General features: G+C 43.0%; 3 protein-coding genes across 3 annotated transcripts; 1 reads left to right on the forward strand and 2 right to left on the reverse strand.

Moving 5' to 3' along the window:
- Positions 1 to 755: 755 nt before the first annotated feature.
- On the reverse strand, positions 756 to 19,471 carry NRIP2 (nuclear receptor interacting protein 2). The gene is made up of 7 exons (XM_009490339.2): positions 19,046 to 19,471; positions 13,515 to 13,691; positions 8,218 to 8,300; positions 7,629 to 7,756; positions 4,709 to 4,761; positions 3,798 to 3,882; positions 756 to 2,996 (listed from the first exon to the last, which is right to left on the reverse strand). Exons 1-7 carry the CDS (start codon positions 19,274 to 19,276, stop codon positions 2,968 to 2,970), a joined length of 786 nt encoding a protein of 261 aa, XP_009488614.2. The 5' UTR covers positions 19,277 to 19,471; the 3' UTR covers positions 756 to 2,967.
- A 15,338-nt stretch (positions 19,472 to 34,809) lies between these two features.
- Positions 34,810 to 42,067, reverse strand: FOXM1 (forkhead box M1). Its single transcript, XM_009490337.2, has 8 exons — positions 41,518 to 42,067; positions 40,241 to 40,389; positions 39,800 to 40,021; positions 39,252 to 39,380; positions 38,613 to 38,657; positions 37,640 to 37,709; positions 37,007 to 37,188; positions 34,810 to 35,862 (listed from the first exon to the last, which is right to left on the reverse strand). Exons 1-8 carry the CDS (start codon positions 42,065 to 42,067, stop codon positions 34,810 to 34,812), a joined length of 2,400 nt encoding a protein of 799 aa, XP_009488612.2.
- A 1,755-nt stretch (positions 42,068 to 43,822) lies between these two features.
- On the forward strand, positions 43,823 to 80,448 carry TULP3 (TUB like protein 3). Its single transcript, XM_075709404.1, has 12 exons — positions 43,823 to 44,085; positions 47,534 to 47,647; positions 62,532 to 62,583; positions 67,879 to 68,041; positions 69,995 to 70,171; positions 72,035 to 72,165; positions 73,951 to 74,148; positions 74,666 to 74,778; positions 75,174 to 75,288; positions 77,169 to 77,267; positions 79,460 to 79,631; positions 80,137 to 80,448. Exons 1-12 carry the CDS (start codon positions 43,823 to 43,825, stop codon positions 80,268 to 80,270), a joined length of 1,731 nt encoding a protein of 576 aa, XP_075565519.1. The 3' UTR covers positions 80,271 to 80,448.
- Positions 80,449 to 119,683: the final 39,235 nt, after the last annotated feature.

The raw sequence follows: 119,683 nt of genomic DNA on the forward strand, positions 1-119,683 counted from the left end.
TCATTATGCAGAGAAGAGAGGGACAGATTGGGCTGGTGATTTTCACCTACTGTAGCACATTAATTCGCAGAGGAACCTGAACTGTTGGTGATTTGAGAAATGAGGCATGTGAATCATAGAAAGGCTTCAGAAGGACTGGAGGATGTTCTGAAGGTGAACAAAAGCAGAGTTATCCCAAGACTGACGTGTAAGAACAGCACCTGGTGAATTCCAACAGCAGCTAGTGTGCAAGTATTTGCAGGGCTGTAAGTGACGGGCACTAGTCAAAATAGACTTGTCAACTCAAAGTCATGCCAATTTTCTGTAGAATCCCATCCAGCACCCTTTAAATCATTGGAAGGATTCCTGTTGGCTTCAGTCTGAGTTTGGGAAGGCTCCTACTCACCTACACTCTCACCCTAGCCAGAGTCCAGCTCCAAAATAGATGCCTGCCAGGCATGGTGCTCACACAGAAGTGGCCAGGACTGAAAGCTGTTGGCAGCAAACCCTGGCAAAAGCCCTGGGGCCCTCTGGAAGGCAGCAGGGCCCCTTGCAGGCTTCTGCAAATCCTGGCTAAAGCTTTGTGGCACTCTGGAGAGAAGCAGGGACCCTTGTGGGCACTGGCAAAAGCCATCAAATACTCTGGAATGTTAAGGATAGGGGTATGGGATAGGGTAAGGTTTAGGGTTAGGGGTTAGGGTTAGGGCCATTAAGGTTAGGGTAAGGAGTTAGAGATAGGGTTTAGTGTTAGAGGTTAGGGTTAAGATTAGGGGGTTAGGGATTAGAGTTAGCATTAGTTTTAGGATTAGGGCTAGGTTTTGGGGTTAGGGTTAGGTCATTAGAGTTAGGGGCTCAGATTTATCAGTTTAGGGCTAGGGGTTAGGATTAGGGGGTTGGGTTAGAGTTAAGGGTTATGGCTCAGGGTTATGAGTTAGGGATAGGGTTAATGTTAGGGTTTGGTTTAGGGGTTAGGGTTGGGGATATGGTTAGGGTTAGTGTTTAGTATTGGGAGTTAGAGGTAACAGGTTTAGGATTAGGGTTAGGTTTTGGAATTAGGTTTAGGGGGTTAGAATAAGTAGGTTAGAGTTAGGTGATTAGATTTAGAGAGTTTGGGTTAGGGGTTTGGTGTTAGGGGATTAGGTTTAGGGTTAGGGGATTAGCATTAGGCTTAAGGGTTATCGTTAGGGGTTAGAGTTAGGGTCAGGGTTAGGGTTTAGGGCTAGGCCTTAGGGTTAAGGTTTATGGGTTAGGCTTAGGGGTAGAGTTAGATGTTTATTTTAGGTTTGGGGTTAGAGTTAGGGGTAGGTTTAGGGTTACATGTTACAGTTACCAGGTTTAGGATTTGGGATTAGGGTTATGGTTATGAGATTAGAGTTTGGGGGTTAGAGGTTCAGATTTAGGTGGTTAGGTTTATGGTTAACTTTCAGATTTAGGGGCTAGCGGTTAGGACTAGGGGTTAGGGTCAGGGTTAGGGGCTAGGTTTTGTATTAAGGTTTAGTGTTAGGGCCATGTTTAGTGATTACGGTTAGGTTTAGGGATAGAGTTAGGGTTTGCATTAGGGGTTAGAGGTTAGGGTTGGGGATTAGGGTTAGTTTTTGGGGTTAGGGTTTATATTTAGTGTTATGTTTAGGATTAGGTTTACAATTTGGGGTTAGGATTAGGTGATGAGGGTTGGATTAGATTTCAGGGGTTATGTTTCAGTTTAGGGTTCAGGTTTTTTTTAAATAGATCATAAAAGTTAGTGAATAATAGGAGATGTAATGGACATGGTATCTCTCAGCTTTAGCAGATTATATGCTGTTCCACATGCCATTTTTAGAGGGCAATGACGGTTGGAAGCTAGGTGAGTTGCTGCACATAGGAACAGGTGTTTATCTGTTGCAAACAGTATTTTTTCAGCAGAGCTTACCCAGGTATCATGTAGATTCCAGCTGACACATAAGATTGTTTAGTACAAGTCTGAACTGTCATTAAAGACCCTTAGGTTTGAGAACCCAGTCAGACATGCAAGTGGTACAAATCCAGGAGGAATTACTGGTACTTGGGAAGACAGGCTCATCAAGTGGACATGGGTCCTGACATAAATGAGAGAACTGTTGGTGGCATTCAGGAGATTCATTGAAAGCAGTTCATGCAGCCAAAAATAATCAGATGCACGAGTAGAAGAATGGCAAAGAAGCCAAGGAACAGATCAGCTGCAACATACGATGACTGACAATAAAAGTCACTAGCCTGATGTGGCTTGTAGGAGGAGCAGATGCCAGTCACACCAACAGTGGTAAGTGCATCACAAATCGTATCAGCCAGGCTGTAACTCTGCTGTCCTTAGCATGTGTTAAACTACAGAATATAGCATCTGATTTAGGAAAGAACTAACAGAAAAAAGCAAAAATGCATACACAAGTTCTTTGAGAAGCACAACAGAAACAATGAGCAGTTTGATAAAAAAGGAAGAGAGCCAGCAGTGTTTAGTTCAGGAAGATAGGCAAAATGGGGATGTCATGACATTCTAAGGGTGGACAAAGGGACATTTTGCAGTTTGGATGGTGAATCAATAGTCATGAAGCATGGAACAAGCCCTGATCTGGTGCATCTTTCCTACAGCTAGTAAAGAATAGACTATGTATTTATCATACAGCTATGCTCTGTTAAAAAATTTTAAAAAATTAAAAAAAATAAAATTAAAAAACCCCAACAATTAAGTGACTTAATAATCACCCTGGTCATCCCAGATGAGTTCACAGTTCTCTGACCTGAGCTGATACTGCAAGGAAATCTAGTTCTTGTTTCATGCAGGAGTAGCAAAGTTCATGAGCTGTGAGATGGCGGGATTTGAGGCTGATGATGTGTCTGTGTCCAATCACTAGATTTTAAGTTGAAAGAAAGGAGCTGACAGAGCAGAAGACTCTGGGTGCTGTTATTCATCGCAGCATTTAAACTGGGTGGCAGGATCTCTGATGATGCAGCAGAGGTGATAGGAATGTAGCTCTAGCAGCTGGAGTGCAGAGAGGAGAGGCCTGGTCAGAAGAACAGGGTGTGCGAGTCTGGTTACTATGTATAACACCAAGAGATTGTAAGCACTGGCATTCATATAATATACCTTAGTGGCCAAGGATGCCTTTGCAAAGTCCAAGCCCCTATGAGTGTCCACTGTACTCTAGGCATCTACACTCAGCATTTCTGCAAATGTTTCTTAGAATTAAGAACTCTCAAAGTGTTCTTGCTGCAAGGTTTTTACAAGAGAATACTTCTGTTCTGCTCTGAGCCAGCAAAAAGTAACAAAATCCAGCTTCCCATAGTACAGGTGAGGGGACTGGCCACAGAGCCCTTCCCACAAAGAAAGGGGAGTGGAGTCTGCTTACACTGAGGCAAAGAGAAGGGAAACATTCATGGCAATCTTTGGAAGCTTTTGGAGAAAGCACTGTCCTCCTGTCCACCGAACAACTGGAGATTGTTCACAGAGACTCTTGTCTCATGAACGGAGGGTATTGTAAAAATAAGTCATTAAAAAGATAGAGTGAATTTAGTACAGAAGCAGAAATTGGAGTCACTAGGGACAGATAGACAAACAAGAACAAAATGCCCACTAGGCACATGGGGACAAGCAAGAGGGTCCACTGAAAGGAGGGATAGCTCTCAAGATGAGGCACTCCCAGCAACAACAGCTTCCAGCACTGATTGCCTTTTTCTCACTCCCCAGTGAATGCCTCAGCCTAGAACTCAGCAAAGTTAGGGGCATGTGAGCCTCACCCTCATTTCTCTCTCATGGCAGCAAGTCTCCTCAGCCCCGGACATGGGGAATGCAGCCAGTCACTGACCAGGCTCTTCAGAGGCATGTAGAAAAGGCAGCTCTTGACTCAGTGCTTTAAGTCTCAGGACTCCTTCCTCCAAGTCGATGCAACACTAAAGAAGGGGAGAGCCAGTTACTTGCTGGACATTTCAGATAGCAAATCTCATGATGTCTATGACGGGAAAACCTGTATAACCATCAAACAGCCCCACTTTATGTTTGTAGACCTTACAGTTCCCCTCCCTGTCCCCCATGCTGCCTGCTTGCTCCTATTCCCTTCAATGGATTTCTCTCCAAACCCTTCACACGGCCATTCATCTCTGAGGTGATGTCCTCACATCACTCAGCCATTCAGCCCAATGCTTCTCCTGCTTTATGAGTCTGACATGGCTACAAACATTTGACAGGTGGGAGCAAGCTTGCTGCAGCCATATTCTGAGCCACCCAGGAGCCAGGCTCAGCAGAGCACTAACCCCGTGCTGAGCTGACTAAAGGAGAGGACTGTTTCCACCCGTGTCCAGCTAGTATTGGACACTGAATGTGATCATATGGCTTCATTTGACTTAAAGCAAGGGCAGAGCTTGTTAACATCTGCCTTCAGAAGGCAACACAGATATAACTCATAACACAGTGTGCCTTGCCTTTTCTAGTCTCCTCTTCAGTTTCCTCTTCCTGTTTTGCAACTTGTATGGTCAGGAATACAAAGAATGGGAGATGTGATAGTATCCTATTGGGTGATTCCTTTCTTAAAACCTTTAAGAAGGACTGGAAAGCAATCAGTGACTCAGAGCATACTGCAGCCAGCCAGGCAGCTGTGCAACAAGCACTGCAAGTGGCACCCTGGAAGACTGGCCTTAAGTATTTCTGACGCTTCCAGCAACCAAATCTTGGAGAACTTGTTGAGAGGAGCCCTGCAATAAGTAAGAAGCTGTTCCTTACCTTGAGAGACAACAGAGTCTGGAGACCAATGCAAAACTCCAGCATTTCATCATCTGAGAAGAGAGAAGAGACTGATCAGGCTCAAGACTATATATACTGCCCCTCTAAAGAAAGTGTGTCTCTCCTGTAAGAGGATGTGCAATATGAGAGTATCTGGTTCATAAAGTTATATGGTCTAGTCAGTATAAAGTAAATAACAAATAACAGGAAAGTGATGAATTAAACACATGAACATTAACAAGCAGGTGGTAACAGTGACAGTAACAAAGACCAGCATTCTTCTGCCACTGATGGTTGAGCCATTAACGGAACTACTTAGGCACAGCCCTGAAGAGGGTCAAAATGAACTTTATAACTGATAAGAGGAGGGAACCATGATTATCATGAGTATTATGTGATATTTGAGGGTGTCTGTGGGATTGTTTGAAACTTACTATGAGATATCAGAAGGGGCTTGTGGGATCATGTAAAACTTAGTATGGGCTGTGGAGGGGAAGGGCCAAAGGCAGGAGAAGGCAAGCAGCAGGGTGGATCAGGGAAGAACAAGCATGGAAAAATGGAGAGGAGGGGGGATAAGGGAGCCAGTCACATGCAAGCAGTCTGTTGGTCAGTTCGCTTGTCTGACCGAACCCTGCGCCTGATGGCCGCAATCTAGCCAATTTTCTTATTAAATAATTTTATTAAGTAATTTTTTTCTGTGTAACCTGTCTATCCTACATGTGACTGCTGCAAGTCTAAAGTGTCAGCAGTGTAGAAGATGCCACAGGTTAAAGGGCAAATAGCTCGAGATGTCAGAAACTGGAGGGACTGGCATGCAAGAGAGGTGCCAATAACTGAAGGGACCACAGGCCATAGGGCTCATAGGTCTGTGTCAGCAACTGGAAAAGGGGACGTAGCTCACAGGCACCAGCAACTGGAAAGACCAGTGTGCAAGAGAAGTCTGGGTACCCGTAACTGGGGAAGGGAGCACAGGCCATAGGGCTCATACACCTGGTGCCAGCAACCGGAGGGACAGCAATGTATGCTGCAAGGTCTAAGTTCCAGTAACTGGAAAAGGACTATGGGTCACAGAGCTTGTAGGTCTAGGTGCCAGCAACTGGAGAGATCAGCATGCAAGAGAGCTCTGGGTATCAGCTCTGATGAGGGTCACAGGGGCCTTAGGTTTATAAGCCAGCAATTGAAGAGGACAGGGCATATGTGTGAGATGTCTAAATGCCACTAACTAGAAAGACTTGGGTGTGTTTATATTTCCCCAGTGAATTTAATCCTATAGGCTTGTGGTTTTGTATACATAATTAGCTAGCAAACTTCAGTCTGGTCTAGCCAGTGAGTAGGAGGAAACCTGCATCTGGAAAGACTGTGTCAGTGGCTAGGTAAGGGGCCGAGGGTCCAGACATGGATATAAGACAGACCTAGAAGCTGTGTTGTTATTTGAAGACTCTGTGAATATGAGTGTGCTTGTGAATCTAGAGACTGAGGATGTATGAGCTTCTGCTAGTGAACTACTGGTCAGCCAGAGAGGAGGACCAGGACTGGGCTATCTGTGCTGGTGTTTATGTGAGTGCTAGTAAATGCACTGCTCTATGTGTGGTTATCTGTGTGGCTGGCCTTGTCTGTGTCCTCTCTGTATGTGCTTCTCTGGAATATACATTCAGCCTCACTACTGTCCAAACCTGCCACTAAGAACATGCATTGGACTGGGCGAGAGCGACCTCCTGGGTCTTATAGAGTCATCCATCTGGACTTCAGTGGCAGGGAAGGAGGAATCCCCAGGTCCTGGGGTCTGCAGGATTCAGCAGCCACCACATCATTAACACTTCCCATGTCTCCTGGATGCTTGCTTGCCCTGCAACCAGTGGCTGTTATTTTATAATTTATTTATTACCACATAAGCAAGAGCACTGTGTGCACAGGGAGATGCAAGGCACAAATATAGCAATTCTGCTCCTTCCAGGCATCCATTTCTACATCCCAGCAAAATGTATAGGTGCTACTGGGCTAAATTTACCTGTGCTGGTGCTAATACAGTCTCTCCATGCAGGGCAAGAACAAGTAGAGGGGAAACCAGGGAAGAAGAATGAGCTGGAGTGTGGAAGAGGAGGAAACTCTTTCTAGATGGCTAGGAAAGTGGGAAAAATGAACATGAGAAGAGGGAGCAAGGGAGGCCTTGGAAGATGAACAGTAATCATCAAAGATGAGGAGACAGATAAAGGCAAGAGGGTACAGCTGGAAGACTAATAGGGAGAAAGAACAGGGGAAAAAAAAGACAACTAAGTTGTTTTCAGCATATGCACAGCTTGATGTAAATGCAGAACATGCAGCCTTTCTGCTGTTTTCTGGGTGTGCTCCAGTGCCTGCTGACTTGACCTTGTCTCCTATGGCTCCTTCCTTCAAAGGGTCCTGCCTCAGGACACTGAGGGAGACTCAGCACTCTGGGACTACCAGGTTCTTCCAGGGTGCTCCCTGCAGCAGAGGCAGATGAGTACAGAGAAACACTTTGGGGAATAAGCTGTACCCTGTGTCAGTTTCTCTGATGACTTCCATCCAGCCAAAGACACAAGTGCCCATTCAATAGGAGAACAGAGGGCACCAGAGGACTAATCAAGCAGTCTGAATAATTTTAAGGTAGGTCCATTTTAGAAGGAAATGCGAATTTTTCACATCCTGTGTTAAGACCAAAAAGCACCTCATTTCTCCCCATTTTCAACATCTTCTGTCTTCTCTGTGCTCTTCCTATGCCCTTTGCCTTTGGTTATATTGAGGGTATTCACAGCGCATAATGATCTTGGCCAGCAGTGGAGGTGACCACATCACCAACCTCCTACTGCATTACGCTTTTCCCAGAGATCCTTTTAAATGCTCTTGGCAGGGCAAGAGGAACACAGGAAAACTGGGGGAGAGAAGGGGCTGGCACTCTCACCTACAACCAGTGCTGAACACAGCACTGTCTCCTGGCCAAATTGCAACTCCATATGTTCTACTCGACCAACAACGCTGGGGATGGGAAGAGAGAGGTCTCCACAGTCCATGGCAGACACTTCTTCCAGCCTGTGGGACACAAGAGGTGTTATTACCTCAAGTGGAGGAAGAGGAGGAAAAACAGGACTTCTCACTGATGGCAGTACTTCTTGGTCTCATTGGGAACAGGCCCACAAGAGGAGGAATCTCTTTCATACAGCATGTCTGGAGGCAAATTCCACAAGCAAAATCATAAGGCGCTGTCCATTTGGGTTCCTCACCGCTGAGGCTAACCAAAGCTGAGGCTTTTCCCTGCAGTACACACAGACAGAATGACACAGCTCTGCCGACTAGTCTGGGGTCTGCACACAACTTTGCCAGTGCTCCTGATGCCTTGCCCTGTAGCCCACCCTCTGCATCTTCTCCTAAACAACCATGTGCACATGCAAAGCTGCTAGTAATTATTACTGGGGCTGGGAATCAAGAGTGCCTACATTCTTGTCATAGTCTTCTTTTAGCCACCCCTCCTTTTCTACTGTGCAGAGACTTACCCCAGCTGGTTTAAACAGCTCTTGGAGATGAGATTTGGTAGACACCCAGTGTTAACAGTCGCTTTCAATACCTGACCTTGGCACTAGAAAAAACAATAACAGATAATTACTGTGGGCTCAAAATTGGCATACCCACTCCTCCAACAGTGTGACAATCCCTTAGACATTCCTTAGCAACACAGCTAAAGTGTGGTGTTTCAGGCAGTAGTCAGAAGGCAGGAGACTCATCGAAGACAATGGTGGTCTCCCCAGTGCTCTGCAAACCTCTGCCAAAGGCTTCTTTTTGAATTTGTCTTCTTTAATTTGTATTTGATTGCCCAGACACTTATCTGTTATTAGTGACTTTAACTGAGCAGTATTCCAGTCAAAAGATGCATAACTAGTGAATTTGTTCAGAAAAGCCACATGGACTTTATTAGCAGAGCAATAATTGATGAGACAAGAGCTTCTAAAGGAATATAAGCATGTGCTACAGCCTTTGTAGGTTTCCTCTCTCCATTTCTTCCGGCGTCACAGGGAACAATGTTCCAGGGCTAGACATCTGTTCTCAGTTGAACAGCTTCCAGAGGGAGAAGTCTGTGGGAGAAGCAGGAGCACCCAGGACAAGCACCCCTGAGAAGAGCTTGAATTTAACGCATTTCCCAAGATAAATGACATATTCAAGTGACTCTTGAATCCAAGAAACAACCTAATCAAGGGGTGTCTATTTTGTGTGGGGCTTACATTATGTTCCTAGACAGCTCTTTAAGGAAATATGACATGAACAATACTCATTCAAGACTACAATACTCACAGCTGGTGTCATCTAGCAAAGGAAGAGACTGGATGCCCTGCACCCAAGTCATGTCTGCATGATCTTACTGAAAAATCCCCAGTGCCTTGCCCACTTCATTTCTTCACCTCATATATGTACACATGATATATATTTAAATAACATCAGTGGTTTTAGAAGGATGAGCATTCACCATGTGTGGACTCATCCAGGAACAAGGAGAACAGTGCTCAAGCAGCACCTACACAGAAAATATGTACAGATGCATATTTTCAACAGCTCCTGATTTGGTTATTATACTTTTTTCTTCTTTAATGTAAAAAAGCATGGCTTACTCATAAAGAATTATGTCCAGTTAATTAACAGTCCCGTGTGACTGCAGACACTTGTGACTTCTTACAACACTGAAGTGAGGCATATAATGCTAAATACTTCAGGAAAGCCAAAGCCAAGACAGGTCTCACAAAATTCTGGCTGCCAGCACTGTGCCTTCCCCATTATATCATGTGCTTCTCACAGTGTCAGCCACACTGGCATCTGCATTCAATCCAAGGATGCTCTTTGGCACATGGTATGGAAATTGCCACAGAACTACAAAGTCACAGGTTGGGAGAACACAAAACTTAACCAACCTGATCCCAGCTGGAAGGTTCATGAAACAGAGTCAGAGAACACAGAAACAAGCCCTCAGAAGCTCTCTCTGCAGTTCTTTGCACATTCATACAGGAATATTCCCCCAGCTCCTTCATAAATGAGCAGTCCTGTTTCACTGCAGAGCAGCTTGAACTGCCATCCCATTGTAATACAGATCACATATGACAGAGCTGGTAGGAGATCCACCTGAGCTGTTGCCTGTTCCCAGAATGCACATTCATTCTCTTGCCCTTCGTTCATGCATGCCTCCTGCTTCTTGGCACAAATCTGCTTTAAGCAAGTGGGGGAGCATGCTGGAGCCTCACAGAAGGGGAAGAGGTGCAAAGCACTCTATTTACAAGCTTTTGACTTTGGCAATATTTCTGCTTGTCTTGAACATTGCCACCATGTCGCCAGGTTGCCTGGCATGTCAAGGTTAAACATCTGGGACAAGGAGTAGTGCCTGCCCATAGAGGTCTCCAAGGCCAACTGGAGAGATGCTGCCTTACCTCATGACAACAGCTGTTTGTGGCAAAAGCTGGTATTACAAAGTCCAGGTTTCTAGAGAGAAAACAGCCTGGAAATTGACTGGAGCCAGAGGACAGTCCCTTATCCCTGCCTATGGCAGGGGGGGTTGGAACTAGATGATCTTTAAGATCTATTCCAACCCAAACCATTCTATGATTCTATGACAAAATGCCTCCCCTTCAGCTTTTAGAGCTCTGTAATGTCTATGCTGTCTGGTCCTCACTGACACATCAGCCCTCCCTGGAAGGACTGTGGCCAGTCTAAGCAAGACCATGAGGCAAGACAAAGCACAAAGTGCAGATACATGCTAAGCATCTCCCTCCTCATCCTCTGTACTGTGCTTCATAGAAGAGGCTTCCCTGTGCCTCCTCACTACCTAAGTGGGTATCTTAGCCATGAGTGTCAGGTCAGGTGTGCTACCACATCTGCCCAGACTGCAAACTGCCAACTGTCCAGCTGAGTCAGCTCTTCCTCATTAACAGACGTGGATTCTACTTGGAAAGAGTGAACCATCCCTGTGGCTCACAGAGGCCAACTGTTCATTGCCCAGCAACAGAAAAGGCGTTGTATCAGCTCTTCAGAAACAGACCTAGAGTATGAATAGCAATTGCTAAGGAACCACTTTGGGAGCAGGCAGACCTGACATGCGTGAGCTGTTAGCATTGTTGTGATAATAAACCTAAACAGTATCACTAGACAGATTCTTGAGTTTTGTTTCAGAGCAGGCTGGGAAAGTTGCAAGTTAGAAACTTGCAAGGATGTAACAGGACAGTGATTATTCTGTAGAAAACAACATTTGATCTCATCCAGTGGTAAACAGCCCTGCACAGTTATCAGCTCCAGCAGCCTCACAACAGCTATCCACCTTACAATTATACTACTAACTCCTTGCCCAGAGAATTCACCAGGAGCCTGAAGACAGTCTTTGGTCCAGCATACCACAAATACAATGCAGATTAAGTAAGGAGTACACAGGCAGCTGATGAGCACTGCAAGTCTTGGACTAATAGGACTTTTCATCACATCACCCACTCTCATCTCTGCCTCAGACTTTTCAGTCTGTTACTACCAGTCACCATTAGTCTTTATCTAAAGGTCAGTTATGGGGATTTCGAAGAAAGAGAAAGAGGGGAGTGGAATCAGCAAGGATCACCATTTATAAAGAGCTTTGTTTTCTGAAATAATGTCAGTTCCAAAGTCAAGAAGCTGCTTTAACCAACCAAGACTGATTAATCCCAGGTTGCTTTGGCACAGAGGAAAAGCAGCCTTGGACAGTAGTGGAATCTTTCAGCATCTATTTCCAAGTCAAAAAGAGACAAGCCCCACCACAAAAAATAACAACTTGATTTTAAAATGCAGGTGCCACCCATGGCGAGCTTTCCAAAGTGCTTTGCAAAAACTGCCACAAAAAGGGGCAATTCTGCTGAAGTATCATGTGAGCAACCCACCTAAGTAAACAGGAGGGTGAGTGACTCTGCAGTACAACTATTATAGACTGGGTCTGTCTGTGATCTCTGAAACCTAAAAAGGCCTTAGGCACAGGGCAACTATAACCTGTTAGAGTAAAAACACTTATTGCCTGAATTTCCCTGTGTCACTTAAGTCTACATATATTCAGCTTTATTTCCTAGTCAAGTTCAGTTATTAGTCAGGTGATGCATGTGTTACCACTTTGAAATTTTCAGCATACTTATCTGAGTGTAAATGGAAGCTTTCTGCTGGTAGATGATCTTTTCTCGGGCACAGCTGTCAGAGAGAAGAGACTTCACTGGGGTCGTGTTCCATTTCTAGTAAAAACTACACCATAGTCAAGAAGTTCTCCAAAAGTTCCCAGCTCACCTCTCCAGTTAAAATGAACTGGCAGCCCAAGTGCTATTTCCTGCCATAGATCTGTCACTTAGAGGTGAGGCTTTTTGAAGTTCACAAATGTGAACATGAAAAGCAGAAAGACTAAAAAGAGGGGGAGGAGAGCTTCCCTTCTTCAATGTAAGAAGATTAAGTGTGACAAACAGTGACTGGCTCTTAAGAAGGGCAGAAAAATGGAGAAATGCCTGTTGCAGAAGGTACTGTGTTCAGGGAGAGTTAAGTGCAGCATCAGACCTATTTCCTTGACAGTCATGTTCATTAGTCTTCCTCCATGAAGGAAAATGTAATGTGTGTGATAGCTGAGGTACAGTCCATTAGAAACATAAAAGGGGAACAAATAATGGACTCTCACGCTGAGTTAGCTACTGCCCCTGGGATACGATACCTATGCATGCCTGTCCTTGTTCGATGTACATGCCTGGCAAAAAAAACACCCTTTACCATTGAGTTTCTTCTTACAGAGCAATACAGAGTGGTGATTAAAGAAAAAGAAACACCTTAATTTGCTCAGAAAAAGACTCCAGCTGTTTGGAGAAATTACACTGAGAGCCATTCATCCTACTAGTCTGTTTTCCCAAGTATGGTTATGTTAACCTAGCTGCATCAGAGTCCAGGGTAAGCAATGCTGAACTGCAACAGTAATGGCTGCAAAACAAACCAGACAGTGGCTTTGTGTGGTCCTGAGACACCTGATCTGAACATTTCAGAAACTTGCTACTAGGCTGTGTTTGTATGACAATTAATTGTGCCAACTGCATTTTCAAAGGTGTATGTGTTTTTCCTGGAAGTATAGACTTTACACTCTAACATGTGAGACATTCTTTAGGACAAGTAACTGAAATAAACACAGCTTTAAAATGGATTTTGTATATCAGGTCTGTATCTTGGAGATGTCTCATATCTGCATAATAACTGAACAGCTCTAACCATGCAGCCCTCTTTCATGGGGTACAGCTTTTGGATATGCTTTCTTACCTACAGGGGCCAGGGAGAAGTGTGTTCTGCTGAATAGGAAGATATAAGAAGAAAAGGGAGCTAAAAATACTGCTTCCATTGAAAAATGCAACAGCACTAATTCAGAGCACAGTTAGCCACTTTCTTAGGAGGTCCTTTGACACCTGAGAGAATCAGACCAGACTGGATCCAGTAAGTGTAAATCAACTAGGGGAACCTGTCTTGAAGTGATAAGGACCCGTTCCTTGCTTATGTATGCAGTTATGAAATACCTCATATCATGGGAAAGCTGGCCTCCAAAGGAAGGAGATGTGATTAAGGTAATTTATCTTCAAATATGGACAACTAGAATGCACGTGGCAGAAAGGCTTTCCTCTGTCTGTTGGAAGAACTGAATCCAAATTCTAGGAGAGGCCATGCAGAAAATCCGCTCTCTATGGCTTTGCAATTAATAACTTAGCATGGCTCTTGGGAGTGGGGCAGCTGGCACTCATTTGGTGTTTGCCATCACTGTGAAATCAGCAGCACTGTGGTGTTGCCTTACCTGGCACTGTATTAGCAGGGGTGAAGTCTCTCTTCTCCTGTCCTCTCCCTTTTCCATCTTTTCATCCTGGGCTTTTGCCAGCGGAGATTGAACCCATGCAGACTGAACCCTGGTCTCGCCCCGCAGCTTGTTCAGATTGCCTTCCAAGAGACGCCGCTGGACCACGCTATGTGGCTGCTGTCTCCATCACAAAGAAAGAGAAATCCCAGCTAAGCATGGAGCTAAGGACAAGGACATTTGTTAGCCCAGGGAAGCAGATTGCAAATGCTTGACCCAACTGATCATCCTGATGAAAGACAGTTTTATCCCACAACTTTCTTTAAATCCCCAGATTTTTTCTGTAGCTACTGAGGTGATGTTAAATTTCGGGCTGTCTGTGAAAGGCAGCTCTCTGGGGTGCAATTGTTGGAGAAGAACATGCCTGATGCATGCTCTCCCCACACATACCTGTTCCTTCAGCTAAACAGGCACTCAGCTGTTCAGGTACTGCAGTGGTGGGTGTGTACTGACATCCAACCAGGCACACTCACACCTTCTAATGTGGGAGGGGACAGGGGTTGCAGCATGTGTGTGATGTACACATGGGTAAGAAGGCAGGACTCCAGATATTTTAGGAGTACAAGCAATTATTTGTAGTGAAGCAGGAAGCTTCCCCTGCATAGGAAACTAGAACTAGCTTCTAATGTTTTTTGGAGTCTGTCTCTGCTCCCCTCCATCAGAAGTGATACTATTTTGACTCCCTTCCTAGCTGGGGGAGCATCTATGAAGCCCTATGTTGTTCACAGCTAGAAGGGAGTGCCATCAGACAGATCAATGGCTGAAGGAACTTTATTCCTATCTCATGTATCTCGTTCATATCTCATGTATTTTGTATTCATATCTCATTGCTATCTCCTTTCTTCTGGGTGGAAGAAGGGGAGGTGCACCAAAAGGGAAGAAGACTTGGGAAAACCTTCTTGTCCCAACATTGCATACACACAGAGGAAAGTGTTGCTTTGGAAAGAAAGCTCCCTTTGTCATCAGCTTGATGCTCTAGTTTTTGCCCAGTCTTGTTGCAGTGCCTCCAGTCCCTGCACAGCTGCTGAGTCAACAATGGGCTGCATCAATGAAGTAGGCCTGTTGGAGGTAGATTTGTCCTTTCTCCACATACTCGGCCCCATGGCCCTTCTCCAGGACAGCAGCTGCTCAGAGCTGACAATAACATTCTCAGTAACAACTGCATATGTGAAGAAAGGCAATGAATCTAAAGGAGCTAATGTGCTACGGCATAAGCCATTGCTTTTATCTTTCTAAAAAAAATTTTTTTAAATCAACTTTCAGATGGTGCAGCAGTTTGATGTAGGATCTTACCAATGTGCAGGCCAAACATCTGAATTAGTCCAGACCTGCCAATGAGTTGGGCTGTATTAACCCGACAGGGTGTGTGTGCTTCAGACTAGCTTTATGCTTGGTCAGAAGGCTGAGGCCAGGGAAGCGTGTAAATTGCAACTCGAAGCACACTGACTTGTCAGTTTTGCCCAATGGTTGGAGTGGGAGAGCTGTTACTGGCTCTTTGGTTGCACTCAGCATTGCTCTTTGCAAGGTGCTGAGTCCCTCATGCCTCTGATTCCCCATCACTCAAGGGGCGAGAGTCAGATCATTCACATGCTGCATGAGAGACACTGCAGTAGTTGAAAAAGTGAGGTAAAAATATCCCTCTGTTCCTGGTCTTTTCCCAGCCTCCTGTGCAGGCCCACAGCACAGCTGGCCGTTGTACTTCACTCCCTAAATACTCCTAGCACAGTGCCAGTTTGGCTGCCAGCTAACATCTGGGTCATGGGAAAAGGGCAGGGAACTAACAGCAGGTCTCCAAATTCCCATCCTCCCTCCTATCTCCTCTCACAATCTGTCATGCAAAGGACCTTTCCATCTCCCCGCAACCTTTCCCACAGAAAGAGTAGGCCCTTTGCAGCTGCCACCTCTGTCTCCTTCTTGTCACTCAGGCTGGGAAGAGGCCAAGCACCGATGGGGAGTAGCTGAGCTTTGAGACTGTGGAGGCATCTGATTCAAGAGCAGACTCCTGGGGCCCTCCCTGTCTTGTCTCACCAGTGAGATGGAGAAGTGGAGAGCTTGGGCTCTCTTGGGCTGGTAAATTGACTCTTTTGGGCTGGTAAGAAACAATGAGATGAAGGGGATGGTGAGGGAGGACCTGAAGGGAGTTGTGGCCAGCAGCTGGAAGGAAGGCCCTCTCAGGACTCTTAGAAGGGTCAGAGCAGGTTCCCAGTGCAACTCATCAGGTTCAGGCTCTCCAGTATGAAACCTCAAGGCCTTGCTATGGAGGTGTTAAAAAAATGGGTAGATGTGGCACTTTGGGACATGGATTAGTAGGCATGGTGTTGGGCTGATGGTTGGACTGATGATCTTAGAGATCCTTTCCAACCTTAATGATTCCTAGTTTTTACTTTCATTAAAAAAATAATCCAGCCACCAAGCCAGGAAACATGAAATTATTATTCTACCCTTAACTGGTTTAGTGGTGGACTTGGTAGTGTTAGGTTAATGGTTGGACAGGATGAACTTAAAGGTCTTTTCCGACCTAAACCATTCTATGATGCTATGATTCTATGATTAGTGAAATGGTATGAGCTGGGGATCTTGATTTTTGGGATGGGAGAAGCCAGATCTTCAGACCTTCTTGGTACTTTCAGAATATTTTAGCTCATGCAGCTACTTTTTTTTTTTTTTCCCCATTTGAAAAAACAAAAAGTGTCATGCTTGTAGTTGTTATAAAGCTGGAAATGTGAGGTCTCCACTGAAATGTATAATTAGTCATTGTTGGAGATGTGATGGGCACATCAAGTCCCAGATGCTGCTGGATACATTGCATAAGCCAAATGCATACCCAGAATACACAGAACAGAGTGGCAAAAAATAACAGCCTGACTTTGACTGTATAAGAAAACATGTAGTTTTTTTTAAATTACAAAGGGCCTTGCTCTAATTTTAGGATGTGGGGCTGCCACAGCTGGAGTCTCTGGCACTGTCAGTGGAGACATGTTTTGGGGAATTAATTAAACTCTCCTCCCAGGGTAAGTGCTGTAGGACTCTGGGGTGTTTTGCACTTTCTCCAAGATCAACCTCTCCAGCACTTCCTGCTGCTGTTTTGTTTTCAGTCCTGCATTCCTGTCCTCCAGGAGGGAGACAGGTCAATTTAGGAAACATAGATGGAGTTTTGCATAGGGCTGGAGGAGTGCCTGAAAGCATATTTTGGACTCTAATTTGCAGCCCCCAAAACTTCACAGTGATATCACAGTGGCCTATCAAGTTGCAGGGACTGCTGAACTGCTCTTGGAAATCTAAGGCCTGGTTCTTCTCTTGCTCCGAGGTAAACCAGAAACTGAGGTACTGCAGCTACCGTATTGACCCCAGGTATGACACCGTGTGTGCGAACTTTGCACAGGTGCCGCACTTCATTTTGTGCCTTCTAACACTAGTGCAAAATTTCCACGGCAGAAAAGATGTTATGCTTTATTCACTGCTCCCTAGCTCCATGGTAAAAATGTTTCAGCCATTCTGTTATGGACCAAACATGAACTATGCCATGGTTTTGAGTGACCAAACGCCACATGCATGTGAGGAAGTCTCCTGCCTAGAATGGTTAATTTGATCAGGAGAGCTGCTCGTGGCATGTGATTCAGACAAGGCCTGTCTTGCTAGAGCAAGCATTTGGGGCTTCAGAGTGCCAGCCTTTGGAGGCCAAGACTGCCACCCGTACTGTGCAGGACTCTCACAGAGGCCTCCGGCTGGCACCGCAGTTGTCATTTTGGGGGCATGGTGTGACAGCAGTCAATTCCAAAGCAAAGCAGGTAGACATGCTTCTCTTTGCCTTTGTGGCTGGGCTCAGCAAACACACACTAAAAGACTCAAAAGTGGCTCCTTCCTGTTCCCGGCCAAAAGCTGCACAAGGCAGAGCCTAGGGGTATGTCTGGCTGTCCCCTCCTGAGGAGATGTTTCAGCTGCAAGGCAGGGCATGAAAGGCCAGTGCTAGCCTGCCCATGCTGCCAGCTGGAATGGGGCCCTCTGGGCTCTGGTGTGGCCAGACCTCCTTCCCCACGGGGAGGACAGGCCCTGTTCCTCGCTAACACAACACTTATGTGACTCCCCTCTTGTGCTTCAGACAGCAACTGCGTTCAGGGCCAGAGGGATGCTCAAGACTAGTCCCTGCTGAAAGTGCTGTGTGCGGCTGCGAGGGGCTGGCAGAGCATGAGGCGACAGCTCAGGGCGGCTCTGAGGAGCCACCCTTGACCCTGCCAAGCCAGGGACTCTCAGCAGCAGCCGAGGTGGCTATGGGGAGGGTGGCAGGAGCAGGAGGGTGTGCCGGCATGGGAACGTGGCAGTGACCCCTCATCTGCCTGCGACAGAGCCACTGCACCCAAAGGTTTCAGCAAGGGGGATAGCTTCCATTCAGGCCCAGTGCCTGTGACCCTGCCTGTCCCGCACACCTGTGCCCCTGTGCGCAGCAGCGCCTGGCTGCCGGCAGCCGTGGGGCCTGCCACGGGAGCCGGGAAACGACCAGAGGAGATATACACGCACGAGCATCCGTGCTGTGGCTGCAGTGGCCTGAGGATACAGAGGGAAGCATGGGCTGCAGGGAGGGGCAAGATCTTTTATGACATCCACGGGCACAGCTGTAATGAGTGGTTGTGTCCACATCACTGGCCAGACCCAGGCCCTCTTTTGGGAAAATGGTTTAGACCTCTGCATCCTTGAGCAGTTAAACTCCACAGTGGAGAGAAGTTAGACAGCAAAACTGCCAGAGCAAGGGGGAGACGTGTGCAGTTAAGCCAGCAAGAGATCCCATGGGAGACTGCTCCCTGCCTTGGGGAATTCCCTCCAGACCACAAACTGCCCAGGCTCCTGGAACAGACCCCTTCCCTGATGCCTCCTGCTCCAGAGATGCCCACAGTCCTTGCTCCCATGCCTCCTCCCCAGAAGTGTTATCCACGGGTGCTTGCCACTGCAGCTGCCTGCATGCCTGGCTCGCGGTCCTGCCCTGTGCTTGCCCCTCCAGAAATCCAAAGAGTTGGGGGAAAGAGAATAACACAAAAAGGGAACAAGGTCATACATAAGCCTCTTGGAGTTTCATGAACTGTGCTTCCCTCCCTGCTGAGTCCAGAAAGGAGTCTGCTTTGGAGCTGGATCATGCAGGGATACATGGGGCATTTTAGCGATGTCCTACATGGAAACATACATGTCAGATGAACATATTTATGTACCAGGTGAGTGGAAAGTTGGATCCTGGGGAGTCCTTCTAGTCCATGTCTGCCTGCTTCTGCGAGGAGTTTGGTCCCTAAGGGAATGTATGGGAAGATGGATGCAAAAAATGGGCAATTCATTCTTTCCCCTCACCCTGACCTGCTCATACATGATGCTGAAGGGAAGTTTCATCTTTGCTGCACCCATGACCCTTTCACAAAGCCTGGCAGCAGTTCCCAACTGGGATGAAGGCTATTAGGAGGACCCCCTCCCAAATGGGGTCCCACTGGACTCACCAGATCCTTGGAGGTGCCAAGCCTTGTCAAGCCATCCAGGGGCAGCAGGTCAGCGGAGTCCTTGTGCACAAACTGGGTGGCCTGTTTAAGGCGCCTGTTCTGTTGCAGAATAGCTTTGTTCCTCAGCTCCACCTCACACTCCTGTCGCTCCAGGTCAGGAGTACCCTCACTCCGCTTTTCCTCCTGGTCTCCTTGCCCTAGTGGCAGAGGGCAGCTCTTCCTTGTGCTCATGGTGAAGATTCAGACAGAACAGGTCCTTCTTGGTATGCTGGGGTGTTCCCTGCACTCGTCTCCCGGTGTTTGCCCTCTTGAGGCTGACTCAGTCTCTGAGCTCCTTTCCCTTCCCCTTCCCCACAGCTCTCCTTCTCTCCCTGTCTCTGCCTTTCTTCCTGCTCTCTTAGTTATAACTCACCCATCTCTGAAGTGTCTTGGTACCTTTTTCTCCCTCTGTCCTCTCCACTCCCCTGGTGTCCCTCTGCTCCCCACCTCTTCCTCTCCCCCTCTTCTCCAGCCCTGACTGCAGCTCTGCCTTCTCCAGTCGGTGGGTCCCTGTCGTAACAGAAAAAGACCCACGTCAGAAACAAATTTCCATAAATTACAGCAGAGCCAGCAAGATGCTCTGGCTGGAAAAATCCAGCAGCAGAAGGATGGCCCCGCTGTTGGGGGCTGGACTTACCTCCCTCGGGCTGTGTGCGCACGCGCACGCGTGTGTGTGAGTGTGTGTGTACGCTGCCTGTTCCCCCTGATATGCTGAAGAGACAGTAAATCTCTTGGTGGCAGGCTGTGCAGTTCAGTGTCTCTGCTGGGGGGGGGGGGCTTTGACGCATCTCAGTGAATCTGTAAATACTGGCAACGACATGATTCAGTCTAGGACATGATGCAGTGCCTTGGTAAATGGGAGAGAGCATCTGCCTCAAGGCTCCTGGCAGGCATGCCCAGTCTCATTTCTGCAGAGTGTCACGCATTTGGAATAGGCTGAACTGAAGGATTTTACTGTGTAGCTTGAATGAAATGCTGAAGGCCTGGTGTCTGCTTCTGGCCAGGGCAAATGTGTTGGGCCTGAGTCTGCCCTCCTTTTCACCTCTCTCCATCTAGAGCTGAAGTTGCAGAAGCCTAAAATCACTGGCTTGTCAATACCAGTGCACTTGACTCTCTGTTTACACTAAGAGTATGCTGACATTGCTGCAGTGTGGGATGTCTGGATGAGGGCAGACATCCCTCCTCTCAGGGAAGAGAGGACATGGCAGGGCTCACTTTTTCAACTTTCTGCCTCCACATTGTCCTGCTTGAAACTATAAGTTTCAACTTGAACTGAAGCTGCTTTATTTTGATCTCTTTTCACTGGTGAATGCACTGCCCCAGTAAGCACCAGTTCTGAAGTCATGTGCAGAGGAGGAAATTGAGTTTTACTCAGCTATGAAGCTGAGGACAGCATTACCTTTCCATGAATGTCAGCTGGGGGTGAAACAGCTTTCATGTACAACATAGAAGGAATAGCTGCTACAGACTATGAAAGTTACAGCAAAAGGAGGCTTTCTGTTGCTCCCTTTCTTTTTTCCCAGCTTAATAGAATGTAACATTCCAACAGTACTGATACCAATTATTTCTATGTTCTAGACTTTATGTAAAAATATAACTCTGAGTTTGCAATGTTAAGAAGTAAATGCAATGGTCCATGTACCAAGATGAGTCCAGTCAGCCACTGTGAGACCTCAGTGTGGTCGCAGAAACTACAAAAAAGTTGGCCCCAGTGCAAAGCAAACCATGTTGCTTACCTTTTACTCCCTGTTAATCATCACAGTGTTAGCATTTCTCTTGGGATCTTTGGTCCTCAAATGTTAGAAGGGAGGCTGGTTATTTTTAGAGTCATTCTAAAATTTGAAGAGGTTAACCTTTTTGTTCCCAGTATGCTAAGTGCTTTGCACAAGGTATCATGGTTCCCATAGCTCCAACTTGCAGAACTACATTTGGCAGGAATAGGAGTAGAAATATATTCTAACTGCTTTACACGACAAGGCCAAACTCCAATATCACAATGCAGGCAGAGTCCCATCAAGAGCTCAGCAGAGCTGTTTTCAATTGTCCTTGTCTCTCTGCAAGCCAAATTAAGAAAGGAGTTTAAATAATGGATATTCCCAGGGACCGTGTTCCCACAGTTTTGTTTTCTTGCCTCTAGGTTGTCATGATTCCTGATTTACACATACTTTTGACCTCTTGTGGCCTCACTGAGCATCCTCTGAGACTTGTTATCAAGTCCTTTAACCATCCCCATAAACCAGTACTGAATCATGCACCTCTACTCTCACACAGGGCCCTGTTCCCCCTCCTGCAGGCTGTGAATATGTCAGCAGGCCAGCCTTGACAAGGCAGCTCTGCTTCTGCTGGCAGCAATGGCAGTGCCAATTTTCTTAAAGCCTCAGAAAAGACCTTAAAACTATAAAGTAGAACAGAACATCTTGGGACATGATCCCCTGCAGTCCCTGCCTTGATACCTATGGGCAGAGGTACACAATTTCTGATGACATTGTCTCTCACTTTGGATGTGTGTGTGGGCATGAAAAGGAGAGAGCACTCATAGTTCCCAGTCCCAGTTCCTCCTTGCAGCTAGCCACCCTTTATTATTTCTTCTTGCCCCACACTTTAGCAAGGCCAAATCAAAATCAGTTTGCCTTGCAGCTGTGCTGGAGCCATTGCTTGAGTAGTCCTGCTTTAGGGTCTGACCAGCTAATCCTGGCCCCTAAGTCACAAAATATTTTTCTCCTAGTGCCTCAAAGGAGAGAATTCTTCAAATCTTATTTAAAGCTTTCTCCCCTTCTTCATCCCTTCTGCTCCAAAGAGCAGGTCACTTAACTCTTTATACCCTGTGATGTTCCCAGATCTAGCAAAAAAACCTAGTGTTTTGATGGAGGTGGAGTCAGCTGAGATGTTATCTTCTCCCTTCAGAGGCATGCTCGGTTCTAGGTCACTGTTTTTTTCTATTCAGCTATTACTTTTTCCATCCTGTTCTTCTTAAACAGAGCCCATTTACTAAGTAGGTTAGGTGCTTTCAGATTTTTGCAGAATGGACACTCTTAAAGGTTTTCTAATGGAGAGACAGACCACAGTGCAGTGAATTTATGTTTATTCCCAGTAGCTATGCCTTTCCCAGTCATCTTTTGTAGGCCCTGGAAAATAGTGTATGACTCACCAACAGCCTGTGTTAGAAAAATAAAACTGGTTTAGACAAAAACATTCATACACAACCCCATACACACTAAGAAATTATTTTTCTTCTTTGATCCAGTCAGATACAATAATCATAACCCATTATACCTCACTAGTCCCCACCCTTCATACAGAAATTCTTACAGGATGTGTAACAGTGCTATTCAGACAATGGAAGAACCACTCCAACTCCACAGAAGATAAAAGCCCTTCTCCCTGCTCCTGCTAGCAGCTTGGCCTTCTAGCTCAAGCAGTTACAGGTCAGTGAGAGCTCTGGGGCAAAAGATTCCAGCTTCTAACCACAAAGCCACGGCACTGTATCTGTGTTCATGGCTGTTGGTCTGTGGTGTTGACCCCCTCCATGTCTGAGAAACGCTGAAGAATTCAAAACTAGTGCCCATATTTCTGATGAAAGGCACTGAAAAGCAGCATTTCCCAGTAGCCAGTTTGCCCAGCCAAGAAACAGAAGAGGGTCAATATTCCAGCCAGCTATTCCTTTGTTGAAGAAATTCATGAACAGTATCTGAAGTAGTGAAGGGGAGGGATGGACTCCTTTGCTGAAAGAAGTAACTCCCAGATTAAAGAACATGAGACAAAGTAAAAATTTTACCTCCCTCTGCCAGGAGCATTAGGGAGTATCCCAGCTGTTTGAGGAGCTGCTCTGGTGAAGGCTTGCACAGGTTTGACTTTAAATTCAGAAGCTGAGTTTTTTTCACCACAGATTTTCCTTGTATCTCACTTCTGGGAAGCTTTACCTAACCTAATCATTCCTCTTTAAAATATTCTCCTACTACTTTTGCAACTTCTAATACTTGTTCCCTTCTCAGAGAATTCTCTTCAGCTTTGAATTTTTCTCTTTCAACAATTCGAAAACTATTATTTTGTCCTCTTGTAGAGCCAACACAGTGCAGGTGGGAGAGTGGATTGTAGAAAAAGAGCTTTACATTTCTTTTGTGTCAAGCTAAGCTGTTACAGAGCTCAACAATACCCCCCACACAATGTAACCAGCCCAGAGGTTGTTTCTACATTACACCAGTTTCCAAGGCACTGTCTCAGTTTGGTAGAGCAAGCTTCAAGTGCGTGTAAAAGTGCCCCTCAGTCCATCAACTGCATCAAGGCCAGGAGATTTCTTGTGGTGGCCCAGTGCAGGATCACTGTAAGTCAACTTTCTGCTCATCATGAGAATGCAAGAGCATTCTCACAGCCTGTGCACAGTCTGTGGATGAACAGATGGTGCAGAGGAGGGATGAGAGGACAAACCTTACTTGTAATGCATGTTATGCATGCTTCTGTCTCCCCTTCCAAAAAAATTCTTCGGAAAAAAAGCTTCCTCTGCTTTGAATTCCCTCCCATTTGTCTATTTGGATAATAAAATATATTCCTGTTCTTCAAATAATAAGTAACAGGTTACAGTAGTTATATCTGTGAATAGGTCTGGCAAGTTTCCTTGAGGTAAATGTCATCTCAGATGTACATAATGTTTTAGCTCAGCTGCTGGACACTAAAGTGTGTCCTGCTAGTAAGGTCAGTCAGAAAGTAGAATAGTTTGCTTAATTAGGTAATTTAGGGTCAAGTGTCTGCAGTCATCTGCCATAGGGGCTAGATTTATGAAAACACTGTGGCAAACTTGGAACAAAGTTGTCCAATATGAATTCCCCCTGCTGTATAAATATTGCTTGTAATGATTTGTGTCTTGTCTGTATTGATTTCACTGCATGAGCTAAGTTGCGTACAAAGGGGCATCTTCTGTTTGGTTAGAATAGTTAGCATTGCCACAGAAAAGTTCCTGATCATGCAGCAGGCAACACAAAATTCCCCCTTCCATTACATGGCTGCATTAATTACACTAGATGACTTTGGCTTTGTTTTCACAAGAGGAAAGAATATCCACTTTTATTACAGGGTGCTAATGCACATAGCAATGGCAACTATCTTACTCATGCTTCTCTATGCTCATGAAGATGTTTAAAGTGGAGAATAATTTCTGGTAGGAATATGCTTACCAATAAAAGTATGCAAGAGTCTGAGATGAAGGATAGATATGTATTTAAGGCCAGTGGCACAGTACTTGGAAATGCGCAGTCTTAAAGATGTCTCCTGTGTGTGTCTGTGGGTAGTTGCTTTCATTTCACTGTCCCTCCATTTCCTATCTGTAGGGAGAACAGTATTTCCATTATCCACTTAGCTTGAGGCTGAGTGCACTTGTCCCTAACACAGACAATTTTTTTTAAGTCTCTATATCCTGCCATAATAATAACGAAAATTTTACACCATTAAGACTCCTTTCAGAGGATGTCCTCAAAGCTGAATACCCAAACAGTAAAGCCCAGTGCTGCTGGAGTTGCCTTGAAAAGCTTAATTTGGTATGCATATGCGTGGGCTTATTACTAAAAGCACTTACAGAGTCTTGGGAAGGTGCTTTGAGTGGCTGTCTACGGGCTTCTGTCAAAACTTTTATTTTTTCATATAAACCAACAAAAGAAACAGAGAAATAAGACAACCACCTATGCACTTTTTGCCTGTGCCTAGCTAGCTGTAGAATCAGAGCAGATCTCATCTTGCTCAGAAGAAAGCCCAGATGTAGTCCTCAGAAGGTAAAGAATCTCCCCATTGGCCGTCCTTGCCTCCAATCTCCTTTCCTTTGGGGACAGGTTTTGCTTTTAGAGTCCTCTGACAGACTCTGCGGAAAACTTTTCTATCAGCACTTGCTAGGTGTACTGCGATGTTTCCTGTCATGTTTGTTTGTAAACAGCTTTATCTTACAGCAACTGAGATCAGTCAAATTCTTCATCAATCAGCGGCATAACTTGCTGAAATTAACTATAATCACTTTAACCAGGTATATTTGTCAGTGTATACAGTCTAAGGCATGTATATTTGTGCCTGTAGAATGTTTCTGGCAACATGATGCTCTGTGAGCACCTTGACTGGAGCAGTTCTACTGTAGCAGGGCTACTCAGATGCTCACACTCAGTTCTGGGGGAGTCAGACACTCTAAAGGGTGTTGTAGCCCACCTATGCTCTCTTGTTCAGGCAGACTTTTACTTAGAAATACAGCAATTCAAGCTTCAGCGCTCACTGGCTAAATCTTTAAAGACATGCTCCTGTTGTGGATGGTTCTTCAGGAACACCTCAGTCCTCCTTCGTGAATCAGCACCTTTTCCACATTGTGTTTTCTCCTTGTTGGTAGGTGCAAGTCACTGGTCTCATCCCTTGTAAAACAGTCAGACCCAAGCCCTGAAAACAGTGTTTCACATCTGTCATGCTTTTCTGCGCTACCTGATCATTTTGCCCCATCCTTAAACCTGAGGACCACTGAATCTGTGGCTATGATGGTCCTTATTCAACCTTCTCCTGTTCTTTATTCTCTCAAATGGCCTCAAGTTGTGCCAGGGAAGGTTTAAATTGGATATTAGGAAAAATTTCTTCACTGAAAGGGTTATCAAGCATTGGAACAGGCTGCCCAGGGAAGTGGTTGAGTCACCATCCCTGGAGGTATTTAAAAGATGTGTAGATGTGTGGCATGTAGGGACATGCTTTAGTGGACTTGGCAGTGTTAGGTTAATGGTTGGACTCGATGATCTTAAAGGTCTTTTCCAACCTAAATGATTCTATGATTCTATATCTTCTGAACCCTGTGACCATTTGGCTCTTTGAGTCACCTTCTCCTCATCAAGGTCTTCCTTCCTATCATCCATTCCCTGAAGCTCAGTAGAAGTCCCTAGGACACAAGAGAGCTCATGTTCCCATGCTCAGCTGCTGGCAGTAATGAAGAGCAAGTTCAGAAAGAAATCTCCATGCACGCCAGCAAGTCTGTGCTGGACCACACTCTGTACTGAACAAATCTTTTCTCAGGTTTTAATTGCTAACTTTGTCTCTGCTAAGGATGTGAAGTAAATTTTTTAAAGAATGTTTATAACAGCCAAAAATTGGAAAATTTTCATTCAGCTCATAAAAAGGGATACATCAAAGCCAAAAAAGACACCCTGACAAACTCCCTCCACACAGGGCTTTTCAACAAAGGGTTTGCTATAAAATGTTGTTTGGTTTTTTTTTTAACCTGAGCAAAACATTCTTGTGCTGTCATTTATAGAAGCAATTGGGCTGTTTGAACTGAATTCCCTGTGTTCCCTGACCCTTCACTCCCCAGTAGAACAAGAATAACTCTACCTGAGACTGTTACGCAGTATGGATGTTTTCTGCTCAAACAATTCAGGATTTTATGATGGAATCACCAGCACAGTAGTACTACTAGTACAGAAGCAGCTTTGTCTACACAATGCATATACAGTGACAGGAAGACAGAGGGATGTGTTATGACCCCAAGGATTTGATGGATAACAGTGACGGTTTAACAATGTAATTTTATTTTAAATTATAAATACTGTGTTCCTTTGGTTTCTTAGCCTTTAGGCTACATTTGTACATCCTATCACCCAGCTGTTCTTTGCATTCTTGATGGCTAGGCTTTAGCATGATTTGAATGACAACTGAGATTATCTCATGATCTCCTGACTCCAGCAATCAAGAGTTTAATAAAAACAGCAAACAAATCACAACTGAGATTCAGCTATGGGAAATGGCAAAACAGCTCTTATCATTACAGTATGCCAATCCCAGGGGTATGCACAGCAGAGTGCAGACTGTCAAGCACTAATTAGCTACAGGGTAGAACTTCTGATCTCAGACCATTCTGTGGCATTGATATCATTATTTGCAAATATTTGGAAAAGCATATTGATGCTGAAAGCATCTTCAGTGATCCCACAAGTTGCAAGCGATGCACTTCATGGTGTCAGTGCTGCTGCATTCCTGACTTTTCTCCCCCTCCTATCATTGGATGCTAAATACATCAAACACTGCTAATTGTCCAAAATTTTAAGGCTACATTGTGATTTGAATTCATAAAAGAATGACAAGGGTTCCAAGTGGCCTTTCAAGCAGAAGAAGAGAGTGATTAAGACGTGTAGAAAATGAGAGGAGGGGCTGAGAGGGAGTGGGTGAAGGTCTACAAAGAGCAAGTTCATGTGCACTAAAATCATCTAGCGGGCAGGGTAGGGATTTGGAGGCTGGGGATCATCCTGGTCTGCATGTAAAGACTTGAGGTTGTGAAGCAAAATGTAGAGACACCTGCTCTCCTGGGAGACTATTTCCGACAGAAACTCTGCAAACATGAAAGCCCTATTCAGAGGCCTGGCAGGACTACTGATGGCCTGAAACATGGAGCATCATGGTTTTTCCCAGCATCTGAGTCCTAACTTGTAACATGCCCCCTGTCAAGAGAGGGAGAAGTAAAGGAGAAGACAAAGACTGCATATGGAGCAAAGATGAAATAGGGTGTGGTCATGGGGAACCTGAGAAAGAGAGAGAACTGAGAGTGTCTAAATGGAGAGACAGAAGTAGCACAGATTATGTATGGGCACTTCCAGCCTACAAGAAATAGCCCTAAGAGGATGACGGAGCTCTTGACAACAATTATTCTTATTCAAGTTTCATGTATGTGACTTGGCAATGCCTGAAGCAATTCCTCCTCTAGTTACCTCTCTGTGTGTAACAACAGCTAAGCAGGGAAAACTTCAACTGCCCCAAGCAAGAGCTTTTCTAAAGTGAAGCTTAACGTGGAAAATGCATGTTGATAATTCAGGACAGATTATACCACAAGAGTCATATAACTACCCCTAAGTCGAGTATTTCAGGGCTTAACAATATACATGCATTATCCAGAATAGAAATTGCAGTTGGAATTCCATACCATTCCACAATCCAAAATAACTTTGTGCATAGACAAACATGTAATCTCAGAATTCAGAAAAAAATATAAGTAATCTAAACATGTTACTCCATGAGAAAAACATAGAGTTGAGATGGGGTGTTCTGGCCTGTGGTGTAATGATACTATCCAAAACTTTGCCCTTATTAAAATTTACACAAAAATACATAAAATGTGAAAGAATACAGTACACCAAGAAAAGATACCATATGGGTAGTGAAAAAAAAGTATTCTATAGAAAATGTTAGCAATATGAAGAGATTCCTCTGGTGTCCAGTGAAGATGAGGGTTTTTTGGTCTTGTTGGAAAATGGGTCTATGCGTATTCCAAACAGTCCTGGTTCTAATAAGCCAGTGTCTTGTTTGTAACCACAGATGAATAGAACAAAACTTAACCTTCTACAAGTTACATTACTAAATAAACAAAGGCTCTATTGGCAGCAACCTCCTATCTGTCCATGAGAAGGTAACAGAGACCAACAGCAGGGAACATAAGCCATCCATGTCTGACTGTAGTTTAATAATAATTTGTGCCAATTGTTTTGCTTGACTTTCTTAAATAATGTCATTAAATGTTTCTGGTTTTAAATAGGGTACATAAAAAAAGGGACGCAAACATGGAGGATAAATCCGATTATATACCTTCTATGCAAACAGTTTACTAGTGTGCTCTATGTAATGACTTCCCACAGATTTTGAGGTGTGGAATAGGTTCTGCTTTGCATAATCTTTTGCCTGTATTGGTAAACTGTGTATCAGGGTATTTATCATCTTTATTTTTCCAAGAAAAGTTGTAACTGAAACTCAAGGACAAATGTGTCCTTTGAACTGCATCAGCAATTCAGATTCATGGCCTTTACTTTCTAAAACTCTGCTTGTATCAAAGCAAGAAACCAGTCTGAGATGACTAGTGAAGCAGGACACTTTCTTCTTAATCTCAGGCAGCTAATACTTTGTTATACCCTGAATATCTTTTTATCCAGTTGTATCTCACCTCTCCTGGAAAAAGGGGAGGGTGGATGGAGGCTATTTCTGTTCAGGAACAAGCTCACATTTCTCAAGCCTGTCATTTTGCTCTCTGAATCCATAATGCATTTTAAAGAATAAGTCAGGTATTTTACTAAAAAGGAAATTTCCATCTTTGTTTAGAACTAGACTGCCCTCTGGTAGAAATGGAGGCCTGACACCCTCACAAAAAGATTGCTGGGTTGTAAAACAGGGTCTCTTTCTTCCATATGAGGAAGGGCTCGAGTTCTTCCTCCAGCAGCCAAGTTGCAAAAGCAAAAAGGTGGCAATCATCTTTACTCACCTCGTGTCAGGGGGCATCCAGTCCTTTTCAGCTGACAAAATGGAGTAGGAGGAACACCATTCAACTGGTGAAGAGGAATTACCTTCCCCTTTGCATCTGTCGCACTTCTTGCCAGGCATAGAGCAGAATTTTCAGAAGAGCAGAGCATCCACAGCATTTGCTGGCTCCCTGTAGATTTGTGTGTCCCAGATCCTTTGAAAATTGTATCTTAAATTAATGTTTTCATTCACTGGCTGGAAGGTGTTAAACAGCCTGCTCTGTTATCAGAACTCAAGGACATTCTTGGGCTGCTCCTGCATGTTCCTCAGAGAAGACCTGGGGAGTGCTACAAAAAGGGTGTGAAGAACTGTGCCTACCTGCTCTTGAGCTACAACAGATTCATGAGAAGACAAGAAGTATTGCTCTGCTCTTGCTGAAGGAGGATGGACAGAGGCATCCACCATCTTACAAGATCACACCTCTACACTATAGTCCAAATACTGAGCTTGCAGAGGGACAGGTGATACCTGCCTTCTGGCCTCTTTTCTCCTCTGTATACATCTCCTCTGTTCTGAGCCTACTTCATTGGTCTGCTCTCGAACATACAACTCTTCAATTCTTTGCCTGCTTACAACTCCCGACACAGACCTCCTGTTCCCTGTGAACTGCCAACTTGACACTGCCCTGACACACCTATCCCAAATGCCTGAAGTAAGATCTTTATTCACAAAGCCTTAATCATGTTCCCCATTCTTCCTTACAAAATGCTTCTTTTTCCCCTCCTATTACTGTCATGTGGCAGCCAAGCCTTTTACCTGGTTACAACCATAGATCTCTTTTGAGAGACACTCTTTTTGACAACACTGTCAAACTGCTTCATTGCTGTCACTTGCTGAGCAAGTGTGACTTGATATGTCCCATCTTATTCCCAAGCCAGACTAAAGCTTCAAGTGAGCACCCCAGATCAGAAGTAAAGATGAAGGTATGTGGTGGAGCTATTGCAGGGAGGACATTGGTATTCTTTTGGTTGGGGTTAGTTGTAAACCCTGCACCTCCGCCTGCTCACAAGCAGGAAAAGGGTAGATAGATAGTCCTGTACAATTTCCAGAGGACCTCTGATTTCAAAATGTACAGTTACTCACTGAAAAGGGTTGCAGATGGAGACACTGGCAAAAAGCATGGCCTTTTCCTATGGAAATGCTGCTGCTGTTGTAGTGTTGCCCAAGAGCTGTGCTGTTTCAAAGCAGAGGCATAACAGGAGCATCTTTCCTGGGGGAGGTTATCAATAATCTTTATTCTTGGACGATGCTGCTGTGCAACCTGTTCTGTCTGTGCCAAAAGCTGGGGGGGGGGGGGGGGGGGGGGGGCAGGGAACCACACTTTCTATCCCATGATGCAATTACCTATATGCTTCTACCCGTCTGAGTCACCTGTATACAGTGCCCCAAACTGCATAAACTTCAGTGTATGCTCTACTCCTACACAGGATGCTGTTGCTGTGCCTTAATGCAGTGCCCTGTTGCCTTCTGGTCTGTGTCTGGTATGGTCTTCTAGTATTTTTTCACCAGCTCCTGACAGAAGGCAACTGTTCTTCCTCAAAGTCTCAGTGCTGTCTCCTGATAATGGGGTTGAGGACTGGGGCAAGACCAGGCCCAGCAGTCCTTCAGTGCAGGTTCAACTGGTCTGAGCTGAACACAGGGTGATTGCAGACTGGTTCTTGCTGTTTGGAGGCTGTATCTGTCCAAAGGGAAAGGCAGTTCAGAGTGTTCTATTCTTGGACAGGTGTACTTCTGTGTCTTTCTTCGACTCAGCTAATTCCTGCAGAACAGAGGCTGACAGCGATATCAGTGCTCAGCTCTGAGCACTGAACATATGCTTTTGCATAATGGAGAGGAAAATGGGCTTGTGCTCAAGGTCTCTACTACACATCCAACCTGATTGCAGAAGAATTTCTGTCCTGCTCAATCAACTCCCTGCTCTGCCCATGTAACTCAAGTTCAATAATTGGCTCCCCATGGTCCAAAATAATGCCTTTGGTTTTGTTTCTCACACAGTGTTTTACTCCTGTCTGGCAGCTCCCTCATCTTGTTGTTCTAGCCTTTGGTTCATGAAAACATTTTCAAAACACAACACTCCTACTCTGCAGCCCTGCTTCCACCGTTCCCACCATGACCTCGCTGCATATGCCTCTAGCACTTGCCTGAAAATACAAAGTGCTTGAGTTCCAGGTGTCTTACTTGTCTGTCACTTCACTCCTGAGCAATGGCACCCTTGAACAGCCCAGCTGTTCAAATATAGGACACCTAAGCAATGACCTCCAGCAACAAACTGCCAATTTAATCTGACATCCTCCAAACAGCTGCTTTTCTGAGTGACAAGAAGTGCAGCTCAACCCTTCTCTGCCTCATGCCATGCTTATCTGCCTTCCAACACCTGATCACATTTAATCTTGCAGAACTTCTGCAGGCTAGGCCTGGGATATTAAGAGCAAGTGTCCTTTGTGACAAGAGATGTGAAAGTTCTTATTGCCAAAGATGCAAATATCCATGACTTCCACACTTGAAACACTTCTTTTCATAGTAGTTTACATGCTGCAACAACTCATTCCCATAAATAGTGGCATGTAAATACCAGCAGGGAAAGAACAGAAGGAGAAGCCAAGACTTACAATTTTCAACAAGCTGGCTGCAGTCACTCAGACGCTGGTGTGGTAGCTTTATAGCTTTTTGTACAACTTTAGAGTGATGAATGTAACAGGATGAAATTAAGGAAAGGATCCAGGCAGCATATCAGGAAAACATTTGCAGATGGAGAGAAATAATGTAGTCTTCCTGAGGGTTTTGATGAAATCTTCACCAAGTGAGGCTTTGAATTAAGTTGGGCAAAACACTGGGAAATCTGCTGTGGGAGTAGTAGGTAGGACTGCTTAATGGGATTTTTTTCTGTTGTTCCCCCCACCTTTTTTGATATAACTGACCTCTAGCAGGAATTCCACTGGAATACTTAGCAGGAGGGGAAACTAGCCTTTTGGCACTACTATGTTAAAAATGTAATGTGAGGTGGCCATCAAAGCACCTCAGCTGACAGGGACAGCAAGGGATCACCCACCTGGAACTGACACCATCCCATCATCCCAAGGACAAGAGCATTTAATAATTTGCTGGAGACATGATCCTTAGCTAGCTGGCTCTTGGATGTCAGTTGTGTGTACACCTCTCAGGAGCAAGAAGTGAGGTGAAGGGGAGACAGGATGTCTTGAGATACCCAAGTAGAGTGCTGACAGCTGTGTAACATATTAGCAGAATGCGTGCCACAAACCACAAAGTGGGCCTCTTCTGCAGCCTCATGACCACAATCTTGCCTTCTGTCTGCAGCTCTTCTTCCCGCTGGGCTAGACCTAGGTTTATGGATTTTTCCCTCAGCTCTCCTCCCTGAAGACAGCGTGCTTTCGTCAGTTTGATGATTCCTGATGATGATTTCAATCCAGGCTGGAGGACATGAACTCCTTGCTAGAGGACATTTGCAGAGAAGGAATCAAGACCTCCTGCCCTCGCACACAGTATTAGCAAATCAATCCTAAACAAAATAACACTTAAGAGACTACTAGCACCCAACAGTTCTTAGTCCTAAAGCTTTCTGAAGTTCTTTCTTATTTCCTGTTCAGAGGCAAGGAAACCCTGAGACTCAGTCAGAAGTGATTGAACTTGAACTTCTAATCACTAACAGAAGTCTTCTGGTCTGAAATTCACATGGCAGCCCAGTAAAACATTTTTCATTGTTGGCCTCAAGCCAAGCAGTCATTTGTGCTATGCAGACAGAAATGCAGATCAGGGAGTCCAATATTCCTCCCCAAAAAAACTGAAATAATAATCAACACAAAGTGCTTGAAACATCTTCTGAGGGCAAATAACCTCTAACAAGCACGTGAGCTAACTGCAGTTCTGAAAACCACAAACATCTAAATCTCATTTTGTGTTCATAAGGGAAGGCAGAAATACAGATTTTTGAGTGAGGCTGGTTTTGCATTTACAAAATACAGAAACTAGTCTGCTGGTGGTGTTCCGATGTTTTAGGCTAAGTCAGTATGTTTCTGACTTGTAAAGTCAGGATTTACCCATGAACAGCAGGAAAAAGTGTATTATATGAAGCAAGGGGTTGAGCAACCAAATCTAATGTGGTGTGGCCAACACAGCCTGAGGACTACTGAAAATGTCCTGATGATCGCTTACTCAGTGATCACAGAAGACACACACATTAGACAAGCAAAAAGCAGTTGTTCATGCTATGGCTCAGCCTGAGCATGCTGCTAAGAGTGAAGGCAGTAAAGACAATACTCAGCTGTGTTCCCACAGAAGCTTTATTGAGTATGTAGATACATGAGCCATCATTTGTCTGTAGGCAGAAGGATCCGGTCTCTTCCATGGCAATTTCTTCTTTTGACATGAGTTCTAGAGAATTGGGATGAGTTGTCCTATTGCACCAAGAGAAAACATACCTTGTGTTTCCAGAAGTCACTTTTCAGTGGAAGTATCAGCGTTTGGTTTATAGGTTCTTTTTTACATTTTCAACTGATGATTGTAATGAGGGCAGCTTAACCATTCAATGGAAGTCCATCTTACTGCAACAGTGACTCTACCTAGTTCTCTAGATGCATAATAATAGGACTCTGGAACCAGAAGAGCTTATACAGCTTGATCCAAGCTCTTCACCATTCCAGCCTGGGAAAAGAAAGCCAAACCAAGATTTTATGCTGCAATCCAGATAACAACCTGTTTTCAGTTTGACTTGAGTCACATATGGGTGATTTTTCAGATCTTTGCCACAGCAACCTTCAAAACAGCCTAGACCAATGTGTTTCTGAAGTCAAAGAAAAAAAAAAAAAAAGTATTTTTGGCACTCATCTAGGGTAGAAGAATACAGGAGATGTGGAACATATGGACAACACTCTAAGTCAAACCCTTTACCAGCCCAAATATTCCCATAACCCTACAAGAATAAAATTATTATTATTATAATTAAGAGCTAATTTAAGGAATGTACAGTATTTACAGCCACTAAAACTACACAGAATATACTTAGCAATAAGAGAACAAAGTAAAGGGAAGTAAGGACAGAGCTAGGAGGAAGTTCCCAGGCTCTCTCCTATTGTACATAACCGAGGAGTGCATCTATTTCCTCTGATACCTTGAGTAGCAAATGCCATTCAGGCCCTACCTAGATGTTCTCTTGATAACCTCTCTGCAGGGACTCTCATCTCTAGCACAAGGTTAGAGAGGTTCTATCTTGTTCCACATAAATAGTCTATTGTAGCTTATAAAGGGAACTCATAGCAGCCAATGGGCCTGTCTCCCAGCTTAGCAGGAGTCAATAATGCCCTCTGTTCCCATGAATGTGGGAATTAAGTCAAAAGCAGACAGTCGTCTTAAACTATGTGAACAGATCTCAGAAGAGTAGAGTGCTTTCTGTAATATCAGAACAAGCCAAATTCAGCCCTCAGGCCAGTTTACTTCAGTTCAGGTATGAGCTGAGACCAACTAATGTCCGTTCCTAAGTTTTCATCCTCAAGACCAGGAAAGCTGATATCTAGAAGGATTTTGCTCAGGCTGTCATTCATGGTGTCCAGGATCAGGCCCTCCATGAGTGACCGGTTTTCAGTAAAGCCAGAGGCTGGCAGTTCAATAGATGATTGCTTAGTAGACTCATGAATAAAAGCTGGAGAGCTTGTGAGGGGAGCATGCACCATGTCACTGGATTCTGTATTGAGCAGTTCCCGAGGGGACTCAAAGAGGGGATTTTTAAGGGGCGTGCTGTTAAAACCCAGCAAGTCCTGGTTCTCCTGGAGGGGTGTGAATGGCAGCTGAAGGGTTCTCACTGGACTGAAGTCCAGCTCATGACTTCCCTTGGCTAAGGATGCAGACTTCCAGGGGTCAAGGCCCCCTAGTGGGGGAGTAGTAGTTGCTGAGACTTTGCTGGGGGTGGAAGAAACCGGTAATTTGCTGAACATCTCCTTGACTGGTGTTTTAAAGGGCCCCTCTTCCGCCTGCGAGCAGCTGAGCTGTGATACATTCTCAAGAGGCTGGCTTTCCTGCAGGAAAGGAGGGTCTGCCCCTAACCGGAAAGGGTCAAAGCTATTGCTTTCTGGCAAAACAAGGACAGGCTCTTCTGAGCAAGGCAGTGCTAGGCGTTGTTTCCTTCTGGATCTGCCCATTTCCCGCCTTTCCCGCCTCTTTATAACTAATGTGTCAGAAACACCCTTAGATGGTGACTTCAGTATGGTGAATTGTTTCTTCTCCTTTGTGGATGAGACTTGGAGGAACAAGCCTGGCTCTTCTTTTACCGTTAGGGTTGAGGCAAAGGGGGACAGCCAGTCATCCAGTTGAGAGCCTTCTTCCTCCTTTATACAGATGCTCTCAGGGAAAGAAGCCGATTCCTCACCAGGCTGAGAGCTGCTCTCCTTTAGGGAATGGGTTGGGGAAAATAAACCTTCATCACATTGACTCTCCTCCTTGACAGCAGCCATGGGTAAAGAGGATGACTCTTCTGTAGACAGCGACATCTACGAAGAAACACAAGTGATATGCAGTCAGTAAGCAAGGATCTAACCCACCCAAAATCCAAATGATAGTGGAAGAAAAGAAAGACTGGCACTTATAGACAGCAGAACAGGTTAAGAGGAGGATATTCAGAAAGCAGTAACTATAACAACAGATAGACACTGATCTCTGTGTGAGGTTGATACACAGAAGCCTACAGATCATATGGGAAGGATTTTACCTCAGTGACTGGAAGTCATGCCCTTCAGAGCACTTCTGCTATGAGGAACTTCTAGGAGTACAGGCAGAAAGAGAGCTGACTATTTCTGGAAAAGTGTAACCCCTTTGATTTCTCCTTACACTATCTACATGTGAAATAACAAAATGAATGAGAACAGCTTTCCCAGAAACTAAGGGAAAGGAAAAGAAAAAAAAATGAGGTTATCAAAAGAAAAAGAACACAGGGGAAAGATAAATCATAGCAGGAGAGAACATAAAGCAGCAGGCACACAAAGGAAAATAGGATTATGGTTAGACAGGATGGAAGAAGTTAAAGCTTTATAATGTCTAAGCATCAGTGAGTGAGCCGTCAGTGAGATGCCAAGAGAAAGACCTGTTTGACAGCTGTTTTTCTTGAGCCCAGAATAACTGGGAACTCCACAGAATTAGCAAACAGCAGGTACTGAAAACATCTGGGAAGAGACTACATGCAAATAAATGCTCTTTCAGAAGAAGTTCCCTATGTTACGTGTGTCTTCAGAGCTATCAAAAATCTGAATGTTTGAGGGCAGAACTAAGCCATTTCTCACATTTCTTCACACATTCAAGCAGTAGAGAAAAATTGCCTTGATCAATCCATAGGGCCCCCTCCTCTAGTGAATTACAGTAACATCCTTACAGCAAGTCAACTAGCAGGTAACAGTCACTGTAGAAACAGACAAGAACAGCAAGGATTGTCACTGGCTAGTTCATTAATATGAGCTTAGAATTTCAGAGCACCTAGTAAAGATGCACAAAGGAACCATATGAAGAACAGGGTCCACAGAAGGCAAGAACTATAAGAAAGAAAAAAGAAAACAAACAAACAAAAACCCCACTACACACAAACCACGCCTCCTCCTCCCAAAGGGCCAAACCAGAAAACCCTCAGAAAAACAAGAAGCCAACCTTTGGAGCAATGCGCACACGCTTATTGCTCCGGAAAGCCTCTGAGCCGTTGAGTGTTGCTCCCTGTGCCATGGATAGAGGAACCTTCATAGAAGGCTGCAAGACAAGAGGCTGACTCAAAGGAAACTGGATTGGAACCAGGTAGGAGTTGATGCGAGGGAGCAAAGGCTTCATCTTTCGTCCTGGAAGGCAAAAGAATGGACTCACTAACCTCTTGCCCTTCCTCTACTACATCCTGAAACCCAGACATCTAACAGGAAGTCCTTCTAAATACGCCAAAATAAACATCCGACCAGACATAGGCTCACCTGCCTTCTCTGCTAATTTTGAGGATACAAATCCCAAGCCAGAAGGCCTGATGAACAAGAAAATAGTCCTTCATACAGATCTTAGCCCTCAAGTGGGGGCAAGCTCTGCTCTCACTCCATTTGAGTACCCAATCCCCTCCATCTCCCCATCACATCCTCTCTCAGACACAGCAATACTGCCTTCAGCTCCAAACCTGACAATAGGAAGCCTAAAAGCTGGCAAACCTGGATAACAATTTCCACTTTTATTCCTAAGGGAATGTGGGAGAGTGCCCCAGATTTATGGGGCTGATTCTCTTTGGCCTAGGCTGATGTAGACACTCACGTGCATTCTGGGGTTCAGTTTTGCTGCTTCCCATGTTCTTCTGGGGATCAGGAAGATGTCGCTTTTGCTGCTGCAGTCATTATGAAATAAGAAAGAGAAAAGGTTTAAAGAGAAGAATACATCTTTATTTCTGCTGCCTCATTCAGAACTGCGAATCCAGAAGCCTGTGCTGCACTAATACAGACAGAGCGGCTGTTAGCATCCAACACTCATGCCGGCTCTATCTCTGTGCCACTTGCTGGTTTGCAGCCATGCCATCTCAAAGCTGGCTGCCAACCAAAAGCTGTGTAGAAAAAAAAAAGAGGTGGCATGACAGAGCTGCTCCGGCTGCGGACTCTACTGCAGAAGTGACCTGGTTTCGGTGTCCTCAGTGCCTGACGAAAGGTGAATAGGATAGCTTTATTGTATATTGGATCTCTATACAAACCATAGACCAGATAAATGTTCAAGTGGAATACCAGAGGCAACAGAGGAATTGGAAGTCTAAGCAGACGGAAAGAAGGCCAGGGCTGTAGCCATGGCAAAAAAGCATTTGATTGGCTGCTTGCAAATCTGTCATTGTTAAAACTGCTGAATGCAAGAGAGATGGCAAACAAGTTCATCCTTCTGAGAAGCACAATGCAGCTGAGCCCCAGAACAGATTGGGACTGCTGCCATGGAGAAAATGGGATTATACCAGAGATCCCTGAATGGGCTTGTTGTCTGAAGCCTGTTGGCGCCCACTGCAGCCTACTTCAGCAGTAGACTTCTAGTTGCTCAAAGCTGTACAGCCCTACCAGCTGTAGAGAGAGCATATCATCTGAAGGCAATTAACCTTTGGCTCGACTCCTTTTCCCAAAAAGGGTGTGCATGGAGCTGTGTGACTAGGTGCAGCAGTGACCCAGTCCCCCTCCCCGAGCCTCTTGTCCTTTCCTTCAGTGACTGGCAAGAGGAGAATGGAAGCCCAAGCCCCGAGCCAGAGGGTAAGTCTTACTGATTCAGAGTGCTCAGGCGATGTTGGTGACCCCAAGTCCAGCGGCTGGTGGCAGCAAGGCATTGAGAGGGAGAAAAATAAGATGAAGTTACCAACCAAAGGGGGAACAAATGGGACATTTTAACCTTGTATAATCTGAGCAAAGAAGAGTCAATCTGCCCACCCACTGCAGAAAACACAGAAGAGCCTAAACACGCCTATACCAGACTCAAAAGTTCTGTTTCTCCCATAGAATGGTACTTCTGTTGGTACTAAAATATCTAGCTGGGGTAGGGCAATTCCATCCTATGACTGTCTAATCAAACAGCATAGGAACTCCTGGTTGACTTCAGTGGAAAGCTTCTCACTAGGAATTTGACTCAGGCCCATGGGAAGAGATTGAACAAGCTCACTATTACATTTGGCACACCGTCTGAAGAATAAACACATCCCCACAGAAGCTCTAGTTTGTATGTGCAGCCACAGCACCTTTTCTTTCAAATACAGAGCTTGTCTATTTGTCAAGTGACTGAATCAAGCTTCTACAAAAAGGCTGATGTCAAAGCAGCTTAACTTCCCTGTTAAAATAAGGTGCATCTGGCTAGTATGGCATTTAGGAACTGGATAGGCTATCCCATTTTCTTTGCATGATGCACTCACCTTAAATACCTGGTCCAATGTTAGGCAACGGTTTGCATCAGGGTGAATAGTCCAGAACGAGATTTTACCATTAGCAGATGTCTCACGGACAAACATATCATGAAGGGACAGGTTGTGCCGGATGGAGTTCTGGAGAGAAAGGAGTGACGTGGAGGTTGAAAAACAGTAGTTTTGTTATCAGTACAGCAGGGCCTACCCAAGACATGACTGCCCTGGCAGAGGGATTACATTCCAAAGTCTAGACAACATAGACCTTCATATTCATTGCATACCCAGCCCACCCTGTCATCAGTCTCTTACTGTATTTACTGTTGAGATCCCTATTCTTACTCCAGTGATCAAACATCCCATCATCTTGCCTAAGTGGAATGAGAAAAGGGATACAAGAAGTGAAACAGGGAATATCTGGAATGAGAGAGTATTTGGGGTGGAGTGTTTAAATTAATTTCCATCTTACTCTGCAGGCTTGGGAACAACTTTTCATTTTCATCCAGAAAGCTTATAATACCACCCTGTGGCCCGCAGCAACTTGAGGGCCTGCTTGTTACCTTCCAACCTGGCTTAGCCACGTGTTTAAAATACGGAAAATGATCCTCAATCCAGGTATAGATGTCCTTCAGAGTCATACGCTTCTTCTCAGTGCTGTTGATGGCAAACTGGATCATGGCCATGTAGGAGTAAGGAGGTCGTTCTGATACTGAATCCTGCCATGAGGAGGAGGTGGCGGCAGCAGCAGTAGGAATAGCAGCAGCAGCAGAATCCTCTTCAGTCTGAGAGACAGAAGGAATGATACATGAGTGCTCACAAAGTTGACAAAAAGGGCCATGGGACATCCCTGGATCCTCCAGGTTCTGCTGTTCAAATCAGTAAAGGCCAAACTCAGGTTACTTAAAGATGGTGATGCCGAGTTCTTGCAAGTCTTCTTATCCATGTGGCTTACTTCCCTATCAAAAGCATTAGTGCACACTCTGTTGTCTTCCCCTGCTTACCTTGATTCTTTCCCGCAGAGGCATCTGGTTCTCTTTCTCCGTGTCTTGCTTCACAGAACAGGGACTTAGCCCATCAGATCTCATCTTCCCCAGCCACTGGATGTTAGTGAGACTATTGTCCAACACAGAGCTCATTGTCTCGCCACTGCCTGTTGGGATAACAAGCCCATAGCTCTGCTTACTCACAAGTAACCCTCTTCCCCCTCTCAAGTGCCAAAAGGAAGCCAGTAGTCACACTTCTAAAAGAGGTACCCCTGTCTCAAGATAGGGACAAGATGGTATTGCAATGCTAACATTTCTTGTGGAAGGAATTCAACCTTAAATTCCTGATTTCGTATGAATCTGCCCAATTTCTGAAAAAAGCTGCAGCCTTAAAAACAAACATTCAAACCATACTATTGCTCTCAACAATGTCATACATTGTCTCAACAGGACAATGTTGATCCAGTACTTCAAGAATTCAAGTATTTTTAGCTAAAGGATGAATCTAATAAGCAGAGGCCAAGGAAGGTGGTGACAAACTCCAACTGAAAGACCTAGCACAAGACCCAAGTCAGAAGCTCAGACGTCTCCAGATTTTTGAACTGCAGCAATGAAAACTAACATAGTTTTGTTATTTCTGGTGAAGCTGGTTGTAGCATGCAGCTATTGCAGCAGTCTATGGGTTCCTGTCAGACAGCACTATATGTGGGATAAGATTTACTACAGCCCAAAAACTACATAGCTACTTGAAGTTGCAAATACAAATTTTATCTGAGCTGTGTTTCAAAGTAATATCCATCCCACTTCTAACATTTATTCAGCAGCTTCATGAGATGGACAAGGAGGAAACAGACTTGCCACTTGGTTATTAAAGGATGGGAATCATCTCTTTTTCAAAGCTGTAGGCCTGTATGTTTTGTCACTGACTAGGGTACTCTATGTTAGTCTTGAATTCATAACCCTTTTGCTAAGTGAAACTTAGTCTTCTGTTCTTCTACACTTGATTTATCCTCAAGCCAGCCCTTCCTTTTTCCCCAGCACTAAAATTTTGCTTTGCTATACACCTTTATATGTCACCTCTTCCACCAAAAATATATCTACTAAGATCCTTCAGATTTCACTACATATGCATAGCTATGTAGGTTATTAGAATCAAATCTGTAGCTATTTTGTTAATTACAAAATAGCTGTTTTCATTACTGCATACTGAGGATCCAAGAGCTGCACTCACTGGCCCACTTCACATCTCTTTGTCTGTCTGTCAGGACAAAAAAAAAAGGGTAAAGATTACATACTGTTGCTCTGCTGTTCCTGTCCAACCACAGAATCAATTCCTGAATGCCAGAGCATTGTCCCTCCTGCAAGACCAGGTGTCTGTGTAACATTCTTGTTTCTTTCTTGACCATCTGCAGCCTTGGTTGCTGCACTAGGTTTCTTCTCTGATGGGAGATGCTGCAATTGTGTTGGACCTGCTGAACGGGACGTGCCCCCACTGCTAATGAGAATGAACTTGTTGGGCCCATTGTTGCCACATTCTTTTCCTTTTGCTGTCAGCGCCTCTATAATGCTCTGGATATCAGCATTTGTAGGGATGGCCACCACTTGTGTGTTGGGCATAGTAGGATGGTCAATTATCTTTATTCCTGCTGGGAATTTCTGCAGGCCACAGTCCATTTTGTCTCTGGGTTGGCTGTTGTGTTGTTCCTCCTGGCTGTGCTCCTGCTTAGGAGTCTTTTCATCCTGACCACTGTTCTCATCTCTTGCTGAAGTACTGGATGCATCTTTCTGTGGGAGGGTCAGTTTCCGTCTTTTGAGAATTAAGGGCCTGCGAGGGCTGGTCCTCATTATTGATCTATACAGTCACTCTCCATTGAAAGGGACAAGAACAAATCCTGCAAAACAAAAGATACAACATCAGAGTGCAGAGGGCAGGAAGAGCTAGGAAAAGCAGAGCAAATCACCACAGGCCTCCCACAGAGCACACATTCTCAGCAATTGCTACAAAGCTAGAAACAAGGAAGGAAAATAAAAAATGAAAACATTTAATAAGGTTGACAACGCTATTGGAAAATAGTACTGTACCTCCTTTATCCACAACTTGCGTTAAGCAAGACAGGAGAGATATTTGCAGCGTAGACAATTTGCATCACATGTTGGGAGCCACAGAGTATACAATAATGAGGAAAGTATGTACACGTGCTTTATAGAAAGGGAGACTAAGACTTAGCTGTAAAGTGACTTGACCAGCGTCAGCCAGCAAGCTGGAGGGGAGAGAAGTTAGAACATAGAAATAGCAGTCCTGATTCTCATATCTCATTGCTGTAATCAGCAGATCATGCAACCTGAGAGAAAGGGGAATTTAATAGATGTTTTAAGATCTGGGAAGCAGAGATTGTCCTGAACACGACAAAGGCACACAATAAATGCAGCAGAAGTTAGGTGCTTTAAAATAAATGTAAAGTAAATGCTTTAGTCAGTCCTTCTGTAGATTTGTTAAGAACCAGATAAACTCATCATTGGGCAGCACACAATTCAAACGTCAAACTCCTGGACAACGGACAATTTAGGTTATAAAGCAGAAAGCAGAGGAGATAAAATTCAGAGATACTGCTTTCAGGGTAAGATGCACTGTGTCCCTTCTGCGAACACCACTTATAAATATAATGCTATTTAAGAATTAAGTGGCGACTGTCTCTTGCAGCAAACTACACCAGAACAAGAATACACAAATTGTATGTATCATTTATCATTAGGGATGGCAGGCAGAATAGAAACAAATAACAAAAAAAAAAGGCCTTTTGCATTGGTAGATTTGACTGAGTCAGCTAGTAAACAAGAAAATTCTCAGTAGAAATCGCCTGCATAGATACAAACCGGAAAGAGTCTGGCAAATAAAAAATTGAGCTGATGCCCTACATGCAGGGAGCAGACAGCGCTGAGATCAGGTGCTGCCCAGCAGCTGGATGCCGCCAATAGCATTACACACGGGTTGTAGCACCCAGGCACACACAAGGCCCTTTGCGATCTGCTCCACTCCCTTAAAGAGAGATCCCCATAAGACAACGGCCAAAGAGTAACCTTTAGCCGGCCTCCAAAAGGCTGCATTCTCTACAGGAGCGAGCCACTTCCTAAGAAGGCCTCGGGCTGCTACCACCAGTATAGGCCCAGGAGCAACCCCGTGCACGCACGGCCCCGGGGGTGGTAAGGGGCGGGGGGGAGCACTAAAGGGCTCCTAGCTCCTTCTTCACCCACTCCAACCCCAGCCCTGCCGCGCTGGCCGGTAAGCCCCTCTGCTCCCCCAGGGCCCCTCCGCCCCAGCCCGGGCCTAGACATTTCCCTCTCGCAGCCACCCTGCGCTCTTAGAGCGGCTCTCGCGGGGCTGCCAGCTTCTATAGGGAGACACGGGGGAGCGGGAGGCTGCGGCGGGGGCGGGTGCCGGGCGCAGGTCGCGACTCACCACCTCCCCGGCCAGGCAGCAGGTACAGAGGGAGGCGGCAACTCCGCCGCTTCCGGCCTCCGCCGCCGCTCGCGGCAGAGATCGTTTCCCGGTTTGAATTTGGCGCCCGGCGGCTCGTTGGCGTCACGTGCCGGCCTGGACCAATGAGCTGTAGGCAGGGGGCGGGGCGGATCGGGCCAATCGGCTGCGGCGGCGGGGGATACGGGTGTGCTGGGAGCCTGCGGAGGGCTGGCCGCTTGGCTGTAGGCCGCTCCCGGTCCCGGTCCCGGTCCCGGTCCCGGTCCCGGTGGCAGGGACCGCCGCGCCCGCTCAGGGCGCTTGCTCAGCTGGCCCTTGAGGCGCGGGCCCTGTGTGCTCGGGCACCGGCCGCTGGGCAGGCAGCCGTGGCGTTGGTCGCCGGCCTCGGGTGACCCCTTCGTGCAGAGCCGCGGAGCTTCACGGTTTAACGGGTGTTACGGCTGTATCTGGCTAGGGGGGCTCGCAGGACTCCCTGCGGAGGCTGCGCGTTTGGTAAGCAGTCAGACTTTTGCGGTCTTATGCCTTTGGTGAAGAGAATGCGTTTCTCAGAAAATGCTCTCTTTAAAATTCCTCATCTGTACTAATCTGTTTCTGAATGGAAAATTAAATTCAATGTCATTTCAATTAAAACTTATTCACTAGGTAAAAAAAAAAAACATGCAAGGTATCTACAGGAGGGAAGCATCAAGTATGTTCTGCATTTAAAAACTTAAAAATTCCTAAAATTAAAAAGTACAGGTAGTTAGCAACTAGAAATGGAAGGACTCCTGGTTGTCTCAGCCCTACAATATATCTTGGCATTACAAACCAGTTTTATGGATTAAATTGAAAAAAGAAAACAAGTTTTTCTGACTTTAAATTCCTAAGCCATTCTTTGTTTGTGACTAAACTAGATATTGAGCTAATGTGATGAAATTATTTCTTTAAATTATTTTGATAGCTGACTTGACCTAACTGGTTCAGTAGGTCAACCACTCCCATTCAATTTTCTTTTTTCCTTCTCTCCCAGCAGTTTGAATTTCCTTAAAATTTCTCAGTGACCAAGCCTATTCTAAATACAGTTGGTTCTATATTTCAGTATTTTAGTCAGGCCTTATCATAGATAGATGTCGTTCAAATTACTTCTAAGATGTTTTTATGAAGAAAAATGCTTATGTGAGCTTGCCAGTCTTGTGTATTTAAAACACATATTTTCATAAGAAACTAGCTTTTCCAGTAATGTTGAGTCTTGGCCAAAGGCCAGTTCAGAACTCCTTTTGCAGCTGGGACACTTGTTTTGTTTGTGTCTCTGTCTTCCCCAATGTATTTGGCTATCAGCTTTCATGAAGCTTTAGAGCATTTGTCTATTCTGCTGTGCATTTCTGAATCGACCTGAAATTCAACAGAAGGTTCAGAAACTACTGCTAGGAAAAAGTCTGCATAGAGATGTGTACACTGTGCTGTTGCATAAATGTTTTACTTTTGTTAAAAACTAGAGCTGAGGTTTCCAAACAAGTTTGTCTTCAAGTCCATTTATTTGCCTTCTACAGATTTGAGAGCACTTCAGCACCTCCTTGGGGTGCTTTCGTCTTTCTCCAGTTGGCTCCAGCAAGCATCATGAGGTTTCTAAGTCATTTTACCATATCTTTTGATGCCTCCGAAGAAGAAATGTACCCACAAGGCCAGGAAAGCAGAGCTGGTATTCCTTGAGAAGCCGCGAGAGGGACCCGTCCATTGCTATGAAACTCCGCTGCCTTTGGCCGAGAATCCAAGACGTGTTCCTGCAAAACCTGTAGATCAGAACACGTCTGCTGCCTGGGTTGGTATAAATTATCCTTCCCTCTGCATCCCACAGCAACAGTTTTCAAGTTTCTTCCGTATGTCTCAACAGAAAGCTATCTGTTGTGGATACTGAAAATTAGTAGCACAGACCTGAATGTGTTGTAGCTGCCTAAAGCATAAATAAATGCTTTTGAGTTGCTTCACACTCTAACTACAACCACTAATGTCTTGGTTATTTGAAGGCATAAAACTGTGTGCAGTGTATACTGATTGTCTTCTGAAAAACTAATTCTCATCAGGAAAATGCTGTTTTCTTTGGCAACAGAAAACCCTGCACATAATAAACATTAGGAGGATTTTTTTTATTGGCTTGTTGCTTGAAATAACTGCTGAACTCTAAATGTTACATGTTAAAGTACTAGGTGTTTTTTTTAAATCTGACATTGCTGAATTTAGAGAACATAGGCCTTCCCTTCAGGATTATTTGTTTTAACTTGCCCTCTCCTCTGTTCTGTGTGTTTTGAATAGTTTCTCTCCATATCATGCTTCTGATGGGCTCCTTTTCTGGTCTGAAAAATATTCCAGGGACTGTTTGCAGTGTCCTAAGATACTCCTTATATCATATAATGTAAAGATTCTTTTTAAGCAAACAGGTGCTGCAAAGACAGACTGTTCCTATACAACACTCGTCATTACCTAGGGGAGCTCTGTTTAAGCATTATTGCTGCTTGACTCCCTGCTTTTCACAAAGTAGGCTCAGGAAGCGTGGTTTCAAACCTGCATGAAACATTCCTTTGTTCTTGGTGACCTGGAGTTATTTTTGTGATGCCTTAACCTTGAAGTAGAACATGTTTGATTTCCCCCCCCCCTTTAATTTTTTTTATATGCTTGAGGCAGTTAGCTCTATGGCTTCTGAAACGCTAAGTAAAATAACTGTTGTGAATAAGCATTCTTGTTGTTTGGAAGAGGTGGAAATATCCATGCTGGTACTTAGCTCTTTGATTCCAAAGATACAATGACTCTAAAATTTGTTTGAAGCTATCAGTATTGAAACTGTTAGATATTTTTCCATTAGAAAATCCTGGCAGGTTTGTAACTTCTTGAAGCATCCCCTGCAGAGTTTGTCAGCTGGTTCAGCGCCAAATGATTTTCTGCTCCTCTCTTCTTGATGTTATCTAAGTTTTTCATATCCTCTTGACTGCTAGGCTCCTGCACTCGTAAAGCCTACCCTATGTGTTCTCTGAAGCTAGGAAGTCATATCCTTAAAGTCAGTGGTTCAAGTATTTGCCAGGATACAATTATCAGGGAATCATTTCTTTCTTTTCCTGCACAAAGGCTTTGCATTCAAACAGTTCAGTTGTACAGCAGATAATCATTATCCTTAATTAAACTGCACTTAGTTTTTTGAGGGACTATGTAGTAACTTAGGAATGCTGAAAGGGATCTGTAGGTATTGTAGCTAGAACCCACTTTGGTGTGCTCTAAGGAAAATCAAATTGCAAGAAACGGAACCTGACTCTTGTTGATACCCAGGAAGATAAAGAATACTGTAATAGAAGGATTTCAAAGTTTTGAGTAAGAGTCCAGAATCTTTCAGAGTAATACAGATTGCTGAGCTTTGACCATCTTCTACAGAAAGCTGATTTTAGAAGTGGCTTTTGGGTGGTCTGTTACTCCAGAAAGGCAGAACACGATGTTGAAGTTCAGAAGTATCTCCTGCTTAGCAGCCTGGTTAGTGACTGATTTGCTTTGCTGTGGACCAGATTACCTGCTTAATAAACACACTGGAAAAAGATGGGATAGGTGGAGGAGTAGAGGAGTAGAATGAGGTTGGCATTCCTTTGTCTGGAGAAAATTGTTGGGGTTTTTTTTTTTTTTTTTTCTTCTTACTATGTCTTTCCCTTCAGGTGTGCCCACAATTTGAAACAACTAAGACAGTGGCGTTGAAAGCATGCCAGAAGAAGGATCATGCTTCTCGCAAACCCCAGAATCAGGATGCCAACCACAGTTGGCTTCCTGAAGGAGGAGCTTGTCGAAGAGCTATAGCCTGCAGATTTCCCCCTTTAACTTTTGAGAATCCAGAAGGATATCCAGTCCACCCCTCAGATCGTCCCAATTGCTCAAGGAAGAACCCACAGCACTCTCACAGCCAGCCCAAGACAGGGACAGCAGCAAAAGCCACCATCCAGGTGAACAGTCCGGAGAACTGTAGAGAAATACTTTTGTTACCTGCTCCCCAGCCTGTGGAGCCAGAAGTCTATAGTCCACAAGGTACAGAGACTCCACAGGTTCCTCCCCTAAGGAACTGGACATGCAGCAGCACTTTGCCACAAACAAGTAGCCATGCCTGGCATCCAGAAAAAGAGCTGGTATTCGGTATTGATCCCTGTGGGAGAGAGGAGTCAGCAGCAGTACTGGTTACGGACACTCCTGAGCATGAGTATGGAGTAAAGGTTACGTGGAGGCAGCGGCCTCATCTGATGAAATACCTGCAGGAGAGAGGGAAGCTGAGTGCTGCTGACATACTGGTGAAGGCGAACACCGAGCTCTCGCGGAGACAGACCAACGTCTAACTGGGTGGGAGCAGTAATTTGGCGAGGTGTGAAGACACGTCCAAATAGACAATGTTACTTTCAAGGAACAGGCTGCTAGGGCTGGCTGATCCTCCTGAGGACCGCTGCCGAGGCGTGGGGGGCGTTTTCTTGGGGATGGGGGTATGTCGGGCCGGGGTGGCTGAAAAGAGCTCTCTAAGCTACGTGGCTTCTTGCAGGTGCTGTTACTCCAACCCCGGAGGAGGCGGAGGGTCGGGAACAGCAGCGCCGGCCCCGGCCGCCCCCGGGGAGCCCGGCGGCGCGCGCGGGAAGGGGGCGGGGCTGGGCTCCGGGGCGGGGCAGGCGGCCCCCGTCCTGCGCATGTGCGAGGCTCGTCCCTCCCCGCGGAGGGGCGCCGTGGCCAATGGGCGGGCCCCCTGCCGCGCCTTCGGGCCAATGGCGCCGCGCTTCGGCACCGAGTTCCGTTGCCAAGGGTAGCGGCGAGGCCGGGGCTGGGCGCGGCGGCCGGGGCCCCTTAGCAACGGTGGGGCTGGGGATGGAGAGCGCGAGCGGCCGAGGCGGCCCCGCCGGCGGCAGGTGAGAGCGGGGCGGTGGGGGGGCGGCCGGACCGCGCCAGTGCTCGGCCCGGCCTCCGCGGTGCTGTCTGCGGCCCGGCCCCACACCTCACTTCGGTGAGGCGGGGTCCGCTGCCGCGTTTCCCGGTCCGGTTCCACCTTCCGGCGGGCGGTGCACGGTTTCGGGGAGGTGGCGTCTCCGGGAGCAAAACGAACTGGGTCGGGGCTGCCCGACGCTGCGCGCAGCAATGCCCCGCATCGCATCGGAAGCGGCGCCCCCGGGCTGGGGAGCGCCCGGTGCCGGGTTGAGCGGCCGCAGTGGGGCCTGGGCGGGCAGACCCGGGCGCCTCTGTGTGCCGCCACCGCAGCTGCCAGGCGGCCGCGCTGCACAGCCCGGCTGTGTTTCATGGTTTAACTCTTCAACGTCATAGATTATGCATCATCTAAATACTCGTAGATTAAACTGGTTGTGGGGGCTCTTGGTCCGCTCTGCTTGTCTCTAGGTGGTGCTGTGAAAGGTTTTTGCAGTGTTAGTCTGCTCTTCTGTTGCCAGTGAAGCTCGTGGGATATGTGGTAACATACTCCGTATGCCGTTGCGAGGGAAAGGGAGGAATAACTGAATGGAACTTAACTGATGTAATAGGAAAAACAACTGTCGACTTCGGAGAAGAGATTTTGGAAAGAGATTGTGCCTGTGGCACTTGAATAGCTCAAAACTAAAACTAGTTGAAATGAAATGTGAGGGTACGGCAGGCAGTACCCAAAATGGGTTTTTGACAGAATTAGTGTGATTGTAAAAACACAGGAAAAAATATCATTCACACCTCTGATGTTTGGATGGGGAAAGGAAAAGCAATTAAAGAGAGAAGGCTAAACTTCTAGCAGTTCAATTATAGTGAACGCAGTGTAGAAGAGAAACAGTATGTATTTATGACATACACTTGGTAATTTTAATTGAGGGTGAAAAGAGGCAATAGAGTTGGAAGGGATCCTGTAATTGCTTGAGTCTACCAAATAAGCTGTGAAACATTAGAATATGACTTCTTTATGCAGACCTTAAAGGCTGAGGTTTATAGACCAGTTCTGGAAACAGTTTTTGAAAAACTGATGACCAGATGCACATAAATTTCCTTGCATAGATATTAGACGTTTAAGTTTGAGAGAGTTGAAGCTACAGGAAATGATGCTGCTTTTCTGATAACGATTGTACTAGTATAATTTCTTTCTGCTAAGAAACTTGTTTTCCATACTTTTATAGGTGCCTCACAGAAAGAGCCTAACCATAATGGTTAGGCCATGTGATAGCTGCTTCCCTCCCACCCCGAGTTTATTAAACAAACAATCAATTTCCTTAACTTTCTTAGTCTCCATGGTTAATGTAACAAAACTAGAATACATGAACCTGAATAGAAGTACATAGTTTTTAAATAGATCCTTAAGGCCTATTATTTTTAGGGGTCTGGCTCTGAACCTATAATGTTCAGCAACACTATAATAAATTGCAGGAAGACAGAAGACTGTATTCTTAAGAAGGATCTTCTTTTCCTGAGAAGAGACTAGTAAAATTATCCATAAATCACTAATTTAGTCATTAGAATTCTTGTTTGGTAAAACAGTTGTCAGTTGTCCAGTGGTTTATATAGAAAAAGTAAACGTGATACATAAAAACTGGCAGTTCATAGCAATGAAGATACTACCTACCATCTTACAGAAGAAAGGCTCTGTAAAGTTAAAAAAAAGCTGTACCTGAGAACCAGTTGGCAGCTTTTTTCTTCTTTTTTTCTCTTTTTTTTGCCCTCTCTTTTTTCCTTTTTTTCACCCTCTTTTTTTTCCCCTGAGGTGGAATACCTTTACTATTGAGCAATATGTAAAATACACATTAAGATACAAAAAGTATTTTATTTTTGGTGGCCAGAAAAAGGCCAGAAGGAAACAAATGAAAAATAAATGTATATAGTTTTGTAAATGTGCTGTGAGATACTTGATGATGGATAGACAGCTGAGATCTTGGCTTTAGGCCATCTCTGAAACGGGCTGTCCCTTGAAACTGTGGCGTTGTGCTGACCTAGCACTTGTCCACCAACACTATCTTCCATTTGAGGTGACTGCAACTGAAATTGCTCAAGTTCATTTTAAAGTTTGATTGATTTTCAGGTAGACATGTCACAACTGTCTTAATGCTTTAGAAAATAAGGTTGATAGTGCTATTTCATGGGTTTAATAAGTGCTATACGTTCTCTCTTAATTTGGGAGAGTCCATTTTGAGACTTAACATGAAATTCATAGAATCATAGAATGCTTTGGGTTGGAAGGGACCTTTAGAGATCATCTAGCCCAACCCCCCTCCAGTGAGCAGGGACAGCTTTAACTACATCAGGTTGCTCAGAGCCCCACCCAACCTGACCTTGAATGTTTCCAGGGATGGGGCCTCCACTACCTCCCTGGGCAACCTGTTCCAGTGCTTCACCACCCTCATTGTAAAAAATTTCTTCCTTATATCCAGCCTAAATCTATTCTTCTTTAGGTTAAATCCATTATTCCTTGTCCTGTCACAACAGGCCTTGCTAAAAAGATTGCCCCCATCCTTCCTATGGGCCCCCTTTAAGTACTGAAAGGCCACAATAAGGTCTCCCTGCAGCCTTCTCTTCTGCAGGCTGAACAACCCCAACTCTCTCAGCCTGTCCTCGCAGGAGAGGTGCTCCAGCCCTCGGATCATTTTTGTGGCCCTCCTCTGGACCTGCTCCAACAGTTCCATGTCCTTCTTGTGCTGAGAGCCCCAGAGCTGGATGCAGTACTCCAGGTGAGGTCTCACCAGAGCAGAGCAGAGGGGCAGAATCACCTCCCTCAACCTGCTGGCCACGCTTCTTTTGATGCAGCCCAGGATTTGGTTGGCTTTGTGGGCTGCAAGCTCACATTGTTGGCTCATGTCCAATTTTTCATCTACCAGTTCCCCCAAGTCCTTCTCTGCAGGGCTGCTTTCAATCCCTTCATCCCCCGGCCTGTATTGATATTGGGGGTTGCCCTGTCCCAGGCGCAGGACCTTGCACTTGGCCTTGTTGAACCTCATGAGGTTCACACAGGCCCATCTCTCCAGCTTGTCCAAGTCCCCCATCCCCAGGATGACATCTCATCCTTCTGGTGTGTCAACTGCACCACTCAGCTTGGTGTCATCTGCAAACTTGATGAGGGTACACTCAGTCCCACTGTCTGTGCCATTGGTGAAGATGTTAGACAGCACTGGTCCCAGTACGGACCCCTGAGAGACTCCGCTTGTCACCGGTCTCCATTTGGACATCGAGCCATTGATCATGACCCTCTGGATGTGACCATCCAGCCAATTTCTTATCCACCGAACAGTCCACCCATCAAACGCGTATCTCCCCAATTTAGAGAGAAGGATGTTGTGGGGGACTGTGTCAAAGGCTTTACAGAAGTCCAGATAGATGACATCTGTTGCTTTTCCCTTGTCCACTGATGCAGTCACTCCTTCATAGAAAGCCACTAGGTTGGTCAGGCAGGACTTGCCCTTGGTGAATCTGTGCTGGCTGTCTCAAATGACCTCCCTGTCTTCCATGTGCTTGAGCATATCTTCTAGGAGGATCTGTTCCATGATCTTCCCATGCACAGAGGTGAGGCTGACAGGTCACTAGTTCCCAAGGTCCTCCTTTCTTCCTTTTTTAAAAATGGGCACAACGTTCCCCTTCTTCCAATCAGCAGGGACTTCACCTGACTGCCATGACTTTTCAAATGTCATGGAGAGTGGTTTGGCAACTACATCAGCCAATTCCCTCAGGACTCTGGGATGCATCTTATCAGGTCCCACAGACTTGTGTACATTGAGGTTCCTCAGGTGGTCTCAAACCTGATCTTCTGTGAAAGCATTCCTTCTAGCTGGCTAGGGATTTGGTGTGAATATCTTCTGTTTAATGCAGCGTCCCACGTTTTTCATTTGGGGATTTGGTGTGAATATCTTCTGTTTAATGCAGCGTCCCACGTTTTTCATTTGGGGCTTACATATAAAAAGTATTGAGTGCTGCGCTTGTTGGGCAAGTCTGGAGACTTCTGGAATGTTACAGATCTCTCTCCTGATAGCGTTGCAGAAATGTAAGCCAGTCTGCTTATGGAGAGCTGCCAGACCTCAGGGGACAGTTTCTTGTAGCACAACGTAGCTTTATTCCTGATGCTACAACCTGGAGCTGTTTGGCTGGATCTTGCTCTAGTGCTGGGTCCGTCCCTAACAGTCTGTACAGGAATAAGGAATGTTCTGTGCCAATCACACCATATTATTCAAATCTTGATTAAAAACGACTGAATGTTAACATGTAAAAAATTTGGGAAATGGTTTAGTCTAGTGTACCCTTAATTGGTTTAGTGTGGACTTGGTGCTCAATAAGCTCAATTTTCAAAAGATTATGAGCCCATGGACTGAAAAAGGTTCATGTATTGTTGTCCAACCAGAAGGTCCTTCTATATTTGAAAAACCTTAGTGTAGTTGAGGTTGTCAGGAATCTTGGTGGCTGCTGGGCATGACTGTTTTGTATGGAGGCACCTTAATTATAATTTTGGGGAAAAAAGACAAAATACTTTGCTGATGATTTTAGCTATACTTGTAATCCAGAGAAGACAGAGAAGTTTAAATTTCCTTTTAAAAGCCTGTCAGCATCTCTGTTAGTCCTTGGGTATTTTTTTTTGGCCACAGGTGACCTTGAAATTAACAAGCACTGTTTTGTAAATTCCAGGATTTATAATTCTGCAAATCTTATCCTTAGATAAAAGAGAATTGGCTTAATATCTTGTTTGCTTCATCCTTTTTAAGTCTGAATATTATAACCAAGAAATGTGTCCAAAATTAGATAATCTGTAAATATTTTATACATGTGGTTGAAATGTACTCCTAGGAGTACAGTTTCGAAAGAAAAGAATACCTTTTGCGACTGCGATTTGGTGCTGCTGCTGTCAGTGCGAGTGAAGAAGGAATCACCTCACTTCCTATGATGTAGACAGCAGTGGCAAGAAAGAAAAAGTAGGAACACTGTTAACACCTGTCATTCAAATTTCCAAACACAACTTGAAATGTACTTGGTAACTGCAATTGTTGGAATAATGAAAGGGTTTTCTTAAGGTTGAATCTTGTTTGAATTGTCTCTTCAGTTTCTAATAAGTTCTTCCATCTCTCATGATTTAGAATTTAGGTTACTGATGACCCATCTTTATAGAGACAACCATTATTTTTCTCTTCTCCTGCTTTTTTTCTTTTTCTTTTTTAACCACTGTTGGTATGGCATCTGTAGGAGGGACAGGTGCCCTGATTTCAACATAATTATGACTTTGTATGTGCGAAAACTTTCTGCAAACAGACTGGCACTTGGATAGCTCCAGACTCTTGTTTTGTCACTGAGGCACAGTTGAGTGATCTCCAAAATCAAACTGTTGATTGTGTTGTAATTGGGTCATGGGATGAATTCTCTTCTAAGTGGATTTTCTGATATACCTAGAGTTGTTACATTAGATTACTGCAAGAACATTTACCCTTACTCTTAGTGTTGTTTGAAACATACATTCTATGGGGTATTAGAACTCTAACTGCCTGTGTTAGTGTTGTAGAAGTCTGTGGACACTTCTGCACTCCTTCCGATTTAGCATTCTTACGTGAAATCTGAGGCAAAAAAAGAACAAGAATCTAAATCTGGCAGTGGTATCTCGCTGAGTCTCTTAGTTTGAGATGGAAATTATTTTTTTCTGTTTCAATCTCTTTAATGGCTTCCCCTTTCAATCTTTTAAAAATAAAAAAAACTGGACTGGGACTAAAAGTCCACAGTCAGTTCTAGAGTGTCAGTTCAGAAAATTTCATTTATGTTCCTTCCCCCATTTTTAGTTTGAAAGACTGTAAAACAAATGCAATTTGTGGCATGAAGTGTGATATGCTTATTTTCAGGGAACTTTGAGTTTTGTTATCTAGTCTAGGTTAAGCATACTGTGTGCTATTTAACTGCTGACTTTGTCACTAAGAGAGAATAGCAACTGCTTTGCATTTCACTGTTTTTATGTTGTAATGGGGTACGACATCAACAAAAGTGACAGGCAAGGTTTAATAATTCACAAACAGAAGATCATAGGAGTCAGCAGCTGTGCACTCTCGAAGGCATGTGCCTGGCAGGAGATTCCATGTCTCCCTTCTCTTACAAATATTGTGATAAAACCCCAGTTTAAAACCCCCTGTTTGGCTACACATTTAGAGATAAGTTTATGTGCATATTCTTATTCTCATGGTTGTCTTCCTCTGTGCCACCCTCCCAGCATCCGTGATGGCGTTAATGGTCTGTGTGGATTTCTGGCTTTTCTTGGTCTTCTTCCAGGAAAAGAATACTGCTTTCAGTTTAGGTATCCTGTAACGATTTACTTGAGACTTTTCTGGCTAAGGAAAACAAGAATCTACTTTCTGTTCTCCCAGTATAGTATAGTAGAAAATGACACAGGCTGTTGTTTGCACTCTTCTTGGTAGTCCAGATAGAAGATCTACTAGCTTATGTCCAGAGAGTGCTGCTTTATTTTCGTTGCTCTGTTCCCTTGTTCCAAGTAGGAGGAGCTCATCTTTGGTACTTGGTGAGTCAGTTTTTGAATGGTGTATGAAACACTAAGCAGTACAGTAGTCAAAATAGTTCTGAGCTCAGAATTTAACCTATTCATGTCCCTTGTGTTCCTGTTGCATTTTCTTGTAACGGCTTTATTGTCATCTAGTTTCTTCTCTCAGACTTGGGCTCTAAACTGTCTCCATTTATCTTGTGATGTCCAGAACCCAAACAGACAGAATCACAGAATCATGGAGGTTGGAAGGGGGCTTCTTGAGATCATCTGGTCCAACCCCACTGCTCAAGCAGGGTCAGCTGGAGCAGGTTGCACAGGACAGTGTCCAGTCAAGTTTTGAATATCTCCAAAACTGGAGACTCCACAGCCTCCCTGGGCAACCTGTTACAGTGTTTGACTGCTCTCTCAGTAGAAGTTTTTTCTCTCTAAAAGTTTCCAAACGCAGGATAGAACTTTATGTGTTCTGGTCTGTGCCCATTGCCTCTTGCCCTATCAGTAGGCACTACTAGCTTCATCTCCTTTACACCCTCCCATCAGATATTGATACACATGGGTAAGATCCCCCCTGAGCCTCCTCTTCTCCAGGCTGAACCGTCCCAGTTCTCTCAGCCTCACCTCATGTGAAAGATACTCCAGTCCCTTAAGCATCTTTGTGGCCCTTTGATGGACTTGCTTCAGTATGTCCATATCTTTCGTATGCTGAGGAGCCCAGAACTTCATGTGTAGCTTCACCAGTGCTAAGCAGGGAGGTAGGGTCACCTCCCTCGGCCAAAAGGGTTGGTTTGGGTGGTTTTGGCACGCTTCTAGTCTGTGTGACTTTAAAGTACCTGATAATTCCGCAGTGAAGATCCATTTTTAAAGTCAGAGGTAGGTAGAAGCAGATATAAAGGACTAACTTGCCTTTGTGTTTCTTTAGGATCTTCTTTGGTAAGTTGTAAATTGGTCAGATAGAACGTGCAATGCGTAGAGGTTTCAAGTGGATTAGGACAAGCGGATCTAGATGCTTGTCTTTCTGCTCCCCCACCCCACCCTGGTCTGGCAGTTGACTTTATTGTTCTTATTAGTTCATTTTATACTTCTTTTCAAATATTCTGACATGTCTTATTCAATCTATATTATGTGGGACATAATTTGTGTATTAAAGCTTATCCAAGACAGTCTTTATTCACAATAATATATCCACTCATTCAGAATTGCTTCCAAAATTAAATGTTCCCTGCTGCCAGGACATTGTTCCCATAATATGTTCAGTAGGTGAAAAACTTGCCAAACAAATTTTGTGAAACCTTTCTCAAAACAGTATGCTATTGGCATTAGAAATCTGTGCATGTTTCTTTGGGGGAGGGGGACAGGGAATCAAAGGTAAAACTGATTTCACTGGAGAAAGGATTATTTTTGTAAAAAAGCAGGACAGAGGCTAACACTTGCCCTTGTTGAAATATCAGCTGCTTGAAAATAACTTATAACTGAACTGTTGATGCAACCTGAGCTGTGTCACTTAGAAATGGGTGTGGCATTTTATGGCTGTTTTGCAGCAGATCCAGTTTACCTTGGAAGACTTACTGGTAGTTAATTTAATTATGAAGGAAAGAATATCATGTGTTTACCGAGAAAACCTCACTCTTCTGCCTTGGGGAAGGCAGAAAAATTTGATAATCCTCAATATTATGGATACTATGTTACACATTTTCCCAGAAATTAACAATTATGATTATGTCAGTTGCAAGGAAGGCAGATGGCACTCCTCCCTTTTGTGGATTGGAAGGTGCATTACAGATAAATTTTGTTCCTCAACCAGTTTCCAGAGGCAGTATTGCAATCTTTGTTTGGAATATATCTTTTAAAAGGTAAGAATCCTTCTTCAAATTATCTTTTCTACAGCTTCTGTTTTTCTTCATAGCTGTAGTTCAGATGAGGAGAACAATTCCCAGGAAGGTTCTTTGGAGAGTTAATAGTGAAAACCCTTTCATACCAGCTGAGTCCGCATTTCTTACTGAAGATGCTTTTACATGTGCTTCTACAGTTAAAAATAAAATCTAGTGGACAAAGATATGTGCCACAAGCCACATTCTTCTCATTCCCTGATTCTTAAGTTCTGGGAGTATTGCTCAGAGACATAACCACTGTTACCACATTAATAAGCTGTCCTGCAAAGGCAATAGGAGTTACATGAGCTTTGTTAGACTCCTGATGGAAGCAGCCCCCAGAATGAGAAGTGGAACATAAGATATTGGGAAGTTTGGGACATTTGTGGAGGAAAATGGTGTTAGTTTACTGTGCCTTGGAGTTCCTTTAAAGGAAATAGAGCAATGGAAACAACTAAAAGTTTAAGGATCTGGATAGTTAATGTATAGGTTCATATTCTCATCAATATTGAAAGATTGTGTTTGTTAAAAGAAGGATTTATGTGTCAGACTGGTATAAAATATCAAGCTTGTTTGTAACAAGTCACAGTAAACTCAAGATCTAGTCCACTTTAAAATGAGCTAAAAGTTTCTGCTGGACACTTTCCCTGAATCTCTCTGCCAAACTATGGAGCATCCGAATTTTTAGGATCTTCCTGAGAGCTGTGCACAAGCAGGTGAGATACTTCCTGAATTTCTTTCACCAGGAATTCAGTGCGTATACAGTGCTAATATATGCTCTAAAGAAGCTTAGAACAGTTAAAAAGCAAACCAAGCTATCTTTGCTTCTCTTGGGTCAGATTTTCTTTTAAAGTTGGGATGGGGTCTGTTCCCATCAGCTAGTCTGATCTTCTGCTCAGAAGAGGCCAGAGAACCTTACTCATTATTTATCAAACCTATAACCACTCGAATTGCAGAATAGCTTTAGCTATCTGGGAAACTTTTAAATCTGCTAAGGCCTTGCTACACTGCTTTGTTTAGGAAGAAAAACTGAGTATTTCTTTAGTGGACACATGAGGAATGTACCCATTTTGTTGAACGCAGGAAAAACTATCATGAGGTTTTTTTCCTTTGTTTACTACATTTCAGATCTGTCTTTCCAGTGAATTCTGCATCATGTAGAACTTTTTCTCCCTACAGGCTGCTCTCCCTGTGACTCCATGACTTATCCCAATGGTTAATTAGTCACAGTGTTAAACAAAAATTTTATTGCAGTCTGAATTTGTTTAGCTTCAGTTATGTATGACTAGATTTTATTGTCTTCTCCTGTCTGATCAGTAGTCATTTGTGGCCTCAAATGCATGGAATACAGTGGAGCGTACTGATTAATTTTCTCTTGGGTGGACTGTAGGATACATTCAAATCTTGCTAAGAGGTACCTTTTCCAGTCCTTGGTCAATTTGTTCAGCTTTCTCCTGAATCCTCTTCAGCTCTGCAGAATCCTTTCTGTTGTGTGGACCTCAGACAGAATGGGAAGACAATTTTCACACTGATGGATTGCTTTCTTGCCTTATTTTCTATGTTCTCTTGCTTTAATATCAGGGCATTTCATTATTCTCAGAGTTGCATTATACTGTGAGTTTGTATTTGGCTGATTCAGTGGTAATTATCGCCGAGTGCTTAGAACATAACTATTTTAGTTTTTTAAAGTATAATATATTCAGGAACACAGAAGTTGCAATGACAACGAGAGTGTTAACTCTGTCTAGCCATATGTAGGCTTTACAACATAGTTTGTAATTCCAAAATTGCAACGTTATTTAAAATAATATGTCCATTCTGAAAGAACTGTCAATAGATGTAGTGTGCCTTTTTTACAGAAATGAAAATAAACTGCATAAAAATGAAGGCTTAATTGCATATATGAACATCTGTTAAATAACCTGTGAGTTATCTCTTCATTGTGGTTAGTTTGATATTCTGAAAATGGTTAGAAAAGACCAAATAAACACATCTATAATAGATTTGCCATTCATATTCCTACTGCAACACTTTAATTCCTGCTTATGATATGAAAACAAAACTAATTCTGATTTCAGCAGGAATTTGAGGTGGTATCAGTTAAAAATAAAACATTTTGCTTCATGTTGGACTATGTTGAATCTGGAAATGGACCTGTGAGGAGGAATGGATCTGTGAACCCCTTTATTGTCTTGCTGTCTTCTCCTACATTCAGAGATTCTGTTGTATCTTCACAATTGAGTGTTTTTGTTAAATAGTTACTCTCCCACTCTCATTTTATTCTGTATCCTGGATAATCATTAGTCTTCACTTCTACATTACATCATTTTTCCTTTCTCTGTGGCATGTGTCCACAACGCATCATGCAGCTTTAGTAGGAGAGCTAGTGGATTCTAGTAAATGTAGCGGAGGAGTTGGTGGGCAGGGTCTCGTGTAATCTGCTCTTCTGCAGCAGTTGGGAAGAAGAAGATTGTGACAGGCTACTTGAGTATTTTCAGTTCCTATTTATCGAAGGTAAATGGGTGACTGGTTTGGTGCTTAGGGTTTTTCTTTTTTTTTTTTCCCTGTTTTGAACTGTGGTGGTGTAGCTATGGAAATGCTGCTTATTTTTCCTGTTCCTACTGGATATTTAATTCCTCTTATTGTAAACCCTTCAAGTAGAAGAGCATAGTGGTTTTGCGTGGGCATGTCCAAAGAGCACTTAGATGTACTGGTCTGCGTAGTCAGTCCATCTGAAGGAGGATTCATGTTTGAAGCCTGCAGCTGTATTAGCACACTACTTGCATTCCTTAGTGGTGAGCTGTGGGAGTGATTCTGGCACAGCCTTTTCCTGTACAGTCTGTGGTGGGTAGAGAAAAGTTTGAAGTGTGTGTATGTGTGGGAAGCTCTTTTCTGTCTGGTTATTATGTTACACTTTCATGATGACCAAGTGCTGGAAGTAAGGTTGCAGGAGGAGTAGATAAAAATAGTGTAACTTTTTTTTTTTTTGAAGCTACTATTTACAGTGCCATGGTGCTCTTGGCTTTAATTGTTTCTTTTTATTTTGCTCCTTGTATGAATCCTTGCATTTTACAAAGGGAAGGATTGATGGCTGCTTTCATTTTGTGGCCTGCTATGAGGTGATTTTGGTCTGTGTTTAACAGTCAATTGTAAAAGAGAACAAACACTCTTGTTATCTTTTGCTTTATCAAGCTCTGTGACCTGTTAGAATCTTTATGCGTTTCAGCTGTGTTTCAGTCTCAGTTAAGCAGTTGGAGGTGAGGCATCGTGTAGTCTGCGTTATAGTCCTGTTCCAACAGTCTTCAGACCTGTCTTTGATGTTATGTAACTTTGTTCCAGTGTGGGGTAGAAAATAATTTAAAAATACAAAGTAAATTTTCATTGAGAATTTCCACAAGGCACGTATGCGAATCCTACTATTTCAGCATTTTGCCATCTTCCAGGTAAAAAGAAAAACCTAGAAACATTTCCAAAAGTGGTAGTTTTTAAATTTCTTTTTATTTTCTGAAGAAGAGACTCAAATTGTTGGGGATGCATTTTCTATTAGGAAAAGCAACAAAACCACAGATAGTAGCTTGTGTCTCCACAGGACACCTTTGTAGTTCTTTTTAATTATATAAGAATGTGTCCATAAATCTAATATTGACCAGAGCTACATAGATTGCTTTATAACAAACTCTTGACTGCAGTTAACAAATGTCATCCATTTCTTACGTCAGTAGGCGTATGAAAAGAAACATTCTCCTCTCCCCACCTTTTTTGGGCGTCATGGATCTTTCAAGCATTTTTCAGACTTTGCCAAAGACAGCCTTTTCTATCACCTATGCTTTAAATAGAAAAACATGTCACATTTTAACTTTATGTTGAAGTTTCGTGTGGCAACTAATGTATATCTTGCTGCACTCAGTAGATATGTCTGTGTATGTTTCTTAAATTGTGGATGTTTTCAGGTGGAGATGAGTGTATTACTGTAACTGTTGCTGTGGGGAGATGCAATAGCTCTCCATCCCTCTTCAAGAAAAACATTAATTTTTCCAGACCTTCCATTCCCTTTTGAATCCAAGGTGCTACATATTATTGGTCCATGTGAGGAGTAATGTCAGTTTTTAGAAGCAAGGTGTTTTCAAGGTCCTAGACCTGTTAAGTGATGACACTTGAAATACATTAGAAAAAATATAGAAATAAGGAAAACTACAAAGTAAAAAACAATGGCAGTGGTAACTTGCTTTAAAATACCATTAGTTGGGCAGTAAATATCAATTTTGGAGTATATAAACTGTTACATATGATGTGCATTTACAAAACTTTTTTCTCCACGTTTCAGCCTTCTGGAACAGAGCCTGTGTTGGCTAGGGTAGTCTGTCTGTAACAACCTCTGATCTGTTGTCTGCTTGCCTGGAAGTTGAGTCAAATGTGGATTTACTAGGGGTTAAGGGGACTGTGAGCCCTTTCTCCTCTTGTTAGCTCTATGTGCTGTGATCCAATTTCCATGGTATGTGTTTTGTAGAAACCCCACCCCACCTCTCTCCCTGTCTCTCTTCATCTCTCCAGTTTTCCTTGTTAGGCTATCTTCAGCACTATCTGCCAGCTTGTGACTTCACATCATTGGACATTTCTGCATACCTAGACCAGACAGAGAATTTCCTGCTTAAATTGAAATTTTGGCTAGCCCTGCTTTTCTGTGTGCATCAATAAAATAGATAATGTTTGTCTGTTTCCCATATTAAGTATCATCTTCCCGATGCTTTCTCACTTCCAGAGAGGTCTTTGTCAAAGCTGTGTAGGAGGAAAGTACACAACTGTGGTAGGCAGAATGTGTGCTTACTTGTCAATTAACCTTTCCCCTTTGTAGGGTTAACTGCTCTAAATTGCACTTTATGTAATAATTCATTATTGTACAGAAGGAAATGGGAAGTCTATATGGAACACAGCTTAGAATGAAAAACTAGAGTTCTGGTGAAAGTTATCTATAACACACTTAAATAGTGAAATAGTTATTTTTTCATCTCTAGGAATTAATATCAGGTGTTGCAAATACAGATTCTCTGAGGTATTAACAGTAGTTCTGGGAAGTCTGGCAGGAGGAGAAAATGGTGTAGGTTTGATGCTAAGACAAAACCTGAAATCCTGAGTTAATTTGGAATTGGGTATTTTATGAAGGAGCGGGGACTTTACTGGTTTGAACTGTGTTAAGGCTTCAGAGGTAAATTGTCTCATAGCTCACCTCAATAGTGGTTCATAATCTGTCCATCAGTAATGAAGCCTTTTTTGCTTACAAAACGTTCTCAGAACAGTTTATTAAGGTGATTAAACTACAGTTTGGTCCTATTTATGACAGAATATGAAGTATGTTTTATTTTTTAATGCCTTGTAACTTGGTCTTCTTGTGGGGTAGAAGTTATGTCTTACAGTTGTTTTAAAGTCTTGACAGTGAAGTTGTAGTCTGTGAAAATCCTGTGCTCTTATAATGAAAACTATTTACTAGCAATAATTAATTTGTTTCTTTCCCTTTCCCAGCATCTTTGAGGATGAAAGCATGAAACTACGACAGCTGAAACTAGACAATCAGGTAAAATATAGTGCTGAAGCTGGTAAAAATAAGTACAGGAAAACAAATATTAGCCATCTAGAAACTTGAGGAATGGGGGTGAAGTGCTAAAAATGCTCGGTCTAAAGAATAGAAACAAGAACTCATTGCTAACATTTTTCTTTAAAGATTTTCATGGCTTTTGTCAGTTTAAGTCAACCTTGCTATGGCTTGTAGGCTTGATGTCTTTGGTACATTTATTTTTCATACATCCGCTCATTTCATTGGGATTGAGTCACCACAATGCAGGAATGAATCAAAAGAGAGGAAGCCTGCAGGGAATTATCCATTTTAAACATCAAAGGAAAAGTTTCCCTGAGCTATAGAAAGATCTCCATAACACTGCTGTTGAGAAAGTTTTCCAGCACCTTTTGACTTTTTTTGTTCCCTACAAAGAAAACATTTACAGCCAAGCATTTGTCAAATATTAGGTTACAGATCTCACTTTTTAAAGCACTGTTAGCTGGATGCTTACATCACCATATTCTTCAAAGCAATAAAGTGTCCATCCTTAATATTCTTCCTCTGTGAAATTTTAAATGCTTATAAATAGTATTAGAAGATGTGAGATTATTATCATTCTCTAGCTGGCCATTCACATGGACCACAAATCACTGTCTTGCAGTAAATTAATCTGTGTTCAAATTAAAGCATGTTTTTTAGAAAAGCTCGCTCTCTCAGCTGAGGATCTTTAAATACAGACATGACAGTCTTCAGGGAACTGTTGCAGTGGTTAATAACCCTCTTTACCAGAACTTGATCATTATTTCTAGTCTGAGTATGCTTAGCTTTGACTTCAGACAGTGGATTTATTACCAACTTTATCTGTGTGTATATAGGCACTTATCTAGAACACTTCAGAGTCAAGGAGTAAAGTTTATCTTTGGTCGTATTTGTGGAAGCTAGGACAATCCTTTTTACCTGTAGGCTATCCAGTAACACGTGTTGAAACAAAAAAACAAACAACAAAACAAACAAAAAAACCCAAAAGCATTAGTTCAAGTAATCAGTAAAAGAGCATTTAGTGCCAAATACCACTCAGTAAGAAGTTCCAAAACTAAGGATGGTCTGACTGCTTGGTGATGAGCCTCAGTGTCTGGTTTAGGACTGTTGTCTTGGGTCATAAGCTGGTAGTAATCACTGGCTCCTAGTGCTAGGCACTGTGGTCAATGTATGCCTAGTTTCAGACCTTGCCATGGGGATGCATTGCTGTTCCACCAAAACAAAGCTGCTGGGCTGCGTGGAATTCCCTCAGAGTAGCTGTCAGTTGAATCATGAAAAGGTGAGTTTAAAGAATTCATACCCTTTTGCAATTTTGTTTCAGGCTTTCTTGGATTTGGTTGAGATTGCAATCATCTGCACAATCAACAGCTAGAAAATTTTACTAAAATATATTTTGACACCATCCCCCCCTCCTTGCAAATGAGATTTATTGAGAAATGCTAACAGTCTCTAATTTAGTGTTGTATATTTAGGTTTGAATATTAACTTTTAAAGTCTACTTTTAACTTTTTCATGAATAGTACCATGCCTTCTGAAGAAATAGAGGTCAATAGGAGATCACTATCAGACAGGATGGACCCATTGCTGGTTGTAGCTGATGCCCTGTTTGATTAATTTGTCCTAAACATTTATAGGAATTGGGATAAAAAAATGCAAAATGCTTTAATCCAGCAGGGTCATGTTTAGAACATTTGGCCATACAGAGAATGTGGAATATAAACATTTGCCACAGGAAAGACATATGCCTGTCATCCATCTTTGTAATGGGTTTGGAAACCCTGTAATTGCAGTAAAATATTGTCTATAATAATGCATGACATCAAGTTCCATCTGTGGGCCAGCTCTGCGTGCTAGGATGCTTTTATGTAGACTACTGCCTTTTCCTTGAGGAGAGAGTGTGTGGCTGCTGAGGCAGTGCTTACTTCCCCAGCAGAAGGTGTTTCCGTGTCTTTCGAGGCACCTGCAGCTCAAAGTGCAATGCTGCCATCTCCCTGTGGGTGGAGAACGTGAAGCTGAAGGCATATTTCTGAATGCACCTGGTATGGTACTTGCTCCTGACACGAAGTTTCATTAATGGCATCATTGCTAGCATTGTCACTGCTGCCTCAGCATGGACTAAGGAGGAGCTGGAGGAGTGGAGAGGACGTTTCAGAGCTAGGATCCATCCTGCATGGCCTACTAACCATGCCAAATAATAATTAGTATGGTATTGCATCTTCAAGGCTGGAGTGGTTGGAACCTTCCTGTATACAATCTTCCTGTTCATCACAGCTGTAGCAAGAATAGTACACTAGTTCTTTTATTAGTCTGCTATGATATATTCATCTGACACATCTGACTTCTTAGCTTGTTGGAAACTCATTAGAACCAGAGCTGGTGGTTTGTGATCCTTTAACCATCCTGTATTCTGATGTTATGCTTTTCTGTGGTGCAAAGAAAATGTTTCTGAAAGTATTTAATACATGGAGTTCACAAAATCCTGAACAAATTCATGGTCATCTGTATCTTTTATTTAATGGGTTATGTGTTCTGGTGTCCTGTTCATGAACTATCTATGTTTTTTTGTTGTAATATTATATGAATTTTTACGGTAACACAGAGCTGGAGGAAAAGACTAGTTACTAGACAAAATGAAACAAAATACACTTTCCGTTTTTTCTGCTTCATCTTAGTGGAGTAAGTCTGAGAAAATACATAGTACTGAAGGTAAGGCTGCTCTGCCACCTTATGTAGAGAAAATGAACTGCTACTATCTGTCCTGTCAGTGAGCTTGTAGATTTTTTCCATCTCACTAAGCAAAGTAGTAGAGAGAAGCCTTTTTAAAACAAATTAAATTACTATCAAGTATCAAGTTTTGTCACTTTGATTATCCTGAAGTTCTTGCAAGAAAAAGGTCAGTCACTTCTACCAGCCGTGAAGTATATGTTTCAATATAAACCAATATGATCCCGTTGGACTGGTGAGTCCTAGAAACTCTTTGATGAAACAGAATATACTATAATAAGAAAAAATAAATTTTTAGACTGGCAAGCAGTGAAATGTTTAAAAAGCTCATCTAATAGAATAATCAGTTAAGTAGCTCTGAAAGTTATTATATCCTATATTGATCCCAAATTCAATTTCTCATTCTAGCAGTAGCTGTGTACTTTCTTACTGCCTTTAGGACGTGTCTTTTATTTTTTTCTTGTCTGTCTGTTTGTCGGGTAGAGAAGCCTTGGCAACAATTTTTCTCAAATCCTTATTCTGAATATAATGTTTTGATCCTTGTTTTCCCTCTCTCCTTTTATTTAGACATTTATAAACTATCATGAATTTTTTACAAACTCCACAAACCAAAATAAATTCTTCTGGAGGGTCTGACTACCTTTCTAGAAAACAAATTCTATCTGTAATTAGCATTTTCTAAGAATTTGACTTCTACTGCTTATTTTTCTCTTCTTCTAGACCAATGTGATAATCTCTTTGGAATTCTATGTAATTTTTGCCTTGCAGGACAATCCTTGCAAATAATTCTGCAATAACAAGCAGTACCTGTGTTGCAGTCCAGTCTTCAAAGTGTAATTATGAGTTTAAATAAAAAAGGTCGTTTTGGTTTGGTTTTTTGTGTTGGGGTTGGTTTTGGGGTTTTGGTTTTAGGGTTTTGTTTTGGTTTTGTGTTTTTTTTTTTGTTGGTGGCTTTTTTTTGTTGTTGTTTTGGGGCTTTTTTTTTTTTTTTTTTTTTAGAGAAGTGCTTGAACAGCAGAAAGAATGAAGGACCAAGGGCTAAGTTATGTTGGAATTCCTCAGGGAGAGGTTGCCTGAGAAACTAACCTCACTTGAGATAAAAAGCCTAATAGGAGAGGAAAGAACCAACAAGAGAGAGAAAAAGCATAACAGGAGAGGAAAGAGTTCCAAAGATGTCTGTGTCTCAAGTGGATTGAATTGTTTGTACTGTTTATCTGATGGATCCTTGGAGACCAAAAAGAATGTGATGGAGAAAGGGGTTCTGTCATCAAGAACAACTTTCAGGGAGTGTTCAGGTACCTAAGAAGCAGGCATGGATAAACTGCATCTACAGCAAGGGGCTTGCACATTGTTTGCCTAGTGGTGCATTACAGAATATTAGAATACGATTTTTCCTCCTCCTTGCATCGCCTTAACTGTTAAGGATTTAAAATGGTGCAATGTCCCCATTTGCCTTGATTTAAGTCTGGAAGTTGTTTCTATTCTCATTTAATAGGAAATCATAAACATCAAATATATATGTATCTTGGAAAGTAATGTTTTCTTTTTAGCATTTGGATTTACCGTTCTTTCCTTTCAAGAATTACATGGAAAAAAATTTGCAAGGTAGATCAATTTTCCTTTTACTAGATCAGTCCTATTTTAATGACTGTAATCTGCACACACACACACACACCCACCCCCATCTTATCTCTCAACATTGGTTTCTGGGAACTATTTGTTTTGAGTTGTCCCTATAAGATGATAACTTTTGAGACAAAAACCTTTTCCTTTGCAAGTCCTGACTTGTTTTTGCTGCATCGTGACAGCATTTATAACTGCAGTGGCAGAGTGAGCCCTCATTAAGGGTTTTTAGAAATGTTATGCTAATACAGTAAGAGACTTAATTGCCATATAATGCATAGGGCAAGGGGTCTCATCTTTACTCTGGCATTTTCAGATAGTCTTGGAGATAGTTCTCTTAATACAAAGTTAGCTTAATTGTACAAAACAGGGAGGAAAAATTATACATTCCCTATATGCACAGAAAGTTGTCCTAAACGATGGAATGTTTAATCCAGTCATAACGGCAGTGGAAAGAGTGGAGAGTCCTTGTGAACTGTCTAGTCTATCAGCTTAAGTAGGTAGGATGTAGGATGTATGGAGTAATAAAATTGCATGAACTTGCTGTATATGATAACATTTACTTTGTGAAATGTTTCATATTGGTTTATAAATGACTGCTGAATTTGTCTATTTATATTAAAGATTGCTGGAGTTTAGACTGGATGAAAGGAGTTAAAATTATCTGCTGATGGTCTCAGGATAGACCAGAAAATAAGCAGATGTCCACATCACCCATCAACCGCTGATGGAGAGTCAAAGGCATCGTCTCACTCCAAAGACACAGTGATATCTGTGTCTAGGATTTTTGTAAGAGATTACAAGAGTATTTCAGGCTTATCAGAGATTGTGATCAGTGACATGTCATTGCCAATGGCTGAGGCATAGTTTCTGTCTCTCTGGATGTGGTTACTCATCTTTATTTCATGCTTTTTCTTTATTTGGCAGAGAGCTCTTCTAGAGAAGAAGCAGAGGAAGAAACGTCTTGATCCCTTGATGGTGCAACCAAATCCTGAGGCAAAGCTGCGTAGGTCAAAGCCCAAAGGGTGTGAGGAGCAGACTCCTTTAGTAGAAACTCCTACCCCATTACACAGTGATGTTATGTTACATGGTAAGTAATCAACCTGATTGCAACAATGTTCCCCAAAATGCCAGTGGATGCCTTTTGTCACAGACGGGCACCTACATTGCTGTGACAGTGGTCAAGTGATAAGCAAGATTGATGACATACCTTTCTATTTACAAAAGCAGAATTGTAGTACAGTATGGTTGAGCAATACTGAACTGTAAAAACAAACAAAAACCTTACCTTGAATTTTGTGACAGCTGAGAATCTTCATGTGCCTTTGAGTAATCTCTCCCTTATGTTAGGCTAAGAACAACTATAGAAATGGGTTAGGAACTTCTATAAAGGTAGGGAGATGCAAATCCAAAGAAAGAGAGTCTTCTGAAGCTGTAAGATAAAGAAAAGGAAAGAATCCAGTAGTGACTGCCTGTAATTTTCTTCATGGTATCATGGTATACTCCATCTCAAGATTGCATATGACTGAATGATAAAGTAGACAAGAGAAACACAAAAGCCTTATGAATACTGAATTAGGTTCTTGCTGGTTTTTACCTCATCTATTGTTTTCTGTGGGCTTCAGGAAGACAACTGAAACATGACAAACAAGCTATAGTGGTCCAGAAAGTCACAAGCACAAAGTGATATCAGAGCCAAAGGCAATAACTCAGTGGTCTCAAAACATTACAGTAAAATAGTGACCATTCTGTTATAGGAGTGGAAAGGTATACAGTAGTGAGACTTCCATGTCACAGGGAGGAAAATAGAGCAGCAAGGAAACCCCTATGTTCCAGTGGAAGTGTCAGGGCGTACTTTGAGAGCTGGGATCCTATCGGCCTATCAAGAAAGTAACAGGAAACATCCTAAGGCTTTGAGATGCACGCTATTGCAGGATGTTGTAATACCACCATTATATTAACAGGGAATTAATGTGTAGAGTAGAATTTTAAAAACCCAAACAAACCAGTGTTACCTGGTTTGAAGATCACATTTGGAACTATGTTATCCCCTGTCTTTTCAATGTTTTTCTTGTTCTCCAGATGTCTTTCATCATGATGTTCCCCATCATAGGATGGGGAGAAGAGTGGTGGTGTGGATGGTAGCATTTAGGTGTTTAAAATCAGGTGGGAGAAAGCTTCTGTTAAAAGACACCTTTAAGTCAAAAAGAGAGTGAGATAAAAGATTTATATAACTTTTAAGTTAGGAAATTTCAGTAGTACTGAAACTACAAGAAAGAAAAATGAAAACTAACTGCTCCCTCACTAGCTTCCATAATTCTGAAGCTTCCTCAGTACAAACAAGTCCTATTACGAAGTGATAACAGCAGCAAACGTGTCAAAAATCTGATGACTAGATAAAGCAGTAAAGTTTTAAGAAGGAAAACAGTGTGAAAGCAAGAAATCCAAAGCTGGAGCTACATTTACGTATTGTGTGCTACACAAACATGTATTAAGTATTATGCCAGACCCTGACATCAAGACGTCTCCACCAATTACCCAGTGCAGTGCACAGCTGTGTTGCATGTTTAAACGTGGAAATTTCATTTCTACCAAAAAGACAGAGGGCATCCATTTATAGGTTTTTTTTCTGCCTGTGGCTGTAGATATTTTTTTCTTTTAAATTGATTTGTGATGTTCACTGTAGATCACTCACTTACTGGCACAGGAGCAAACTAGGAACCTGAAGGAAAAGAAAATAGAGTAGTTGCCCACAAAGAAATTGCAGAATATCTATACAACTTGTTTTAATTGCTTAAGCCCTTCTAAGAAAGTAGATACAATCACTATATTTATTAATGGAGAAACTGATGCCTGGTATGTATAAAGTGACCAGAGTCACGCCTGACTCCTCCCAAGTCTTTTGGCAAAAGTGGAGCAAGTATACGTCAGTATACTTTAAAGGGATGCTTGAGCAAGAGAAGATGAAAAGAACCACCATCCTGGGATGCATCTTTAGTAGTAAAAACTAGACTTCAGCATTCTGTTTTGTTTTGGCCTGCAGGCATTGATGGACCAGCTGCTTTCCTGAAATCAGAAGTGCAAGATTTGGGGACCAGGCTCCAAACTCTCTCTGCTGGGTCTTCCAAAGCAGAAGACAATGCAGATCAGGAAAATGATGGAGAGGCTCTAACAGACACAGCAGGCAAGCCAGATTTGCAAGAAATCTTACAGAAACGAGGTAAGAGTTGATAATGGGCAAAGGTCTTTTTTGGGCTCTTCTACTTTTTATAATTTTTTTTCAGTAACATTAAAAAAACCCTAAAAAGTATGATGAATCATGAAACAAGTGTCTGTAGGACATTACTTCTAAATGCAGAGCTAGTAGATTCTACAGCATGTAGAAATGCAGAACTGCAGTTCCTTCTTCTGATATTAATTGGAACATATCAGTTATGTTTTAAAGGTTTATCAGCGTGCTGTATAATTTCTGGCCTTTCCAAGGAAGTTGGTGACAAAATGCTCTACTTCACATTTTGCTAAAGTTCAGGGTATTTTTATTCCAGATATATTATATCTGGATATGATGCTTGAATATTTTCACAACAGCAGAACCATCTATAGCCAGTAAATGCTGTAATTTAACTGTTTAGGAGACTACCAGGGAAGATGTTTTTCCCAAATCGGAGGTTGTCACAATCAACAGTTTGAGTTTTATATTCAATAGTTATATCCCATTGAGTAGTTTCCCAGTGGAGTGTCCATCTTTCTCTGCCAAGTATCTTGTGTTGCTGCCAGTACTACAGCAAACCTTTTTTGTCGCATGCAGCCTAAGCATTTTGCAGCAAAATAATAGCTGGTGTTTAATATGGTACACAGCTTGTTTTTATTTTGCAAAGCCTGTCTCCCAGAATGTTTCTAGTACACTTTTATGTCTTAAGATACTACCATATGTAGAAATACTTCCATTCAGTTGTCAGATGCAACAGCTGCTTACCTATGGATAGCAACATTACACAAGAGTTAGGAAAGGAAGCAGGAAAGAATATCCAGAAACTTCAGGGGAAATTAGTGGAGGTAGAATATAAACAGTGAATTTTGAAATTGGCTGGAGTACCAGCGTTAACGCCTTTCCTCTTTCCAAATGTGCTTTGGGAAGTTTACTGACAGGTTGTTAAGACTATGTTTTTCTGTTTCATCTGAGACAAAGAACTTCCAGCAGTGCCCCTTCTATGCAGTGCCATGTTGGAGCACTGTTATAGTATTGGCTTTCAGAAAACAGTTCAGCTTAGCAGGTTGAGTGTGTTCATTTTCTATAGTGCCTTATGTGTTTTCCATTCTGCAGCCAAATTAAAGGATGGAACCACAGAACAAAATGATGCAGTTCCAAGTGGAAGGAAACACCAAACAGTGATGTGTACAGAAGCTCTTTATAAATGTCTTTACCCAGAGTTATTTTAGTTATATACCCACAGTCATCTCTACATAACTGTGTTTAGGTTAAAATTAAATAAATAGGTCCTGGAACTACTCAGTCTGCACTTCCGTTTTTAAAAATCAAATCATTAGTAGTATTCATGAGACCTGAGTTACTGCTACTGATGTAAGAACAGGAGGGGCTCTTACTGAAAAATTACCATACTCCATTTCAGTGTGTATAAGATTAAGGGGAAATGGTAAAGGATGTAAACTGTACAGAGTCCAACCTACAGGATAGGTGTCAGCATATTGATCTGAATTTCCTTTTTTTGTTCCTAAGACATGGAGGGCTTTTCTGCGTGAAAATAGGCAAACTTAATTCAATGACAGCATATACTAAGCAATATGTTACATCATGTAATATCATGTAAAATATGTATTAATAAAAGCCTGACAGCTGCTTAATCATCTGCACAGTGACAGCTGCAAAATGTCACTAGGGGTTTGAATTACAAGGGTTGGGAAGCAATATAGCACATGAAGAAAATCAGCAGTTGAAACAACAGAAATTAATTACAAGAGCAAGAGCAGAATAGCTATGCAAGAGTCATGTATGAATTGGTGATGCCATGAACTCATGACACCTTCTTTCAAAGGCTACCTGCTTGATCCTCTGTTCTGACAGGTATTTCGGGCAGTTTGAATTTTGATGAGGAGGACACAGAAGAGGAAGAAGCTAGTAAGAGACCAGCATCTCATTCACCGTATCCTGAATCTGAGAGGCCTAGTTCTGCAACCAGCAAGAAATCTTTTACAGTAAGTGTCTTGAAATCCATTTCTGATAAGGGCTGGGCACATGCTTGATTTTAGTAATAACCCCTTGAGCACTGGGTTAAAATATAGTAGTTGCAACTTCAGGGATTAGTATGCTAGCTACTGTAGGCAGAGGAAGGTCATGATTGTCAGGTTATCTGACTGAAGGGCCATTGAGTTAAACACAAAGAGCTAATAATGATCAAAGGAACAATGGTGGGCAGAGGAAACCAAGTAGCCTAATCGGTGAAGATGGGAACACAATGAATCTGCTACTCCTATGATCCTCGAAGGAGACAAGTTAGGCCATTGTCTCTGGTGTAAAATCCACCAAGATGACTCAGAGAAACTCTGAAATAACATGCAAACTTAAGAGGCATCACTGCCTGAAGGTTTATAGCATTTATTATGGGATGCAAGGGGGAACAGAATTTTGGGATGTAACAGAGAATTCTGGGATTGGACAAAACTTTTTATGGGGTGTTTAGGGGAAGGGACTCAAGAGGGAAAAGAAGGATCAAGGTGGATCAGGGGGTAATAGGCATAGGAAAATAAGGACTAAAGGGGGTAAAAGATGCATATAAATAGCTGCAAGACAGTATGCTTGTCTGGCCAAGCTTTGTGCCTGATTACTGCAGCGTGTCCTACCATCTTCTAAAACTCTGCTTCTAACTATTTCCTGTGTGTATGTGTTTGTGTGTGAGAGAGATACATACATGCATATGCTGACAAACTATATGCTGGACTAGCCAGTGAGTTGGAGGAGACCAGCATCAGGAAGGCCCAGGGTCTGAGCTAGTGACCAGATAAAGGGCATAGAGTTTGGGCATGGATGCTGGACAGCCTTAAAAGTCCATGCTGCTATTCAGAAGACCCATGTGAGTATATTTGTGAAGTGCCTGTGTGTATGTTGTGCTACACTAGTGGGTGAGTAGTACAAGAGGTCTGGGTGTTAGCTACTTGGGAGACTGGGCTATGGGTGCCAACTGCTGGAGATACAGGGTGGGGGATGCTGGAGGTGGGGAGGGGTGAGAGCCACTAGTGAATTTCAACTCTGTATATGTGCGTGTCTGTGTGTATTCACTCAGACTTCCTACTGGCTGTACCTGGGAATGGGATAAACCAGCAACCTCATCTCCAAGGCCCAGTAAGGGAGGAATCTCCTGGGTTCTACAATTCACAGGATTCAGCTGCCTCTAAGGAAAAATTACTTTAATGACCTATACCAGATTTCCATTGGAATTCCAGTTCCTTTGGTGACCATAACTTGCATCCTGACTGTACACATTGTTCTAGGGTTCTTCCAGCATTTAAGTTGAGATGGTTCCACCATCAGCTTATTCCGTTTCTGCTACTGTTCTGAACCAACATAATCTCAGTGCTCATTTCAGTCACAAAAATCCCAGCCTGTCTTACTGCAGCATCCATCAGTCCAGCTTATCATGCTGCTTTATTTCCCACAGAGCGTTTGAAGTTCTAAAAGCAAAGAGGCTCTTTGCTCAGAATATTTACCGTGTCTCATCCTATTTTCCCCTTCCCAGCAATTCACTCATCTTTGGTTAATGGGTACTTTTTCTCTCCTCCCCTTGGAGGGCTAGTCTTTCCTCAGACTAAAAGTCTTCAGTCACTTTCTTCAGAGAAACAGAGGTGGTCTCTCATTTAACTTCCCTTTCCCAAATATCTTCTTGAGACATGACATCTTCTGTTTCAACAGACCTTTCTTTTCTTGGGGAATATCAGAGCCTCTGATCCGATATTAATTTGCTAATATGATGGTTCTTCCCACAGGAAACAGGTGCTTCCTGTAGTCCATCCCCTCAGGCAGATGCACAGCTGGGAGAAGTAGAGAACTTGGAGGATTTTGCATTACGCCCTGCACCCCGTGGTATTACAGTCAAGTGTCGAATCACTAGAGATAAGAAGGGGATGGACCGGGGCCTCTTTCCTACTTATTACATGCATCTGGAAAGGGATGACAACAGAAAGGTACTGGAAGCAGCACACAGCGTCTTGGCTATTGTACTCCTGCCACAGAATATTTTTGGTGTAAGGGAGAGCTTCTGGTAAGAAACCAGAAGCTGAGGAGAGCCAGCATGCAGATTAGGACAGCTTATATTTGGCCAAGGCACTAAGGAGCGAACCGGCAGGTTTAAAAGCCGTAATACAATGAAAGATGAAATTAAAAAAGTATAAAAATGTCAAGGATAAAGAAGAGCAGGGAGACTGAGCTGCTCCAGAAGAAAAGGAGGGAAGACTAGAAAGGACAGTTGCATGAAATTTAGACTGCAGAGTGAGCTGATTGGAGGAATAGGATTTAAGGGTGTGCACTGGTGGAAGAGATCAAAATTGTGCAGACAGTAACAAAACAAAAGACAGTAACAGCACAGAACTAAAAGGGGAATGGATGTGGGAATTGGAGAGAGAACAGTTTGGATAGCAATGCCTAGTAATGCCTCTGCATTCTCACAAAGCTCCAGTCCTGATCAACGTTTTGTATTTCCAGACATTCCTTCTGGCAGGGAGAAAACGAAAAAAGAGCAAAACATCCAATTACCTCATATCAGTTGACCCAACTGATTTATCCCGGGAAGGGGAAAGTTTCATTGGAAAACTCAGGTGAGAACCACAGATGAAAACTACAGGCAGGAGAGATTGGAATTTTCGTTTTAGTTGGGTTGGGGTTATGAATAGCAATGTGGTATCAGTTCAGAGAGAATGAACTCGCATCATCCTGCTTAATCTAATCTGTATTCACCTGGGTTGGCAACCTTTCTTCAGCGTTACCATTCACTGTGGCAATTCAGAGGAGTTCTGGCTTGATGCTTTTCCAGGATAGGTTACAGGCTCAGTTCACCATGGGCACTTCATGGAAGTTCCTTGCTGAGCTGGCAATAGGAAGATTCAGATGGCAAGAGATGTGTGTTTTCACTGTGCTGTACAAATACCTTCAGAAGATGACAAAACTTTCCACTGATGCCTCTCTTTCTCTGTCTTTCCATAACCTACATTAGGTCAAACCTCATGGGAACTAAATTTACAGTCTATGACAATGGAGTTAGCCCAGTCAAGGCACAAGGTGTAGTGGAAAAGGCTCATACAAGACAGGAGCTTGCAGCTATTTGTTATGTAAGTAGTGCCTCTCCCCTTTTGCCCCTTTCTTTTTTGTCGCCTGGTTGCCAAGGCAACAGGGCTTACAAAATCATGCTGCCTGGCAGCCTCCCCCACTTAACTTTGGAACCAACTGACCAATTTCAGCCAGATACAACAAAGGGCAGAGGCCTCAAAGATAAGTTCTTACAAGTTTAATGAAAAAAAAAATCAATGCCAGGGGAGGGAGAGAGACCCAAACTAACATCCTGATGACCTTCTTACCTGGCCTATCATTCGGCGTGTGGCCAGTCAGCATATCCTTTGCCAGCCACAGCATGAACTGCCCAGCTGGTATCTGGTGGACACTGAGAAGGAACTGGGAGTACCCTGTGAAGTAGAGTTATTTTTTGCAGAACCAAAGGCATTTTGGTGGATAGGAGGAGGTGGTATTATTTCAGTAGCAGCTTGTTGTTGGTAAGGATATGGTTCCAGGGGATATCATGATTCACTAGCTCTGTCCTAGAGATGTTTTCTTCTTTTGGTCTTGTGGATCGCCTCGGTCTAGGCTTCAGAGTGAGGAGGCACTTGTGGACAGTCTAGAATTATGTGAGGATTTTCATGTTGCATTGTTTCATATTCCAGTCCTAAAGTTTGTGTAAAATTTGAGGTTCTTTACAAAATGGTGGCCAGTCAAGTGGAAGGATTTTTACTTTTATCACAGGTACAGCAGCAGAAATTTGAAGGCACATTAGACTACTGGAGCATGATCTTGACTTTTTTGCTGTTGATCTTAATGGCATTTGGGAAAAAAATAGATGTGATAATTCCAGCACTAGCCTGTTTACAGAAGTATCACTGGATATTTTTTTTGTATACAGTATACTTCAGTTCCCTACCTAATTGTACACAGCAAGGTGTTAAAGTGAGTACAGCAGATAATATAAACTCAGCTTTTCAGACTTCTAAACTTTTATCTACAAGAAGTTCATGAAGTCTATATATGAATAAAATCAGTACCCTCATTCTTATATGTGCCCCTAGATTTTCTGAAGTGAAATAAAGAGGGTGCAACTCCAAAGGCCTTTGTTCTGTGTCTGCAAAATGCACTAGCATGTTAGGAGAAGCTGTATCACTTCTATCAATTCAGTACTTCTAAAAGATTCTGGCTTTTTAATTGGTCTTTGGGAATTTTAGAGGTTATCACTGACATTGTTACAGAACACTTTAAATGGACCCTTGGATTTTGGATGACATTATTAAATGGTTTGAGAATGCCAAGACTTTTGTCCTTTGCTTTTTACACTGAATCTACTTGGAGTAGTCTCCTGCAGTACTCTGGAAAAATCTGCTTGTCTTAAGATTGAAGCTTGGACAGATGCTGAATACTTTGCCTTCTGGGTCTGTTCTTAATCATTTATAAAAAAGCATGATTTGAGAGAAAATTGTAGGTATGCTCTTAAACACAAATAACAGCACCTAAAGAAGAATGTAATTCATTCTTCAGGAACATTTTAGCCTAAATGGTGATATATAGATAACACAGACTCAGGTTTGCCTTTTATCATATTTAAGGCTTGTTCATTAGCGAGATTTTAGCATGTTTTTGCCTCAGATGCAAAAGCTTATGCCTTGAAATTGCACTTGTCTCATTTTGTTACAAATGTTTCATTAGGATAACAGATGCACTCTAAATTAGGTAATACTATGTATGTCCTTTAACGCAGTTCTCAAAATGGGAGAGAAAGCTATTCTCAGTGATTAAACACAGTTGCAATTAGATAACTGCTACTACAGTTGTAGCTAGTAAATCTCTAACAACCAATATAAATGGGGATTCAAGTTCAGTTTTGCTGTCTTTCATTCTTTGAGATGGAGCATCTCATTTACTGAAAATAATGTCTTTCCTTGTCTTTCAGGAAACCAATGTGTTAGGATTCAAGGGTCCCAGAAAAATGTCTGTGATCATTCCAGGAATGAATATGAATCACAAGCGAATTCCAATCTGTCCACGAAATGTGAGTTATGGAGTTTGGTCATGTTTCAGATTGGAGGAAGAGGTTAAAACTCTCTCATAGAGGTCTGGGTGTTACTGACAATTTTAGAGCAAGTTTATTAATACCCAGGGCTTTAGCAAGTCTCATGGAGAGTAAATACAATGTATCCTAAAGGTGTTGATTAATCTGTTTTTGCCTTTTACCTAATTTGTAGCCTTCTGAATAGTGTTTGCATCCTTACTTGTCCTTTGGTCAGCCTAAATATTATTTACTTAGCTATTGCAATGGCTAGTGTATGCTGTTGCTTTTGCACCTACAACCCTTCCTCCTGGGTGAGACCCTGTTATGCTGAGAGTTGGATGAACACAGAACAAACTTGCTTCTCACAGGAGCTTATATTCTTAGCCAGTATGTGAATTACAACAGATAGATAATAAATAGATAAGGTGGTATTCTGGTGTAGTAGCAAGAGAGTAAATACATCTTTGATCAGAATGTTGTCAGTCTCTTTGTAGGAATCACAGAAAAGGAGGATTCTTTAAGGAGAAAGTGGCATGAGGAGAAGGATGGAGTTTTCTGGTAACTATTTAGTGAGGCTTTTTCATACATATGGGGGACGTTATAGCTAAAAGCTTACAGGACTGTATCTGAAGATATATTAAGGTGTATGACAAAAATTGTTCAGTTCCCTTAATGTGGGTTTTATGTTTGGTGTGATAGAAGACCAAAAGGCAGAAAGGACAAGTGCCAACTGAAAGACATGGACAGTGTTTTAAGCTAGAAAATGGTATTTGCAGCCATGTTGTGAGTAGGTACGAGTAGGACAAGAGTGTATTTGTTGAGGTCAGAGAAAAAAATCTTCAAGAGTGGAAATTCAGAGTCATGAGAACCTGGAAAAGAGATTTAATTTTGTGAATGGGCAGGAAAATTGTATCTGAAGGTGGTCATTTATTCATCATCTTTCAATCAGTATTGCCATCTCCCCCATCAGTACAGTAAAGATTCCATGGCCCTGTCTTTATTTTTCTCCTCTATTTTCCCAACTGTTTCGCTATCAGGCAAGCATACTGACAGTGGACAAGGCTGAAACATAAAGCTGTTCTGAAAAGTTGGCAAAGCCTTCAGTGTAGGGGTTTGACTCTTTTTGTCTTCCTTCTCTGTAGTGCGATGCCTCCAATTAAGCAATACTGCCCCCACTTTAAAGGAGGAAAAATTGAATCTAAATGCACTTTGGTGCCAATTCTCAAAGTTCTTTTTGCATCTTTAAAAAAGTAAAAAAAGATAAAAATAAAGATATAACATAACTAGTTTAAGCTGAACAGTGAGTTTTATTTAGGTTATCCTCAAAAATCCACTATCATATCTATATACAATACTAAAACAGTTACTACAGCTGTTATCAGTCAGACCTCCACAACAGGTCATTTTCTTATCATTTTTTCCCATTAAATAACTTCAGTTTGGATTCTTTTTCTTGGGAGTTTTAGTATGTGTTATTACAGCTTGGATTTTATTTGTTGCAGAACTTTTAAAATTAAATCATGTGTCATGTGTTTCACTCGCTACTATTTGCAGCTGCTTGTAATTAATTCTGTTTGTCAAATTTAATGTGCTGGTTTACCTCCTTTTTGTATCTTTATGTTTTTATTTCTCTCTTTTTCATATTGTGCATCACTTATTAGACCCAATAGGATGACATTTAACCTATTTCAGGCATACTTACAGCCCGCTGCAGCCTTTGGACTTTCTACTGAAGCACCCCAGGGCCTGGCACTATGCAGTTAATTGCAGATTATTTTCTTTTGTTTCAAAGTTTAGAATGTTAGAAATGGAAGTTTGATCCAACAGGATCAGAGAAAGCTTATGAGACTCAGAAAGGATTCCTTGCCAGCAGGATGGCAATCATCTGTGGCCTGTGAATTGCTTCCTTTCCTGTACACGCACTTCCTTCTCTCTTGTTTTTTTTTTCTTGTTTGGGTGGAAATATGGTGATAGCTTATTGAGTGGAAAGGAATGCTTGGATTGGGAATCTATGAAAGTATCTTCCTGGTACTTGCAGGAAGTTTTCAGTGGGACTGAGTTTAAGTGCTGTTATTGTGTTTCATTAAACAGGGAATGACCTTCAAGTGACAGAGTGCACATACATGAGAGAGGCAGTACTCAAAAGCAGAGCCATTCCAAATCTGATAAATATATTTATTTCTTCTGAACAGGAACATGAGAGTCTGCTGTCAAAATGGCAAAACAAAAATTTAGAGAACCTCATTGAGTTGCACAACAAGGCTCCAGTCTGGAATGATGATACTCAATCCTATGTTTTGAACTTCCATGGGAGAGTCACTCAGGCCTCGGTGAAGAACTTCCAGATTGTCCATGACAATGACCGTAAGAGTCTGGTGGAGAGTGTGTGGGGCTTATTCGAACAGGGAGAAGCCAATTCATTTAATGAGGTTTGGGAGGAACAGGACACTTCCTGAAGAAGGGAGACTGGGTGGAGGAGTTCAGCTCAGGATTACTGGGGACTTCTCAGCTGTCAAGAAAATTATATAAAGCCTCCCTTTTTCTGGGGTGGGTGCAGAGACTGCTGCCCATACCTGCAGCAAAAGAGGGAGCAAATGCAAGCTCCCTGAAGGGAAAGAAAAGGATTAATATGGCACCCTCAGCCCAGCAAAAGAGTAGTTTGAGCTTGCGTTCTAAGAAAGGTAATCTCTAGAATAACATGGTCACTCTAGAGAACAGATTTCAAGGCCACTCTGGTGAGAAAGGATGGATACACCAACCACATATATTTGGGACTGCCAGACGTGTGGTTTTTTGTTTGTGGTTGTTTGGTTTTTTTCTTTGCTTCACTGTGAAATTGTTCGTCTCTGAATCTTTCTTTTCTCCCCAGCTGACTACATTGTGATGCAGTTTGGTCGTGTAGCAGAAGATGTGTTTACTCTGGACTATAATTATCCTCTCTGTGCTCTTCAGGCCTTTGCTATTGGACTCTCCAGCTTTGATAGTAAATTGGCCTGTGAATGAGAGACAACAGACTTGACACATGGAACTCGCTCCCATCCCTGCACCTTGTTGTAAGAGTTCCAGGTGGAGTAATGAAAAGCACATTGGGGATGGAAGGGAACTGGAGGACAGACTTCTGCAGGTTTATTAGAAAGCAAATACCAGGCCTCAGAGCATTATGGTAGTTGACAGTAGATCATCTTGGGAGACTGTCCCGAGACTGATCGGTCTCTGTATGCATTGTGGAAGAACAAGAAATATGGGATGGGTGATGTTGTCGGTGTTGATTTTGCTTTCAGAATCGATGTAACAGATACTGCATGAGAACGGGGTAAGGAATTTAGCCCACTAATTGGAACCCCTTGCAGCTAGGATTAGAAAAATAATCGTTTGGTGTTCATGTACCTTGGAACTTCCACAGTGCCCCTGGAGATGATGCTACTGATCTGATGATACAGATTAATTCAGAAAAAAAGAGGACAGTTATTGGCATGTGTTCTCTTTTGCCCTGTGTAGCATTTTGCTGTCTGTTACAACAGTCAGACATGGAAGGATTCGGGTTATGGCTCTGTGCAACCGTAGGTAATGTTCAAAAAATACAGAGCTGGAATGAGACATTGGCTCTAATAAAACACTTTTCTCTTGCTCTGTGGGATGATTCTCTGTTAAGGCTGATAGTCCAGTTCCCTTTCATTATTCTAACTGCTCCATATCCCTTGACAGTCTTTTAACCAAATAAAGAACAGTCAAATCTCAAAACGCTCCCTTTTTACTTGGTGATGTTATTCTTAACCATGTGAAAAATGAGACTGAATAGATGATAGTCTGACTGAATTTGGCAGAAGGTAGTATTGTAACAATATACAGTACTATTCCTGAAAAGCAGTGTTCTAATTGATTGAATCTAGACTGTAAGCTGATCAGAAATATTTTTTAATTTGTCCATTGTTTGTAAAATTTGCTACATTTTTCAGAATAAGTTAGTGACTGATTTCATTTTTTTTAACGTGAGAGTATCTCAAGTCATGACATATTAAAGTACATTTTACATAAATAATTTTAACCTGACTATAAGAAGGAGTTACCTCAAAAGGAGATTACAGGTGTTTTCAAAGGCATCAGTAAGTTTAAAAAAATTAATAAATATATTATGGGGCTTTGCAATGTGTCCTTCCAGTGTTCCATTTTTAATGCTGGATGTACAATATGGAGACTGTAGGTCACAGCATGGAACACTTCCTGATTCATGTGGCCTTGATTCCTCAGTGAATTGCTGTGCACTGTGACATATAAGCCTCATAGTGTACACATCTGCTGTGTACTAAAGCAGAGGACAGTTACTGTCTTGCCTGTTTCATGGCCATTATGCATATTCACAATGATCCTGGAAAACTCTGTCCCTCTGTTGAGACAAGGATAGGTGTTCTCCAGCTTTGGATATTGTCAGTAGATTAACTCTGTTTCAAGCTCCAAAGAGCCACATTTATTGCTTTTGGTGTCTGGAGTCTTTGCAGTGGTAGATATCACTTGCTCTTTCAAAATAATGAAACTTTGTGAAGACATTTTCTGATATTGCTAGGAAAAAAACTGGTAATCATGTGTAAACTCTGTATTTAACTGTAAATCATGAATTGATGCTGAGAACTCCAGCTTGCGTATCTCTCATATCGCCCATTCTGCATTAGCTGGTGAGCCATTGTCTTGAGATGATCTCATCAGCAAGAGCAGCAGGTGAAGAGAACTTGAATCATGGATCTCTTTTGTGCCTTCATGTACTTCCTGCTCATCAGGCTGGGGACAAGGCCTGGCAGTGTTTTCCAGTTGTGCTCTTCTGAGTTCTTGGCTGATAGCTGTACATTCCCTCTACCCATCCAGAAAAAATAAGTCAGTTTGTTACCTGTCTGATTATTTTTTTGACTAGGACTGCATGAAAGAAACTGCCTTATATTAGTTTGGGGTGACCTGAAGGTAGAATGCTAATTTCCAATTCAAGATGATTTTCTCTGTGCTCAGAAGGCCACAGTAGCATCCCTTTACTCACCCTTTCAGTTAGGCTTGTCAGCAGTGGCTCTTCAAGCTATGTGTTGACATCAAATGATCCTAGCAGGGTCAGGGCCTCTGGGTCTCAGTCAAATTATGCAGACAGATGAAATGATTCAGTGCTCTTTTATCAGATACTGTTTTACATTAATTGTATTTATAACTTTTATATCTAAATGAAAATAAACTAATTTATATATTGAAAAAATCCTTAATTCTAAATGAGTTTTTTTTGTAGGATTTTGCTGTCACTTGTGGGTGTTCTTTGTTCCTCCTGTACTAGATACTACCTCAGTTTCTTCCTGTCTTCTTGTATCTCATCTCTCTTCTTACTCCCCCTTTTCCGTTGTAATTCTCAATTCTCTTCCTTTGTGGTGTTTTTTTCATACACATAGAAGTCTAGGAATAAATGTAAGGTTAGTCTCTCTAATACTTTTTCCCGCCCATCAGCAGCTCTTCCTGTATAGTTCTTGGTTTCCATTTGATTCTCTTTTAAGCTAGTTGCACTTCTCTGCCCCGCATTTTTAATGTTTCTCCCAGCATCCAGTTAGGGCTTTTGAGATGGTTCTTTATACATTTTCCTATCCTCCATCTGAATCTGTTCTACTGTACAATACCATATATTTCTGAATCAAGAACTGAAATAATACAAGGCTAGGAGGAACACCAAGTTGAAGTGGTTATTTTTTCCTGTTTCCACTGGGAGATGTATGAACCTCAGTAAGAGGAGATACGGTGGTTCTGATAATCAGAAACTGACTCAGGTCTCACAATGTGTAGGCCCTATTCTTCATGCACCTCTTTTTTTTTTTTTTTTTTTTCCCACTATCTCCATCTGAGCCAAATTAGGTTTAGCTGGGAGAGAAAATTGAGCAGGAAATACTACTGGGCATTTTGTCTTAGTACAGCAATGACAGTTGCACACATGCAAACATAACATTCTTGAAATCCCAAAGAGATCTTAAAACACAGAAGGAAGCATATTAAGCTGTTAAATATGAATCCTAAAGGCAGGCCTAGCAGACTAAAACAGCTCCTAGGCTGCTATAAGCTCCTTGGCTCACAAATATAAAAGACACCAAATAATTTCTTGCTTTTTTAGGGGTCAGTCCCACTCTCATTGAAGTTTTGCTGCTGAATTTGGTAGCAATAGGACAGGGGCTTTTGTTACTGTTGTCATAATAATTGTATTATACTTTACTTAGCGTGCTCCTCTACTTGGTGGTATTAACAGCTCTGTAAATCTCTCAGTTGACATTGAATTAGGTTTCCTGTTATAGGTATAGAAGACAAGCAAAGCCTTCCGCGTGATTTACAGGTCAAGAGCTAAGATCTTGTGCGGAGTCTTGCGAAACTGAACTATGGACAGATTCCTTCTTTGACAGAGAATCTCATCTTCTCTGCCACAGTATCAAACTGTTGTACGTAAGTGCGGTTTGGAACTACTACAGCTGAAACCCAGAACTAAGAAAGACGCTTAAAGTATCCTAGGGCCAAGAGATTTGGCCCAGCATATAGTTATGAAGAAGAGTAGAAAAGCAACACTGGTGTAATGGCTTCCTTACTAACAGGGAAAACAGCCTGCTACAACTGTGAAGTGGTAAGAATTGAAAGCCGTGCCATGAAAGAAGGCAGAGACCATGTACCTACTGCTACTCTTGTATGTCTTGAACTGTAGTCTACAGAGTTATTGTCTTCCCATTCCGTCCCTTAACATGTTCTATATGGAATTATTCTTTCCCTACTGGAAGCTTGGAGCTTACTTCTTTGGTCCCAAATTGGGAGAAAAATCCAGAAGCAAACTAACTTCACCAAAATTCATTAAGGTAAAGGGTATTATAACTGTAACCTGCTCTGGTAATTTAACATTTAATTTAGAGAATACATAAATCAGCAACTGTATTCTAGAGGACAGAATTTGTGATCATTTACTTTAATTAACATTTCCAAACAAGGTGAATCATTGCACCGTCTGCAACAGAACAGCTTAAAATTATGAAGAAAATAAAGGATTTTTTTTTCTAATGCTTAATTGAATTGAGCCCTTTATTGAAGGGAAAGTAATACTATTTTACTGTGAAAAATGACTTTTAAAATAAAGCTGCATATAAAAGTCATTCAGATAAGAGTATGGATAGGGTTGGGAAATTAAGTCTGATCAGCTTGCCCAACTCCCTCTCCTTTCTGTTCTAAGCAGAATGGTTTGCTTCCACATTACCACCAGTAAAGGGGAAAAAAAAAAAAACCCAAAAATCCTACCACCAAAAACCTCTATTCTCTTGAGTGGGTTTCCATCTGCAATTGACTGGAGTCCTGCAAACAATTTGTGTGATGATTCACAGGAAGGAATAGGTTTCAATTCCTTCTCTTTGAGCTATGTTGATTCTGCAGGGAAATGGGAGCAAAACAATACGTTAGTCACATAATCATGAGACCTGGCCTAGAATTCACAGTGAACAGATGTGATGAGAAGTGAGCTACCTTTAATATATATTTGTTTTTCATTAAATTACATGTTTTAAAATTAGGCTTAGTAGAAACAGTGGCTACATGAGATCATTACAGGGCCTTATATAACAAAGAAAAAACCACAAAATAATTTCACTGAATTTTGTAACTTTGTCTTATTTATCTTGTATATACTCTTGATTCCTACAGTTGTATCAGAAAACTTTTTTCTGAAGTATTCATAAAATAAAATTATTGCTGCATTGCCTTACAAAGTAATTAAAGTGTAATTAAGTGTATTAATTACCAATATCAGTTATCTTCAGCACTGTCAAACTAAAAAAAAAAAAAAAAAAGTTGGAGTTGGCCTTCCAAATCCCAAGACTAAGTTTATGAAGTTGATGGTTTTTGCTGTCTGGTTTCTGAGGCCTTAGGACACATTTAGGTCCTGTTTTCAGTCTTTTCTCTGCAACTTGACAGAGTTACGAACTTTTTTTATCTTTGGGTTCTTACCAAAAGCCGAGATTTTTCTTAATTCACTTCTTCAATATATTGACATTTTAAACAAAGCCAACTGTGTCATAACTCTGCCACAGGTCGTTATGTGCACACCAGGCACCTGTGACAAAGTCACCCGCTGGAGACATGAAAAAGTTTATTTTGCTGCTGTAGCTGCACGGCTCAGCTGCTAATTGGATGTAGTTACATTTACTAAACCTGCTATTTTATTACTGCTTTCGTTTGGGGGATGTGGCTTTCCAACCCTAGTGCAGCTCTCAGTCTGGTATCAGCATTTTCTAGTGCAGCACGTTGGCATTCCTCTATGAATGGATAGGGAAAGAGCAGCTTCGTCGTGAGGTTGAGGAAAGCCACAGGGGACGTCCCGTCACTGCTCGGCGAGTACTTTTTGGGATGCTCTCGGGACAATTAAACTGTTGTAACCACTTCTGCGGCGCTGCGTTCCGTTTGTTTTGCAGTGGCTCGGCGGTGCGGGGTGGAAATCGCATCCCTGGGCGGCTTCCAAGAGGTGCTGTCCGCGGGCCGCGCCCGGCTGGAAGGGGCTACCCGGGGGAGCCGTGCCCCTGCGCCGGGCGGGGGCCGGCTTCCCCGGGAGCGGAGCCGCCTCACCCCGCGCTCGGCCCCGGCGGCCGCTGGGCCGCCGCCGCATCCCCGCAGCCGGAGTCCCGCCCCTGGGAAAGCACCAGGCAAGCGGCGGCGCTGGCAGCGCTCTTCCCCCGGCGGAGGCCGGCCCGTCCCGGCCGCGGACTCCCAACTTCTCCCCTGCCCCGGGCGCCGCGCCCGCCCCCGCCGCCGCGCCGATTCCCGGCGCTCCCGCCGCCGCCCCCTTCCCCTGCTCCCCCCTCCCGGCCACCCGGAGTTTCCTGCCTCCGCTCCCCCTGTGCCGGACGGCCTTCCCCCGCCCCCGCGGGCCCCCTCTTCCGGCCATTGCCCGCGTTCCCTCCGCCCCGGTCACACACGGCCCCCGGCCGGGGAGCACCCGGCCCCGCTGGGTTTTGTTCCCGACTCCGCCTCGGCCCTTCTCTCGCCTCCCCCCCGCCAGCCCCCGTCCCAGCCCCCGCGTTAGCCGGCAGTCCCCTCCCTCGGCCGCGTTCATTTCATACCAACTCTCATTCCTCGCATTCCTCACTTCCTCCTTTCAAACTCCAGGGGAAATAAAAACCCTCCCTTTTCCTTCCAAACTCCTGCCCGGCCGCGGCCGCCGCCGCCGCCGCCCCCTCCCCGCCGCCGCCCGGGCTCGCCCTCCCGCCGGCCGCTCCGCGCCCCTCAGGTGAGTGCGCGCTTCGTGCCTCCGCTCCCGCCGGCCCTGCCTGCCCCCCGCTCCGCTCCCCTCCCCTCCCCGGCCGGCAGCAGCGCCCGGCCCGGTATTGTTCGCGCCCTCCCCGCCGCTGCGGGACCCGGGGAAGGGGGAGCCCCGAGGGCCCGGCCCGGAGCCGCCCCGAGGGCAGCCGCGGCTCCTCGGCAACTTTTTTTTTTTTTTTTTTTTTTCTTTTTCTCTCCGACTCGGCGGTGGCGATGCTGAGCGAGAAGCCGGCCCGCCCGCTCCCCCCGTCCAAGCCCCCGCTCCCACCCCTGCGGGCTCGGGGGTGGGGAGCGGGCGGGAGCGGGGGGCAGGCGCGCAGTAACAGCCCTCATCTGCTCTTTTGGCAGAAAGTCCTGGAGCAGGAGGAGGGCTGGAAGCCGGTCCCCGCCGCCCCTCCGGAGCAGCAGCCGCGCTTGCCTCGCTCAGGTCGGGACACGCTCGCTCACGGTCGCGTTGGCGCGGGTGTCGGCAGGAGAGGGGGTGCGAGGGGGGGTTTGGAGCCGGTGGTGCGCGACAGGGGAGGCACAGGCGTACAAAAGGAAGCGATGGGAACATCCTCAATGGAGGCTCCGGCCGCTTCCCCCGCCGGGAAGGGGCTGTCGGCGCTGGGACTTGGGGAACTCGGGCCGCTGCTCGTATCGGCTGGAAACTGCTAGCGCTTCTAATGGGGAAAAACCGTGTTTCTGTCCCGCTGGTAGAGGTGTTCTTGGGGAGGGCGGAGAAGGAGGATCAGTAGTTTCAGTAATAAATTTTCATGTAAATTGTGGAAGACGTTTTGGGGAAACACAAAAAAAAAAAAATCGGAAGCAAACCCATCCGTGAGAAGGCATGTGGGTTGTTACAGGGCATCTACCAAAAGATGAGGGAATACTGTTTTCCCAGATCGGTTATTCTGAAGTTAGAGTTGAGTTTAGGTGGCATGCCTCTGGAAAGGATTTAAATTAAAAAAACAAAACCACAAACCAAACACCAAAAACCAAACAAAAAGCTTCCCCAAGTAATCTCTTATTTTATGTAGATAATTCCATTTGAACGATTCCTTGCATGGGATGCTAAGGTGGGGCTTTGTTTTTGTAGAAGGGGGAAGGAGTGTAGCTCCACGTATTTTAAGGACTTCTGTCAAATACTTTATGGTGAATGGTCATATATAAGTATAAAAAAAAACCCCAAACCAACCAACCACAACTAATCTACCCTTTTTTTTGTTGTTTTTGTTTATCTTGAAGTTACACTCACCTTACTTTCTAACCTTAAGAGTTGAGTTCTGTGAATCCTCGACAAATAACGCAAAATGATTTTCAAATGCAGGGGACTGGACGTGAGGTTAGGAGACTTGGAGTTTGGTCTTTTTTTTTTTTTTTTCTTGTTTCCTATTACTCAGAACAGACCAGCTTCCCCTAGATTTGATTGCACTCTGTGTGCAAAGTGAGTGGAGCATTCATTCACCTGTCTGTCCATCTGTCTGTGTAGATGCAAGAGGTTTTATTGTTCTTCTACAGAAGGAAGTGGGCAGTAGGACAGGGCATAGAGTAATGGGGAGGAGTGAGAGGAACAGAACAAGGGAGAAAGCAGACTGGATATATAACAAGTGCTAGGGCTGGGTTGAAGCTGCTGCACTATCACCTGTGTAGTTAAAGCCTTCTGGTCTTGGTAGCTTTTTCTCATGACAGAGAAGAGCCTGGATCGTGCTGTAATGAATACAGAGGGGCTTCTTTGTTAGGGCTGTTGGATGCTGAGGGATTCAGTGGTTTTCTTTGGAACTTGGGTTGGCAGAGCAAAGGGCAGCCGGACAGTGGGTGCAGACACCTTAGGGGGTTTTCCTGAATCTCGGTCTGGATGGCTCCCTCAAACTCAAGCATGTGACAAAGTCTATCATCTCTGAACTGGGGTATCAGCTCATCATTCATATCCTCTTGGAGGTGATCTTGGGAGCAATTAGAGTGCATGAGAATGGGTGTTAGGAATTCTCCACTGTCTTGGTTCCTGCTACATCTTTTGCATTTTTTTAATTAATTTTACCAATGGCTTTGAAGTATTTTAGGTTATTACGTGATAAGTGTTTTAATGTTAGTGTATTACAGAACATCTGGGGAAAAATGGTGTGAAAATAGTACTGCCAAGCTCTGAAAAGAAAAAGGGCTCCATGGCACCAAATCTTGCTTGTGGTTTAAAATAAAGTCACAGTCGCCGTTGGTTTTCTTACTTAAGTATTTGTTTTGCAGAACTCAAATACAGTAAGTAGAGTTTTGAGAAGGTTGCTGAGAAGCACAGTTTCCAATGGATGCCGCTCGCATCTCTGGAGCGACATTATACTCATTCACAGCTTTCCTTCCTTAGTATTACATGTCCTTTTCTGATTGTATCTTTCGGCTCTTGGTTCCGTCTCAACATAACTCAAGGGATGGGTCCACAAAGGCTTTAGGCTGGCAATGCTGTAGACAGAACCTGTCTGCACAGCCTCAAACTGTCTATTTCCGTACTTGTCACACCTCTTCCCTTTGGCGCTGGCATAGGTATTGGCACTACTGTTTACTGACCCGGGCCAGGGGACTGATGAAAAGTAACACTCTTTTAGCAAGCTGGTTTTCAGCCACATCTGTTCTCAGTCCAGGTAATTATACAGTCACGTAAAAGCTGGTGCGTCTGGAGAAGGGTGTGCAATGACTAGGGGGTGGGCAGTGGGGGAAGAATGGGGATGTTTTCTTAGCAACGCTGCCATCTTTTCCCACCTTAAGTAGTTCATTGGACCATATCTACAGTGGCTCCTGTAATAGTGAAACGATTTTCTGTCTTATCTGGTCACGACTGTATCTTAAGGAAGCAAAAAATCAGTGTTACCTTTTTTTAAAGATTTATTATACTTTATCTATAGCTCAGATTTGTCCTTTGTTCATTTGCTGTTTGTTTGGGTGGTGGGTTGTTTTTTTTTTTTTTCCCCCTCCCATAAATGCTATGCAATGGATCTTCCAGTAATTTTCTTGGGCAACTTTTCCATTGCCCGATGTACTTTAACATCAGGAAAGTTTTCTTGCTCTACTGCAACAGTATTTGCCATGGTGTGTATTTCTGTGAAATGATTGCTTCTTCTCTCTCTCTCTCTCTCTCTGCATTTGCACCTTCTAAGTTCTTACAAGCTACTAATGAGACTAAACTTCTAATATTTTTCAACGTCTATTATTCTAAAACTAATGATTGTTTTTTATACTCTGCTCTTCACTTTCTTCAATTCATCTGTGTTCCTTTTGCAGAATGAGATCCGATATTCCATGTGTTGGAGGTGATTTATCTCTCTTTGCCTGAGGTGATAGCTGACCACAGGCAGACAAAAGTTGCATTGGTCATTTTGTAGAAGCATTTGCATTGCAGACAACTCTCTCATTTGTTCAGCATTCTCACTCTTGCATATCTTTAACTCCTGCTTCAGGCAGGGCTTTTTCCTTGATTTATCTCTGTTTTTTTCATTGTTGTTTCTTCAGTTTCTTTGCATTACTTTTTCCACAGTCTTATTTGTCTCCCTTAATTCTCTTGTTTGTTTTTGAGCTGTCTGAATCCCTTTGAGTTGTTTCTATCCACTGGTGTTTGTAAACTTCATTTTGTATCACCTGCAAGTTTCATTAACATTCCCTTTATTCAGTCTTAGATCTCTAATTAACATGTCAAAGAAATCTCAACGGGCAAAGATCCCTGCAGCAACCCAGTAGATGCCCTGTGTACCTGTTGGTTCCATTGGTATATATCATTACACTTAGTTTTCAAGCCATTAGTTAATTTTCTAATAATATGAGCAATACTCTCCAAAGCCAATTTGAAGTAATTTTTCAGCTATGATTTCCTTGGAGAGTAATAAATGCTATTCTAAATCTAAACCTATTACATTGTGCACTGTATTCTTTTCATTCCCTATCTTCATGGCGATTCTACCCTCCTTTGAAGAACAATCAAGTTTATCAAGATTTACAGTAGTGTATTCTCCTCTCTCTCCAACTTTTGCATTCTGCCCACCAGCATGGTAAATAAATGCCCAACATGTTCCTTTGTAGAGCCTTGTAAAAAGTCAGGAATTTGCATGCATGGAGCTCATTACAAGATCTGAGACTAGATATTAGAAAGAGTTCCTTGGGGTTTGGAGGTGGTGTTTTGAGTTCTTGGGGGTTTTTTTATTTGTTCTTTTTGGGTGTTTTTTGTTGTTGTTGTTCCTGCCCCATGGGTCCTCCTTTTTCTGGAGATGATGCGGTCACTCCCCTTTGTTTTTAACACCATATGAATTAGATGTTTTCCTGCTAGGGAGGGGCAGGTTTTCCAGTTCCCGGTGCCACTGGCTGAGTCACTGGCTCTGTTTTTCTGTTCCGTTGTAGGTTTATAATTACCTTGTTCTTACCTTCATTAGAATATGATTGCCAAAGGGTAGGTGTTTTACTTTGCTGTATGCCTGAGATACGAGTGCCAGTGGCTTTCAGAGCCTGGATACAAGCCTTTGAAGCACCTGCTTTGCTATTGCCAAAGAGAAAATAAATTAGCATAGTCCTCAAAGTGCCTCCCTTCCAACAGTATGGTAACCATTAATGACAGATGTCCAGGCAAAGTCTAATCTCTTGTAGCCAGGACTGCTTTAACTGAAGGAGGAAAATTCAAGAGAGCACTGAGCATGTGTATACTGAAATGGAGAGGGATGATTTGATGGTGTGTCTTAAGTTCGTCTTACCTGATCATACTTCTCCATAGCAGGCCCTTGAAATAAAGCTTCCTGATACCAGACTAGCAGGATTTAGAGAGGTTCTCTTGGTTTGAAAATCTTGTCAGCTTATGGAAAAAGAGAGAGGTGTAAAAGAGAGGCTTGCATAAGATTTTCTCTAAGTGTACTCACTGCTCTTTGATTTGTCTTTCTAAAAATAAATAAATAGAAGTCCTATTTACTTCCCTGCCCCTGTTTGTTTGTGAAGGATCTATGTGAACATAAGAAAATAACTGCAGAGGAAACAATGTAAATCTCTGTTTCTATCCACCCAGTAAGCTAACTGAAAAATAGAGAAGCAGTATCTTTTTCCACTGCTTTTAGTCATAGGTTTTATTTGTTTTAAAAAATGGAGTCAAGTCTGGTTTTCTATGTCCCTTTAAGAATCTAGTTTTGCTTGGCTAGCTGCCCTTGTCCTCCTGTAGAGTAATCCAGCAGAAGGTATATAACCTGTTGACCTTCCTGGTGAGAAGGGTCTGGAAGGGCAATGACATAAATCAGAAGGTTCATGCTTTCCTGTAATATCTGGAGGCAAGTTTAACCTGTGTTTTTCAGTTTTTGTAATTTCTTTTTTCTCTTCTTTTGTTTAGTGGTTTCTGTTTGAGAGTTGGGTTTGTACTTACAGGTTCTTATGATTTTCACTTGCTTTCTGTGAAATCTCTCTATGTTCAGCAGTTTGGAAATGACAGTGTGTTTATGCCACAATTGAGAGGGAAGAGTTCTTAGCTCAAAATTACACTAGTCCGAGTTGAGGATGGCTCTATCGTCTCTTGTATCAAACCAGTAGGAGAACTGGAACCTGGCGAAAATGGCTGGCATCTGTTTGTTCGCTAGGAAATTTCAGACTCTTTTACAGAAAAACAAATCTGGTAGACTTTCCTCAGTGTCAGCCCTCAAGAAGTGATCATCTTAGCTGTAAGCAGTGAATGTTGACCTGCTGCATGTTCCAGGTGGAGACCGTACTCCAAAACTGAGCTGGCGTGGTTTCTGAATGCCCCAAGAGAGTGCAGCTTGGTTGGTAGCTGTGAGTAGGGTTCATTCATATGATGCAAATGTTTCATGGTTGTTCTTTACTTTACTTAGGCATTGGTTTATCAGAAGTATCAAACACCATTAAGCTCCCATCTAACTACTACTAAAATCAAGGCACAATGCTTAATTGGTTGACTGAATTGAGGTCCTGTTTTATGTACCTGTTCTGCTTGTTTGTGGTTTGCTTTTGTCTTAACATTTTAGTAAAGGGCTTAGCCCTGGCCAGACATGTCACATCCACAACACAGACCGCCTGCAAGCACCACAGATGCAGAAATCTGACTGTGTTCACGGGTTGTGTGGTCAGTGCTTCTGTCTATTCTGTTGTCTCTTAGCCCAGGTTCAGTTATTTCTTTTCTTGGGGACTGGCTATAGTTTTGGAGCTAAACGTTTTCACTGCTTTGGATGAGACTTGCAAACATGCAAATGCCTCCTGTCTGAGTTCACATGAAATTCTGCCATTAGTGTCATGGGAAGCTAAGTATGTCACAGTCGTGAGACATCTACCCTTGAGTCCTAGACAAGATGCTGAGAGATGTCATAACCAGGAGGCAGGATTAGGAAATAAGAATTTGATTTAGATATCATAAAGTGGGCATTATGAGTCTCTCAATTTTGTGTTACTTGTCAGGAAAGACTCAAAAGACACCCAATTTCCAGACGGTGTTAAACATGAGCCCCTCTGAAGTTACACCACTTGCAATTGCAAGTCACTTTTAAAATTCACCTTTTCTTGTCTTTAAATTCTTGTCTGGATTTTGCCCCCAGTCTGATTTTTGTCACTGGGTGGTTCACTTAGGTCTTTGTGCTATAGCTTTTTTTCCCCATAAGTAAAATTAAGAGTCTTTTGAGTCTGATAGTGGGATTTTCAGGACAACTGACTTTCAGCAGGTTTAGGAGCAAAGCTTTTTTTAGGTTGCTATTAAGGTTCCCTATCCTTTAATAAATAAGTGAATAGTACTCTTCGGGGAAAATGCAAAGCGTGGTTTATTTCTGTCTCTAGCTTGGTTTGGTAAGAGCCAAGTAATTTTTATCAGTCAATGTCTACACTCGAAGGGACAGTTGTGATTTAAACTTGTTAGCTAACCCTACTGGTGATTCTGCAATAGAAAAGGGACATGATTATTGGACCTCTTCCTGGTTCATTGCTTTCTAACCAGCTCCATGCTTGTCGGGAGAATGACTCCTGGTGACCGCTGCTGCTAGCACGAGGGTGGCTAACCATTTTCACCCTGCCACAACCTTCATCTGTTTGGGAAGCTGTGAAACACATGCCACATGTCTTGGAAAGTCAGGGAGAATGGGAACTCTGGGAACAGTTCCTGCATGGGAGATAACAGTGACTCCCCAGGAATTGCACTGTTCCTTTGAGGGCTGGGGCCAGCCCAGTGTGTGGCTCAATCCCAGGGCAACCTGGCAGTGTCAATCTATGCTGCTCTTGCTGGCTTATTTTTTTCTCCCAGCTGAGATGTAAATCATGCAGTAGTCATTTTGTCAGTCCAAGCCTGGTGGCCTTGTGATGTAGCCCATATGTGGGAGCTGTGCATGAGTTGCCTGTGGCTCAGGATTGATCCCCAAGTTGGCCACCCCTGGACTAGTGGGAGCAGAACCAGCCTTTGGGTTTTGTTGTTGTTGGGTTGGGTATTTTTTTTTTTCTCCTCTCCTTAGGGCAGCAAGGCTCTGTGTTCTGTTTTCTTTATCGCCAGTGTAACTGATTGGATGGTGTGCAAGGCCACACACAGCCTTATCTCATCACATCCTGTTTGACTGCATTATCCAGGGCTGCACTGATAGAAGTTCTTCTCTCTCCTTGTTTTGATTTATATCACTGTGCTGGACACTACATCCTCTCTCTGTTTCAGCCAGAGCTCAGCTACTGCAATAATTTAAGAGTGTTGTTTTACTTTGCCCAGGAAGTCAGGTGCCTTTTGAACAGCAGCTGCTGCAGGCAGTCTCAGTGTAGCAAGCAAACCAAGCTTGATTTTGTGGTAGGCAGTGTGACAGAGCATTCAGCTGGAGCCCGAGCTTATGTTGGGTATGATCTGATGCTAGTAGTGCTTGTTCCTTTGTAAACCAGTCTTATTCAGTGGTGAGACGGAGACAAAAATGCTGCAATGCAGCCTGTAGATGTAATGATTATATTACCCTGTCCAATACACAGAGGGAAATCTCAGTTCTCCTTATTTCCTTGCCTGGTGCTCGCTACCTGTTAAGAGCTTTTGCTTCACCTACAGCAAGTAACACCTACCTTAACGGGTTTTATTCACAGGATTAGGAAGCATTAGTCTGGTGTCCTGGGTGGATAGGGATATTCACAAGGAATAGCCAGCATTGCTCAGGGATTGCAGGAGGCCCAGGGCAAAAGTTAGCCAGTCTCACCACTTGGCTAAGTTGTTATGGAGTGCTTGAGTGGAGCCCCCTCAAAAGGCTCAGAGACCCACCCATCTCCACTGTTGCTGTCTCTTCTGCTGAAACTCAGTGGCTCTGGCTCCAGGCTGATTTAATGACTGGAGTGCAGCTCCTGAGGACCCTGAGCAACTGGTTGCTGGTTGGTGCTGCAGAAGTGCTATTACCTTCCTAGATACAGTTCAGTGCTACTTGGTCTTGCTACAGTTGTATCTTTATTTTGCTCTGTAGAGACCCTGTAAACGTGTTCATGATCCCTGTCCTCTTTCGCTTGCAAGCTTTAACAGACCTTAGTTATTGTTCAATAGCTGCTTTCCCACCTTTTCCCTTTCCAGTATGTTTTTTTGTCCTGCAGTCTTTGAGTTGCACCCCCTTGGAGCTACTCATCTACTGATTGCACTCATTCTTCTCTTTCAGAGGAACTGAGCTATTATTGTAGTGTCCCGTAGAATTTCCCAGCCTTCTTCCTCTGGTAAGTTTGAATGCTATCTTCCATCGTACCTTGTGCAATAGATTTTGTACTATTCCAAACTGTTGCTTTCCTAAACCCAAATCCCCTTGTATGACTGCATTGCTTAAGCTCATTTGGTTAGCGTGTTAGGAAGTAACTGACTGGTTGTTGCTGTTTCCAGGTTTTCTTATTGTTATAAACTACTCTAAAGTTATAGTTTGAGCAGCAGGACATCTTCTCTTCTGGCTGAACTCATTCTTTTTTGACATTCTCTGTTTAACTGTTGATCAGATATGAAAATGCTGTGGTTCGGGTCCTCTATAGTAGCAGTATTCCGCTTATGTTACCAAGGTAGTGAATACCGGAATTGTTTGGTTTTATTTGCATTACAATGACATCAAGGAATACCTGTAATGGGAAGCAGTCCCTGCCCCCACAGCTTGCAGTTCCATTAAATGAGAGCAATGATGAAGGGACGTCCTTGGTAAAATGAAGTGACTTGCTCAGGGTGCAGTCAGCTCAGAAGCGGGAGTGGAACTGCACTGTCAGACTCCACACGGCTGTGCTGGCAAGCATTCCTGCCTGGGAGGAGTGAGTGAATAGGGACGGCTCTGGTTAGTAGTGTGTCGTGCTTGATACCACTTCCAGCAGGGAAAGGGGGTGGCCATGGAGTGGGGGGAGTCTTTTGGACAGAGCAGCTTTAAGAAAACTGAACAACTGGAGACAGCTGGCTGCAATTTTTCAGATCCTCAGGAAAGTATGATTTTGTGTTGAGCAGCTGCCACAAACACTGAAGAGGGAGCTGTTACCAACAGTAATGACTGAGGGGTTGATATTAGAAAGCAGATGTGTCAGACTACGGAGTCTGTTAAAGATGTGCTCTCTGTCAATGAGACCTCGCTGAAGGGGCTCTTGGCAGCTGCCTAGCCCTGCAGGATCTCTGAATCTCAATGAGACACCGTGTGTGAAAAGAGAGAGAGTTAGTGTTGAAATTACCAGCATCAGAACAATTAAACCAAAGCTGCTGGGGCTGAAAGATTTTTGTGCTTTCTCCATGATTTTGCTTTCCTCTCACCCAAAAGCCTGCCTTTGTGAGTGACTCGTTAAGAGATGGGCCATGACAGAAAGAAGAACAGGGACCAAGAGTGTGTAAGAAACAGTATTTGGACAGAGGGAAACGTAAGAAGTAGAGATACTGTGGTGAGGAGGTGGAGGTGCTGTGAGGGGCTTGTGTCTTTAATCCTGGGAGAGAATCCATGGCTAGACCCTACAAAGGAAGGTAGTTAATCATCTTTAAGTAAGAGTGGGATCAGAACAGCTGTAAGGTACAATACCAGAAATATGAGAGCCAAGAAGAGGAGCAACCAGCAAGCATTAGCTCAGTTGGTTAGAGCATGGTGCTAATAACTGCAAGTTCACAGGTTCAATCCCTGCTTACTGCAGGGGGGGGGCTGGGCTCGATGATCTCTCAAGGTCCCTTCCAACCCAAAGCATTCTATGATTCTATGAATCTCAAGGCAACAAACACCAAACCTAGGACCTCTGGCAAAACTTCGTGTTAACAAGAATGGGACAACACCCTCTGACTCCTGATCCTAAGCACTGTGCCTGGGAAGGGGATTCAGATGGGGGAGGAATTGTCTGAGCATGCCTGGGAACTGGGATGTCTGTTTAGTGATTTCAGAATCAAATTCCCTCCACATCAGAAGAAGGTTTTGTGATTACAAGCTCTTCCACAAGCAGAACTTCAGGAAAAAAAAAAAAAAAGAAAAGAAAAAAAAAAAGAGACCATTTACAAGTATTAAAATATTTAGTGATATTAGAACACTCAGTAATACGAATCACCATTACAGTTACCAAGCTCTATGTGTGTAGTTACTATTCATTGAATGGGAAAACAGAAGCAAACTGAAAGCTAGATGCTCAAACATTTGTATTTTGTTAAGCAGTTACTAGCGAATATTATTCAAACCTTTCTTATAAAGAACACATTCAACATTAGCATGTTTCTGAAAAATGCTCTATTTTTGACCAGATTGCTTTTTCAATGGGAAGTGTTTCCACTGACAGGTTTTTTTCAACTTGCCGTACTAATAAAGCATTTACCATAGAGTTTAGCCCCCAGCTTCTCTTGCAGTTTGCTTTGCTTCGTTTAATAAATGGCCACTTAGGTCATCTGTGAGTTCAGAGTTTAGATCAACAGTGAAGGAAAGAGAAGGCCTGAAGTGTTCAGCCAAAGAAGAGGCCCACGGACAGATAGCACCTGACCAGGACTCCCTGTAATAGTGCTTATTGCCTCTGAGCACAGAGTATCGCCTGGGATTGCACATGGAGCTTACCATTTAAGTAACATTATTTAAGAAAACTTTGCAGGCCATTTAAGTCCATGGCATCTTACTGAACTAGAGACAGAGTTATAAGGATTTTCATGGTCATTTCATAATTCATCATTTCTTCATAAGTTATGAAAAAGAAGGCCAATTTATGTTAGTGTCTGGGTGATTACTGAGGTTTCGGCTGGAGCTGGCTGAACATCCTTGATTTTATAGTCAGTACAATTCCACTTTTCTCACTATCCATAAGGAATAGCTTTAGTGCCAAGAAGGGAAAGCAGAATCAGGTCCCAGGGTGTAGAAAAGTTGGGATTGGCCACGATAGCACGTTTCAGTGCCTGCTGACCTAGCTGTAGTTTGGGATAGGACTAACATTGCTGGTTAAGGCACAAAAAAATAAGACGCATTAAAAAAAAACCTATCTAGTCACTTCAAGATTTATACAGTTTCTTCTCTCATTGCTCTTATGTTCCACATCTCCCTTGATTTAGACCAATGTGAGATAAGGCTCACATATTGTGTCTCTTGCTTTGTGGACTTTCCTGAATATACAAGTGACATCTGCAGAAGTTGGCGCAACTTTTCTTTTGCGTTTGGAGAAGAGCGTCTTAGGAGTTGACGCTGAACTGAGTACAGCCTATGTTTTCTCCTCCACTTACTCTGGAGCTTGGATCAGAAAGGACTCAGTTTCCTCTGTCACTGAAGGCGTGTGGCACAGATGTGAAGCCTTGTAAAACATTAAATGATCAGCCAACAACTCTTAGGGTTTGGATGGGGGGGGAAGTTATGCTTCAGATAAGTTCCTTAGTTTTCAACATAAATGTGCCATGCTGAAATCATCTGCTAGGTATTCATCTGTGTCTGCATGGACATTAGGGAGATGAAAATAAACTGGATTCACAGTAGGTGCTTTTTGTGGTTATGATGGCCATTCCCTAGGAGATGACTTTGTCTACTTCTATGCATTGCTAGGGGATTTGGCTTGAGAGCAGAGGTTGTAGCTTCTAGTGACCATGGCTTTGGGAGTCATACAGTTGAGCAGTTAGAGTATGATTTCACTTGGTGTGGAGCCTGCTGACTGTTATGAGACTTGCAGCTCCAAATGCGGGTAGCACTTGCTGTCACACCTTAATCTTCTTTCTGAACCCCTGCATTTCTCAGTCTGTCAGCCTAAGTTAAAACTAATCAGTGCCTTGTGTTTGTGGAGATTTTAATGTGCATTAAATACGGAGGGTCTTGACAGCCTCCAGGGACTGGGGATGCTTGGGGATATATCAAAAGAACAGCTGGAACAGACAGCTTCTGTTTCTCTGTCAGAGTCCCCCTGTGGAAAGCTTACTCCTCTATGCTGATTCCCCAGCAGGACAATCTCTTGAATACCCGTGTAATTTTTTATTGAGTGTCTGCCAGTGAAAGGGGATGTATTGGTGATAGATACTTGGTGAGGGAAGCAACTGTTACCGCTTGTTTCAGGATCTCTTAAAGTCATATTGCCTGCTTTGGTGCCATTCACAGTGTGCTTGGGATGTCTGTCCCAGTGGTAAAGGCTAAGTGTGAGTTCCCCTTTCTGCCCCACTCACCTATCTTTGGTTTTTCGGTTGTTTTTTTTTTTCTTTCTTCCCATGTTCATTAGAGCTCTGAAAATGTAGAGCATAGGTGAAGAGGATTAAAATAATCTAATGTAGGGGCTGAAATGGGTGGATGGACAGTGGTAGGCCATTCCAGTGGTTCATGTGTTCCAAACATTCTCACAGGAAATAATTGGTATACTGGGTTTCCTAAATATCTATGTGAACCACTTGTTAAAATGCTGCACTGTGACGTAAGAAGTATACTGTGTCTAGAAATTATTCAAATGCCCAGTGTCTCTCCTTTGTTTCCTGAGCTTTTGGTGGGTTATGGAGATGTAAAATACGTATCTGCTGCTGTCTAAAATCATTAAGGAGCAGTGAAACCTTCTGAGAGCCGATGTTGTCAACTCTTCATACAACTATAGCTTTTGAAATGACAAAATTCTTAAGAATTTCAGCTTTTATTAAAAAAAAAAAATCTAGTCATTATGGTCTTTCATTTTGTAAACATGAAATCCAAAGAGGTAAGAAACCAAAGACAGACTTAAAAAAGAGTGTATGATGTAATGCTTTTTTAAGGTGATGTCAGAAAAGTTTCTGGAGCCATGAGCCCTGAATTTTTTAACTTCTGAAGTTGAGTGAATGGACCTGCTTTGCCTCTTTACCAACTAGAGCATGCCATAACTGCACAAATTTTGTTCTAGCTATTTTTTGACATAGATCATGCACAAATTTCTCCTCTGTCCCTCTTTACATTATCACTGATATTTCTGAGCTAGTCTGACTTGGCATGTCAGAGCTCTCTCCTTACTCTCTTGTTCAGTACAGGTTTGATGATTCTGTTGCTCTTGCAAAAAAAAGCTTTATTCTGATTTTCTTGCTACCCAGCTCAATGCCGTGAGATGCAGGGAAGTTTTGAACTCTTCTCATTTAACTGGATTTTCAAATGTTGACTTGTGAACATTCTTTGTAGCTCAGATAACGAAACTATTAAAAAGGTAAACAAACAGCTTTGGGATTCAGGCAGGGGCATGATCTGTGTCTTTAGAAGCCATTTGTCTTCTATATGGTTGATTGGAATTGTCTGTATGGTCTGAAGTTGCTTTCTGAATGAGTGTTTTAGCAGATCCACTTGATGACTTCAGCCTCTACTGTAGGCATTTATAAGTAGACTGTAATTTATTGTAGTTTTCGAGAGCTAGCAGCTGCCTGCTTAGGTTCAATGAGAAACCAGTTTATGCTCCTGCCCATTGGCAAATCTGATAGCCTGAGACTGGTCAAGGGTGAGGGGGCAGAGAGGCACAGAGAACTGAAGGAATTTGCCCAAGGTAGTTTTGAAGATGAGCAGGAGACACAGGCTAAGCACCTAGGATTCTTGATCTGCAACCTAGTGCCTTTATCCTTTTACTCATGGTGCCTTCTGCCCCTGCTAGGATATAGTGCTGAGATTTGGGAGACATTACATTAAACTGGCTCCAGGAATTCCTTTTTAGAAGTGCAGCTGATCCTTGAGAAGAAGAAATGTCAGTGTTAAAAATGACACCGACTACTAACTCTGATCCAGTGAAACAGTACCTAAGAAAATTTCAGCCCCAGTGCTTAGTGATGACTGGATAATTCATCACTGCTTTATTTTGTATAGTCTTTCCCACAGACTGAATCCCTGTTTGTGTGCTTCAGAAAGTTAAAAAACAGTTACACAGATAATGACAGCAGAGGAAGAAGGAAAGTAGGAGACAAAAGAGACAGGCAAGAAGATGTAGTATCTGAGGAGAATTGGGAATTGGGAAATGATAGAGAGTTAATGAGATACGGGAGCAGGCTGTTGTATCAGAAGGATTTGTAGAAAAGGTTTTCATCTCAACATCAATAGAAATCAAGCATGTGGTTGAGTTACTGTTTAAGGTAAACTTGAAGTAAAAACCCTCCTCAGGTTTTTTATTTTTTTTATTCTTTAGTATCTCCTCATTTTCACAGAGAGGATTTCTAACTGACAGATAGGATATGTTTGTCATCGTAGGTTCTGAGTCTGCTTCTCCACGTGGCACCTTGGAGTTTCTAGCTGGCACCATTACCTCCAACGAGTGGAGTTCTCCCACCTCCCCTGAGGGGAGCAACGACTCGGGGGGCAGTGAGGCCTTGGACAAACCCATTGACAATGACGCTGAGGGTGTGTGGAGTCCGGACATTGAGCAGAGCTTCCAGGAAGCGCTAGCCATCTACCCACCATGTGGACGGCGGAAGATTATCTTGTCAGACGAAGGCAAGATGTATGGTAAGGAGAAAGAAAGGGCAAATCGCAACGCTCCAGGCAGCCTGCCCTGTGCAGGCCACTTGCCTTGTACCAAATGATGTTCTGAACGAACTCTTCTCTCAGGTGATCCCAAGGTGATGCAGTTGGTCGCTTCAAGTTATATTTAGGAAAATCAGTGAAGATTTTAACATTCCATGCACACAGATCAGAAAGAATTATAGTTGTCTTTTTCAGGGGAGTATCACTAATGTACATCCAAGGTGCTACTGAACTAATCTTTGGATAGGTATCATATAATGGCTTCATAGTGCGACTAAGTCTATCTTTTATGCTATCTCTCACTGCTGTCTCCAACATTCTTATTACCCTAACAGGTAAAGGCCTGTGTCTCTGGTGCTAAAGGGCATAAGTTAGCCCCTGAACCCCTAAATGGATTTGCTGGTGGTGTGCAAACACCTACAGTTTGTTAACTAGCTACACTTTTGAGATCTTAAGGAGGGCACAAAACAGACCTCTCTGGCTGCTCCCTTTCATTGTAGTTTGCCTTCCTATAGCCCTGGCATGAATGTCTTTCACCTGTGCATTCTTCTCAGCTAGCTACCTAGATACCCAGCCCTGAATGCACAGAAGTGCTGGCTTGCAGCTGCAGCAGAAGTCAACTTTTTAGGTGGTAGCCATGATTTTTAATTGGATTTTTGACTTATTCCACAGTTAAAATTTCTCTCTTGAGTTTGTCCACAAAAAAGTTGGTCTGGGCTGGATTCTCTAGCTCTGTACTGGAAGAAGCCATCTGATACTTCTGTATCTACTTCCGTGACTAGAAAGCAAAGCAAAGGCTGACAGTGCACGATATTTGGTTAAAAGTTCCAAGGTGTTAAAACTGTTTCTCAAAGCACTGGCAAGGATCTTATGGAAGGCAGCCCTCTTCCTACCCAGTCAGTGCTTGCTTTTTTTTCCCTTTACATTGGAATCTGTGTGTCCTTGCAGGCCCCATCATGGGAGCACCCATGCCCTGAAGCTTTGTGTGGAGCACTTCACAAGTCATTCTGCAGGTTTCTGTCCACCCATCGGGCCATTGTTCCCTGAGCTAGGGAATGGATTGCTGTCACTATGGGGGCATGGGTGGGGTCTTGTTTACACAGCCTACAACGGATGGTTTTACTAAGTACATACATACATCATTGTTTCTGTACAGAGTAATATATGTTGAGTAAGGCTTATCACCCTGAGGCTCAGCAAGTGTCAACAGTCTGATGTAGACATCAATTCCTGCTCTATGCTGGCACAAACGTTTTTCTGGTTGTGTTATGGAACTGACCAGGGAACTGATCCAGCTTGAAACTAACACAGCCAGAAAGGGGAAAAACGTGAATTTTAATTTGGGTATGCCCTCTGATTTGTTTCACTGCACTGCTGCTTGTGCTGGTACTTAGAGAAGGGATGATGAGAGTGGGAATGAGCAGCCATGGTTGAGATGAGGGTAGGACTGCTTCTTTCAGAAGCAGTGCTTGCTTAAAATGTTTTTCAAACCAAAATATTACTTGAAAATCCACCCCATGGTTATTAAGCATAGATTAGTGACATGCTCCTTGCTGTTGTAAGTCTGTACTAGTTTTCATGACAGATGACTTTTAAAATTACAGGTGAAAAATTACAGTCGTGTTTTAAGACTGCCTTCATTTCCTAATCATTCTGCATAGTCCCCAAAGTACTCCAGCTTTGGAGTGGATGTGTCAGAGCAGAGAGCAGAATGGACCAGAAAATAAATGAGCGAGAGCAAAAGTAAAAATGAAGTAGAATAGACTACAGAAACAATGAGATTTAGCGTGGATTGGTGTTTCATGGAAAGACTCTAGTTAACTACAGTGGTGAGCTGCAGAAGGTAAATAAACCACTTGCAGGGTGAAAAGTTTAGGCTAGGCTCTGGGAGAAGAAATGAACAGCTTTTCTGCAAGCCCTCCCCCACTACTCCAAATGGGACAGTGTCCCTGCTTGCCTTCAGTGCACCTGTTCCCAGTGTGGATGGTTGGTTCAATGTGCTCCTGACAGAACCCGAGGCACTGATTTATGCCCTCCTTTGCTTACTAGTCTCCAGGATCCACGCCAAGGAAGCGGGGCCCAGCCTGGGATCTATAGAAAGATATGACCAGGCCGGGAGAATAAATATAGTCCCTGATTTCATCTTCACCACTTATGAGCCAGCTCACGGAACAGGACAAGCTGTATGTAGAGCCAGACCTGCCTCCAAGGGATGGTTGTTTAGCTGTCCCATGACCAACTTACACAGAACTCATTGAACCAAGGGGCGAGGTGTTACGTGGAACTGTATATGCCCCTTCCCCTGACAAAGAAGGAACCATTTCACTGTTTCCAACTGAGGAGCGGCTCGTGTGGTACTAGTCTTTTGGACATGATGTTTCAGGTCCCAGCATCTCTTCTATGTGCGATTTATATACTTCTCAGCTGTTGCGAGGCAACCTGTTATCAGTTTAAAGTTAGTAGCTTTTAGCAGCAAACATGTTGAACAAGCTGAAGTGCACCAAGCCAATATGAAGAACTTGCACTGTTTTGCTTGAATATGTTTAAAATTGCACAGAAAGGTGTGTTTCAGGCTATACACAGGCCTCATGCTCATGTTTCCTAGCCTTTTCCGAGTCGGCTTGCTGCTTACAGCTCTTTAGATGACACTCTGCTGATTGCTGAGTGGACATGATTCCTACTTCACCTGGAAGTCAGCCGAGCTCTTCTCTGTACACTGGCGATCTATGTCTTGATGCCTTTGCTGCCTTCTTTTCTTTCACTATCTTTTTTCCTCCTAGACATGCTCCATTACTGGAGGGAGCATCCTGACTGAATAAGCTCATACCACAGCACTGCTCTGGGTACAAGCCCTCACTGTCCTCTCCAGCAGTCTCTGCTTACCACCTGCTTAAGGCACAAAAATCTGTCTTGTCTGATATGGGACGCAATCTTTTCTCCTAACCATTGTGTTGACATTAGAAGCAGTGAGTCCAGGGCACCGTTAACTTACTAATCTGGTGCCTTCTGGTACCACTGAGGTCCCACAGGATAATTTTTGTGTTACCTGCTAGAGTACTATGTGGGTACTGTATTACAAATCTGGCTTTTACATTTTCCAACTATGTTTTTCCACGGGAGAAATAATATCTGTAGCATTTGTACCAAATAAGCAATCATAGAATTTGGTGTTAGAGTCACTGTCTCCTGGCATCTTCAGTACTGGTCTAGAGAAAGGAGAGGAGAAAGCTTAGTAACTTTGTGTGATTTGCATGGAGATGGTAAATAGAGCAGGTCTCCCAACACTACTGAGGACAGAGAAATAAAAAAACAGTAACTAGCAAAGTGATATTTATTTTGACAAAACACTGCTGGGGCCTTGATTTACAAGTGAGGAAGTAAGAGCTTAGAAGAACTGAGCTACTGCCTTAGCTGTACAGTGTTCCCTTCCACTGCACCAAACATCTGGCTTGGAGCACTTTTTTGTAAGAGCTAGAATTGGCGGCTGTTTGTTAGACTGCTGTTCGACAGGAGGCAGTAGTTTAGCAGCTGGTATACAAACAGCTCAGCCATTTCTGTGCTGAGCAGGGTGGGGCAGACAGCTGGGGGCAGTCATCTATCTCCCAGGCTGGTGCCATCTGTTTGTGAGTCAAAGCCCTGATACCATTGACAGGAAATACTTAAAGATGTCCAAAGCTCAGAAGCTGAATGATAGAAGGATAGTTAACCATGTTACTAATTAAAACCTGGAGCAGGCAGTAAACTGCAAAGACTTGAGCTTGCAACATGAATTAAGCTGGCATAAAAGGTCAGTCTGATGCCGAAACCCCCTGAAGTGACTAGGTAAATTTGCAGGATATTGCTTTCATCTCGAAGGGACATGTTATCAGTTAATGTTTTCCTCAAGCTCAAAAAGTCACTAAAAGTAAAACTGAAAAGGAAACAAATAAACCTGAAGAAGCACAAGACATACTCTGCCTGTCCCAGTTCATAAATGCTACTTCCTCTTGAGGGGAGGGAGAAGCATGGCAGCTATTACAAATATGAAAACCTTCAAGGTGTCAGTCTTCACACGCTTTCTTCTATATCTAGTTTAGCCTCTCACCTGATGATGTTTCAGTCAAAACAATTGGAACATGCTGAGAATGTGCTAAGTTGATGCTGAACTGGCTGGCCCAGGTAATTGCAAAATTTGGATTTCAGCTGTGATATCCCTCAGAGAGATACTTCTGCAGTTCCTATCCCTTCCATTATTATGACCTAGTGAACTGTAGAACAACCCTTTATCCCACAGTTTTGGTAACAAAATTCAATCTCCCATTTTGAACACTAGAACACAGATGAAACTTAGATTCATGGACAGTTGGCCAAGATGCAGACTTTTCCCTCCTCTCCTTTTCCTGGTGGTAGGTATGATGTTTTTGGGGTTGCTCAATAACAAGGTTTTGTTTCACTGAGTCAGCTTTCAACTTTGCTTTTTTGTGGTTGTAGTTCTTTGCTGGTGACTAGGTGATGACTACGTGAAGCCAGATTTCTGGAGACCTTTGCAACAGGTTAAATTTCTGCTGGAGTTTGTCAAGTTTTTCCTTCCATATCCTTTGTAAGCCAAGTTTAGGGTTCTTCATGTTAAACTGTATGTCAGTTTAACTGGTGTTTTCTCCATGCAAACATAAAAAGAAATATTTTTCCATGAGTTCCAAGCATTTCCTGCATATTGAGAAATTTACCACTTTTGAAATGCCAGCCAACCAGGAAACTGCTTCCTGTTGCAGTTAATGGAGTTAATAGTACTGGCTGTGGCATCTTGCCTTAACATACTTAGTACTGAACAGAAATATATTAGCAGTTTTATTGCATATTACATGTTATCATAATTATTGGGACTACTTTTTGGGTGGCTTTATTCTGTTGTTCCAACAAAGGGCACATACTTTTTCCTGTCCCTTTTGATTTTTAGCAGCTTTGTAGTCTCATGTCTATCTGACAGGCTTAAAACCAAGCATGTCCTGTAGGATTATGTTTTTCTCATTGCAGCCACAGAGCTTTTGTCATGTTCAAGTAACATCCTTCATTAGCAACATGACATTACCCTTTTGGCTTGTCCTCTGACTTTTCCTTTCTAAATTTCAAACATTTAGTAATTCTCCAAGATGGAGTTGATCTGTAGTGGTATATTGTCAGCAAGGCACTTGTTCTGTGGTTTTTTGCACTGAAAATAACACAGCCAGTTTAATTGATTTCTAGTTTAGTAATCCAGCTTTATGCTTTGTCACTCTGTCCACTCATCTGCCCTGTACCTGAGAGACAGTTCCAATTTCATTTGTCAGCCTTTTCCCTTGTTGCAAGTCGTTGTTTTGCTTCTGCTGTGCTTCTGGATAACTTTACATGTTTTGAGTTGTTTTCTGAAAAGTTTAGTAAAAAAGCCTTAGTGGTTTTTTACATTTTTAAAAACACTGCTTACTTTAGCAACTGGAAACATTTGGATCCAATTGTGAATCTGCTCTTAAATATAAAAAATGTTCATTTACATTGAAAATTTCAGATTGAGTTCAAAACTTGGGAAAAAAAAATCAGACATGGAAAATGAAAATTAATAATGTCCACTGGCTTGGGTTTCTTTTTTCCTTAAAACAAGCACACGTAAAGCTCTCTTCTGGACAGATTTTTGCAAACACGTTACCAGAAAGATCTCAAAAACATGGAGTGAGTTCTGAGAAGAGCAACAAGCATACCAGATTTAACATTGAGCTCTGGGAGTTGAAGGGACTGATTTAGGAGGAAAGATTAAAGTAGCTAAATATACATAGCTTGGCTAAGCGATGACTGAAAGGTGGAGGGTGGGGGGACACATAATAACAGTCTAAAAATATTTGAAGGGTGTTAACATTTAGGAGGGAGAGGGATTTTATGTGGAACATGTGAGCATGACTAGGATTAATGGGAGAGAAAGAAGGAATATAGGATGGATATCAGCAGAAGCTTCATGACAGCATGGTGTTCAGTGCTGAGGGATCTCTCTTCTGTAAGGAGTTAGAATGGAAATGCTGTTGTTGGGGACTTTTAAAATAGTATCAAACAAAACTATAAGGAATGCATTTGTAGAACTAGTCTCAAGGAATGCTATGTGTGCATGTGTATGTCCATTTTGTATGAATGAGGTGGATTCTAGATTAGATGTACTATGATTTTATACAGGAAACAGAGAACAGTGGGCATTAGGTGGTGATCAAATATTGCCTTCCACTGTGAATATCTGCAGATTTTTTCAAAATTGTTAGTACTATGATTTATACTATGTGTGTTTTTGTGACATGAATACATTTATTAGACTGATGGACACAGAAGGCCTTTCTCAGGTCTGAAAAAGGAAGAGCAAACTTCAAGATAAATACAAGGAGTGCTTTCTCAGAATTCGTCTTAATTCTGTTGATTAGTCAGACATTGGGTAGAGAAGGATGATAGCATTTCTCAAGCAAGTGGTTGCACATACATAGAAGGAGCTGATAAGTGTCAATATGGAGATTGCGTGGAGACCTGGCATAGGAAAAAAGGAGCTTTCTTATTTCTGCAGTGCAAGTAAGTAAAACCTATCACATGAATTCTCTTTTAAAGTATGTCTCAAAGGTATGCTTCATTGCTGGAGGGCATGTATGAAATATAAATTAACAAAACTTTATTAAGGTATCCCTATACATCTGTTAAGCAAAAACAGTGCAAGACAATATAACCTCTCCAGGTTCTAGTGCCTTAAGGGGTGCCCCAAAGTGAAGGAAAGCTGCTTGATCAGAAAAAGACAATATTACTGCTAAAAGAAGAGGCAGTATTCTCATTCATGTAGGATGCAGATAATGAGGACAGGACAAATAGGACTGTCTGTTGGTTTAAACAGTTGCTCATTAGCTAATCCATAACAAGCCCTGTATTGTCTGTGTATGGTGAAGATCTGGGCAGCAAAACTGGGAAGGCTGTGTTCAGTTTGTGCCCAGACAGATGGTCTTGTAAGTCTGTTGGTCACTGGCAGAGCTGACTTAAACCTCTGGGGCCTGGGTACACCTGCTGCTGAAGGATGCATAGCCAGCAGCTGTTCCTCATTGCTGTCACCTTGAACTTGTGACCCATCTTCTGGGTGCTCCTTCAAATTCTCTGAGGCTGGCTGCATGCACATATACAGGCATGGTCTTGCTCTGTCTCTAGCTTCTTGAACAGAAATTACATTGTTTTCATTGAAACTTCTTCATGTAAAATGTCTTTAGAATCACTCTTCTTTCCTCTCGAGTGTGTTTTGTACAGTAATTGCAAATCCATTTTCAGGAGCTTAGATTGGGGTCTGTGGACTGGAGTGCCAGGAGTGTAACCAGTGCTTGATGAGATAACCCAATAGGAATGGTCCAAGTTGTTGACTGCAAGTGCTGTAGAGATGGGCCTATTTCTACACATGACAGTATTACAGGGAAACACACATGCATGTGTGGTATTTAGCACAATATTGCCTTCAACCTTGACTGGGGATTATGAGCATTCCAGCATATGGACACCACATCATCATCTTCCATTGTAGAATCATAAAAAATGGTGCTGTGAGGGACCTTCAAAGGTCATCTCATCTGTTCCTGTGCCTGGAGGCAAAGCCAGCTTTACTCAAGCTGTTCATGTCTAGTCTGATCCTTTATGGTTAAGATTGGAGGAAAGTGATTTGACAATTCTAGACATGGCAGCTTTCATCTAGAAGGTAGTTGAAGCACCTAGATATTTGCAAATTTCCTTCTGGATCCAGATGCGTTTTTAGGTATTCCTGCAGCTTAAATATTTTTGTCATCCTCTTGTTCCTGCTCTTGTGTCACTGCCTGAATTGTGGTTGCCCAGCTATCTATCAGATTTATTCTGTAAACTCAGTCAGGGAACAGGTGTTTAAAGAACGTAGAACAGAATTGCTCCAGTGTTAGGAGCAGAAAGAGAGTGGGGTGGAAATATCACAAGCCACTGCAAGGAAATTTTATGAGCTTGGCAGAATTCAGCTATTATCCAGACCAGTTCCTGGGTAGCTACCCAGTTATGAAACCTGCGTTTCTGCTAGGCTTTTCTGTCCACATTCTCTTTTCACCTGTTACAGAATATGGCATCTTTAACAACTATTTTTGCTAGTGCTGGGATGGTATAAAACTATTCTGTGTTGAGACCAAGAGTATATTTCCTTCAGAAACAGTGAGATATGACCTAACAGTTCACTGCAGAAGAAAAGAGGGAGTTGCCACTCCCATTTCCTTGCTCCCCTGCTCTGCTCCTGGGTTTGTGCTCCCATTCTTTAGGCTAACTTTAGTTTCCAGCAGACTCCTTGCTGATCCATTTTAGCTTGCTAAACTGATAGCAAACTACTCTGGCAAAATGAGCTGGACAGATTTCTGCCAGATTAAAGAGTTGAACTGACCCATGGAATGATCTGGTGAGAGGGAGTTGGGGGAAAAAGGCAAACACTTTTTCAGCAGTAGCCAGCCATTTGTTTAAGCTGAAGCTATAGCTTGATGGTTTAAAGTAATCATGGACAATCAATGACTGCACTCTAAATTATGATGGCAAAAACTGAAGATGGGTGAAGTGGCAGCCGTTCCACTTAAAAAAAATCAGTATTCATTTATTCATATAATGCAAGAACATTCTCTGAGTTCTTTTGCTCTCCTTGAAGCTGCTGTATAATTTTCAGTCAGTTGGCCAGGACTGGGTCCTGGTGTAGTCTTACATGTCAAGCGAAGCAGTCACAACTCCTCACAGAGCTAAGCCAGACCAGGCCAGATGCCTTGAGAACTGCATGGTTATGTGCTGGTCACACAGCAAGTGGCTGCATTGATCTCACAGACCCCTTTTAGCTCTGATTTCTGTGATAGCTGAAGCTTTGAGTACTTGGTCAGCCTGTCATCTGGGTGTGTGCACAAGATTAGCACTTGAGCAGAAATCTGCAAGAAACAGTGTACTGTTGGTGCCAGCAGAGCAGAGACCGCAAAATGAGGAGGAGAGGTGCTGAAGTTTTTGCTATCCTTTGAGGCAGTATCGCTGAAGCACTATTGAGAGTTGCTTTCAGATACCCTGCAGCTATTGGAAGTTATTGAAACAAGCAGACAAGACATTTATTGACCTAAGGAAGAATTTAGCAGAAGTCTGGGTCTGTAATGTAGAACTTGGACTCATGGGAACTGGAGGATGTTGTTATAGTTAAGCATTAGTTTCAGTGCTACCCTCAGTGGTCATGTTTTTCTGAACCTGGGCCTTAGTGAGTAAAGTACATTTGTGCCTGTGTAATGTTGTCATTCTCAGGTGTCCTTAAGAGACTGAAAGCTGTTAGTTTGACATGCCTTTCCATGTAGGATTGCTATTGGCTGTTTCGGGTGTTATCTGATGCACTCTCTGGCATATGAAGGACTCGTATTACTATATGCAGCTGCTTTGGTGTGATTGTGGGATTTCCCAGCCAAACTGAATCTAAACAATTTCTATAAGATTCTCATCAGTCTTACTCTGGGAAGCACCAGAACAAGTCCCAGCTTTGTTCCTGCTGCAGCCCTTAATGTATATATGGAGGAATACTTATTGGATGGATTATCTTACATTTCTATGGCCTGAGGTGATAAAGTGGGAAAACACAGCTGATGCTGACATTCAATTCATGCACTGAAAAACTGTATTAAAGGCTATGGGGTGGTGAAGAGCTGTGTAGCCTGGAGCTTCCCATTAGGCTGATGGCAAGGGATTGCTGCATGCGCTGCATGCATACATTGTTGTACCTTAGTAAAAGCTCATCTTTACAAGGATAATTCCACATGCCTTTGGGGCAGTAATTAGGAGGCACTTTAACTCTGTCTAGCCTTTAGACAAGTGATGCAAGCACAGGAATAGCCTTGCCTGTTTTCTTACCAGTCTGTATGTGTGTGAGGGTTAGGTGGAATACAGTTCCAGGCTACAGTTTCTCTGGTGGCAAAACTGGTTTAAGAAGTTCTGCCCTGATTCTTTCTCTGTTCTCTCTGCTGTGCCAATGCTGTGGTTAATGTGGCCACAAAATGAACTAATCCAATTAAATGGACCAATTAAATGAATCCAATTAAATGAACCAATCCAATTAAAATAGGCTGATTGGGAAAACCAAAATAAAACCAACAACAAAATCCAAATTGGGGGGGGCACTTATTTTTTAATTTTTGGTCGTTAGTTTAGAGTGGTGCATGTCAGTCCTTCTCCCCCACCTCCCTCCCCTTCTTCCAGCAATTTAATTGGTACAGCTGCACACAGGAGTTGATGGAATATTGCAGGAGGATGAATGACCAGCTGAGGAGAGGGGAACCTCTTCAGGTTGTTTTGTTGATGAAGAATTTGTTGCTGTAACTACACCTGTGGTGACTGACTTTTCATTTATCTCCACTCCTTGTTTGGAACCAATAAGAAGCTCCGCAAAACCTGCAGTGTCTGTAATTATTATCCCTTAGTCATGCACCTTGTGTGAAGCATCTTAAACTGGCCATCAAGAAACAGCAGTTTCTAAATGGGCATAGCACTTGTGTTTCTAGGTTTGAATTTAGGTTATACAGTGGAAAAGGAGAGGAATAAACGCTAACTTTCCCAGCAAAAGGCCTTTTACACAAGATGGGGTTTTAGTGTTTAGACCAGTTAGTAAATGAGACAACTGAGTTTCATGACCTCGGACAGATTGATCACGTGGCTGCCATTTCCCCATATGAGGTCCTTGACTGGCACATTCTGCCCAGCAAATGAAGCTTCAACTTCTTTGTCATTTCAGAAGAGGAAGGAGCTCAGCAATCGCAGTCAAATGATGAAAACAGGTATGTCCAGGAAGAGCTGATAATGTGGTGGTGCTAATCACTTCAATATCGTGTTTTCAGGGATCTGATTCTTTTTGATATTTTTCAGAAGTACTGGCTCACCTTTCTTTGAGTCTTCATCTCAAAATCCCCTTACTGTAGGGACTGCATGAACTCAGGGAATCTTCTTGTGGAAGGTTCATACTGAGCAAATTGAAGCATGGAATAAATGATCAGTGAGGAAACTTTCATCTCACAGCTGAATATAAAATTCTCTATGTGTAACTGTGCTATGGGAACTCGAACCTAACTATTAAGCACTGAAGTTCTGCATTGGTGGAGGGAGAGATGTCTTCATATGATGGGCCAGTGCAGTAAAATGCAATATGCTTTTTTCTGTGGTCTCTTTCATGGGAAGTGATCCCAGTATGATGGTTATAGTGGTGTATTAAGTTCTTTTATTGCCTCCTGAACATAGTTCTCTGGATTCAGTGTGGAAGTTAGGAATAAAAATACAGGTTGTTTAAAAAAGCCTCAAAAGAAGCTTGATCAGAGTGAACTTTGTCATTATTAGTATATCATTTAAAGGGTTGTCTCCTGCTCCTAACTAAAAATAAACATGCTGCTCTTGAGATTGTCCACTGCTGTTGGGGCTACTTCCCACAGGCATTTGCCACAGTTGCAGTCCAGATAAATGGGAAAACAGGACACCATGCTGCATTACTTGCTCGGTATGTTTATAGGTACCAACAAAGACTGAAGACCAGTGAAGAGCAAACAACAGAGATTAGAGATTAATGGTGGGGAGGTTCCCAAGGAGAGGTGGAAAAATAGGGATTAATAGGGAGATGGTTATTGCAGAATTTGTATTGACTTTGGGGATAGCCTCAGCTCTGGTAGTGGAATTAATAGTAAAAGTAGGAGCTGAAACACAGAGGGAGGGAAGGATTGAGCCTTTGAAAGAGTTTGGGTGCTGAACATCATCACTGTGTTATGTAAGTTGTATACCAAGACAAAGCTCAGAAAGAGGGGGAGAAGGACCTATAGGAGAGACAGAGACCAAAGTCTAAAACTTCATAAACAGGTTTCCTGAAAAAGAGATTTTAAGTTTGAAAGCAAGCATGCTAAGTAATCAAGAAAGATGTGACATTAATGATTATCAGAAGACAAAGAAGATAGGTAGGGATGAAGGGAACCCACGCCAGAGAAGGAAAGGTCATGTACTGCATTTTTGCTGGCCTTGAAAAAGCTGGGCTGGGAAATTGGTACGAAGATTCTGCTAGCTTCCCAAGGCTTTGGTAAGAAAAGATGGTTTGTGATGAAGGGAAAGTCTAATAAAGATAGCATTAAAACTGATGTTAAGGATTGTAACAGTAAAAGTTGAGTGTCTGTGCATCTTGATGAGAAGATGGGATTAGCTGCCACAAAGACAAAAATGTGGTTTTTGACACATGCAGCCCTGTTTCTGGAAAAGGTGACTCCCAGGAAGGCATTTAGTGTAGCTGGGAGGAGGAAGCAGTGGAAGGAGAGATGGAAAGTAAGGCTGCACAGGGAGGTATGGATTGGGACAGACTGCAGTGGCAGTCAGTCCCATATTGTACATGCACATGTGGACATAACACACACTGCTTTTGCCTTAAGTGTCATTCTGGTAAGGCTTGCTTGGCAGTTAGTTTTGCTTCATATGCATAGAGAAACATTGACATTTGGTGGGCAGCTGAGGTCTCCTTAAATTCCCTCTTGTGTCTAGATTTATTTGTCATGCTGTCTGAGGCACACAGTTCATTATGTTTATGTTGATTGTAATCAACAGTTAACTAAATGCTTAGCAAGTTCAGGAGACAGCCATGTTCCAGGAGCTATCATTAAATGACACAGAGATTGAAATGATAGTTGAGATGGTTTCCTTGACCTTGCTTTGATTAACTTTTCACTGGATACGGCTGGATAGTTGCTTCTGTAGTTTTCTTATCTTTGCTGCACTTCACAGGTAGGTGCATATGTTGGCTTTGGATACAGAAAGTATATCGCTACTAAGAAGCAGATAACTTTCATGCAGTTCCCCACTGGAAGAATTTTGCAGAAATCATTGAGTTCTTGGCTCTCACTCATCCCAGAATAGAGGCTTTTGGTTCTTCTGCTTTGGCAACAGGTGTGCGAGGAAGCATAAAGCTTAAAGAGATGCTTTATCTACGTCTTGTACAAGCAGTAATATACCATTACTAGCAGAAAGTCAGCACGGAGGTTTGAGGTAGGACTGGGAAATGCTTTCTATGGCTGTGAGAGTTTCCTTGATTTTCCCCCTTCCTTAAAGGCAGACACTTCTCTTGTATTGAAAGGAGCACAGGTGTAGAATGGAGAATCAAAAAGCCTCTTTATTCACTTCTCTTAGCAACACCTTCCTGGATGCAAAATTTTGCAATTTAGTGTAAGATGGAGTGGGAGCTAAATTGATGCCCTTGGAAATTTATCTGTTAGGAGTGTGAGGTAAAGAACATAAGAAAGTATCTCTTCACTCCCTTTTTTCATGCCATGCTTCCAAGGGGAAGGCTATAGGGAGGATAAAGAGGTTTTGGGTGCTGCGCTGCAGTTGGTATGTTGGCTAGAGCTTCGTGAAACCCAATGCGCAGTTTCGACAGAGGAGGCACAACTGTTGGCAGGTTCTGGTGACCATGGCAGGCCTCAGCGGGAGTTATTCTAAGAACACAACATATGATCAGATTACTGAGGGACACTTTACATGGCTCTAAAAAATGAACCATCTGACGGTTTATGACAGCTCTGCCTGTTCCAACAAAGTGAGGAGTGCTAGTCTTTGCTGACCCTGCAGCCAGGGTTGTGAAACAAAGAAAGTGCTTTCCAGAGGCTGCGAACCTACAGGCTTCCAGCAGCATAATGCCTGCTTACATCCAACTTCTGATAAGAAAAACAAAAGACATTTAAGACTTGCTTCTCTTGCAGTTTTGATTCATGGTAATTTAATATGTTCTTGCTGCAGAGTTTACTGGGCTTGGCAATTTGCATAGTTCTATATTTAGTAATCCCTGTGATGCTAATGTCTTTGTGGAGTCATCTGGGTTTTTTGCTACCGGTATCTTTATTAGCTTAATATACCCTGCCACCTCTGTTTTTCCCTGGCTCTGTGGGGACACGCTTCTGGAAGAGGAAGGCTGTGTCAGAGGTGGTGGCAAGTGTGAAGTAAATTCTAAACCTGGAAATTTTGAGGATCCGTATTTGAATGCTCTCTAGAGAATTTCTATACCAGCTTTTAATACGTGCAATTTGTACAACAGTTTGCCCTCCCTCTAGTCGTCTTTGGTGAAGTACATGGCCTGAGAGAGCTTTGCAATTTTTGCTGATGTTGTCAAACAGTTAAACACATGCTTAGGGAAACATCTCCCGCTTTCCCAGGCTCGACTACACTTTATTGCCTCTCCTCCCTGCTGCATAGTCTCAGCTTCACTTGTTTTATTCTCTATAACAATCAGTCTCTCCTAATCCCTTTGAGGTACTGGGTGGCACAGGAGGTTGGGGTCACTGTGTAAAGGTTTCTTTCTGCCAGTCCTTGCCTTTTAGTTTTTTTTTCCTCTGGTGCTCCTTTCTTCTTGCTGCTTCTCTGCTCCTACATGAGTTCTTGATTGGCTGCAGTCCTTTCAGCGTTGTCCCTGCTCTGGCATGGGTCCTCCATGGGCTGCAATTGCCTCAAAGTGTACTCCTTCTGCCATGGAGCACCTCTTTCCAAGACTACTTTTCCAGCTACGTCCCCAACAATGTCCCCTACCACATCTTCTTTTCTCCAAATGTGTCTTTTTGCATATGTTGCATTTCTCCTTCTGTGCATCCTCACGTGTCTCCTTTTTGTGGTTCCTTTTATGTGTCTCCTGCCCCTACTAGCTATTGCCCTTTCCAAAATACGTTTGAGCAAAGGTAGCTTGTGCTCATTTGACTGGTTGAGGTTTTGATGGATTGTTGTTTTCATCCATTTTGGAGATGGCTGGAATCAACTGTGACTGGCATGGGGCTGTTCATGGCATCCTCTTACACAGATTACCCCTGCAGACCTCCGCTGCTGAAGCACAATAGTGCTCTGTCAGACTGCTCAGACTGTGTAAATTCTTGACTTTCATGGAAGCACAACAAAGCTAAATTTGCTCCATAACATTTGTTATATCTGGTTGAGAATCCATTGGAAATAGTTTTGCAAGGATGACCCATATTTGAGCCAGTGTCTGGAGAATTTCCATGTGCTCAAATTGTCAGTATAGCCCAATATGTACCCTTTAAAAGTTTGCCTGAAATTCTCCACATCCACTTCTTCTCAAGGCTATTTTTTTCTCTCTCTTCCATTAACTCATTCCCCTTGCCCCTCAAAGGGTCCTCTTGGTGCACATAAATTTTTTTTCTTGTTTCTTTATAGATAATGGGGTTTGAGCACCTGGTTTTGTTCTGCAAATTTCCCACTTCTGACGTGTGTCAAACTGTCCTTCTGAAATTTCGTATATGCTGGCATCTGTGCAAGAAGAATCACTTCTGCTGTTTCTTACCTTTCAACATGGTTCCATGTCCAACAGATGGAGGCTTTGAAAAGCCATAAATATTTTTCTTGGCAGTAGAAAAAGGTGGTATGGGTATATGTTGCTAGTAGTTGGTCTCGGCTTTGTAAAAATGGTTACATTGGTTGGAAAAGCAGCCAGGTGGAAGGTAGCGTAACAGCATCTGCTCCCATCAACTCTCCTGGGCATGTCACCGTGCTAATGCTGAAACTGTGGGAACTGAAGAGGTTGGTGGGTACATGCTGGGTGGGCATTGTTTTTCTGGCACAGAAGATAATTCCTAATTTCCATATAGAGGAGCTGGAGCTGTTCTTTTCTCAGCTACAGACCTGATTCTTATCCCAGGGGAATAAGGAGATCTTCTGTAATGACACCGATAGGAAAAGACTAAGATCTGTAAATGTGAAATGCTTTCCCATCCCTATGTGTGCTTTGGTTATGTTTCATGAACATGGCCTAAATGCAATCATGGATGTTTACATTCTTCTGTTTCAGAAACAGATGGAATTAGGAGCTTTGCTAGCCCTTCTCTAAAGAGTTGGGTGGTCAATCTCTAGCATAGAGTTCTTCCTTGCATTCATTTTTTTCATGGTTGAGTTAAACAAGGGTTTAAAATAAAAACAAGTGGTAACTTTTTCATGGAATATTAAACTACTGGAATAAATGTTGCATCTATTTTCACTGCTTGCTTTTTTGATGTCTGTGGTGTCCTAATGTACAAGTTCTCCATTTAGCCCATAAACTTTCCATAGAAAATACTGGGTTTTCTATAATTTTGTTATAAATAAACTTCACAAGAGCTGTGGCTTTGCTTTCCAGTTTATTCCTGCTTCATTCCTCAAACACTTGCAGCCCTATAAGATGTCCCACAGCCTTGCACTTCCCACTCCCAATTTTTTAATGAGATACTGTATCACTACTAGTGTGGTCACCACAAATGTATTATTTGCAGAGCCTGCTCTTTCTGTCATGTTTTTTGTCTTGAATCAGCCTAGAATTCAGATGTGTAGTTGCTGCTTTTCTGTTTCTGCTCTTTATTCCTGTGTCTCCAGGAAGAGAATAAAATCTGCGTGTCTGCTTAGATCTGATACATGGGAGCTAGTGTATGGAACCTGCATAGTCTGCCTCATGTCTTGGTGTCCATTCTCAAACAGTTCTGTGGTGCAAGCCATGAATCCGGTCTAAGCTTGCTTCTCCTGTTCACTGCTGAAGTTGTCAGTAGCTCAGCCTTCTGTGCTTCTCCTTCTGATTTTTAAATCCTGGACCTGAGTCATCTGCAGCTTCCTGCTCTCACTCCAAGCAATTTCAAATTCTGTACCAGTGACCCTGTACCTTCACATTTCGTTAGCCATTTCATTCATATTGCTGTTAATACCATTTCCCTCATCTGTCACCATGATCATCTTTTCTTTGCATCTCTGCATTGATCTCTCCTCTTGCACTGAACAGAAAGCTACTTGTCTTCATTTCACTTGGCCCTGAAGGGCCTAATCTCACTGTGTCATCTCTTAAAAGCAAGGTGTAAAACCTAACTGTCTTCAGCCTGCAATGTGCTTGTTCCATAATCGGACAAGGATTCCTTCACCTCTCCCAGCCAGTGCCCCACCTTCCTGTTTATGGGCACTCCCCAAAACTTCCACAAAGCTAAGTTTCCTTCTCTATATCTCTTCTGAAGAATGATCCTTTTTTGGGGTATCTGCAAGAGGCTGAAAGCACTTTTAATTCACTGTATCATGTCATACTGATAAATTCTGTGTAACTATTTCCATGTACTTCCCCATTGTTGTTTATTTTCTTGTACTTAAAGTCACAGAATGACAGACCCGTTTAGGTTGGAAGGGATCTCTTCAGATTGTCTAGTCTGGCCCTACTGCTCAAGCAGGGCCAGCTACAACAGGTTGCCCAGGATTGTGTCCAGACAGGTTTTGAGTATCTCCAAGGATGGAGACTCTGCAACCTCTCTGGGCAGCCTGTGCCAGTGTTTCACCACCTTTACAGTAAAAAAGTTTTGTGTTTCTTTTCCCTCCCTTCCTCCCCCCCGCCTTGTTTTCAAATGGAATTTCATGTGTTTTAGTTTGTGCCCAATGTCTCTTGTCCTCTCACTGGGCACTATTGAGAGGAGGCTGGCTCCCTCTTCTTCATTGCCTCCTCAGGTATTTATATGCATTGATAAAACTCCTCCTGAGTCTTCTCCAGGCCGAACAGTCCCAGCTCTCTCAGCCTTTCCTCTGAGAGAGAAATGAAAGATTCCCCAGTCTCTTAATCATTTTTGTGGACCTTTTGCTGGACTCACTCCAGTATGTACACATCTTTCTTGTGCCAAGGAGTCCAGAGCTGGTTGCAGTACTCCAGATGTTGCCCCACCAGTGCTGAGCAGAGATGAAGGATCACCTCCCTTGACCTGTTGGCAACTATCCTCCTAACGCAGCCTGGGATACTGTTGGCTGCCTTTGCCTCGAGGGTGCATTGCTGGCTCATTGTCAGCTCTTTGTCAACCAGGACCCCCAAGTCCTTTTCTGCAAAGCTGCTTTCCAGATGGTTAGATACAGATACTGGTGCTTGGGGTCATTTTTCCCCAGGCGCAGGACTTCGCATTTTCCTTTGTTGAACTTCATGAGATTCCTGTCAGCCCATTTCTATAGTCAAGGTCCTTCTGAATGGCAGCATAGCTGTCTGGTGTATCAGCCTCTTCACAGTTTTGTATTGTCTGTGAACTTGCTGAGGGTGCACTATGTCCAGGTCATTAATGAAGGTGTTGAACAGTATTCGCCCCAGTACACCACTAGAGACTTGCCTCTAACTGGACTTTTTGCCACCAGTTAAAGTCCTCTGGGCCTGTCCATTCAGCCACTTTTCAGTCCATCTCCTTGTCTGCTTATCTAACCTGTATTTTGTCAGGTTGTCTATGAGGATGTTATGGGAGACACTGTCAAAAGCCTTACTAGAGTCACAATATAGTACAGCTCTGTACT

This window comes from Pelecanus crispus, chromosome 1, assembly GCF_030463565.1.
Source record: "Pelecanus crispus isolate bPelCri1 chromosome 1, bPelCri1.pri, whole genome shotgun sequence".
Taxonomy (NCBI): Eukaryota; Metazoa; Chordata; class Aves; order Pelecaniformes; family Pelecanidae; genus Pelecanus; species Pelecanus crispus.

Bases quoted from the DNA above. Each gene is read 5' to 3' on its own strand.
- NRIP2 (XM_009490339.2), bottom strand. From the start codon at position 19,276: ATGAGCACAAGGAAGAGCTGCCCTCTGCCACTAGGGCAAGGAGACCAG. The intron at 13,692-19,045 runs GTGAGTCCAGTG...TGATGGAGACAG, and splicing joins TTGGCACCTCCAAGGATCTG to CAGCCACATAGCGTGGTCCA. The intron at 4,762-7,628 runs GTGAGAGTGCCA...CTCTCTTCTCAG, and splicing joins GTGTTCAGCACTGGTTGTAG to ATGATGAAATGCTGGAGTTT.
- FOXM1 (XM_009490337.2), bottom strand. From the start codon at position 42,067: ATGAGGACCAGCCCTCGCAGGCCCTTAATTCTCAAAAGACGGAAACTG. The intron at 40,390-41,517 runs GTATGTAATCTT...TTATCCCAACAG, and splicing joins ACAGGAACAGCAGAGCAACA to GCAGTGGCGAGACAATGAGC. The intron at 35,863-37,006 runs GTTGGCTTCTTG...GTTTCTTCGTAG, and splicing joins GTGTGCGCATTGCTCCAAAG to ATGTCGCTGTCTACAGAAGA.
- TULP3 (XM_075709404.1), top strand. From the start codon at position 43,823: ATGAGCTGTAGGCAGGGGGCGGGGCGGATCGGGCCAATCGGCTGCGGC. The intron at 62,584-67,878 runs GTAAAATATAGT...TTTATTTGGCAG, and splicing joins AGCTGAAACTAGACAATCAG to AGAGCTCTTCTAGAGAAGAA. The intron at 79,632-80,136 runs GTAAGAGTCTGG...TTTTCTCCCCAG, and splicing joins GATTGTCCATGACAATGACC to CTGACTACATTGTGATGCAG.